Below are 144,179 nucleotides of genomic sequence, written 5' to 3'. Positions count from 1 at the left end.
TAACACCTCCCTTTGTCGCCGAATCTTACGTATGTGACATAATGGCCCTGTGTATAAAAACCTGACAGATGTGGTCAACCAGGAGACCAACCAACAAGACCAACCAATGCGACTAGATCGTCGAGAGATGTGGACGGATTGTGCGGCCAAGGCCGTCGCCCCAGCTACGACTACGTCGACGATGAAGAATCGCCGTCGGACTTCTGAATGCGTTTAAGTGACAGAGCGGGTCTCCACATCGGGACCCTTGGCCACTCAGTCACATGTTTACAACTGTGTATACCATTTCGACCATCATTCGAACAATTATCATTCGACCATCAAACAATAATAAACCAGGGCTGCTGCTGTCTTCATCTCTAACACCGACTCATGTCTTCCCTGTTTCTTGCCCACCATCCTGAACTACCACCCGAGAGCAACCACGACGGACGCTCTTGGACTGTATTACATAAACGCCAATATTTCCAATTCCATTTGGTTGCACAAACTCCACACTGGAGGTTTTCTTAAATGCATCACTATGTCTTCACTATGCATCCAACTCGAGACAACGGCAAACCGTGTGTTTCACATTTGTATCACACAAGAACTGCCATGTCGACCTTGCGTTATACTGAAGTTGATCTGACAGGACAGAATAACTAATCTAGAGGCATATTCGGGGGTGATGGCAGATCATGAAGTGTTTACAGACATGTGTAGTACTGACTGCTTAATTCCGGAAGAAGCACCCACATACACCCACACATCCACCCCACGGCTTGCTATATACACGATTGAGCTGCACATGATGTTTCTGGTTAACCTTCAGTATCGGGTGTTGTTTAAGACCGCAGTCAGCACTGTTTCAGCTATATGGGGGTGGTCTGTAAAAATTGAGTGTGGACCAGTCAATCCAATGATCAACACCAAGAGCATCGATCTAGGCATTTAGGATGCGATGACGTGTATCAAACGAGTCCTGAAAAAACAATCCCATTAGTCACCTGTTATCATGCGAACGTTACTGAAGATCAATTCTAAACCGAGTATATGACCGGTGTGTCTCACTGGCGGAGTGAGTGAGTGAACTGTACGCCTCGAGGAAACACTGCACGACGAACCTCAGCAGAAAGCGACCACAGTCCATAATGTCTCCGTCACCTTCTCGTTGAGGCTCCAGCGTTCTAAGTACCCGCCTGCCCGACCGTCCGGGGCGGGTTATTTTCAACACGGACTGTCAGGTTATCAAAGTCTCCTGCCTACTTGTACTAAATAAGTATTTTTAGTGGGCAAGTTTTGGTCGGGAAGTTTTACATCTAACCAGCCCTGTGGTCTGGTTGGATGTTTGGGGAGTTTCATACCCTGAGTTAGGTTGCTTTCCGAAACCGGATCCTGCACTGTTTCATCCACTACATGCAAACCAAGCCAAGTTCATCCGTCCTTACGTAAAGAACTGAGTATTTAATACTTCCTATTCCACGTGAAGCTTTCATATGACTGTTTTACGTTGCTTTCCGCAATAAATAAACAATCAATAAACCTGCATCAAAGAATAATACACCAGGCTAAGGTTCATCGGCCCACTATAGGGCGGTTGGGTAGCCTAGTGGTTAAAGCGTTCGCTCGTCATGCCAGATATGTGGGTACGATTCCCCATATGGGTATATTGAGTGAAGTTCATCTCTGATATTGTTGGAATATTGTTAAAAGCAGCGTAAAACCAAACTCACTTACTCAGTCCACCCTGTATCCATGTTTGAGACTGTCAAAGGCATCTCAAAGCAAATACGTACTCACAAATGAATTCAGTTTCAAAATTAATCAAATTTAAAGGACCACTAAACTCAATTTTTTGGTACTCTTTTTATCACTGCATATGAAAGACTTTGGGTTAGTCATAAACGAAACACCATTTTCTTTTTAAAAAAACTTGTGGTTAATTAATACCAAGCGCTTAAAAGTTGCTAAAAAGCCGTCTGCTTCTCTCTCACCCGCAAACGAAACCGCAGACAGGTTACGTAAATCTGTCGCCAGAGCCCTACAGTGACGTCATAGAAGGAACGGTTTCCCGTTAAATGTATAGAAGATGTGTAGGACGCTCGTCATTTCGCTGATTTCTCGACGTCACCAAAGACATGCCGAATTGTTGTGTTGCCGTCAGTTGTTCCTTGGGGTCGGGTGATGGTGTCACTATGCACAGATTTCCACCAGACTCCGTAGTTAGTGCTTAAATTGGTTGTTAGTGTGTGCGAAGTGAGCTTTGTGGAAGCCTGTGGTATATACTAAATCGGATGGTTCGCCCCCTACCACGCTTCCAGGATAGACAATGGAGTTTCATCGAGTTTGTAAAATCAAGAATGCTTACTACACATTGCTGACCAAAGGGATTTTGCATGGATATAAAGTTTTCTTCCTCGGAAACGAGGTTGTGGTCAAAGTGACAATATTATCGTAAGTACATGTAATATTATATTGACCCCTTATATTGAGCGATTCCAAGAGTGAAATTGTTATGTTATAAGCAATGTCATGTAAAATCCTAATGTCAATCAAGAAAATATATATTTTACTACCAGTAGAAAATAATTTTGATTTTGTAAGTCGGTGAAAACAAACTTAAATAGCATTCATCCTCAGACAAGGCGCCGCCTTTTTTGAAAATCCTGAAGTCACGGGCTAAAGTCCGTTAGAATTATTGAGATTATGATTTGTTCTCATCAAGTTAGAAAATCAAAACTACATTTTACTAGTAGATAAATATGCATCTGAATCATGGCCAAAAGGATTTTGCATGACACAACTTTTAACATAAGGACTTCTTCCAAGGAAGCAAGGTGGGGGTCGAAGAGACATTTATATTGCAAGCAATGTTATATTGACCTCCACCTCACTTCCAAGAGTGAAATTGTTATGTTATAAGCAATGTCATGTAAAATCCTAATGTCCATCAATAAAATACATATTTTACTACTAGTAGAACGTAATTGTCCTTTTGTAAGTCGGTGAAAACAAACTTAAATAGCATTCATCCCAAGACCGGGCGCCGCCATTTTTGAAAATCGCGAAGTCAAATCCATTTGAATTAATGAGATTATCTATGATTTGTTTTCATCAAGTTAGAAAATCAAAACTACATAAATATGTATTTGAATCATTACCAAAAGGAGTTTGCATGACACAACCTGTAACATAACCTAAGCGAGGTCGGGGACCAAGTGAAAATACTGCGCGATAAATTTCTTCACTCGCTAAATTTACTTGGTTTATAACGTTCAGTCACTGGTATGTAGACACTTGTCAAATAACGTCTTTATACTTGGTCTCATAATCCTAATTACTTTATAATAATATTTGTATTCATTTTGAAACTTAATAAAAAGAAGCGATCTGCGAATGTATAACAGGAATGTAATATGTAGACGTTTCATAGTTTTGCTATATGAATCATAATTCGTACGCACGCCCTAGTGTATGTCGTCTGCATAATTACACTTCACGACGAAAACAACGGTTCTGTTGAAAGCTACGACAACGTATTAAAACAAAAATGCAAATATTGGAATTAAAGTTATAGGAGCCATGTCAGGCTATTACCTTGTTCGAGGAATGTACCCATCAATATCCACAAAAACAAGTGATATATACTTCACCTGCAGATTTTCCAAGTGAAGTGTCTTTTAACAGTCTAACATGTGAAAACGTGATGTATCGTTTCAGGTTTTCACATTGCTGTATAGTTTCATTGGTTACCCAAGATAGCAAACCTGGCAACTAATTGCATAATGTGCGTCATTCTTTTTACAAAGTTATTTAGTTAGCCAATAATGAGCAATCAATCAATGTATTGGCGGTTAATCCTTTGAAAGAAGGACGTTGTTTTACATAGACACAGACACGACAGAGTGTATTCAGTATAGATTAGTAAATGTACATACATAAACACTGCCTTTTGACAAATCCCCCATTTAAATCCCCATAAAACTAATTAATCAATCAGCGTGTTATCGGTTAATCTTGTGATCGATCCAGACACAAGAAATGCCAAATGGGGGCCTTTGTCGGGTAATCTAAGTGGCCTTACCACTAATTATACCTGTTATAAATTCATTAACTGAGCATCAAGTGAATGATGACAAAAAATGTGTAGGTTTATACCACCTAACACGGATTACAACCTAGCGACACCAAGTGATTTTGACAGAATAGTCTATGAAAACAAGGGTTGTAACTCGAAAACTAGGCAAAGCAGGTGACAAAACTAAATGATAGTAGATTTTGAGAACATATAGCTTTCATTTTTCTCAACAGCTTTCGCGATTTCAGGTTTGTACAAACCTGTAAACGATATAGTTTAACCCCTAAAATGCAGATGAATACTGCACAGACCCTCATTTCTATACCCACTATTACGTCACGGAGACGCGCCGCTCTGATTGTCTGAAATTTCGTTTGTGGCTGAGAATTTTGCACTGTTGACAAAAAGGTCGATTTAAAGTAATTAAAGATCGAAATGAGCATTTGATGACGGGGTTCCATTCATAACGATGTTAGCAAGTGATTTTGCGTTTGTGCCCTATTAGAGTATAAGTGACCTTTAACGCATTTTGCGAAAAACTCGATCGGCAACATTTTATTAGAAATAATCAAGATACAAACTAAAGTCCATGAACAAGAATGGGTTCCGTTTCCTGGCTAAAACCATCAAGTATATTGGAGAAATAATAATGAATGTGATAAACGTGAAAAAAGCAGAAGCCAACCAAACGAGGAATCGTTCCCTTTGTTGGTGGAGCTGCTGTTGCTGTTGTTGTTGCTGTTGTTGCTGCTGCTGCTGTTGTTGCTGCTGCTGCTGTTGTTGAGTGAAAGATAGGTTGATGTCGACAACATTCTTGTACTGTGAGGTATCATGCTGCCAGAAACATGCTGATCAAATTTAACCCCCAAAAGAATACAACCAAAGATGCATAGTCTTGACATGAAGACGTCTACAGGAAGACTCTCGAACCATTGTTCTTGTTATTGCTACGTGACTCTCTGAACGGCTTCCTCGACTTCTTGGAACTTCCACCGTTCCAGCCAGAGGAGGATGAAGAGGAGGAGGAGGAGGAGGATGAAGAGGAGGAAGAGGAAGATGATGAAGACGAGGGAGGCTGCGTGGGAATGTTAAGGTCAAGGCCAAAGTTACCAAAGGACGCCATGTCAGAGAACTTCTTCAGCTCGTCAAGAAGCTGTTGAAACTGCAGTTTTGCTGAAACAGAAAGCGAATGGGTGAATGCCTTTTCGCATCCATCAGAAACATGTCAGTCACATCATGGCGGTGCTTAGTGCAAATAATCCGTGTGTAGATACGAACCAATTATTGCCATCATGAGCACGATGGCAATGGTACGATGTCACATCGATCCTCAGTTGTTCAAGCATCGTGTTTCCTTGTTGATACTTTATGAATGGAAGCATATTAATGTGAGAGTATAAACAACAAACATTACACATATCAGTGATAACTGTAGTGGTATTTATACTAAAGTTCACCCCCCACCCCAACCCCCCACCAGCAACCCCCCCCACACACACACCCACACCCCACACCCCACACCCCACACCCCACACCCCACACCACCCCTGACCATCAACAATTATTAACACTTTTATCAGTAGTGCCGACGAAGTGAGTGGGTAATGCACACATTGGTCACCTCTTTCCCTAACCCGAAAAAACGCGGTATGATATACCGAACGACAATAATTAGGGATATATGTACATTTTGAAATTATGAACATGAATTATGAACATCTATTTATTCAATGACACACTGGTGAAATGTCAGTCACAAAAAAACCAATGTTCCTGAGTAATATCTCCAGTGATATGATATGAAATGCTGCTATCTGGACACTAATCAGTACTCGGCATGTCCCGGAATAAGACCAGTTGTTCACGATTGGAAAGGGTATTCAGTGGTAATTTTAAATTATTTTTATACCATGGTTGTATTTGGTACCTCAAGTTTCAAGTGTTTGGGCGACTGTTTTCGCCTTTGTGATGTTTCATCAACAGGAATAAAACCAGTGCATGTTAACTAAATATAGATCATCGACCTGGCATTCGTTGTTCAGAGACGCGAGGGCGTGAGAAAAAAGTCCACCAGATCTCAATTTGACTAATAAAGTAACTTAACGATAAAATAAAGGTTGGCGCAATAAGCTTACAGTAGTCAACGGCTGGTTTCAGTGGCGGCGAGAGAATGTGGTCCCAGTACATGGTGAAGTTGTGGACGGCGATGGCCCTGCGAACATACACGGACAGCGTCGTCATGGTAATGAAGCAAACAAGATTAGGTTATCTGGAAAATTGGTGCCGGTGGCATGAGATATTGGGAACGAAATAATGATGAACAAGATATGGTGATTGTCGTAATCATTCCGAGATGAGAAAGGTATAATACTTTCTGGATAACAACTTCTAACCTATTATGACGTTTCGGTATAGACGTTTATATCATTGTCAGGTATCCATCAACGAGCTGCTCATCGTCTTATCATCCATCAACTTCTAATATGGCAATAGATCATTTCGAAATGTTGTAAGTGAACGTCATCATAACTGGCCGCCGTGCCCTTCATACAAAGGCCTTTACCTTAACTGGGTGGTTTCAAAGCCGTAACTGCCCGTGGTGCCCGCCATCGAAAGGTATGTACATAAACTAGATCAAAGTCGCCGTCACTGGTCGTGGTGTCCTCCACGGACTTTACCTATACTGGATAGTCTCAAAAGAGGCTTCACTGGCCGCCATGTTACCCTATACACAAAGGGCTAAACGTAAACCGGAGAGTCTCAAAGGAGCCATCACTGGCCATGCTACCCTCTATACAAAGGGCTATACCTAAACTGGATAGTCTCAAAAGAGCCTTAACTGGCCGCCATGCTACCCTCTACACAAAGGGCAAAACGTAAACTGGATAGTCTCAAAGTAGCTTTCACTGGTCGCCGTGGTACCCTCAATACAAAGGGCAAAACGTAAACTGGAGAGTCTCAAAGGAGCCATCTATACAAAGGGCTATACCTAAACTGGATAGTCTCAAAGCAACCATCACTGGTCGCCATGCTATCCTCTATAAAAAGGGTTAAACGTTAAATTGGATAGTCTCAAAGTAGTTTTCACTAGTCGTCCTGGTACCCTCTATAAAAAGGGCTATACCTAAACTGGATAGTCTCAAAGTAGCCATCACTGGTTGCCATGCTACCCTCTATGCAAAGGGCAAAACGTAAACTGGATAGTCTCAAAGTAGCCATCACAAGTCTTCGTGGTACCCTCTATACAAAGGGCAAATCGTAAACTGGATAGTCTCAAAGCAGCCATCACTCGTCGCCGTGGTACCCTCCGTGGACTATACCCAAACTGGGTAGTCTCAAAGTAATCTTCACTGGCCGCCGCGGTACCCTCTATACAAAGGACTCTTCTTTAACTGGATCGTGGTAACCTCTATGGATAGTTGACAGAAACTATTGATATTATAAACCGAATGGTGCCAAGGTGGGCATCATTAACCAGGGGAAACCACATGCCTTGGGCTGTACTCACTTGAACTGGATGGTCTCAAGGTCGAGCTCCCGAGCTGTTGGCGCCTCCCAGACAATGGTGACTGAGTCTCTGCCTCTGCTGACCGACTGAGTCACCCCGCAGTCCTTGATGACCTTTGAGTCAGCGGTCAGATTCTTCCAGGTGCCTCCAGTGATCCCGCTGGACGTCAGGAGAGTCACCAGGAAACCACGGATCGTGAACTCGGGTCGTGTGGCCTTCAGGGTCACTGTAACACAAGGAAGTCACAAACGTTTTCACAAATCTCTTAATTTATCAACAGTAAATTTTCGGGTAGTGGTGCTTGCATGACACGTTGATGATCTGGGTTCAGATCCCAAATGGATGCTGTGACTACTTGGTATGACCCGACATGATACAGCTGAGCTGGACCTTGTGATTCCGTTATGAAAATGGTGGGTGAAATTCAATTCTCATTCATTCGCGGACGTGCCCTTGTGACACTGATATACACGTTCATCAGCGGTCAGAGCATTTGCGCAGCGAGAAGAAGGTAGCTGGTTTTAGAACGATGCTACATGAAGATCGAGTAGGAATCAATCCTCAGCAACCCTTGCTTGTCGTAAAAGGCAACTTACAGGATAAGGTGATTAGACTCGCAGACATGGTTTACACATGTCATCGCATTCGATGCTCATGTTAATCACTGGATTGTCTTGTCCCAACTCGATTATACAGCTTGATATAGCAACCATACATCAGTTTAGTGCGGCGTTAGACGACAAACTACAACACCAACATTTTGTATCTCCTTTCATGTAAGGTTTTAGTTTCAATGCCTGTAAACATAATCGGAAACTTTTGCCGTTCCTGTTTTTGCTGTTCTTGTTGGGTTTTGTTACTGTTGTTTTGTCTTTTGTTGGCTTCTAATTTGCCATTGACAGAAATGACCTAGTTATTACGGCTTACTCTAAATAGATCCTGGACCAGACAAACCAGTGGGTAATATTAAAAGCAAACACACACCGGTACGATGACACGCAATCCATATTGTCGACGACAAATATTGATATTATTTCAGTTTCCAAACAGCAAGCATGTTACCGTATCAACATGTATGCTTGAATTATCAATTAATAGTAACGGTTAATGTCTTGTTCGTTTATATCGGCAATGTTTCATTTGCGATCTTTAGTCTAACGCCAAACAAGGGAATGGAACAAGAAACATTCCGCTCTCTATCCACCAGACCACCAGGTGTCACGCACTAAATAGTGCGTTATTAATTGGGGTCACTTTCGGGGCTCATACATCATGGTAAAGTTTCGGGTTAGAATTGGTCTTCAGTAACCCATGGTTGTCTTAAGACATGAGTAACAGGAAAGGGTGGTCGCTGACTTGGTTGACACATGCCATCGTATATCTATCATGTAAATCGACGCTCATTTTCTGGTCCATGCTGACCGCCACCAAATAGCTGAAATATTGCTGAGTAAAATCGTAACTCATTCGTTGTGCGAAAGTGGAGTGAACACTGGAACCAGACCCTATTTCTAAACTACAATAAAATCTCTGTGATTAATTTTCCACATCGCGACTGGTGTGTTCCGAATGTGTACCTATGTTTATATAATGACTGGGTGACATGTGTGACGTCATCGTGTCACCATGAGGAGTAAGCACGTGCTCCCAGACGGGGGAGTTGCCCGAGGCCGTCACATGACGTTTTATTGCTCGCACTAAAATTATCCATCCTTTAAAAAAAAACGTGACACGAAAATTAGCTAAGTGATTCATATTTTCAAAGGTGAGATTCGTAGGGAAAATGGTATAAGGAAAAATATATTTTCAATAGCCAATCCTTGAAACTCGACACTACATGTAGTTATTATTAAATAATGGCAAGCAGTTCTCATCCGTTTTTTGGTTTTTGTTTGTTTGTTTTTTTGTGTGTTTTTTTGTGTGTGTTTTTTGTTTGTTTTGTTTTGTTTTGTTTTGCTTTGTTGTTTTTGTTGTTGTTGTTTGTTTGTTTGTTTTTGGGGGGGGTTGTATTAAAATGGATTTACAACTCTTTATGGGACTTATACAAACGTATATGGGGCGTTTCAATAACGCTATATAACCCTTCTGAGCAAGACGCCTTTGGTACTGATAATTTACTTTCAAACAATCTCAGTGGCTGTCAGTAGAACGTTGGTCACTTAATAAACGCAAATTCTTTGTTTCACAAGAAAGAACTGCTATTTGCAAACGCCCGGGTGGTGGATTTGAAAGACAGCTGACAAGGGTATCCAATATTCGTCATGCTTGTCAGTTATTTAACCGCGCCACTGTCCATCTATATGGCGGCGGTCTCAATATAATCCATTCGTGCGCCAGACAATCCAGTGATTTGCATCAAGGGCATTGATCCTGCATGCATTTAGGATACGATGACATGCATTTACCAACCAAACTGACCACCGTATCCCGTTAGGCGTCTCGTACGAGTAACGTGGATACGTCATCACCATTTCCAACCCGGATCTTCGTGTGGTACAATACATTAATTTAACCGATATTTTCTTTTTTCTGATACCTATCATTCGCAGACTCTGGGTTAATTGACATTCATCGTCAGGACCAAACCCAAGCTTGCCTGGTTCATCGAGGTGTATAATATCAAAGACAAAAGTGTTTCTGAATCGGCTTTCCCTCAAGATGGCACGCGTCATAAACCGACCTTAACACGCGCAACACGTTCTCTGGTTAATTTCTAATCTGACACACGGGGACACAAAAATTTGCTGTACAATGTGACTTTGAAAAATACTTAAGGTAAGACACCCTCACCTGCCACAGACTGTCCTGTCGAATATGTCCGTCCGCTGTGGGTCACGTTGAGTTCAAGGACGTAAGGAGCTGGCGTCCATTGCGCCAGAAACTCATCGTGCATTGGACGACTTGTGTAGCATCCCAGTTCTGGTGCTCCGTCGGGGTAGGCCGCGGACACGGCAAATAGTACACAAAACACAAACACGTACATTCTGACACGGAGCTCCAATACAATCTGAGGACAGTTCCAGAAGAACCGTTGGAGGCACGATGTCATCAAAGGAACAGGGGATGTGACGTTGCAAGTTGACTGCAAGACCTTCGTGAAAAATGTCTGTCACGACCAGGTGTGACATCTGACACATCCCAGTGATTGGCACGAGAGTTACACGCCCAAAAAACTATGAGTCATGTACCCACCTTCCCTTGAAGAAGAGAGTGGTACAGCCGAAAAATTTAAAGCGTACAATAAATCGCTTTTTACGTCTTTGATATCTGTGTCAAAATAAGTTTCAAGTGAGGAAAGCTGTTATAATATTTATCATGGAGATGTCACAAAAAACTTAAGACGTGCTTGGCTGAATAATCAGAGAGGTTACATTGTCACATGGCAATTACCGACCACATTTGCACATCTGACAAGACTGCCTGTCAAGCAAACCAGGCTGAGACATCTGTTCCAACTGTTTTCTGGAGGATGGTGGGCCATTTCCTTGAGTGTCATGTGAAACCAATCCTGAGTCACAGTTGGGACGATGGGATGGCTGAGTCGTTTTTACGTTTGGCCTATCATGTCAAGGACACGCCTGGATTATGTTTCAGATACGGATATATTCTAAGTGATCAATGATTTCGTTGAAATACTGACAAAACGTCCTTATAACTAGAGCCTCTGTTACAACTTATCCCTAATTCGTATTGAATGGATCATCATACATCGTGTATGCCAGTTTAACATATTTTTACGTCTGTTTTTAACAAAAAGAGACATACATAGATGATACTAAACGACCTTCCGTGTAATACCATTTTTATTAAACGAGTTAATGATTTGGTATCAGACGAGCGAAAGCGAGTTTAATGAAAATGGTATTTCACGGAAGCGAGTTTAGTGTTCTGTTTATTACTCCCCAACATAAATTGAGAGAAACTGCGGGGAAATTGCCTACAGTGTAAGGACTCTCAGCTTTCAAGTCAAGCAAGGTCTAGTAAAATCGCGATATCAACATTGACGTCACAACTTTGAACCATTTTGACGTCACACGTCTGTATTACACTAGTGTAATATTGAAGTGAAAATATTACACTGCTGTATCTTCAACGAACGAGTAATAAATAGCATTGTAAACCAAAAGTTACTGTGTTCTGTAGTCTGATTGGTTGAAAAACATGATATTCCGGTATTAGATTCCCGGAACCTCAAGACTATTCACCGCGTATTGACACGTAAACAATTGTTTTGTTGTGTCATCAACAGTGGTGAAGTCATTCAAATCATACTGTGATGTAAAGTTAGAATGACGTCACAAATGAGCAACTCCAGATGCTACCATGGGAACCAGCTGAAACGGCCAGCTGATGACACTTCACTGCTGTACCCCTACTCGATGTAAACGAGTGCAGTCAGTAAAACCCCTTTGGTTTACATTTCTGTTTACAATGTCGTTTAACATCATGTGTTGGCCAATTTCCGGCTGTTATTGAGTATTTGAAGCACGGGAATGCATTTGGAACCGACGGCGTCAGCCGGAGGTTTCAACTGAAATATTCCCGTGCTTCAAATACTCAATAACACCCGGAAATTGGCCAACACATGATGTTTATCTCCTAATTGTTACATTGGTAAGTTTTCGGAAAGAATTACTTCAAAATATTTTTCACCAGCAAGCAGTGCGCAGTGTTAACTGCTAGTTCATAATCAGATTACACATCGTCCTGTAGTAGTTTGGGAACGAGAAGTAAAACGCTTTTAGTTCCTTTCGATTCCTTAAGCAAACACATTGTTCCCTCTAGAAAGATTTATGTTTGAGGGGGTCAGATCGCTGACTGTGCGCTTACTGTTTAACACGTGTGATTTCAAGTCACGGTGAGCATGTATTGTACGTGCTGTATCGCCAATCTACCTGTAGCAAACAAGTGTATTCGTCGAGATTACTTGCCCCGCCTGCTTGTTACAAACGCGTTTATTGCGCTGGCTCATCTAATACTTGCCAAGCAGGGGCCCGTTTCACGAAACTCTCGTAAGCCTAAGATCTCGTAACTTTTCTCGTAGCATCCATATCTCCTGTGTTACAGTATAGGAGGTACAATGGCTACGAGAAAACTTACGAGATCTTAGGCTACGAGCGTTTTGTGAAAGGGGCCCCAGTTCAGTACTGTGTGCCTTGCTCGAGGACTACGGGCGCGAATCCCTGATGGGAGTCCTACAAAGAAATTGTCAGAAATTACACTTAACCCAGAAAGGGTTATCCAAAATACACGTGTTACACTTAGCCACTTTCTATGTACAGGAGTATGATGTTCGGGAGAGTGGGGGAATAGCATATCTGAGAGTAGCACATCTGAAGTATTAATAGTAGGAATATTTTTTGTTGATTAACAATCGACTAAGAGACAGAATTTTACTAAGCAAATGTGCATACATGTACCTAAGAGCTTTGGGGTCTCAAATTATGTCATATGAAGTATTTTAATTTCTATACTATTCACTAATTCTCGAATTCGTAAATCCATTTCGATCTCATTCATAAAATAACCTTGCACTCAAGTGCCATCACCTGTGTGGTGATGAAAAGCCAGGAAACAAAACTAGAACCAGTTACTGATTTCAACAAACTACTCGCACAGGAGTTGTTACAAGAAGTAATCAACCTCCACAAAATCCTATGAAAAATAAAGTTTACCTCCTCCCATGTCTGTTTTTGATAGCATGGTCTCCAGAAATGCTAAAATTGTCATGTTTGTCAAATCAGGACAAAACAAATAGTCTCAATGTAAGGGAGCTAATACATATAATCAAAACATTTTTAGAAATCATTTAGAATGTTAAGGGGGGGGGGGGGGCGTGAGTGAGTGAGTTTAGTTTTACGCCGCACTCAGCAATATTCCAGCTATATGGCGGCGGTCTGTAAATAATCGAGTCTGGACCAGACAATCCAGTGATCAACTACATGAGCATCGATCTGCGCAATTGGGAACCGATGACATGTGTCAACCAAGTCAGCGAGCCTGACCACCCGATCCTGTTAGTTGCCTCTTATGACAAGCATAGTCGCCTTTTATGGCAAGCATGGGTTGCTGGAGGCCTATTCTACCTCAGGACTTTCATGGATCTGGAATGTTAAGGCTTCATCCAAGACTGTTAAGATCATTGAAGCTATTTTGTAGCAAACTCTTAATTCTTTGCTGAAGTCTGACCTGGCCACTCCCTATCAAATGTCTAAAATCTGAGAAAACGTATAAAATCTTGAAACTCTTCCTGCATGAAAGAAGATTAATTCTGCTTTAAGCAATATTCCAGTCTCAAACAAAACCGGACACAAAATGTCTTTTGTTAATCAAATCTTGAACCTTTTCCTTTTACTTTTTTTGTTTTTGTTTTGGAGGGGCAGATGAACAGGGCTGATCACACCACAACGCTGAAGACTGAACAAATCACCACAGCAGCTAAAGTGAGAAAAAGAAATACATATTCAAAGGGACTCTCATTAATTTTTATTACCTTTTGAAAAAACCAAAATGTAACAAACCATAATTTATATCAACAGTAACGACAATATAACAATTCTAGTAACTTCATGTTCTTAAAACATACACATTGTGCTCAATGAAAATACTGACAAGGCCCTAATACATCAAGCCAAATCATAAATATTTTGTCAAGTCAATTGATTTCTGCCTTGTTCAACACAGCAATCATTGCACATAGGTGACTGTAATTTAAAAGCTTTAGCTATGCATGTCTAATTAACTGGCCAGACATACCCATTGTATTCATTCCTAAGTTCATGTAAGGGTTAGGGATGGTGAGGTTGCCAATGGTTAAAGCATCTCCTCACCACATCCAAATCTGGGTTTGATTCCTGAAAGGGTGAAATGTGTGGAGCCAATTTCTGGGATTCCCCTCTGTGATGTTGCTGGAATATTGCTAAAACCATACTCATTAACTCGAGCAAGGGTGAATGACAGAAATTGGTGAGTCTGGTTTCTGGTTGCCTTAAGCAATATTCCAATTAGACCAAGGTGTGTCCATAATGTGGAAAGGAATCCTAAACTGAAGCATGTTTCTAATATTTACCACTTTGGTGAGACCTGTACTCATCTAAATGCTCCTGACAAACCAATAAACTAGCATTGCGTACACCCATGCTCATAGGGTTAACGTTTTGGTGAGACAAAGGGACTCACCTCTGCACAGCCAATTTCGACACCACAGACAAATGGGCAACCCACGCCAACTTTTCAGCTAACTGACCATCAAGAGGCAATGTTCTTGCTGTGATCACTTATGAATGAGAAAACTTGAACATGTGTTTTGGTATATAATTTCAGTTTGGCTGACAACTGTCAGGAATTAATGGACATGATCACAGCTGCTTTCTTTATGTTGTAAAAAATTACTGTTTCAGGAGACAGAGAAAAAGGCATGGCTTCATATCCAACACAAGAAAAAAGCCTTAAAAATATATCATAAAAAATTCAACACTGGCAGAGAAAAAAATCCAAATGTACAAAATAATGCTAATAATGATCATGAACCAACAAAAATAAAATACTTCTTGTGTTTGTTTCTTGTCTAACAAGACGGTTTGTAAATAACTGAGTAGGAACCAGACAGTTCAGTGATCATCGATCTACACAACTGAGATACGAAGACCTCCCAACCAAGTCAGTGACATTGACCACCTGATCCTGGTAATCAGGGGTTTGTTTTGTACAAACATAGGTTGTTGAAGACCAATTCTTATCTGGATCTCCAATGAAGGCATTCTAGTGAAAGGTTTGAAATCAATAAATTAACAATTTGAAATAAATTAGAGAGCAAATTTGCGATTCAAAATCCTGTTTTGCTACCTGAAATAAACCCACAGAAGCAAGAACTTGCTACCTGGTATTTTTCAGTGAATCCGCTTACATTTATCAATTAGAAGTAATTTACAAACGATATCTCTCCACTTACAAACTCCACTTTCACTTGCAAACTTACTGATACTGGTATTTTAATTTCTCCCTAAGTGCTTGTTGGAGCTTTTGTTGGTAACTAATGCATCACAAAACTTTTGAAATTTTATATCAAACACTGTTATTGTGCCAATGGACCTAGAAAACCAAAACATCCACTGACATCAGCATGATCAGTATCATCAGGAACAAAAAAAAAATACTTGGCAACAAGACTTTTAGTTAAATAACTGACACTATGACTTAAATTGACACACTACTTACTCACACTGCTTACTAGTGCATTGCAAGATGGAAACATTCACCAGGTTTATTTGGCCTCATAAATCTGACAGTAATGTTTTCACGTGTTATTGTTAGAAAGTTTCCATTAATATCGTCAACATGGTTAAAACATGTCACAGAATACTATTTCCTTATTGTTTCATTTAACAATGAATACATGACTCAATATGCCTATTTCTTAACAAGGTTCGATTGAGTGCTCTGTTACTTGCACTGGTGCAACCCAGTATTACAAAGTGCAACCTAGTTATTAGGTGCAAGTTATTGTTTTTAGAAATAACTCAACAATAAATCTAACATTATAAACAAAAGTATGTCAGCTCATTTGTCTTCTCACCCTGGTATAGCTGCTGCCCAGTCTAAGTAAACTTCGTCTCAGTGTATTTCGTTACACTCCACCACTGAGTCTAACAAAACCTAGAAGGTTGCGTCAGGTAACCATTGAGCAATCACTGACTGTCCAATCAAATGAAAGACGGTTAAATAGATTTAACCAATCAGATGCGTCTACTATTTAGGGATCGGAGGGACTTTCAAAATATTCAGGTCACCGACACAGATCTCTCCACAAACAAAACTCAGCATATAACAGTTATTTGACCTGCAGTATATACGCTTTGGGGTTTCTGTTGACATGGTTACTATTTGCTAATATTTCCGCAAGATAACATCATTGAATACTGTCAAAAACACTATTTTCAGCGACTGTTTACTTACCGTTGTCATGGCAGTACGTACGCCGTGCATCACCCGGAAGCCATCGTATGCTAAATAGCATTCGGAATCGTTCGGGTACAAACCTTTTCGAGATAAAAAGTTCATAAGGGGTGTGCGAATGTGCACTTTTGCGATTTGGTAAGCTGTGTTCTGATTGGTCAGTCTCAAAGGTTACCTGACGCGACCTCCCATAAGGTTTTGTTGGACTCGGTGGTGGAGCGTAACGAAAAGTACTGAGGATAAGTTTACTTAGACTGAGCTGCTGCCCCAAAACATTGCTATTTATAGACAGGTTTTGGTTATGACAGCTCATGTAAACAGGGACCAGCTGCACCTCTATTTCGCTATGGTTTCACAGGTGCTACATCATGGAAATGTTTATGCGCACTGAAACTTCTGATGTTTCAACACACTGGAATTATGCTGGTGCAACTAGATTTATATCTTAGGTTGCACCAGGTGCAAGTTGGTCACCATCATCGAGCTCTGATTACCCTATATTTGAGATATGCATTGTATTTACCTTGTAATGGATTCATTCAGACATAATAGGATATATAACTCACAGGGATTGGGAAAGATAGGGGCCATGGGTCATTTTGCACATTAGAATGAAAAATGGCCCACAAAAATTTGGAAGTTTACTATTGATACAAGAGCAGTGGCCCATTCAAAATTCAGGAATTGGCTAATAATCCTGAAAATGGCCCATTGACCTAAGTTCTCTTTCCCAATCCCTGTTATAATGCAACTTGGCTTCATCTTTATTGTGCACTAAGCTGAATCGATGCATATTAAATGTTCATATCAACTTTTTAGCATATATAAAGATGTTATTGTATTGAAAAAAAACAAACAATGATTTTCAAAAAAAAAAACTTTCACTTCAAAAATTTGCTTTGAAATTCAGAGTAAAACTGGCACAGAATCACAGACTCAAATCTATTTGCTCCGTCGTCCTGTTAACAACTTCACAGGTGTTAACAAAGTCTCCATAAGTCTCCAAAAACCAGAACTTGCTCGTCGGTGAGTCGCTCTCCGCGGAGAGTTTGGACCTGGGGAATTCTTGGCTTCTCTGTTCAGGAGCCTTGGGCTCTTTCTTTGATTCTTGAAAGCAGTACTTGACAATCTAGGGGAATCATCACATAAGGATTCAGTTCTTTTACCTCTTCGTTGAGGAGTCACTGATGTAATTCTTTGAGAACGTGAACTCCTTAGTTTTTCTGTCAGTTTAGGAACAATAGGTGACATCACCATTGCTTCTACAGAGTTCTTCCTCACAGTCGATTGATGCAGTTGATTGTCACAAAGCTCTGATTCTGGCTGTTTACCCAAGTCCTCAACTCCTGATATCTTTTGTGGTTTCTTTCCTGGAGAAATACTATTATGCCGGTCTTCACGAGTAAATCTCAGCTTTTTGGCACTGCTGTTACTATTTTCAGACTCAATATTGTGGGTTGACTGTTTTCGTTTTTCTGGCAGTCTTTCAATTACCAAAGATGGTGTCCTTACGTTCCTAGCAGATCTACGATTAGGAGTGTCATGGTTGTTTTTCTGGTGATTGCAAGACTGCAAAGATACTCTAGATAACTCAACAACCGGCTGGCAGTTTTTCTGATTAAATTCACTTATAAGATTGTTTGTGTTGTCTGATGTGTACCCTTTGTGTACTTCTGCTCCATTTGCACGACTGTTCTTAGCCCCCTTTCCAGTCACCTCATGATCAGTTTTTAACCTGACATCAAACAATAACATGTAAGGATATGCTTCCAGTGTCTTCCCATTCTGCTTGAATCCCAATTTTTCAGAAGCTTTCCAGTATTTCTTTGCACAAGAGACGGTAACTTCCTTTGTGTCTACCAACCTCAACAGCCGGCCCCTCTCCTCAGCGTACAACACTGCTCGAATTACAGGCTCCAACTTTTCAAAAGCAATGTCTGATTTGGATATTTGGCTTGATTCTTCAAAGCTGGCCCTGACCTTGTAAACATTGTTTTGATGTCTGATGACGCGTGTGTGTTCCACCATGATGTCAAAGGAAAGATGTTTTGACACTGAAATGTCTCTGAAATGATTCTCTCACTTGACTTCACTCTGAAAATATATAAAAAACTCATTTTAGCCACAAAGAACATGATCATGACATCAATATTATCATACCAGGTAAAATCAGAATTATGACTAGATCCCCAAAAGGGATTCCAAATTAAAATAGTTACATAGCAACCAAGCAAACTGATCCAGTGGTTAGATGGAGATACTAGTACTTGTTTCATTGTGCATCACTTAAACCAAGTCATATGGATCGCTCAACGCAGCACAAATCAATGGAAAGTCTTGTCTAGATTCAATTATTCACTGAACACCATCAAATAACAGGAATACTTCTGAGCATGGTGATAAACAACAAACAATCACTAGAGATATACCTTTTCCTGGGCACTTGGTGATTCTGATTTTAAAATATGAATCATAGTATGCAAAAAAGTACCCAAGCCAAAATCAGCACAAGGTCTATTCATAGTTTTATGATCACCATTTACAATGTTATGTATGGCTGCTTTATGAAAGAAAAATTTGGAGAATCTGAAAAACAAATTTCCCTCGGTACAATGAATAATGGTAAGACTACAGAATACCTTCTGGCCCATCTTTGAAAGCAAGCAAGGCTACGTTTGGTTAGGGTTAGGGTTTAGTTTATGGTTAAGGTGACGTGACACAAGTCAAGGTATCCGTTATTCTGTGACTAGAGTTAGCAAGTCCACACTAAGTGAGTTGCCAAGGGACGTAACTCTGTAGTACTCATGAAAACCTGGTCCAATTTTGGGGGTCCTTGTTTTACGTGTTCTGGCTTTTTCCACGATGTATTTGGGTGAAAAACAACGACTGGTCCCTTCAGAAGATATTCCCGCGTTGGCGCCATTGGCGAAAAAGGTTGGTCTGCTCTGTTCTTTCATAGTTTTTCAACCCTTTAAAATATTGCTGAACATTGAAATTTGTTTTATCAATCGATGGCACACTTTAGAATATTTTTATCATAAGAACACATCAATCCTCTTCATTATAAAACAAATTTTAACTTAATGTAACCAGGGATGCACATTTCAGATAGATTTGTGTGAGGGAGGGGTGTATTGCCAGGGGCAGACAACTCCATGTGTGAATCCAGCTAACAATGATCGCGTCATTAACTCATTCATTGAGTAATTTCATTTAACATGCTTAATATGTTTTAAAGTGTTCAAATGTGTGTACTTTGATTATTAAACAGGTAGGAAAGCATTATTTATGTTTCAAATACCTTGTGCAATATGTATGTTATTTTCAGATTTACATGTATTTTCTGTTTGTATCCAGAAGTGACAGCCATAGAACACAAAATTGTGGCTAATAATAGTAATATTTGAAAACTGACAATATTTTATTGATCTTTTAATTTAAGCAGAATTCAGCATTATTCATTTGTGGATGTCATAGCACTTACATAAACACATGATGTAGATTTGGGTAGAGAGTAAGTATTTTTTGCACATTACAGCATCACAACATACGCGCAACATACACTGATATAATTCAGCATCAGATTTGCTTCAGGTTTGAAACATGGTATCTTCAGCACTGTCTTTAAAATCACTGTCTAAATTGAATCTTCAACACTGGTGATACAGGTTTAAGATTAGAATATATGAAAACATGTTACAATCTTAAGTTCATCTTAATTGATGCAAAACAAAGGTAGCACTTCATAATCTTGACTTTCTAACTTGAATCTGTTTCAATAATTTAGTGTTAAGATACTGATTTTGCCAACACTGACATTGTACATCAGTCATGATGTTTAATGAACCGTTTCTTTCTTCTTCTGCAGACCTGAAACATACGTTGATTCGAAGTTCTAGGATGTTCAAAGAAGACGTATAATTCCAGATGAAACACTGTGCTGATAGAAAAGACTATTAATATATTTGTGGTTCAACAACATTTACTTAAAATAGTTTGGTACTTGAAATATATAGGTGTGACGTTTTTTTCACAAAAATGGAAATGTGGACATTTCGCAGAGTTGACAGTAGGTGACTTGATCACCTTGTTGATCAAGAACGGATGGACAGAATTTAATCAGGTAAAGTTTGTTGCAATGCTGATGTATCAACAAACCTTGGAAAAATAGTTTTAAAAATCTGAACCGTTGATCTAAAAATGGTGTGGACTTGCTACTAGAGTTAAGGTTCAAAGGTTTGGGTTTGAGTTTGGGTTAGGATCAAGGTCAGGATTAGGGTAAGGTTTCGAGTTAGGGTAAGGCTAGTGGTTAGCGTTTGGGAAAGAGTTCCGCCCGTAACCCCCATCTTTTTACATAGAATATTTCCACCTTCCCCGGTGTAACATCCCAACACTGAAATAAGTTCATTGATTGTTTTTCATATCTGTTCTAGTTTACGGAATGTATATTTAAGGTGAGGTATGTATGTCAGTTTGTAATTTTGGCTTTTGGTTGAGGTGGGGGTTACGGGTGGAACAAAACTTTGACGGGTAAACTCAGCAGACGACAGACTGAAAACAAGAACACAATCTACCGAAAACTGTGCTAAATGTCGTAGACTGCAGACTAGAATACATAAATGGGGCTCGTTTCCGCACAAGCAATAACCTAGTTCGATGACATAAAAATACGACGCGACGTTGACGATCAGCTGATGATGAAACATCCCGTTTGAGTCCCAGTTCATATGGTTTCAGACAACAAAGCTGTGAGAGTGAAAATGCGTGTGAAAATCAAAGAAACCGTTTGAGATACGATACTCACGGTGTGCAAATGTGATGCCGATTCATTCGACGAACAAGAATTATGATTAACGAGAAACGTCTGCCGTCTAATAGGATACTGACATTTTCAATGATTTTGTAAATGGCGGCATACAAAAATAAGTGTGCTTCTTTTGCTGCACTGCCGTGATATGACGTCTATACCAATGAATCACGTATTGTGGGAACTCAATGATCCCTCATAACAAGAGAGAGGGGTGGGGTTTTCTGAAAAGACAAGACCCTCTAATGAGACTACTTAATTAGAAATACATGTACTAGTAAAATTTACCACTCTAACGTGTGGGAACCAGTGATAACAGTACATGTTGATAAACTTCGCGCCTTCACATCAGTCCATATATATACCCTTTCCACTACCCACGTTCTACTGCATATGTTAAGATGGCGTACATGGCAGATACCACATAACAAATGGTATCTGGTACATGGCAAGTGGTGATTAGAAGCTGCAAATATACATGGGGACAGGTCAAAATGCCAACACGAAAAATGGTCATTCTGACCCTAGTCAAAATTTAATGGCCATACAAAAAAAGCCAAAATGGCCTACAACCTTGAGTCAAAATGGCCATACCAAAAACTCAAAATGGTCGTTGAAAAAGTCTTTATCCGTAACATGTACCAGGGATACTATATATATCACAAACTTTTGGTAATCATTATATATACATTTTCCCATTGCATAATATTTGATGACGTAACTACACGACAATAATTGCATATGTTTTCAGTTTTTCAATTTGAAGGTCAATCTGGAACATGATGGAGTTTTGAAGCCGAAAAACGCATTATGTCGGAAAGAACGTAAATCCCCAACCAATAATCATTATATAACTATTGGGATCAAATTCCAACCATTTACAATAAACGTCTAATTGCTACACCGTCAAAACCATTACAAATTTATTACCCATGATGTCATAATTGACACGGTTGGCAATAAATCTTTAAAGTAAAAGCGAGAGGAGATGTAACACTAACACACTAACACATGCAAGCACGCACGCACTACACGCACAAACACACACACACACTACGCACAAACACATACGCATACGCACACAATGAATGAAGCCCATTTCTGGTTTCCCTAGCTGTAATATTCATGGAATATTGCTAAGAGCGATGTAAATCAACACTCATTTCTTTGTTTGGGAAACCTGTCATCATCGGATCAGTTCGAATCGTTGTGCGGAAAAGCTACTGGCCCGCTTTCTGAGGTTAGTGAAAATCCATTCGGGCCAGTAAATCTCAATCCGTATTCATTGGCCCGCTTGGCTCGTGAAATTTCACGGGTCATTTTGCAAATATACCACTCTCTTTAGTTAAAACGTCCAAGATTATGGCTTGATGAAAACGTACAAGCATGAAACCTGTACGTGTCAGGCTGACAAAATGTTAGTCTCATTTATTTTCGGGCTTGTGAATTATTTTGCGGGCAAGCAGCTTTCGGGTATAGATAGCCCTACTGACTAGCCAAATTAGAAACGTTTTCGCAAGGTCAACTCATTTTTTTTAACAAACGTTTACCTAACCACAACTTTCGTTTGTACCTTAAACACATTGTTGCAGTAATTTCAGTAATAAAGATAATCGGATTTAACAGTTCACTCAATAATCGATCACACGCGCGCACATGCACACGTTCACTTTCTTTAGCCTCTCAGTCTGGTATAATGTTTAAAACATTTACACAGGAGGTATAATATGTTTTCAAGTATTTACTTCTGATATATACTTAAATACTCATTTCTTTTAAAATCAGAACTTGTTATGGCATTTTCTGCTTACCGTAAAAAAATAGAAGAACGAAGTGCGTGGCCAAATAATTATCAGATTGCACTGATAAGGTTGTATTGCACATATCTAACAAAAGCGTCATTGTTTTAAAAGTATTTCAAAGCCATTGCGTGAGATGGACAAAGGGAAACTACTCTTCTCATCTGTCTCTTGTAAAGGAGGTAACATAATTTCTGCCGGTGTTTATTGACATTGTTCCTCCTGGAATTTATTCCCAAAATGCAGTTTCTGAAGACAATAATTGTTCCTTACTTGACACATATTTTAGAAACACTATCATTACCACAAAAAATGTTTATCGTTGTATTAGCCGATATATATCTGCGATTTCCAGCCTCTAATTTGGAACATATTGCTAAGGCGATACTGCAGGATGTTTCCAACATGGGTTATAAATTGATATACACTGGTCGCACGTTTCATCAGCCGGTAAACAGGGTTGGGAACTTTTCTGGATAAGAATTGCAGACGGATAGTTGACACAACAACAAAGTCGATCATGCCGACGGTATCGGTCCAGAGAGATGAGCTCTTCAAAGCGCTTGGGAGAACGTACAGTAAGTGATATAGATTGGGAGTCACAACAGAAGGCGTGGCCTAGTGTTAGCTATTGATCATCGCAATTTGTGTATCATCAATATGTTGTGATCTATATGGTGACATGTAGGTGTAACGTTTGGCAGTAGGTAGCCACTAGTCTTGTCACCGTTTACTGCCATGTACGGTTTACGCTTTACGGTTTACCTAAAATGTCCGACTGCGGGACGGTAACTTCTGGCTGAGTTATGGATTTGTTGGATGTGCTTCAGTCATGGAATTGAGGGACCATTTGAAAATGTGTGGTTGAAACTCAAAAACCAAAATTACAAACTGATGATACCTCACCCTGAGTATACAATCAATAAACAAGAACAGGTTTATAAAAAAAACAATCAATGAACATATGATGAAAGGGGCTACAGGCAGAACTCTTTCCAAATTGAGTGTCATAGTCACAATATGCATTTGAATAAGCACATGACTGTTTCAAATTTGTATGTGTATGTTTCTTTGCAATGCAAAGCTTAAGAGAATCAGCAGACATCATAACACAGTGCTTTTTAGAAGCACTTCCACTGTATGCATGTCATATTTGAAAATTAACTATAGACCTGAATAGTTATGTGTTTGGTATTTAACAATGTGGTCTGCACACAATCAAGTTATTACTAGTTATTCTAGTGAGTGAGGTCATGAGCACCAAATGACAGAGTTGGGAAATGATGACATCTGCTATGTATCACTTACTTGACAACATTAGGATCTATGTTTTCTGTGTATATCAATACAAATTATCATCATGCTTCGACCAAGTCAGCTAGCCTGACCACCGAGACTTGTCATTGGCCTCTTAAGACAAGCATGGGTTATACTGAAGACCAGATCATCGCCACTCTGAATAATGATAATAATGTGCTATCAAACACGAGGACACTCCTTAAAGTTGTGAATTTCTGCTGTTCATAATGCATTCCATCAACTTGCTTGTTGGAAAGGTGCACACCTGCAGACAGAATGTTTTATTGTCTTTGCAATTTTGTTTTGAGTATAAATCTCTGTGTCTTCATTTCAACCAAAAACATTCTTCACTTCACTTCTTCACAGATTTGAATGCAGTCAACATAAAAAATTGCCTTTGTATTTTCAGCTGATGAGGAGTTTGATGAGCTTTGTTTTGAATTTGGCATTGAACTTGATGAAGTAGTAAGTAATTCTGTTGTTTCATCTCCAGTCTGCAACCTGTCAAATTTGATTAAGTTCAATTTATTTGTTTCATTTGCAGAATAGTATGTTCTGTCTTCTGTATAAATAGAAATTTCTCATAAAATATGAAAGTGTGATCACTTTGAAATCACCTATATAAGTTCCCCCTGCAGGGTCACTCTCAGTGCGCACAAGTGTCATATTTAGACAGGAATGTCTGACTTCTGTGTCTCAGAATAAGAAAGATATGACTATGGCTAAATAATTCTGCACTTCCATGTTCTCTGCGCAATTTATACATACTTTACATCTGCACCCAAACATATGTCTTTGGAGGAGATATTATAAGTTATCACATCATGTCGAGGGAAATACGGGGTGTGATCACTCCCTTATGAGGGACTGATAAAGCCCCGTATTTCCCTAGACATGATGTGATAATGCATTTATCTAGCTGAATGTTTTCACTAGATCAAAACAAAACAACATGCAACAGAACACGTTTCGTTGTTGCCATGTTGACACCAGCTGATCATTTGACGTCAATGCACCGCACGTTACTAAAGGCTTTTCTCACTTCGCATTGTCACTGAGGCGTAGAGGGGTGATATGACATTCGTAGCGGGAGTACACCACTTTTATACTCCCGCTCACGGATTGTGATGGATGTACATGGTCTTTTATCAGAGTCACATGGACTAATCAAAACTCGACATTCTTACATGTGGGTAGATAAACTTCTTTGACAGTATTGTTTGTCAGAGATCAGATATTACCACTTAAAAATAGTAGAATTGGTTCATTAACATTGTGAAGGAATTCTGTAGATTTAGATCTATACCTGAAACAAAAATATCCCCAATAACTTTCTGGTCATGGTTTGAATAGGTCCAAGGCAAAAAATAAGTATGCAAGGCAAAGTAATGTGTCGAAGTCAGGCTTGGGGATTTGTTTGCAACTGATTCTGCAATGATGTGACTGAAGGGTTTGTGGGGCTAAAAACTGATTATGTACATGCCATTTGAATATTAGTTGACTCTTGTGTTTACATGATTAAATGAAAGACATTACATATAAAACTGAAGCTGTGAATTGTTTTATTATATTCTTTGCATTTATCATGAATATGTATGACCATAAGACAATTTTTATCTCTGTGTTACATCCTGGGGATAACTTTGTTGATGTGTTATTTCGTTCGATCTGAGGAGACATACTTCATGACATTCCGTCTTGTGACAGACAAGTGAGAAGGAGCAGATTGAACGAGAACAAGGAAAGGAGAAGGCGTCTGGAGCATCAGATGTGGTGGAGTACAAGGTGGAGGTGCCCGCCAACAGGTACTCACACTGATACAGAGACTAAGTTATTAGCTGGTCATTAGGTATGAAACCTTTAAAGGGATTCTGAGGGATACAACTGAGCTTGCTAGTGTTAACAAGGATATCAGTCGCGCCTGCAAAGGTTTGTTTGTAGCGTGACTCAGATTTGGGCTAAATCATACAGACAAACTAACATGTCTGAAACTTTACAAAATGTGTGCAAGAAATCCTTCTACCTCTTCCTTTGTAGTACCTCTGCATGATTCTGTTGCCAAGTTTAATTTGTTAGATAATTCAAGAAGCGAAATTGAGTTGTGATTAGTACACTCAACTTCCCAGCATAGACACCTGATCAGATAAAAAGCCTGCCAAGGGAGGTAATAAATTCATTGGGAGAGCCGTAGATGCATCCAGGGTATAGTGGAGACTTATTGCAACATATACCCGGGAGATATTGAGGATGCAGGGAGATGGGGATGGAAATTAAGTCCCACTACACTGGTAGACACCAGACAAATTCATACCACATAAAAGTGTGAGAGATTCAACTAATGAAATCAGAATTTAGTTATTACTGATTTTTTCATTTTGACACACCAAAGCTTACCTGTTAGCAAACACACAATGAGTATGGGTCCTTGAAGATCTGTAAGAACAGAACTCACTGGCAGTATGAGAAAAAATGTCAGCAGAATGTAACTGAAAAACAACTTGCTTGATTAACAAATAATATGACACAGAATCACTTGCAGTTTATGAATAAATGTCCTTTGAAATATTGTCCAAATGATGATCTTGTTTCCAGATATGACTTGCTGTGTCTTGAGGGGCTAGTTCGTGGACTGCAGGTGTTCCTGGAGAAGTAGGTGGCTTGGGGTTGTCATTGATGAATTAAAGTTTTTTCAATATAGGGATGGTTATGAATACTACTTTGAAATGTATGAAGTTATTAAATGACACAATTCATATTGAGAAATAACAGCATAAACAAAGATGACAGTTTCTTGGTTGTATGTAGATTAAATGTCTCAAATCTTCATATTATTTTGGACACGACAAAAACTATCAGGAAGTTAACAGGAAAAACTTGTTTCAAATGGTAACATATATTTTCAGGATGAAAGCCCCCCGATACAAGGCAGTGGCTCCCTCAAATGGCTCAATGCAGCAGCTGATTATATTACCTGATGTATGTACATATGTTGGCAATACGAAAACTGTAGTATTAGTGAAGGGGTTGTCTGGGCTCCCTCAGGATCCAAAGTATGCAGCAAAAGCCTCTAAACTTCCCACTTTGGAATAAAATTTCTCTTTGATGCGAGGAAGGGAAATATGGAACAAAGCCCCTGCAGTCATGGAGAGATGTGTTCCCGTGGTACCATGATCTTCTGGTCATTACTCGTGAAGATCTGGGTTGGAGTTGATCTTCAGTAATCCATGCTTGTAAGAGGCAACTCACTAGATTGTCTAGTCCAGATTTGATTATTTACAGATGGCCTCCATATAGCTGGAGTATTGCTGAGTGAGGCATAGAAATCAACGCATGGATGCATGCATACACTCATTCACCAACTGACTGATTGACTCACTCAGTCACTGACTGACTCACTCACTCTGGCCATTTGTAGAAATTCCAGATGTCTCTGGATCGTGGTGATTCAATCTCCATCTCTAATTGTTTTTATCAAGTTTTATGGTGTCAGTTATGCTTGTTTTGTCAATGTACTTCAGGAAACCAATCCAGCTTCATTCTTTTGTCCTGTTACAGACTGCTAGAATTCGACCATACGCTGTTGCAGCCACACTGAGAAACATCAAATTCACACCAGTAAGTGTTTCCTTGACAAAATTCAATTTTTTTACCACGTTCTACTTGACACAGTTTCAAGATTTGATAAATTTGTTGATTGTGTTTTCCATGCCTGAAATTGTGGGTCATAACATCATCAATCAGTCCAATCTAAAGTTCAAATATCATGTTGTACTCTTGGAGGATATTGCTTGGGTGGAATTGGTCCTTCACTCCTATTCTTTTTGTAAGACACATCCTAATAGACGGAGAGGTAAGATGGTTGTGTTGCCCATTTCCAATTGTGTGGATCACTGCTCATAATATCAGTCACTGGATTGTCCAGACTCAAGACACTGAGTGCATCGTTAAACTTATGAACAAAGACGTGGTATTGGTTCATGTGTATCACCGAGCTCTCTGCTGTATTGTTACAGGAGAGGTACAGAAGCTTCATTGACCTCCAAGAGAAACTTCATCAAAATCTATGCAGGTTAGTTCTTCCTCTGTTGTTAAGCCTGAGGAGCAGTGGTGTAGTGGTTAAAGCATTTGTTCATCACACCAAAGACCCAGGTTTGATTCCCCACACTGGTACAATGTGTGAAGCCCATTTCTGGTGTTTTACACCGTGATATGCTAGAATATTGCTAAAAGCAATCAACACATTTATTTGTTCCAATATTTCATTTCCAGGAGAAGAACTCTGGTTGCCATAGGAACACATGACCTTGACACTATCCAGGGGCCTTTCACCTACAATGCCAAACCACCATCAGAGATCAAGTTCCGGATCCTGAACCAGGAAAAGGAGATGACGGCCCCAGAAATAATGGAAACATTATCGGTGAGAACGTTTCTCTTATATTTGACATTGACGGTAATGCAGCTAAATGTTGTCAACTTTTGTGTACTTTTCGATTCTCACATATTTTGGGCAGTGCAGTCATCAAATTTAAGGCATGCTACTGAAATGTCCGGGATCGGGTGTGGTAGGGAGTGTTTTGGCAAGGAGTACAATCTGTGAGATAGGATAGGTATTATATATATTTTATTGTTAAAATTTTTAATTTTGAATGCCTCATTAATAACCTTCTTTGAGTTTGCATGATTTAGAAATCACATTCACAAATCTCAATTTCCTGATCTGGAAAACAATGTTCTAATTGGTCAGATGATTGTTTGGCCATATTTGGATGTACTCAGATCTTTGTTTAGCGGTATTGAGAATGAAACTCTGATACTAATGAGATTGATCACATCAGTGCTGAACATTTTGTATTGTTTGTTTGTAGTTCAAAGTGTCATTCAGCAATATTCCTCTTATGTGGTGGCAGTCTAATAATCCAGTGATCAATAGCATGAGCATCGATCCCTTTGTAAATGCTTGTGTTTTTGCTTCAGACGGACAGTCACTTGAAGGGTTATCTCCCCATCATCCGAGACTCTCCTGTCTACCCCATCATCTACGACCAAAACAACGTAGTGCTGTCCATGCCCCCAATAATAAATGGTAATTTTCCGAGTCCTGTTAATTATACACAAATCCCTGTCAGTCTTTACAGGGGGTAGCCTAGAGGTTAAAGTGTTTGCTCATCACAGCAAAATCACGTTTCGATTCAGCAAAAGGGTACAATGTGTAAAGCCCACTTTTGGTATTCCCTGCCATGATATATTGCTAAAAGCAACATAAAGACTTAACTCACTCTCTCACACTGTGCAGAGACATATCATTAAACAGAATACATTTACGAAACAAAAATCTCTTACAGAGGTAAGATATGAAATTGTTTGAAAATTGTGTGTTTTTTCTTCAGTGCTCCATTCTTCAATACTTTCTTGATATTCATTGAAGAACATGGGAAAGTGAAGAAAAAGTAGTCATACCACAGTTGCACAGCAATAAATGTTGGCTATAAATGAATCTGTTTTCCTGTGGTTCCATTATGGCAACCAATTTTCAGAAACTGTAATAACATTCCATGGTAATCATTGTAATATTGAACAATTTGCCTATACTACTACATAATTCAAAATGCAGGGGTTAAAAAATCCAATCGCCCAACACCCAGGACAAGTCAGTTTTCATTTCAGGCGATCAGTTAATGGTATCTTACTTGTCTGTGGGCTACTAGATAATTTCTGCTTACGGTTTCAAACTGCAAATAAACTTGTATTTCATTTCATATACGCTCAAAATGTAGCTATTTAATTTCACAATAATAATGACTTGGGTTATCTTTCTTGGCTATTTATCAGTTTTGGATTAAGCACTATCATCAAATACCATGTTGATTTATTCTTTCATAATTTCATTGTCATGATTATGTCATAAATGTCAGGGCAAGTTAGTCAGGACAAGTTTGCTTTGTGGCAGGTGGCTTTTAGAGTTTGTTGAAATGATGCGGTGAAGTACCCTTAAACACAGCACAGGTTGAAAACCTCAAGAAAGTTGAAAATATGTCATGTGATCTGTCCATATTTTGAGACAAGCAGAATGGGCAAGTAATAATGTGAGTCAGCAAAGTATCTACATGCAAGATGGTCTTAATTCATTTGAAGTGATGTGGGCCAGGAAGTAACCGATTGCTTGAACATTTAAAAATAACTTTCGATCTTGATTTTGTGTTCATCACTGATAATGTCCATCCCTGTAGGTTTCCACACTAGGATTACCCTGGACACGCGAAATGTGTTTATCGAGGCAACGGCTACAGATCTGTACAAGGCACAGGTCACACTAGACACTCTGGTCACCATGTTCAGTGAATATTGTGCGGAACCCTTCACGTAAGTCATCTTGATTTGTACTTGTAGTATCACTACACTTTACAGAATATATACTGAACAGCAAAAGATATGCTACTCTGGCTTTTTTAAATAGAAGGCATGAATATCAATGCTTACTTTTGTGAGATTTCATTTTTTTCGAAAGTTGAGTTTCATTTGCTGTTCAGTGTTGTTCCCATGGGGAATAATGTTCCCCAGCAGCCTGGTCCCGAGATAAGAATATTGTTCCCCAGCAGTCTGGTCCCGGGATAAGAATATTCTTCCCCAGCAGCCTGGTCCTGGCATAAGAATATTGTTCAGTAACAAGCAGTGCTGGTCCTCATGGCAGCTTCGATCCAATGGTCAGACTCAGTGACTTGATTGGTTATGTGTCATTGTAACCTGATTGATAGGCATTCACTATATCAATCTCACGAATTTTCAATCCAGACTCATTTACTGGCTGTTCAAGCCATTAATCAGCAAGAAAACATGGTGTAATTCATGTTTCACAATTTGATTCCACTGTTAAAATTTTTCAGAGTTGAAACTGCAGAAGTTGTGAATCCAGATGGCTCGAAGGTCCAATATCCGGTGAGATTTCATCATGATACTAGTCCATATATTGTAACAATAGCACAGTACCGAGTTACAGCAACTGGAAGTGGAATATTTCTGGATTTCAATTGTTGCATTATGCTTGATGTAAGTGATGGCTTTTCTCTTGGCATACATCCAGTATAATACAACCACGGCTAATGTCTCAGCTTACATCTGGTATAATGGAATCAAAGTTTTTGTCTCGGCTTCCTTTTGAATTATGCAGTCAAGGCCTTTGTCTTGGCTTACATCCAGTATAATGTAACCACAGCCTTTACCTTACGTCTTGTGTAATTCAGCCAAGGCTTTTGTCTCGGTTTATATGTTGCATAACACAATCAAGGCTTCTGTCTCAGCTTAAATGTTGTGTAACACAATCAAAGCTTTTGTTTTGCCTTCATCTTGTATAATACAACAAAGGTGTTTGTATCGGCTTACATACAGTATAGTGCAATCAAGACTTTTGTGTCAGCTTACATCCATTATAGTGCAATCAAGACTTTTGTGTCAGCTTACATACAGTATAGTGCAATCAAGACTTTTGTGGCAGCTTACATCCATTATAGTGCAATCAAGACTTTTGTGTCAGCTTACATCCAGTATAGTGCAATCAAGACTTTTGTGTCAGCTTACATCCAGTATGATGCAGTCAAGGCTTTTGTGGCAGCTTACATCCAGTATAGTGCAATCAAGACTTTTGTGGCAGCTTACATCCAGTATAGTGCAATCAAGACTTTTGTGTCAGCTTACATCCAGTATGATGCAGTCAAGACTTTTGTGGCAGCTTACATCCAGTATAGTGCAATCAAGACTTTTGTGGCAGCTTACATCCAGTATGATGCAGTCAAGACTTTTGTGGCAGCTTACATCCAGTATAGTGCCATCAAGACTTTTGTGTCAGCTTACATCCAGTATAGTGCAATCAAGACTTTTGTGTCAGCTTACATCCAGTATAGTGCAATCAAGACTTTTGTGTCAGCTTACATCCAGTATGATGCAATCAAGACTTTTGTGTCAGCTTACATCCAGTATGATGCAGTCAAGACTTTTGTGGCAGCTTACATCCAGTATGATGCAATCAAGACTTTTGTGGCAGCTTACATCCAGTATAGTGCAATCAAGACTTTTGTGTCAGCTTACATCCAGTATAGTGCAATCAAGACTTTTGTGTCAGCTTACATCCAGTATGATGCAATCAAGACTTTTGTGTCAGCTTACATCCAGTATAGTGCAATCAAGACTTTTGTGTCAGCTTACATCCAGTATGATGCAATCAAGACTTTTGTGTCAGCTTACATCCAGTATGATGCAATCAAGACTTTTGTGTCAGCTTACATCCAGTATGATGCAATCAAGACTTTTGTGGCAGCTTACATCCAGTATGATGCAATCAAGACTTTTGTGTCAGCTTACATCCAGTATGATGCAATCAAGACTTTTGTGTCAGCTTACATCCAGTATGATGCAGTCAAGACTTTTGTGGCAGCTTACATCCAGTATAGTGCAATCAAGACTTTTGTGTCAGCTTACATCCAGTATAGTGCAATCAAGGCTTTTGTGTCAGCTTACATCCAGTATGATGCAGTCAAGACTTTTGTGGCAGCTTACATCCAGTATAGTGCAATCAAGGCTTTTGTATCAGCTTACATCCATTATAGTGCAATCAAGACTTTTGTGTCAGCTTACATCCAGTATGATGCAGTCAAGGCTTTTGTCTATTGGCATTAGTAATGTTTACTGACACGGTAACATACTGTGTGTACTGTTCGCTTCAGATGTTGCATATTTTGTATGTTGTATATTTCAGTTGTTGACATATCGTAAGGAGACAGTTGATGTAGAAGAAACGAATAAACGAGTTGGAGTAAAGTAAGTTTCTTCACTTGTTTGATTTAATGGTATATTTGACTAGCTGCCTCCCTCCCTCCCTCACCCACTTAAATCTTGATCTCTGTAATATATCCTTTTCTCTGATATTTTGACCATTATGTACTGATATTGAAATTAGAAATGCTTTATGTTATGAGTTAAACAGATTCTGAAAGGAATTAACCTTGAAGCTCACTTGTTATCTTGGGTTACAGCCTGGAACCAGAGAAAATGGCAAGACTGTTGACAAAGATGTGCTTGGAAAGTGAGGTTGTAAACAATGGCAAGTCCATCGAAGTTGAGATTCCACCCACCCGAAGTGATATCCTTTTACTGTTATTCTATGTGTGTTCTGATATAATATGTGTCTATAAAAAGTAGCTTTTGAGCAAGTAAACAATTTAAAGTTGAAAGTCTGCAAACCAACACTTAGTCTTATGTGTGTCATGAAATTTATCAGTGGCCTTGTTTTTGAAATCAACAAAGTAATACCAGTGCTGCCTCTTCACTAATTGCATTACTGTTTAGATTTATACAAACACCATGACAGACATGTGCCATCACAATATGTCATAAATTGCCCATGCTTGTATAATGCCTTGGAATGTACAAGGACTACAGACGAGGAAGGAAATAAGGCATTTAAAGAATGGTTGTATGTCCTTTGAAGAACACGAAGCACTTGACATGATAAATAAGTTTAATAGGAAACAACCATGAGAAAATATTGGGAGTTTACTGGGAAGGAAAGCAGTTTATTAACTTAAACACTTATCAGTGTGTCCTGTAATTGTGACATGTCTATCGAGCCAAGACCTGCCTACTTTGCGTATTTTGTACAATTTTGTATTATTAGATACGATTACACGCCCAAATAGCAGATTGTACGCCAATCGAGATTTATTCTTCAAAAAATATTTCCAGTCACAATGTAATTCAGCTTTTTGTATTGACCGTCATTGAGAATGTCCTTGTCTGTTCTTCCATAAGTTCCAATATTGTTTATCAACACAATCAATACTCATACCGAAATCCAACTGATATATTCCGATTACTTACGAATGGCAACAGCATCGCTGACCAAGTCATAGTCGAACTCCCAGATTTGAAAATCCAAAAGTTATCCTAAAATCAAAAGTTTATTGAGAAGTACTCTTATAAACAGACAGTGATGTCCGTTGAGTAGACTTATTCTTGTAATTTCCTTCAAATCTGAGTATAATCTCTCTTCCTCAGGCAATTATGTACATAATGTCTGTCTGCCCCAGACATTATCTAAATAATGCCAATCTGCATCAGGCATTATCTTAACAAATGTCCCTCTGCCCAGGGATTTTCTGAAGAAGAACCCTTCACATTGAATTATTACTCATCAAAAACTGATACGCCCCTGTCTTGGCATCTTTGAATGAGATTTTAACATGTGACATTTTTGACAATTTTCAGCATGTAGTGCCGACATCCAATTTCAAACCCCAGCCTTGAAAACTTGGCGGTTCTATCCACTAGGCTGTGAAAGATTGCTGTGAGGAATGAAATTGTTTCCCAATATGAACTGTGTGTTCCCTGCAAGATGGGTATTGTGTGAGGAGTACACGCATAGTGTGTGCAAGGCGAGGCGTCGGCTGCCAGTCTCATCCCAGTAAATACCAAATATTGAAATTATATCTTAAGTATATCTTTGGTCGCTTTATGAGTTGGATATGACATGACCACTGGGCATTATTGAAAAGTGAGTCTGCTTCCCATGGGAAGAGGGCTTACTTGTCACTAATGGCAGCGGGTAGTGTTGTATCCTACACTTCTATCCCCAGAATAACTAAAGGAGCCAAGTATATGTATTGTACATCATGCTATGCTGACATTGATGTTGCATATTTGGGAGACACACTGTAAGGAGCCAGATTATGTTCCTTATGAGACTGTACACTTTTACACCTCAATATACATAAAATGACCCACCATGAATACATCTTGAAGGCAAGTGGGGTAGACAGGTCTGCAAGCCAAAGAAAGAAAACCAACAGAGACACCTGGGTTCCCTTTCACAAAACTTTCATTAGCCTAAGGTCCCATAACTTTTCTCATAGCCTTCCAACTTCCTATGTTATAGTATAAGAGGTACGAATGCTACGAGAAAAGTTACGAGACCTTAGGCTTATGAGAGCTTTGTGAAAGGGGGCCCTGGGACCCTCTTACAACATGGTTTGGCCCTATATATTATAATTAATTTTGGGGCTTTTAGTTATTAAATTTTTGTGTTAGGTTTTGTTAATAATTTTAGTATATATTTATTTATATGTATTTGGGACAGGGGAACGGGAGGAACTCTGACCGGTTCTACAGTCATAGCACTGCAATAGCTTTGTCTTTGTCTTGTAATGCTGACTTGGTAACTGTTATGACATCTTAACTCTCTGCACATGTGATTCACGCCTGCGACATCTACGAGGACGTGGCTATAGCATACGGCTTCGACAACGTGAAGATGACAGTTCCTAACTGCAACACTATCGGACATCAGTACCCTATCAACAAGTTGACGGATCAGCTCCGATATGAGGTCGCTTCTACAGGGTTCACAGAAGCACTGACTTTCGCTTTGGTGAGTTCATTGTGGAGGCTGACCTGTCATCAGTCTTATCAAAATTGCAAATGCTGGTCTGGTTCCATGATGTTCAGCTGAAAGTGAGGCACCATTGGTCCAGTTAGTATTGTCACTGCTGTTCTTTCCTTAGAGTTCCCTCCCTTTGGTTGAAACCAGCGTTCATGAATGGTGTTTGAAAGTAACAGGATATTGGGTCATGTAAGTTTCAGATGTCTCTCTGACCCACTGAAAGTTCAGAGGACTCACAGAAAAATAAATTAAACACGTTTCAGATTTAACGTTTCTTATAATTGGCATTGAAATTATTAGCAAATGTAATATTCATGATCAGAGAAGAAATGTCTTCAGTCAAATTCATTGTGACGTATACTGTCAGACACTGGGCCCGGAGGGATGTAGACTTCCACTGGACTGTCAGCCAGGTTTGTCTGAGGGTGAACACCGTAGAAACTATAATTTTTGGATTCAGGAAATCCATATTTCTAACCACCTTTGCGATATAGCTTTAATATGACCAGATGTAACCTTTTCCCACAGATAGATCGATGCTCATGATGTTGATCAGTGGATTATCTGATCCAAACTCAATTATTTATGGACTGCCACCATATAGCTGGCATATTGCTTAATGCTGCGTAAAACTAAACTCACTTGTTACATGACAAATGTACAGTGGTGATGATTCTGTTCGTGTGTTCAGTGTTCCCGAGAAGATTTGTCAGAGAAGATGTGTCGGAAGATTGAAGATGTTCCTGCAGTGCACATCGCAAACCCTAAGACACTGGAGTTCCAGGTACTTGAGAAGCTTTAGGTGCTTGGTCTCACCAGGGGCATCATGATGGTATATTAACTGTTGCAATGGAACTGAGACAGTAACAACGCTATCAGCCTTCTTTAGCACAGTATCTGGTACATACTCTGTTATTCCATATTTGGAATCTAACAGTTCTACCTTTATTATCCCCCCAACTTGTTTTGTGTGGGATACTAGTATTAAAATGAACTCTGTCCGTCCATGTGTCCACATTTGTCTTTTCCAGAGGAGAACTTTCAATATTTCTTGATCAAACTTTGCACATGGACAGACCTGGTTGTGTTCTGGTGCCTTTTGGTAGTTTTGGATTTCTGAATAAAATAATTTAGGCAACATGTTTAGCTTCAGCTTTAATTGGTGGCAGTACTCCTTTCTGTAGCTGAACTTTTAGTTTTCTCCTTCCACTTTACTGTGTGCACACTAAAATGTTTGACATGATCATAACTAGATGGCATATTCATGAAGAGTATTTTGCCATTGCTGGGGGATATTCATGATTTTGCAGTCATGTTCTTTTTGGTATTTTGGTATTTTGTTGGCAAAAAAGGATAATACGCTTACTAATTCACTGTTTAAACCTAAGAAACCATTTCAACAGGACCTGAAGTCTTGAAGACCATAATGTATTGTACAAACAAATTCAGAGTTCTTCAAAGCTATAGAAGTGACCGGTACTGTTTATGCAAGATGTGGTTATCTCAACAGGTTGCCCGGACAACCCTTCTTCCTGGTATTCTGAAGACAGTTTACTTCAACAAAAATATGCCCTTGCCACTCCGCCTGTTTGAAATTTCAGATGTAGTTCTCAAGGACTCACAGACTGGTAAGTTGTTTCATTATCACTTTGACTTAATTTGTTGACTCATCAAATTATGTTGGTCTCTTGTCATGATAATATTAAATGTGAGTCACTGATTACCTCAGTCTCAAACAATCAGTCTCACAGCATTTTTAGACCTGTGAAGATCTGAGAAGGAGGCATCACACGGTCTGACTCACTGACTTGGTTGACATGTCACCGTATCCCAAGAGCAGATTGATGCTCATGCTGTTTTAGATTTTGACACCCTGGATTGTCTGATCTAGACCTGATTTTTTCAGACCGCTGCCATATAGCTGGAATATTGCTTAGGGCACAACAACCATTTAGTGGTTCCCAAGTGACCACAGTTAAGGAAAATCACCACCTTCCTACTTTTTTGAGGTGTGAAATTTGTTTTCTAATGCCAAACATAGTAATATCGAGCTGTTAACCTTCAACTAATCAATTCTACACAGCTCACTGGTTGATATTACAAGAAAAGATCCACACAGACTGGATATGTTGATATTCCATATCTTCCCATAGGTCAGACCTCCTAAAGGACAGACCGCTGAAAGTAACTCATTTTATGGTTGGTTGCATAAGGCAACCTAGTCAAGATGCCCGACCACCTGACCCATTAAGTTTCCTCATGCAACTAGTACAGATATCCGCGGACCAAACCTTGTAATCTTTAGGTACCATGCTGTAAGAAGTGACAAGATGGGCAAACTTGTTTGGCTGCAGCAGAACCTGGATTCAGACTGGATTACTAATAGGATTCTCCCACAGAGCTCTGATGTTACAGACTTGATGTGACAAAAATACCAAATAAACTAGTGCAGTTTGTTTTTATGATGCCCAAAGTTTACTGCTTGCACATAATTTCTAACCTTATTTGACCCATGGAGAATTTACTAAAGTGGCGACTTGTTGTGATTAATGGTATCGGGTGGCCACGCTCAGTGACTTGGTGTCATGGCCACATCATCATATCCCAATCACTTGATTGTCTGGTCCAGACCCAATTATTTACAGACAACTGCCAAATAGCTGGAATATTGCTGAATGCAGTTCAGTACTGCTTCAGTGCTTGTGTCTTTGGCTGTGTCATGTTTGGCACTGCTTAACCTCACTTGCTGCTGTGATGTCACTGATAAACTGTAGACTGACATATTGACAATCCATTAGTGATTTGATTTATGGCAACTTTTCGTTTTGTCAGATGTTGGTGCTAGGAATGAGAGACGTCTCTGTGCTGTCAACTATAACAAGACTTCAGGGTTTGAAGTCATCCATGGACTACTGGATAGAGTGATGCAACTGTTGGAGGTCCCAAGAGATGCCAAAACTGGTTATCGCATCACTGAGGCTCAAGGTAGGTGCTGTATTTTGGCAGAAATGGGTACCTGGTGGGATATTTAACTATTAACCTTCTTGCACCTTATGGGCAGCATGGGTAATCCAACATAATAATGATCAAATTGTGTATTTGTGCTTTGAGCATATGCCATGTTCATGCAAAAATTGTGCTAATAAATTCACAACTACAACATCACTATGGCTTAGGGTAGGTCCATTTACAGGCTATCGCCATATAGCCGCCACTGAGACTCAAGGAAGGTCCACATCACTAACGTTTAAGGTGGTTCCACTTTTAGGTTAGCAATCTTGAGACTAGAGGTGGCTCCACTTCTAGTCGGCACCCCTGAGGCTAGAGGTGGCTCCACTTCTAGGTCGGCACCCTTGAGGCTAGAGGTGTCTCCACTTCTAGGTTGGCACCCCTGAGGCTAGAGGTGGCTCCATTTGTAGGTCCACATCCCTGCAACTCAGGGTTGCTCCTCTTGTGGGTCAACACCCCTGAGGCTTAAAGTGGCTCCACTTGTCGGTCCACAACCCTGGGGATAGAGGGGGTTCCACTTGTAGGTCCACACCGCTGAGGCTCAAGGTAGGTTTACTAGTAGGTCGGCATTCATGAGGCTAAAGGTAGGTTGTTTAATAGGTCCACATCACGTCGGAGTCAAAACAAGAAGGTGACCAGTGAGATTGGGTGATCAGACTTGTCATCCCTAGGATTGAGTTAGAATACTGCTTAGTATGTATTAACCAACCAACAAAACAAAACAAACAATGCATGTCATCATGTTTTGGAATAATTCTGAGCATGGTGTTTAAAATGTAATAAACAACAAATTATATTTTCCAGATCCTTCATATTTCCCCGGAAGATGTGCAGAGATTCTTGTGTGTGGCAAGTCAGTTGGAAAATTCGGAGTGCTTCACCCAGACGTTATCACCAAGTTTGAACTGAACTTGCCGTGTGCAGTGCTGGACCTAAACATCATGCCATTCCTCTGATAGACATTATGCCGTAGATGCAGTTAAGAACAGTTTAAGTTCACAATTTTTCCAAAAACAAATTACTCTCTTCACAACTTCTTAGTCACAAAGCTAACTAACGGTCTCATGGTGGCCACAGTTTATAACAGGTGTTACTTCTGGGATTTCACAAGAAGCTTCACAGCCATTAGGGACCTTTTTACTGTAACACTGGACCATGCTAATCTGATTATTGTTAGATACTTTACTCTGACTTTACTCTGTGTAGATGACTTCACCTTCATAGAAGGTACCGTCAGTAAAATTTACAATCAGAATCAAGGTTTCATCATTTTTCTTGTATAAATGAGCAAAACATTTCGACACAATATCTGATCATGATGACAAAGAGGAGTCTTTCCTGAATGCACCTGATTTAGCCTTTGTCGTGGATAATTTATACATCTTGGTGTTCCTGATCACCATGACATGTACATCCACAATGAGTTCCATCAAAGGATGTTTGCCCAGCTTTCAGAAACTTAGATTGGAGAGAAATTAAACCGGCATCCTGTTTATTGGTTTAAGAAGTACATAGTTAGATAGGATGGTCAGTGTTGGCCCAGGGTTCACCTGAAGCAGCTTCAGATGGAGATGCCCACAGAGAGTTTAGGTCCTCTCAGGTAATGTTCGTAGGAACAGGTCTGATGACTTTCTGATCATGGGACTCACTGTTTGCCATTCTAAGACCATAAGTTCAATTACAGAAATATGTGTCAAAAACAGTTTAATCCACTCACCTAAATCGACATAATTTTTTATAAAGGAGCTAATCAGAGGATGTTTATTAGCAAAGCAGAGTGCAAAGATCTCAGCTTGGAACCATTAGCTGAAGTCAAGATTGCTTCCATTTTGAGCATCTTACATAATCTTTCTTGCACTTTAATTACAACATGGTTTCAAAGACGAGTACTTAAGGATGGATGCTACTTGTCATGTGACCTCATTATGAAGTCAGACATTATACATTCAAACACAGGACTAACAACAAGGCTTATCTTCAACACGTGGCAAAAACTTGAAGCTGATCTTGTAGTTCCAGCTCACATTATTCCACGTCAGGGTTGATATCATGTTTTAATAGCTGCACAGAAACTGTGTTTGCCACACAAAGAGACAAAAATAAATCAGTGCTCAAACTTTGTGATTTGTTAATTCTGTGTTGTCTTACTAAGACTGTAGGACTGGGTATAACTACGGAATACCGGATACCTTCCGTCACCTCTGACAGCACACCAGTTTACTTTTGGTTAGGTTCAGGGTAAGGTTTAGGGTTAGGGTAAGGTTTGGGGGTTAGGGTAACATGAGACTAAACAATATGGGTGTTAGGTGTCTGGTATTCTGTGATTGGACCTAGGACAGTGCTCATTTTGTCAACCATTTGTCTGTCAATTCTTGATTCGATGCAGGTCACCGTAATGTAGCTGCCCTACATGGTTATAATATAAAGCCGTTTTCTGGTGTCCCTTGTCGTGGTATTGCTGGATTATTGCTAAAACTGGTGTAAAACTATACTCACTCACTCATGCTGTGTGTCTTCTTTCAGTTTGTTTTCGTAGTGCATGAAGTACAGACAGCAGTCTTTGGGACCATCAGTTGTGTACTAGTATTGCAAGATCAGATCACCCATTGCTTCAGTTTATGTTCAAGTCTTTCAGGGATAGTGTCAACACATATTGTCCAGAAGGATAAAAAATGAAATAATTAATTCTGAGGCTGTATAACATTTCATTTATTTCAAGATTTCTCTGTTTGGTGGATCAATATTTTATTTATTGGAGGAACCAACATTGTAGGATATTTTTGTCTTAAGCCCCACACAAGAATTGTTGAAGATGTTAGATCTTCCTCCATCTGCTGGTCAAAAAACATTTGATATGTCATTTTGTTTTGTCTTTTTCAGCCTTGTTTACCAACATATCCAGTTTATTTGAATGACTGTCTGGGTTTCTCTTAGGCCATAAATTATTTCATGTGGACATTGTCAACATTTTGTAATGGGGCTCATTGTCATAACATATTTTCCCATACAGGAATCGTGTCTATGATTTATTGACACGTGTAATGGGTATGATTTGAAATACAAATAAATAAATTGAACTGATTGTATTCGTTTTTGTTTTCAATGAAGGTGAGTCCAGATGATTACAGGTTGTTCAACTTGACCTGATCAAGTGAATACTAATGCATTGTGTGACTGTGTCACAACTGGTTGGGTCAATTATTGTGAAGGGGTGTGCGCCTTTGTCAGGTGGTTGTTAACATGTCCAAACAGCCGAGACAAGGTCAGCATTTGACATCTCTGTCGAGAAATTGTCAGTAATGTGCTAACTTTCTTTAAACAATTGGCTGCAGATGGTTTAATGTTTCCTATTCGGGCTTTTAGGCAGTGAGCTCCCCTTTTTAATGAAGGTAACTCGAACAGCCATTTGTGCCCTTTGACCTCCCGGGTCATGCATATGTAGAGTAGCACAGGTCAAGCTGTACAACCTGTAGTCATGTTTGAAATAAATCATCATGACTCCAAGAGTTTTACTTTGGACTGGAAAACTAGAGGTGAGAGATTGTATGACCTGAGGGTCTCTTCTCAAGGGTTTAACAGTTTCAAGAATTATGAAAGGAATTTTACCCAGATACTTACAAATAATAATGAATCTCCCAATACACAAACGTTTCGCAGAAAACACAATACACTAGAAAGTCTCATAATATTTATTGCTATGGAATGTCCATAAAATAACATGAAACATAATCCAATATATTCATTCTCTTGAACAATAAATACAACCAAACTGAAAAATATCACAGGTACGATATTGTCAAAAGTCCAGTTAAGATTTCATAGTTTTGCAGTATTTGATCATTGGGTCACTAGTGGACGGATAAACACAAATCATGATGGACGGATGAAAGCATCAATTAGTGACTCTGTCATAATGTTCCTTGTCCTGGGGCCTGTTTCACAAACTCTTGTAAGTCAAAGATCTGGTAACTTTTCTCATGCAGTATGTTACAGTATAGGGGTATAGTATGTTACAGTATAGGAGATGCGAATGCTACGAGAAAAGACAGGCTTATGAGAGTTTTATGAAACAGGGCCTCTGCAATGTAAGTTTCAGTGTGCATAATGATGTTCAAATGTGCATGTATCATGGCCAAAACCCCCAAAGTTTCCCTTTTTGAGCACATCTATGAACACGGTAGGAATGCCATGGCATTTTTTGGTATATTTACTTCTGTAAATAACCTGTACTTCAGTTATTTAAAACAGCAACTAAGTAGCAGTTAATCCTTGAAAGAGTGGATTCAGTAAGTGAAGCACAACCAAATTCATTGTTTTGGCATATATAACTGACTTACTCAGGTAGTGACAGAGAATATGGCCCACCAACAGAAAAACTGAAGACCAGTTTGAGTGAATGAGCATTCTGATCAGGAGATCAATACTACAGTTTCCAAAACCAATCCCTGGGGTTTTTTAGAACAAAAATTCAATCACTAAGAACATCTTCCCTCGTATGGAGAGTGCAAATCAAAACGTCATCATTGTCATGATCTATCTCAGAATGTTAATGCAGTTTCTTTGGAATGAGGTCAGTACTGCAGTGCTGGTCACTCTGTGATGACCATGGCCCTGACGATGACCTTGTACTGTTCTGTGATGTCTCCCTTCAATGTGATGATCACTGAACCTTCTGTGGGGACAGTGGGCTGGAGAAAGAATCAAAATAGTGATGTAAACAGGGAATCACGACATATTATTTGAACTTGAACAGAAAACCTGTCTCAAGGGAAACATCTCTTGAACCTTGCTGAGCTTTTTGTTTTGTTTTTTAGTGATTTGTGTCATACTTAACAATATATATGTGTCCCTAAAAAGCAGCCCAAGATTTTGGCTATGCGTAGCATCATCCATGTTCCTAAATATATTATGTACTTAGTCTTTGAGGATATTTGTTTAGTTTGTTGATGAATGATGAACTCCACATGCAGCAATAGTCAAGGTATGTGATAGTGGCCTGTGTATATTCAGCTCCAAGAGAGGCAGGTTTGTTGACACAATTTAAATCAAGTCACTGGTCCTTAATACCTAATCCAGTCAAGATGCTCCTTTGAACAGGAAAGGCAGTAGGGGACATTCACCTTTACAATAGACTGAATGTATGTGTAAAGAAATGGTAAAAAATTTAGTACTTGTGCCTTTTTCCATCCATTTTTGACAAATACTGTGGCAAACTAATAACCCATTTGGGATCCTTGTCAATTCTACTTACATCATATCCTGATGGTGGTGTCCATGTTATAGTGATAGGCTTTCTGGTGCCAGCTTCTATCATTCCCTGTTGAAACATAATAATACAAGGTCACCACACACTTTGACATTCCTGTAAATAACATCCTCCAACCATGTGGCAAAAATCACAAACTGGAAACAATAAGTGTTGTTGAACCACTGCCTTTGTGTAGTATTTTATACATGTATATTTTGTTGCTAAAATATAGAGATCTGGGTTTTTGTCTTAGAGTTCTACAGTTATTTCTTACAGCTTACAGTCAGTTATTTTGACATTTTTGTGTTTATTTACAAAATAGCAAGCAATTCAATAGTTGTTTTGAGAAAACCTGATCTGTAAAGTGAAACATTAAACTGGTACCTTTAGGTTCATGTTTTCATACATTTCACATCTAATACATGTTACAACACTTAAAATAAGGGGTTTTTTTTTCAAACTTCAGTATGATCTCAATGATTTTGACTAACCCTCTGAGGGTCCATGTTGAATCCTTTAGCCTGCAACAACTGCAGGTTCTCGACCTGGAACTCTCCATTCTGAAATGCATAAACAGTGATCAGCACTATCTGCAAGACACAATTCACCCTATCAGTGATAACTGGAATTTATTCCAACTTTTGTATTTTATCCTAACATTGTTCTTGTCCTTTTCGATGGCAGCCTGTCAAAATGTATTAAAGTCTGGATCTGTCAACCAGTGTTTGAGATCATGAGCAATGAAGTACACAACAGGTGCTCTGACATCATCAACCAGTTGACACATGGTAACCACCAGATGTTTGGCAAGCTTGACAAGCCTGGTAAACCTGTTGTGAACTTATTTTCAATTTCCAACTATATTCAATTACTGTCACTATTTCAATACATGCCACATGTTTCTAGAATGATCAAAACCTCACGATGGAATATATGTCAAATCAGTTAACTAGTGTGAAGTTTGTTACAGTTGTGATCACATTTACAAAGTTCAATTCTTCATATTGGAAAATATTTTGGGTAGAGTCCCCACAGGGATTTGAACCCACACTCTCAGAGTAAGGCACCTTATTTGCCAAGAAAGACTATGACCTTACCTACTCAGCCATTAGGGCTTCCACAAAATAGAAGCCAGACAACTAATAGTCCATATCACTTACTTTGGTCACTGAGAAGTGTTACTAAGTCACAAGCATCCAAAATCAAGGATTTGGAAAGGTAGGGGGCCATGGGCCATTTTGCACATTAGAATGAAACATGGCCCATCAAAATTTGGAAGTTTACTATTGATACAAGGGCTGTGGCAAATTCAAAATTCAGGAAATGGCTAATAATCCTGAAAATGGCCCATTGTCAAAGTTCTCTTTCCCAATCCCTGAAAATGGTGTTTTCATGAAAATCATACTGTATTTTAAACTGGTGTTTTAAACATTGTGTGTTCCTTTTAAAGTTTCATTAGAGTGTAAACATCATTTTGCTGTTCACAAATATGTAAATTTCTGCTGATATGTTGGTGGCAAGCGACTGCTGTTTCATAAGCTTCATCATGTGCTCTGCAATCAGTTGGAGAGACACTGGGAAAATCTTTTTTGAGTGGCATTTAGAATTTGTTTTGAGAAACAGTGGGGAGAGTTCTATGGTTATACAGCTTTAAATCATTAATAAGATGCTGTATATCTACACAACTCTCCCTTCTGCCATTTTGCACATGCACAGAGCACTCTCATCAAATGAAGTGTACAAACGGCATTCGAAAGACATATATAGTAGACTATATATAGTACTAGGGTAGGGTCTATACACCTATATGTCTTTCGAATGCCATTTGTAAGCAATACAAGTCCCTGTGGTTGCAACAATATTTTCTGGGTGCAAGGGAAATGGAGACTTTTTGTTAACAGATATTCAAATCAACATGTCACATAAACTAGACTCAAAGCAAAGCTGTAAAGGGTGTTTAATCAATATTTTGCTTTGCTGAGGTTGTTTTTGCCCACAATATACGTGACTATATTGTTTTGATTGCTATGTTTCGGGGGATGTCTAATAACAATTTTGTATCAGTGATCATTGTTATACACAAACACCTTCAAAATTTGAAATACCAAAATGCAAATCCGCAATAGGAGGTTAACTCTCTTGTGAGGATGCACATGAAACTCTCATCAATATTTGATGAATGAATATCAAGTAAACATTAACACAAGCATCTATTTCATTCAATTTAAGAACTTCAGTTTGTGCAATGATGTTAATTGAATTCTGTACATTCCATCATGGATATATAACAACATATAAGGTGGACATAACACACTTGCTCACTGATGATGCAGTTCTTCTGGAAGACTGCACTCACTGACAAGATTCAGGAGAGAGCAAAACACTGAACAACCATGAGACAGTGTGGAAGTGTCATGTGGTTCGATGTACCATTTGTTACAACATCTCTGTCATGCTCACTATCAAACAAATTTCGTATCAATATGGTGATGGATTTTATGGAAAAACATGTACAATGTGAATGTCCCCACACACACACACACACCCAACCCCCAACCTCACCCCATCCCATCCCACTGTAAAATTTTTGTACAAAGTGGGGTATAAAAAGTGACATTTTGTATCCTATCCCTGCATGTCATGAATTACATTCCCCCCAACACACACTGATAGATGTGATGACATGCCCTTCCCTTAGTCAGAACAAAATGGCTGCCCCCAACCCCCTTAAAAGCATCATCCTCCTTCAAGCCAAAAATTATGAACAGTCCCTTAATAGCTTTCATAAGATGGAAAACTGAAATATTGGAACAATGTAGTGTACATACTATTGAAACATGGACCTGAAACAGGAAAATGTGCTGTGTCAGGGATACTTGCTGATGTACAGTCATGCATGTAAGTGTGCTGGCTAAATGTGCTTTTTTTAGTGGGTTAAGTGCATGTCTTGCAGAGTTATATCCCCTACCTACCTTCTTTCCTTCCTGGATGCCGAAGATGGCGGAGAAATAACACAATACATTGGGATGAGCGCACGCCATGCAATCAGATGTTGGTTGAAGCGTTAGGTGAGGGGAGACAATCATGGTTGGCACACATTAATATAAGGCAAAACATTCATCACAAATCAGGGGTTAAAAATCATTGAAAGTCGCTGACTGTTTGAAAACAACTTCCCTTGCCAAGATCACTGAGTTCAATGACAATGCTGCACAACTGTACTGAATCAAAATATCATAAAATGTGCATTCAATTTTCAGTTGTAACATACATTAGCATGACAAATTTTTTGCTGACAAAGTTTGTTTCATGTTTTATACACCAATGGAACTTCTTGTAAAGTTTTAAAGACATCAACGACTTACAATTCTTTAACCCCTGCAGTAATAAAGAGCAAAAACATCAGTATTCATGCATCAGTGTGATCAGATAGACAGATATAGTTCACAGAAGATCTCTAAATGGTTATTTATTCAGTAATTAAAAACTGTTCAACTAACTGTTATTAACCAAACTCAGTTAATTGGTCTGATTCAACATCAATTCTAAATTTATTGAGATTTCAGTTGTGACGATATCTGTCTATAAGAGCATTACAAACTGTGATAAATTCATGTATTATAAATATATAATCAATATGGCATAAAATAGCATTAGGCATCATCATTTATTTTGTTTTGTTTTTGTTTTTAAGACGCTGCAGTATTCAAGACATGGGTCTCAGCCATAAAGGAAAGTTCAAGAAATACAGGGTCACAAAAGAAAGGCATCCTTTGCCCTTTTGTCTCATAAAAATTAAATACTTCATTAACTACTGCAAATAAGTAGTTGTACTATGATATAATACTAAACTATGACAGGTGTCATCTAGGCATATGCTATTCTTTCCAAAATATGTAATCTTTTGGGGAAAAAAGATAACTTTTTACATCTCACAAACTAATCTTACAATTAAAACCCTATCTTAAACAAAATCCTTTCCGTATTCAAAGGAAATCCCTACTAAGGGAGAATATTTCGTACCATTGTACTGACTCTAACATGAAGTTGTGTCCTTATCAAAGAGTGATGATAGCAAAAAAGTTGAAGAAGTATTTTGTTCAGTGGTTTTGTGAAGCGGACAAACGCTCTCCCAGAAATCCAAAAGAAATATCAGTAAAGTAGAGTTATTGTGCTAATTAATAACTTGCCTGACACCAGATACCTGAAACATTGTCATGACAAAGGCAGACATGAGTTAGCACCTTGCCATATGGTCAACTTTCTACAATGGAAATAAGTAAACTTCCAACCTGCATGCCTTTGATTTACTACAAAGTCGACAACCCTACTTAATGAAACGTGCTGATGTGCAATGTGTTAGAAATTTAAAAACTCATTGACATTTCTTCCAAACTTGCCAACTTCTAGTATTTACAATCCAAACATGTTGCATGGTAATATGGCTTTTAAGTTTAATGTAAGGGGTTCAGGTGGGTCAGAGGTCAAAGGTGGACTGCAGTATTACCTTACACACAGACACACATACATGCATGCACACTCACAAACAAACACTATGAGCCATTTGAATAACTATCCCAGGCTGCTCACTCTCATACTCACTCAATGATGGGTGTGTTTCTAATTCCAAATCTTTTCAGGTGTTGGCAAGTATGCAAGACGTCAAACTTATTAGTATGCTGGTGTGTTAATAATTCAAACATAAGGATGCCAGAATGATTACATCAAAAATTTAAACTTATTTATTTATGCTTATCAGTAAGCAAATTTGTTAATAATTGTACACCAAAATTCACTGTGTTCTGTAATCTGACTGGTTGAAAAACATGACTGAATGATTTCAACATATTGTGACATAAAGCTGGAATAACGTCATAAATGAGCAGTCACAGATGCTGCCATGGGAACCAGCTGAAATGGCCAGGTGATTACACTTCACTGCTGTACCCGTATTCGATGTAAATGAGTTCAGACAGTAAAACCCATGCGGGACTTTTGGTTTATTTTGTGTTTACAATTGTCAATAAACATCATGTGTTGCTAATTTCTGGGTGTTATTGAGCATTTGAAGCAAGATTACATTTCATTTGAAACTTCTGACTGACACTGTCAGTTCCAAATGAATTCCCATGCTTCAAACGCTCAATAAGATCCAGAAATTGGACAACACATGAGGTTTATCTCCTAAATAATCACATCAGCTTCTTCAAAAAATACAAAGTGAGTGACTCATACCTCATATTAATGAAAAATATTTGTTTGCAAAAGAAACATTTATGACACCTTAGAATGGTTTCAACAACTGCTTGAACACAAATGGCTATGTAACAGTAAACATTAGCTTCATGTTCATTTTAAAATTTATTGAGAAATACATCATGGAATAATCATGTGCAAAATATACCTCTGAGATTAGATTATTCACTTTAAGAGGCATCAAGATCAAGGAATCACTGACGACAAGCAACAGTCTACAGACATCCAGGACTTTTTTCAGAACACATCGGGATCAAATTGGAAAAACAAACACAGGTTCTAGTGTATGGGGGAAAAAGGGAAAGGTGTTCACAGCAATCAACCTTGCAACTGAGAGAATGGGGGAGCCTGAGGCTCATAATCTGTTCAGAATAACTCTGAATGTAGCCCAGAGACTAGAGTTCAGAGCCCAGAGCCCAGAGCCCAGAGCCCAGAGCCCAGAGCCTGGAGCCTGCAGCAATGAGCCTTGAACCTGGAGGCCGACCTTACCTTTTTCTGACTGACTGCCATCGTCCTGACACAGCCAACATATATGTCCCTGGTGGCTACCATGTACTCGTCATCCTTGGCAACGCTGGATAATGTGACAAGCAGAGGCTTGATGGATGGTTTCACTTCTGCAAGACAACACAGAGGTGTGGGATTATCAGATAACATACTGTTTGGAAACAATACATGATGAAACACTGCACAATTTTTAATCATCTTGCATGTAATGGTGGTTCAAATTCTTCTTGTCTTCATTTTTAACTTGACATATGAAAGCAACCAGTTGAAAATGTTCAAATCTTGGGAACCTACATTTGCCTTAAGTTGATACCAACTCCACAAAATGTGTGAAAACAGGTTGTGTAAGTATGCAATTTCAATTTCTTGCACTCTTCAAAGTTTAAAATAGCTGTCCACGTGATGAGACTTTTCACAGCAGTTTGCATTCATGTGATAAAATGTGTGGTCTATATCAAGGAATTAAGGAGCACGATCCTGTGTCTGTCAAGAAATAGAGTTCAACAACAATCACAAGTACTGATTTACTAATTCAGTGAATATAATCACAAATAAAGATGACATATACCCTCCGTATCCTCCTCTGTGGGAACTGGAACAAATGATAGAGACTCAACATCCGGAGTTAGCTCCTCTCCACCCTCAAGGTACATGATATGATCTTTGGATACACCGCTTAACTGGAAAAAGTGACTCTCCTCCTGAAATGAAATCGCAGACAGTTTGAAAGAATGAATGTTATTTTACCCATCAATCACTAATATTTCAAGGCAGGAACTAAATGAGCAAGTCTTTGCGAGGCAATACAGCCATCCCCTACCTGAACAGTGATTCAAATCCCCTAACAAAATATAACTGGGTTATGATATAAAAAGATGATCAAAAAAGCATTTTGTTCCTTTTCGCAGAGCCCTAATAGTAAAGCAATGTCGGTAAAATGATTTTGGCCCAAGATTCCCTAAAATTCCTTATACCATTCATAACTCCTCAAATTAACATAGGGAGTGCAAACACAGTGAAACGGGAACCCTGTATAATCTGATATTGATATTGATGCATATTTCATGTGTTCGCAAATAGAAGGTATTACTTAAACTGGAGGCCTTTTGAGTATCACTATGTTTACTTTCTGTACAAATGAGTGTCTCTTGGTGGCAGATCCAGAATTTTGAAAAAATGGTATGCACATTTAACAATTAACGTGTCTGAAAAACTGGAGGAATGCAAATAGTCCTAACATGTCTCTGTCTTTGCTTCTTGCTTTGTTTGATTAAAAAACGTTTACTGAGGAACATGGCAGCTAATGTAACATCATAACATTCCATGGAATCTGACTTTTAGCCATGCAAAAAAAGCTGACACCAACTGTCAAGGATAAAGATGACTCTATCGTTATGACCCACTGATGCAACAGTTTTGACACAAACTCAGTAGTTTCATCTTGTAATATACACAACTTCTGAGTACCAAGATATTTAGTAAATCTCTTTCTCATAGTGTAACATATTTCTCTATCAGTCTCTCTATCAGTTTCACAATAAATTCACTGAAATCAAAGTTCCTTGTTAGTCAGTGTTTTCCTGCTCATGTTTTATGTTCTTTGGTGCTATCTAACATACTGCAGCATCTTTCTCTGACTTACTTGATTGAAGAGTTCTATTCGAACACCATCGGAGTAGTGGTCACTGGCATGGTCAGGAGCAAAGGTGACCAGGATTTCTTTGGAAGCACCTGTCATCACATTCAACACATGAAGAAGCTGCATGATATTTCTAAGTCCATATACCACACACACAAAAGTCCATATACCACAGACACAAAAGTCCATATACCACAGACACAAAAGTCCATATACCACAGACACAAAAGTCCATATACCACAGACACAAAACATGGGAACTGATGTAATGATGGTGAGGGTGTCATGACAATAAATATCTGTAAAACATCAATATCCAGTGTGTTTTCCATTGATGGCATTCTGGTGACTAACTTACACATGTTGCCCTTGGAACTGGCTATCATCAATCCCTGAAGAACTATCCCAAACCAAGCCATGCTGGCAGATGCTGTGTATTTCACATGTACCAAATGCACCCAGTAACATCCCACTGGGACATGTCATGGGGCTGAGTGGGCCAGTCTGGTATCCTCATCTCAGACAATCTGACAACCTGGGCATGATGTTGTCAGGTTCTGCCATTATTAACTTCAAAATGTCTGCACTTCTTTCGGCTAAAAAGTTAGCAGAACAATCCGTATTCTATCAATACTATGAGTATCTAAAACATCTGTGTTACAGCTTCACAGGTTTGGCAGTGTTAAGCAGCAATGACAACATGGATTAATTACCATTGTCAGAGCAGTCTGTACCTACCGGCTTCTATTGTGCCTTCTGATGGAACCAGGTCAAACACGTTTTGACCATTATTATTCTGAGTTCCTGAAAAGGAAGATAAGAGAATTGTGCAATTATGATGAAATTAGAAGGCTGCTGGGATGCTGAATTGACCTAAGCATTACACAGTACATAATCCATCGTTCACATTAATGTCAAGTATATATCCTCATCTTTAGATGTCACTCAATGAGGTAAAAATGTTGTTTCACAAACAAAGCCAAATATCCTCTCTCTAGTTTAGTTTGGCACCACACTCAGCAATATTCCACCTATATGGCTGCAGTCTGTAAACAACTGAGTCTTCACAGTCCAGTGATCAACAGCATGAGCATCAACATGCATAAGTGGGAACCAATGATGTGTGAACCAAGTAAGCGAGTCTGACCACCCGATCCTCTTTGTCACCTCTTACAACAACCATGGGTTACTGAAGGCCAATATGCTAACCCGGACCTTCATGTGGGCTTTGATGACAAAGGAGGGGTGATGATGATGATGATGATGATGATGATGATGATGATGATGATGATGATGATGATGATGATGATGATGATGATGACTTACCAACAAATACTTTTCTAGATTTGTCCTTGTCTACAAAGCAGGGTACCTGCTGACTCTTCGCATGCCGGAGGAGGGAGAGACTGTCCATCTTAATCACATAGTCAATGGACAAGGAGGATGTGTTGTGGATCTGAAAAGAGGAACATGCATTGTTTGAGGTGAAATGGAGCTAAAGGATTATATTCAACATTTCTGCATTTAAATGACGCTTATACGTTATGGGTGTGTCGTGTGGTGTTGGTGTGGAGTGGTATGGTGTTGGGTGTGGTGAGGTGTGTTTGTATGTCGGTTGGTGGATGGGTGTGTGGTGTGGCGTGGCGTGGCGTGGCGTGGCGTGGCGTGGCGTGGCGTGGCGTGGCGTGGCGTGGCGTGGCGTGGTGTGGTTGTATGTGGTGTGATGTGATGTATGTGTGTGTGTGTGTGAGAGAGAGAGATGTGTGTGTTTGGGTAGGCGGTTGTGCACTTATACCAGTCCTAACTAATGTTATTCCATGGAGATACATCTCCACATGGTGTTGAGATCCCAATCCATCCAGTCCCTCTGTTGCACACAGAAAGTACCTTCAAAGTACCCACCTTAAAAGGCTTCTCCACATACTCCCCAGACAGTACAGAGCCCATATCAAACAACTGTGAGTCAATGGACAGGTTGACGATGGGACTGACACCCCGCCCAGTCAGTGTCAGGTACAAGGTTGCTGTAGGACTATGTATCTCAAAAACTTCATGGAACTGGAAAACAGAAATATCTTGAGTACAAAATGCTGCAATTACCGGTGTTAAGTGTTGTGGTTCTACATTGAAGAGCCAATCAAAATAAACTGTCTGTATGACTCTACAAAGCTGTACTTTCTGAAAAGATATGTGACCTGCACATAAGAAAATGCAGTGTCAGCAATTGCATCTCCAGATGTACTGATATACTACACATTGAAAGTTAGAAAGTGTTTTTTCTTCTTTTCATGCCAAAAAACACTTTAACTGAAACTAGGCTCTTACAAGTCATGACCTGAAAAACAACAGTTGAGATGACATGAATTGGGGTTCAGCTTCATACTCAAAATTACTGCACTTATATTGCACTTATACAGCACATGCATGTATGTACATGAGTGTATGTAGCTGTGTACTTGAGGCCTGCTGAGATACTGTGCCACTGTGTCATATATTTACATCACCCAAACAACCAATGCAGCAAGATGAGTCAGGCAGAATAACAACAAGTATCACCTCTTGTTTAGGTGTGACCAGAGACCATATAATAGATATTATATGGTCTCTGGTGTGACTTAACCAGACGGTGCCATGTGGTCCTGTGAACACAGCTCAGGTTACGAAATCGGACAGTCCTTGAATTGGTGACCGTGTTTGGCAGCTTGACTCCTGAGAGTTTCTAGGACTTCAGTCCTGCCTCACAACGAAGCACATGTGATACATGTGGTCTCATCTTAGACAAGTGAGCTTGTTCAAAATTAGCTCTGTTCACCCAGCAGAAAATGGGTACCCGGTGGAATAAGTCAGGTAACTATAACCTTCTAGCACCTAACAGGCAGCTTGGGTTGTGCAGGGTAATGAGAATCAACCAACAGTCAGAAAACTAGACTGTGGATGTGTCCATAATGACATGAATAAATTACATCACACTGACCACTCTGCCTGCTGTTGGAGTAAAGGATATAACAGCTGTGTGTGTGGCCCCTGGCGTCAGCATCCGGAGAGCGTTCAGGTTCTGGAATGGTCCTGTTGTGTCCAGCAGTGACGCTTGAAGCTAGGTCGTGTAAAGGATCATTGTCTATGCAGTCTACACCAACTGATGCAACCAAAAAGATGGAAATTCAAAATGTCTGGACACCATTCTTTCCAATATTCTCTGGTCTCATGACATGTCGCATTCAGCAAAATAAACAGTTTCAAGATCACCTACAAAACATGCTTCAAACATTCAAATGTTATGAGGGTCTATAGTCTATGTCGTAAAGTGCTATGAAAACACTGTGTGGATCTAGATATCTGGTCTCATTATCATTTATGTTGCCAAGAATTATCTTGTCCAAATTAAGTTGGGCAGTGGAGTAGACCAGTGGTCCACTCATCAGTCTGAAGACCTAAGTTTTATTCTCCTCACGGGTACAAAGAGTGAAGCCCATTTCTGGTGTCCCCTACCAAGATATTGCTGGAATATTGCCAAAAGCGATGTAAAGCCATCCCACTTACTCACCCAGATTTCAGTTCTACAGGTCATGACTTTCAGCTTGAATATTGCTGAGTACAAACAGTAATACAAGTCAGAAAGGATACTTCCAGGTTTCTGTCTGAAATGTTCTGTATTGTGACCGACTTGGTTGTATGTTGACCGATAGACACTTCACCAAAGTCCAGTGTGGTCTTGCCATTGTCAGAGATGACCACGATGGGTGGCTTGACCACTGGGCAGTGCACCTCTAGGTACAGAGTGTTGTGGATACTGTGTCAGAGAATGGAGAAAATCAGCTTCAACTAACAGTTTACTTGTTATAGGTACATGTACAAACTAATTATTCAAATATCTTTCACCTCAGACTTTTTTACCAAAGTACCATCCCGTTTAAAGGCACTATCACTCCATTCAACAGCAAGTCAGGTTTGACCATATCAAAGGAATACAATATGTGATGCAAACTCGAGATATGACACCAGATATGCTCGTTTATTGTTGTATGTTACTGACTTTGTGTCAGTAACAGTACTGCTGACCACACACTACTGATCTGCTGAGTCATATTACAAAACAAGGTCATTATGGAAAGCAACATTTTCTGACATGTGCATGGTAGCTTGGATTCAAACCATGAACTTGATCAAAAGTCAAACGGCTTGTCCTCATGACCAAAGAGGTAAGATGACAAGATGCAGGATGACTTCATGTTCTGCTATATGAGGTGCCTATAGCAAGCATGGGCTGTGTCATTCACTGCTTTGAAGTATACTCTACCTGTAGGGCAGCTCTCGTGGATTGCCGCATGTCCCTGAGGCCACGTAGCATGGCACAGTGTAAGTCTTGAAGCCTCCCTTGTATTGCCGCAGTAGAGATCCTATAGCAGCAGCATAAGCTGCAGAGCTGGACATACATGCAGAGAAGCTAATTAAGTACGAACTGCCAACAAGTAGCTAGAATAATGCTCAGTGTGGAACATCAAATAAGCAATGGATACCAGCTATTAGGCATGTATATCTGGTCCAACTTGATCTCACAATAGTGTTTCAAGTTTTATAAATGTCACAGCCAAACCTTCCAACGAAATAGAAATTGTTAGCATTTCATTCAAATTTGCCTCACATTAGAAGACTAAATGAAAAAGAGTATCTTGATGACTCTGTGGGTGCTTGAACAAGAGTTGAGAATTGGTTAAAATCTCACAATAGATGATTGGTCCATTCCAACCGATAATCATTGTAAAAATTGGTTAGTGTCATTTTTGAGGTTTTCCTATTCATGTTGCTCTTGCAGTTAAGTACAACAGGGTGCAACTTGCTGCTTTAAAGTGATGAGTATTACATCATGAACATGTTCCTTCTGGGGTCTTCGAGAAATATCCAGTCATGACTTATCCCTTAGTGAAATGAGTTTTCTAACAATTAAACACATTTTCAGGCTCTGACGATTTCTAAGATATGTTCCATCATCAAGTGTTTGAAAGACTACCACACAAAATCATCTGTGTTCGATTGTGAGAAAATGTGATCGATTATTTGGTCATTTGGTGGCTGTGACCAATCTTTGATTATTTAAAATAATTGGAATACCACTGGTTTGAACATGTGAAAAACAGAATGAAAATATGTTTTCAAAGAGGACAAACATGATGAGAAAATTAAGAAGTCAGTGTATGTGACAAACATTTTTCTGTTTCAGTTTTTTACTTTTACTTTGACTTGTGGATATCAAATATTTTGTACTTCTCATCCAGTGTTTACTTGCATCTACTCCAAATGGCCTCAGTCGTTGAGCCTCAGCCTTGACACAACTACTCACTCTTTGCTGATAGAGTCTGGATCTGGTGGTGTAACAGTTTGAGGTTTGGCAACTGAAGACCCTGCTCCTGGTGCCTGCGGAGACTGGCCTTTGCCCTTCCCTGCAGGTTTTGGGGAGACCTTCCCCTTGGCTGGTTTCTTAACTGCAGCTGCAGCCTTCTAAAGAGGAATAAACATATTTACATGCAACAAGATTTTCTGGGAAATCGGCTTTAGAGTGAGATTTTCTGTTTTGTGACCTTGACCTTTAACTTGCTGACTGCATGTGCCAAAATCATTCCCAAAGTCCACTGCATACTTCTAATATCAATAATCACTTTGCCATATTCAATATATATTTGAACTACATATGTAAAATTTCATTTCTGCATGCACTCTTGCAAAACCTGTTGTGAACACTGCTCAGTGGTGACCTTGACCTTGGACACTGTCATTTGGAGAAACATGTATACAAAAGTTAGGTAACTGAACAGACTCCTGCCTCAGGACATAACAATCATTAAATGTTTCAAAAAAGGTCAACGATGACCTTGATCTTTCACTCAGCCTGACCAAAACCTTTTCTTATTGAACTTGACAAAACCCTATGTTATTTTGTGCATTTTGTTCCTCTAAATTGGATGTCCCTCTGACCTTTTAATGATAAGTGATATAATAATTCAGAATTGGAAGAGGAACATCATGCTAAAATTGTTGAAGTCACTAGAAAATCATCAGTGGTTGCAGCAGTCAAATTCAACCAAAAATGTTAAAGACAGGCTGCTGACACCTGCCAAATGCATGTACACCACTAGAATTACAAATAGTTTGGTTTCATCACAAGTCGTCCAAGGGACACAACTCTGTCTTCCTGGACATATTTAGTCCTCCATGTTACCTGTGCCTGTTCCTGCTGTTCCTTTTCCTTCTTCAAGGCCTCTCGGTACTCCTTGTCTGCCTGGGCCTCCATAATTCGAGTGGCCATCCGCACCGCCTCCTTCCGTATGTCACACTCCTTCAGCTTGGGAGAAAACCGTACCTGGATGCGACATTTCTGGAATGAAAACACAAACGGGATCACAAGACATCAAACAGAGCAGAGGTAACGGAACAGTTCATAAACAGAAGATGACAAGTATGGTTTATGTCAAAGAGGCAGAGAGCCATTTTCCCTCCCCAATGACATAGAGAGGTGAAAAATGAATAAAAGTGTTTGGATTTTCGTGAAGTGTCGATTGGCAACATAGGACCAAGTGAGTCACAATACAGAACATTTCAGACAGAAACCTGAATGTATCCTTTCAGACTTGTATTATTCTTTGCACTCAACAATATTCCAGGTATAACTTGATCTGAGTGAGTGAGTGAGTGAGTGAGTGAGTGAGTGAGTGAGTGAGTGAGTGAGTGAGTGAGTGAGTGAGTGAGTGAGTGAGTGAGTGAGTGAGTGAGTGAGTGAGTGAGTGAGTGAGTTCAACAAAATCATGATGGGGACAACATAAATGGGTTTCACACTTTGTACCTATGTTGGGAATCAAACCTGGGAGGAGAAAATGAGCCACTTTAACCCCTTGGTTTACTTGATGGTATCTCATAATTACAGAAATCCTGGAAGAACTTGGGAGTTTAAGACTTTTTTTCGTCTTCCCCATAGGGACGGGGCTGTAGCCATGTCATTGAAGCATCGATCCTGACCACCCGATCCCCTTAGTCACCTCTTACAACAAGTACAGTCACCTGTTATGGCAAGCATGGGTTGCTGTAGGCCTGTTCTACCCCGTGACCTTCATGGGTCTTATCCTTAAAAATTGTCATCATTCTTCATCAACTCAACTTTTAAAATGCCCATCAAAGAAGTTACTGAAATTTTATTTAGCTCATAGCTTAAAATGTCACAAGCAGTCTTTTGCTTGTGCTTTGAAAAGTTAAGTTCTAACCATGAATATAGGTCTCTGGAACCCATTCTCTTTCTATTTGCACATTCATCTAAGGTGGCACAATTTGCTGTACCAAGTTGTGTCCCTTGGACATGCTCAATAGTGGCTTTGTATCCAAGCACAACATACATGTAGGAGACTCTTGGGTACATCATCAATCTGGTTTCGTCAACTGTTTCATAAGTATTATATATTGTGCATATTTGGCAGGAAATTCTTAAAATCAAAATTTGATGAGGCCACTTGCTTGACATTGTGACATTAGAATCTACATCAAAATGTCACCTTTCAAAAAATAAAAGAAGCTACATATCCATAAAAATTATCATCATTCTTCAAAAGATTTACAGACCTTTCCTGGTTCAATGGTACCAACAGTTGGAGAGATGGTCAGTGGACAGTCTTCCGGAAGGACAAACTCGAACGATGTCGGCCCAACTGGAGCAATCTCCCCTTCAACATAAAGATATTACACAAAATGATATATCGTCTCAACAAACATATGAAATCTTGTGTGCTCGAGTATGGAATTTGCCAACTGGTGATTTTAGTGGTCAAGTTAGTGAGTCGGCTTACACACAGTAATATACAGTAAATGATCTAGGTGAATGAGCCTGACACCACTTTGAACCCAATTTCTGTTTTGTGTGATGCAGTCTTCAACCATTCACTACATTGGTGATAAACATTTTAAGAGGTACTGAAAAATCTGCAAACACTATCCCACAAATCAGGAATTCACAACCATGATCACAGGCCACACCTAAAGGACGCACACATGTCATTGTATCCCAGTTGCATAGATTGAACGATCATGCTGTTGAATACAGGATTGTCTGGTCCAGGCTAGGTTATTTGCAGACCCCACCATATTGCTGGAATATTGCTGAGTGCAACGTTAAACGACAAACCGAAACCTTAAGGATGTAGATGTGTTAGCACACTGCAATAGGTAGATGCCTAGTCCACTTATATGTCCCTCCAAACAGCAAGGACAGTGGGGTAGTGGTTAGTGTTTGATCATCAAGTCCAAGACCAAGTTTCGATTCCCCACATGGGTACAATGTGTGAAGCCCATTTCTGGTATCCACCACTGTGACATTTTTGGAATATTACTAAAAATTCATAAAAGTAAATTCACACACAACAACAGTAAGTATGGGTCAGCAGCATTATTTGCATGACAAGCAAATGCTTCAATGACATGGCTACAGCCCCGTCCCTACGGGGAAGACAAAAAAAAGTCTTAAACTCCCAAGTTCTTCCAGGATTTCTGTAAGTATGAGATACCAAGTAAACCAAGGGGTTAAAGTGGCTCATTTTCTCCTCCCAAGTTTGATTCCCAACATAGGTACAAAGTTGAACACTCACTCACTCACTCACTCACTCACTCACTCACTCACTCACTCACTCACTCACTCACTCACTCACTCACTCACTCACTCACTCACTCACTCACTCACTCACTCACTCACTCACTCAGTGTCTTATGGCATATTGACACTGACCTTTGCCAATCCTTGGAACAGGATGAGTAAATTCATTGCTGCTGGTGTGAGAGTTGATGACATGGAGTGAAGCAGTGGAGACATCATACAGCGATGTTGCAGCGAAGTGTATTACTTGGTGGGACAACTCCAGCGGAGGATGGACCCCGACTCCCTTACAATGGATTTTGAACTCCCTGCATAAAATGTTTGTGATGAAACCAAGCTTGCTGTCATAATATCAACCTCCTTTCCTTTCAAAGTATAAACTGCACTGAATGAAGCCAAACAATTTAGTTTTGTTCCATAGTTAACATTAGAAACTGTGTTCCTATTAACCAACCATAACTTATCTCACCTGTTTATAAGAGATTTACAGCAGAGGTCAAACTTGTAATCCCTGGCCTTGGGAGGGCTGAAGATGACGTGGAGTTCAATAGTCTCAAGTGGAAGGAGGGTCCCGAACCCATCATTGGGCTGAACCTCCACATACTGAAAACATTCCATGGACCGGTTAAATTGAAATGGTCAGTACTCCACATACCTTAAACTACAGTTCCGTAATACTTCATACTCTTTTTGAAATTGCTCAGTGGTCAGAATGTATGAAGAGTTACATCCTTTAGCTGCAGGAGTGAATTTTCTCTTGGCACAACGGCAAACCCTTTGGGTTTTTTTCAGAGACGATCATTAGTAATTATGTTTTTCTTATTTTCACCACTCTCAGCAGCAGAGTGGGCCCAGTAAAGATATGACAAACCAGTGATCGATATCATGAGCATCATCCTATGCTGTCAAGGAAAAATGACACAAAATTCCTGATTCTGACTCTGAATCAATTTTATCACTTTGTGGAAAAAGCATGTGTGGTGAAGAGATACTCTCACCTGAAATCCCTACACAATTTGGACACTACAGAACGCTTACATCTGGATGGCCAACAAAGCCAAATGGCTGGGGTAGGATGGACTTGTTGGTCAGCTGGATGCATGTCTTGACCGACTCATAGATGGTGCAGCAGCCAAAGTCAATGCTGGAGACGTCAAACATCATGTCAGAGTTGGTGACTACAGCTGTCACCGTGAAGGGCACAGGCTGTGTCTGCAACATAAAAATACTCAGGTGAAACACTGTGGGGTGAGTGGTCAATCTGCTTTAGTTTATTTCTGTCTTAACATGACAGTCTCACTGGTCAACAGGATGGAGTGCCAGATTGGAGGGAGAAAGGTTGGCAGTTCCATCTTTGCTACATCACGAAGCCACATACAAAGATGGTAACTGTTTCTGCAACTGACATCAAGGACTGGTTAGCTAAGATTCAGTATACTGTGTAGAAATTCCATTGAACATAGATACCAATCTGATCTTGCACCTTGGGGAGAGGTGCATGACTAAACTAGCTCTGAGTTTGACCAAGACTAACGCTTAGTCTCTGAACATATAATTATGACAGTAACAAAAAAATCTATTTAAATTAAAAAAGATCCCCAGGGATACCAGAGTTTCAGAGACTAAGAACATCTGCATTGGAGCTACATATGCTGGGGGTCATTAATAATTAGAAGTCATATCATACAACCATCAGATAACGGCATAAGTGACAGTCATATTTATTGGCCCTCATTCTAAGCCTTGTGCTGTCTCCATGCTGTCATCACCTGATTTGACTCAGTCAAGCTACTGCCTAACAGTTGGCAGTTTACAGTCCACAATGTCACTTGGAGACAAGATGGCCTGAAGGTTGAGGATATCTAGACTTGCAAAATTTAAGGCTTTAGCACTGCAGAGTTGGCTTGGCAGTAGGGAAAAATAATGTGGTTCAGGGACTGTGAAGTTTGACCTGCCAGTAGTAATATATTGCTGTGATATATTGAATAGTTAAAGCAAAGACATACTCAGAGAATTTTGAACATGGATACATGTATGTGTCCACTGTAATATGTTAAGTGCTCTTCGGCTATCACATACCTGGTCTGCTACTCTTATCAGCAGGGGAGCTTCTAACACACCAGTCTCCTTGTCAAAGTACTTCCCTGCTTCCTCAAACAGGCTCTTTCTGTCCATGAAGAAAAACAGGAAATGTGAACACTATGGCACATTTTAGTTTGTTTTTTATAAAATGCTCAAGGCACAGTCACCTGATTTCCACATTTCAAATTGTTGGTTACACAGTTGCAACAATCCTTCCACAATGTTGAATTTTCAGTCACTTCAACACTTTCTGGGTGTATATGTCAGCTTGAAGCAATTACATCTGTTTTACTGTGATATTTACCTGGGAAGGAACTTGAGCTGGGCAGAGAACTGTGACTGTGCCTGGATGTATCCGGTCTTCGGCAGCAACTCCAGGTGGTTACGCAACTCCTTACACACCTCAAACCTCAGCCTCAGGGCTGTGGTCGCTCTAAAACACAGATTACCTCATAACCAATATTCACATCCTAATAATTGTGTGTAGCCTTGTTTCATGAAATACTCTCTAACATGTACATTTAAAACAATATCACTTTACTGTTTTCTAGTGTATACCTGTCATACTGACTACCCAGGTTTGATGTCTGAACCAGCACAGGCATGCGTGAGTATTCTAAGCGAAACCCTCTAAACAGCATCCACACACCTTTTCCCACTGGCCATGAACCACTTAACAGGAGAGGCTGAAGATAACCACACTATCATCAACAACACTATCACCATCTTACAGAAAATCAGCAAAAAGCCACGCCCACCTGTTGTTGACGATGACTGTGTCCTGGAAGAGTCGGTCCAGCATGCAGATTCTCAGGTCCACAGTGTGTCTCTCCACCCACACAGGGACGTCCATCGCCGTCCCTAACGCACTCACAGAAAGCTGCAACATAATCAACAGTTTCAGTCAGTGATGCCGTTCTCCATAAAACCATTCATTTCAAGGGTTCCTTCAAAGGTATTCTTTAGTCAACACAGCCTCAGGCCAACATTCAACTGACACCAAATAACTTTTTCGAATGGCATTTAGAACTTGATGTGATGAACAATGGGGATTGTTCTATGGATTGAAAACTTCCTGAAAATCATATATGTGATGTTTCAGTGTAGAAGTTAACAATGCTATCAAACGTGTCATGTGAGGATCTACACCAAAACATCGTGTATATGGTTATGAAGAAGTTGTAAAATCCATTGAGCTATCCCCCTTGTTGAGAGCAAAAATAATCTAAAACACTAACTGCAGCAACATAAATGATTTTGTGAAGAGCAGAAATGAGAGCAAACCGCTGGAAACAATGAGCCACACCATAAGATAAGTCGCTCAGGTGTATGTGATTAGTGTCAGCCTACTGTTACACCAAGGGTGGGTTACTGGAGACCAATTCTTACTAGCATGAATGTTGTTCTGTGACAGCAAGGGGTATTGGGTCTGACAGTCCCTGAACCATAGTATTTTGTTCCTCATCTGCCCTTTTTGCAAGGAAGCTTCCCTACAGGTTGTTCAGTTTGACCTGAGCTACTCTACATATGCATGACGCGAGAGGTCAAAGGGCACAAATGGCTGGGAGGGTTAACTTCATTGAATAGGGAAGCAGAGAATGTTGTTATTGTTGGGTTTGTGCGAAATATGCATACATGCTTTTACTTTCAGAATCGGATTCCCTACTGCTGGAAGCTGCCTAAAGCCCGAACATTAAACCATCTGTTTAAAGAAAGTTAGGACATTGTTGACAATTTCTTGAAACTGAGATGTCAAACAGCAACCTTGTCTCGGATCTTCGGACATGTTGACAATCACCTAACAATGGCACATCCCTTCACAATAATAGACCCAACCAGTTGTGACAGAATCACACAATGGAATAGTATCCCCCTTGGAGTCCTTTTGGAGTTATGGTACAAGTCTGGCAGAAGAAGTAGGTCCACTCACCACATCTGACAGAGGGTCTGAGAAGGTGACGAGGAACTCAGTATCCACTTTGCCTGGTATCGTTGGCTGCCAGATTATCTCAAGTTTGACGGAAGAGAAAGGACCAATCTCCCCAGTTACCACCTGACCGACTCGCATCCCATCCAGTGTCCCATAATCATCCATTTCACTGATCGCAAAGTCAGGGGAGGCAACTGCAAACATTTGAAAAAAAATTACAAAGGATTTGCCGACAGTGGTGTAACTGTTAAATAAAATGACATGCTGTCACCTTTCATTTTGAACAGAAATATTCAGCCTCAGCCTCAGCCTCAGCCTCAGCCTCAGCCTCAGCCTCAGCCTCAGCCTCAGCCTCAGCAAGAAGAAAATAACAAACATAACGAATCATGATACCTTCAATGAATGAGTTGCAATCAGAGTGGAATAAACGAAAAGCGAGAATCTAATCATACAGTGAAGAGGATTTGGCTTACTAAAGTACTAATGCTAAGTATAATGGCTAGAGAATATTTACAGAAAATATACTTTGTGCTGATACCCTGCAATGTCTTGGCAGGTGGACAAAAACAACGAGCACCACACACTGTACCCATTTGGTAGGGGTGAAACAGTATACTTGCAGTATAAGCAAAATTGTGGTATTTAGCCTCAGTTTAGTATACAATAACACAATCCCCAAATTTGGTATTTTTGGATTTTGTAGCATCATTTTATCAACTTTACTAAACCAGAGACGATATCTATTACATGTATGGTCTCTGATTACACCATTTCTAAAATGTCTAGAAATCAAATAATTTTGTTACAATATATCTGTGTTGGGTCCTTGCTCAATTTTCATTGTTACAAACATATATACCAAACCAAAACAGAGCAAACTGAAGACCTTGTACTACAATATGTACCAATCCATGATAAGAACGTACAGTTTCAACCCTACAATGTGGGCTATCAAACCACATCCTCCTGTGAAAGAAATAATGTATAATCACTTGGCTCATTGTGCTAAGGAAGTCCTTGGGGATTACTGCACTGGTCAGGTTGATGGTGAATTGACAACACTCAGTTCCAGGTACAATGTGAAATAATTGCTGAAAGGGAGATAACTCAATTATGTACCTTCTCCATCCAGCTCCATTGGCTTGAGCTCCATGCCTTGCAGACCGTCAGCTGTTACACCAGAACTCTCCGGCAGAACAGCTCCATCAGGCAATGGATGACCATCAGAGGGAGCCAACTCTGGGCTTTGTTCGGGGATCTTCTCCAAATCTGAGAAAAGCAGAATCCAAGTATTCCTGCCACTCATCCAGTGAAAATGCATTTGTGCTTACATCGCTATGTGAAGCATGCTCGTTAAGATGACATATAAAACCTGTAACTAAACCATCTGCAGACATGTTTTCAACAAAAACTAATATCAACAAACTCAGATTCTTCCTCCCATTATGTCCAGCAGTTTTGACATTTTTGACATGCGCTTTCTTTCTTAAAAAATATTGCCTCTATGCATATCACCAGACCATTTTTTTGTGTTTGTGATAAAAGTGTTGTGATACTTGATACAATGGGAAGCACAAAAAAGCCTGCAACTGGCATTTCCCAATGAAATCCTCACCATCCATAGACAACTTCTTTCTGCCCTCTGGACCTCTGTCTGTGAGACTGATCGACTTGGCCTTGTCTGTGAATTCCACTGAGTCGGGACTCATAGCTCTCAGTGTGTCTGCAGTTGTCTGGAAGAAGGTTACAAAAGACATAAATGTCCACATTCTCAAATAGTGAGAGTACTTCTACACTGCTGACAATACGTTTCTGCGGTCAGAATAATGGCATCATTCAACCATTCATTGAGGCTTGATGTGGGTGAAACACAGTCTCAGATGTTCAACTCTTTGGTAAAACCAATAGTCGCAGGTGAGTGAGTGAATGCATAGTTTTATGCCGCTTTTAGCAATATTCCAGCAATGCCATTGAGGAGGACACCAGATAAGGGTTTCATACATTGTACCCATGTGGGAATCAAACCAGTGTCTTCGGTGTGATGAGTGAACGCTCTAACTACTAGGCTACCCCACAGCCCCATTCTCATCAAGTGAGAGGATTTCTACTCCTGCTGACAATACATTTCTGCAGTCGAATTAGTAGGTCTTTCAGCCTTTACCATATCCATTTATCGATGCTTGAAGCAAGGGAAGCTCAGCCTTAGATGTCTACCTCTTTGGTGAAACCCATGGTCACAGGTGAAAACAAAAACATAATCAATTCAATACAGGATTCTAATCCACAGCCGTACAATGGTATGGTCTAGGGGACTAAGGGACATAACTCTGCTTGTCACCACAATATAAACCTTGAGTTTATTTTGTCAATTGATTAATGCCACAGTGAGCAATATTCCAGCTACATGAAATCCATCTGTAAATATTCAAGTCTAACCAGACAATCAAGTGATTGACATCATGAGCATCAATCTAAGCAACTGGGATATTCATCAACCAAGTCAGTGAGCATGACCACTTAGTCCTCTAAGTTGCCCCTAAAGACACTATGGGTTGCTCAAGACAATTATAACCCAGGTGTTCAAGGATTAAACCATAAGTACATAGATGGCATTTCCTTACCAGTCTTCCCAGTGAAGTCTCAGCTGTGGTGCACGTTCTCTGTTTCATCCCTGTAACAAACATTCAACACTGTTTACATGGTCACACAAGTTCATCAATAACATAACATTGTGCCTCAGTGCCTTTGAGCATGAAGACGGGACATCAGAATTATACAAATATCAGCATAATAATAATAATATGTCTTGCCTCAAAAAGTTCTCTAATTTGAAGAAATTTCTGCATTTGCTAACCTGTGACTTTGAAGAACTCAAACTTGGTTCCAAGTGCTCCTTTGTTGCTCAGGGTGACAGTACGCTTGAGTGTCTCTCCAATCACGGTCGTACCAAACTCCACAATTTTAGAGTCAACATGGAGCTGGAACAAAGAAACTTCCTTCACTAGAAACATGCTTAGTCTCACCTCAGTGCATTAATACTTAAAAATAACAACTCACAAAAACTTCTTCAATCATCTAGGATCTGTGCAATCTCTGGTCTTCATAGAAAGAAAACATTTTGTCCCTAACAACCAGAAACCAAAAATTCAAAAAATTGAATGGATTATGGATAAAGGATCATGAGAGCAACTGTAGCTTTTCATGCGCAGATAAGTAAATCAGCAATACATCAGCAATATAACACAGGTAATAAACTTGTCAATGGTTAGCATAATCAGAAAATCTTATCAGGTTGTAATCTGTTTAACATCCTCCATTGTGGACATTTTGTACCCATGCTAGTTTCTCTTCACATAATGCTGGAGGAATAGTGTCCTGTTTTTAAATTGGTGTCACCAGTGGGCTGATAGTCTGAGCATATCGTTCGCTACAATCATCCAAGGAACACAACTACACTTATAACTTACGTCACACTTCTTGGTTGTACATCGCAGTGGGATTGCGAAAGGCCCCGTCTGGGACAGGAAGTTGACCTCGCCAACCAGATCCTCGTTAATCTGTGGATTAATTGTTGAAAGATAATGAAAATAGCTTCATCTGCCTTAAACAACAAACACAAAGTGCACAGTGTAGTGTATCTGGAATTCAGATATCTGCCTTGAATATGAATGTTGGAGTTTGCATGATCGTTAGTGCATATTTTTTTTTAACTCAAGTGTTTGTTCTCTGAGACAGATAGAGTTCCTGTGCCAGTACTTCCTTGTGATATAAATGTTCCATCACAAGAACAAAGAGTTATTATACAATAAGAAAGAATATTAACAAGACATTTTTCTTATTTTGATCACATAACTCACCATCGGCTTGAATGTAACCATCATCTCACAGGTCAGACCAGCTGACATCTGTCCAGGCGGGTCAAAGCTGAAAGTAGCATATGGTAAGTGATGGAAACTTGTAGGTATTCAAGTGAACCTATTGCAGTGAGTAAAGTCAGGGTGCAAGTGAGTATTATGTCAGCTGTATCACAAGGATAACATGCAGTCAGAGTATAGAGTATATTTCAGGGTAGACCTCATGTTACACTTCTGGGTACTTAGGGTAAACACAAGCGAACAAGTCATAAGACTCTTTGGGGTACTCATAATTTAAGTCATACAGTTACACATCTGGGTAAACCTCAGACATCAGAATACAGATCAGGGTATACTTCAGGATAAATATCAGGTATATAGATCAGTGTACAAATGACACACAAGGCATACACCAGGAACAGTTCAGGTTTCACCTCAAGGGGTCCTTGTTATTGTTACAATTACTGATCAAGACAAGCCACCAATGCATGCTTTCATAAGAACCAATCAAGAACTCTTCATGAGAAAAGATTTGCATTTCCATTTTGTGATTGAAGAGAACTTGAGGTTGGAAAAATTCTTGGTAACGTGACTCAGATTTGGTTCTTTACAGATCAGCGACCCAGATCAAACATTAGTCTGAGTCACTGGCATGAGAATTTGGCATATTTTGTGTGCTCTGGGTAACTCAGAATGATGCACAAGGCAGGTCCATTTGTTGCCAGAGAGCTTACATGGTATAGGGATATTACCATAGGAGATATGTCTGACTGTAGTATAACTGATGCAAATCTTTTTCATGAAGAGTTCCTGATTGGTTCTTATAAAAACATGCATTGGTGGTTTGTCTTGATCAATAATTGTGACAATAACAAGGACCCCTTGAGGTGAAACCTGAATTTAAAGTCTGAGTATATCCAGTTGATCAGCTGGACACAGGGGCTCATGTGACTCACTCAATATGTATGAAGTCCTTGAGTCTCTCCGTGATGCCCACAAATTTGCAGTAGTTGACTGTGTACGACACATTGGTCAGTGTCACCTTCTTCTTGTAGCAGTGGCCGACGTTGAAGTCCTAGAAGGAACATGTGGTGAGTCAGACATCAAAGTCCTCATAATTCCATGTGGTAACAATGCCATTACTCAGACAGTACTTTCCCCAAAGTTCCCAAAGTCTCAAGCACACTTACAAACTCATTGCTAATAACAACCCTCTGTTTTGACTTGTTGATCTCATAGAGCCATTTATATATGTCCTACTGCACAAGTGAACTTGACAAACACATGGAATGATAATACCAAGATTGAACATACTTAAGGAACAGTATGATTCACAGAATATACCTAGGTATTCAGCAGTTAAACACTGCATCAATAACATTCCATGAAAATTGATCAGGTAAACATTTTCAAACTTAGGAACCATTCATAAACTATGCATATGGCCAAGAGGGGTGATGATGATTTTTATTGGGAAGCATGTACACTGTGCACCCTCCACCCCATCCAGATTTATGCATAAAATAAGAGACCATCTTATAAATTATCAAATTATAAAATAATAATACTTCAATATGTACAACAAATATGACTGTGCCCCTACCCCCCAGAACAAAATGGGTGACCTCCCTTTAAATTCATCATTAGCCCTAACCGTAAATTAAGAACGGTCCCTTACAACTGCATTTTCTCTAAATAGCTAGGTGCAGACCTTGTTAAAAAGAAATGGGGTCATATAATTGTCTAGATCACGAATGAGCTATGTGCAAAACAACATGGCCTCCAACAAAGTGAGGTTACCTTGAAGTGTATGATGTCTGGCTTGCTGTAGAAGGGGCAGCCAGTGAACTCCTTTCCAGCAGCCACTTGCCTCACAATGATTCCTTCACGATGTTTGTCCAAAACCTTTGCTAGGATTTCCTGGTTCAACACAACATGGTAGCATGTTAAACTGACCTAAAAACAGTACATGCTAGTAAGAATACCAGTAATAATCATTACAACAATAACAATAATAGTGATAGTAACAGTGATGATAATAAGTGATAAGAAACATATACAAGGTAACACTGGTCATCACACATTTTTTATTTAGCAAAATGTACAAACTAGGTTCTGACCAACTGGGGCACCCTGGAAACAATGAGTGAGTGTCTGAGTTTAGTTACACAACCATATTCCACCAAATCAGGTCAGAGGACACTGTACCCATTATGGAAGTGTTTTTGGCATGATGAGTGAAAGCTTTAACCACTGGGCTACCCCTCTGGAAATGAAACCACAGATCTGAACAGGTCTGGAATGGTACTACACAGGAAATGGTGACTTCTTACAACACTGGGCTAAAATTGTAGGCCAGTTCTCACCTGGTCCATCTTGCTGGCTCCTGGCAGCTTGACATGGGTGTCCACATCTTTGGGCACCTTGTATGGCTTGTGCTGGTCCCACAGACCTTCAAACTCCGGCTTGGCCAAGTTAACATGCTGATCATCTGGAATCACAATGAAAACAGGACATCAGGATAAGATTTCCACTTAACAATGACTGGAAAGAAAAGGCACTATAGAAGTCTTTGAGGAACACAAAAACTGTGACATTCTACTGGAGACAGTAAATACAGTTAAGTCTCTGGTCTTGATGTCTGCTCTCACAATATTTGAATCAAAGGTCCTTCCTTTCTTGGTTATGTACAGTACTTCCTCTCAGTTCTGTTGTTTTGATTATTACAAATACCTTGGACCCATAATACCCCAAATATCATCCAATCAAACTTTTGAAAAAAATTCTGTGCTGATGAGAGCACTAAGGCTGTGACAGTGAAAGGGTCCAGAGTTCTCAATTTCCATTTACATTGTGAGAAGAGTTTTGGCACATGACCAGCAAATCAGCTTGTGCTCCTGCATGCGTGCTTGTGGGCTCCACATGATAGCACATCCTACCTTCACTGTCTCCTGCACTGGAGTCACTGGAGTCAAGCAGCTTATGAGTGATGTTCATCTCCCGGAACGTGTCTTGTCTCTCATCCTCATCCTCTGTGTCATCCTTCACTTCATCCTGCTTCTGATTCACAGCAAAACACGGCTTAATACAATTCAGAAAAATGAACAGTTCTCAAGAACTGAAATCAACAGTAACAAATATCCATTGTATTGCATTATTACAAAGGTTTATGGCAAACAAGTCGGTCTGATGGTCAATTGTTTTTTTTTCCTTTGAGGACACCCTCTCTCAGTGAGTTCCAGTTCCACTGAAGTGATTTGCAGTTAGCAGTATCAGACATATAAGACAAAAATATGATGCACCATTGGAAGAAGCATCGGTGCTGGCTATTCAAAAATTTATTTTGAACATTCACATATAGATATACAACTGACAAGTCTAAACATCCTATTAGGGCTGGGGTGGGTCCAGATTTTTCTATTCTGGTACCCAACCTCTATTATCCTACCCTACCCAGATACCAGATATGATATTTTCTGACATTAAATTTATAAGAAATGGCAATAAATTCTTTAGCTCAGAGTTTTTCAATATCTTAATGTACTATATCATGTCTAAATCTTCAAAGACAATACAACCTTTTAATCATAAAAGAATAACATATTACACTGTTTAATCTATTAGTCACATGATCATAACGAGTCCAGGTATTGAGATGAGAACCTGGGTCTCACTCATTACCAACCCATCATGGGTATCCTGGTTACCCATCCCAGTCCTAAATCCTATATCAGATGACATGGGCTAAATATCCGGAAATCAACAAAACCTAAGCCATGAAGGGACCCAAGAAACACCTCCCAACCATCCGCTCAAGCGACTAAGGAGAGAGTTAGGTTTGGCATGTGTACGGTCACGTGGTCACTTTTGGCGGGAAAAGGTAGGTGGCTCAAGGTGAGTGATAGTGCATTCACTTCTAGGGAATTTAGAGGGATTCAAGTTTCCACTGACCTTTTGTAAGGGAGGGGGCATGAGTCAGGATAGGGAAAAATAAATTATTCTTCTTTTCTTCTTGTTTACTCTCAGATGAATTTGATTAATTGCTTTTATGAGCAGTGTTTGAGTTCTGGGATAGCCCAATGCAATACAGGTCCCTTGTGTTTTTCCCTTTAGTAAACACCATGGGCATGAGGATAGAGCTCATGAACCTACAAACATAATCTAGGTGATTCTTGGATTTGAACCTACAATTATTGCTGAAAAAGACAATTCTGATCTGCAAAGAATACTTCATCAAGGTCACTGGATTCCCAAACTTGCCTGTATGGCAATTATCATAACAAAATAATTAGGTTCCACAGTACTTAAGAAATGTTTATGTATCTATCTAAACACCCTCAAACCTTTTAAGCTTATAAAGAGAACAAAGATCATTGCTTCATGCTTAGGTTAAACACTGGCAATCATGACTATCAGTTGTTGTCCTGCTGCCACTTCAACACAAGAGGATCTGTGAAGGTCCTGGGAAGAACAGACCTTCTGCAACCCATGCTTGCCATAAAAGGTGACTGTGCTTTTCATAAGACTGGCAACTAACAGAATCGGGTGGGCAGACTCGCTGACTTGGTTGACATGTCCTCGGTTCCCATTTGCGCAAATCGATGCTTTTGCTGTTGATCACTGGATTGTCTGGTCCAGACTTATTTACAGACCGGAATATTGCTGAGTGCTGCGTAAAAGTAAACTCACTCACTCAACACTAGTACACTGAGATCCTCTTATGCTATAGGGTCCCCATCCACAAAATTACATAAATTTACAACCTGTCATAACTACATAATTTATCATAGGCTTGTGATTGGAAGCAGTGAGGGCAGTTTTATGTAGCTTTTAGCAACATTCCAGCAATATCATTGTGAGAGACACCAGAAATGGGCTTTACACATTGTACCCATCTGGGGAATCAAACCCAGGTCTTCGGCATGAGGAGCAAGCACTTTACCCACTAGGCTACCCCACCACCATGTAGTGATACAAACATTTTGTGGACTGGGTCCAAGGACCTGAACTGAAACAGTCGCTCACCTCTGGTTGTAGATCAGGAGATAAGCTCGAAGTTTCTTCTGACGTGGGACCCTCGGTCATCTTTGTATATTCGTCAAACACTTTCAGGGTCTTCTTTTTGTGGGGCTGAACCATCTACAAAGGCAAAATAATGAGACTGTATCAGAAAAGTTTCATAACAAATTCAGGCAAAACTTATACTTCAAGAAACACTATTATTCCATTTCAGAGAAATGATTTTGCATCAATAGGAAATTAATTTGTGGTAAACATATTGAACATTACTCTGCTTGCACTACATACGACTGCTCCTGGTACATACCTTTGCTTTGTGTCTCTTTGGGTCGTCCCATAGCTGGGGTTGTTGTTTCTTCCTCCGGCGCATGCGCTCTTCTTCCAACAAAATCTTCCCCAGGATTTCACTCTTGTTTTTGACCTGCTCATCCTTAAACTGACTGTAAATAGATGAAACAAGATTCTGTTGTAATTAGTACTCTCAATTATCCAGTGTATTAAAATGTCATTTGATCATTAAAGTCCCTGGACCCATTCACCACCAGAATTTGTTCATATGGCCTCAGTATCTGATGAGAGAGGACTTTTCTTGCATATCCCAGAAATTTGTACAAACCTATAGAGGTTTTGAATTCTTTCAAGAAAGTCCTCCTTGGGGTACATGTACATTTTAATGTCCGTTAAAATTCCTAGGACAGTTGTAACTATATTTTTTAATAAAATATTTACAAAAAACCCATTGTTCTGTTTTGTGAGATCACCACCACAGGGACCCCCAGGGTCTCATACAGCCAAGAGCTAGTAACTCTAGCTGTCAACCTTGCACCTCACTTTTCATGCTGGACAGATGAGACTGAATGAGCGGAGGCGAGTGGCCGTACCCAAAGGAGAACTTTCTTCCAAGAATTCATTCCCTCTACAGATTTGTACAATTCTTTTTCAGGAGAAGTCTTCTTTGGACTACATATAAGCATTAGACAGAGCTGGGAGTGGTATTCTGTCTAACATAGAGGTCCATTCGAAGAAACAGCCTACTCCCACATGGAAATAGGAAAGTAGACTTACCTAGTCACCTAACCAAATGCTGTTTTCCAACTAATAACAGCTGATGAGACAAATTCAACAGACCATAAATGAGAGAATTGGACATCCAATCTGAAGCGATGGATAAGTCTTATGTGGGACTCGTTCGCCAGACAGCCAGATGCACCCTGCTTAGAAACGCTGCATCAGGCGGTGTTGCCCGAAAAGAGCACCCTCTGTGGAAACGTGGAAGGCTGAAATAGCCATGGATAGCCTTGGATAGTAGATGCAGTCAGGTTGGCTTCTAACCAAGACTGTAAAAACACCAACACACTTTTAGATTTGGGTGAAATTTTGAGTGGGTCCAAATTATTGAAAATAATGTTTCTGGAACCCCTCTAATGTTAAATAGATGGGCAGATGTAAAATAGAGGGGGTCCTCACTGAATTTGATGAGACAAAACACTCAAAAACCCTCTCTTGAGCCAACACTGCCAACACCTCAGCTAAAGTTGAAGGAAAGGGATCAAGAACCCCTGTGTTCCCACACCAGTGTGTAACAGGCCTATCTCTCCTTGTACTCTACATTAGACGTATCCCTCTTCGAAGCCAGGATTGTGTCTTGAAACAGGTCCAGGAATTCCGCTCACTTGGAGGTGATTCTGGACAGTGGCCAAGCCACCAACTGTGGCTTCAGGTGTGGCTCGCCGTCCTTGGATAGTAGGTCCGGCCGCATTGGTAACAGTACAGGCGGCTGAACGAGCAACCTAAGTATTACCAGAAACCAGTGCCGAGATGACCACAGATGTGCAAGAAGCACAAGTAGTTATGCTGGCTATGTGGCTAGATGCAAGAGGACCCCTGGAGATAAGTAGTATCAGTGGGAAAACCCACAGAACCCTGTCTGTCCAGTCGAGGTGGAAGGCATCAGAGGCAATTGCTCTTGGATCCTGGATCTGTGAGCAAAACATAGGAGTATGATTCGTCACCCCTGAGGCAAACAGATCCACCTGAAATGACCTGAACAACTGGGCGATAAACCTGAATATCTCCTGGTCAAGTAAACATGGGGTACTAGAACACAACATCTGCACAAAAGTTGTCTGCCCCTGGGAGATAAACTGGCATGACCCATATGTTGAACTGATTGCATCGCAGTAGAAACTTCCACGCCTCCTGAAGGAGTGATGGAGACACCATTCCTCTCTGCTTACAGATGTAGAACGTCGCTGTTGGTTGTCCATTTCAACACGTACCACAGGGTTCTGAATCTGTTCCACAAAGCATTCTAATACCAAATGGACTGCTCTCAGTTCTAGCGTATTGATATGCAGGATCACCTCATTCTCGGTCCAATGGATGGAAGCTGTGAGGTCTACCAGAACACCCCCACCCCACCCTGTAAGGGTGGTGTCTGCCTGAATTGTGAGCATCAGCACTGGGTGTCCAGCACTATACCCTTGGATAGATTCCCAGTGTGACATTCCACCACCTCAAGTGAGGAATAAGCCACTCCATAGTTACAAGAATCTTCTCATAACTCGTTAGCTCGTTAACTCGTAACACATGCTGAACAGACCATATTCCCAGAGGCGCACGCCAAGCTATGTTCTTTGTCGCCGCCATGTTGTTCACCAACAAATTTCGCCCCCAAGAAAAGCAGATCCTGTGTCAGAACCAGTTCTGTTTTCTTTAGTTCTGCTCCGGAAACGAAGGCCATTCCTCCATTTTGAGACTAAGTCCGAAACATTTCCATGGAAACTGAGAAAATACTAGATCACAAATACCTGTAAATAGCAAAAGGCACCACTATAGGTACTGACTAATATATCTACCAAGTTTTCAGAAAAATATTGAATGGTTTTTGAGTTATGCTCCGGAAACAAAGCCCATCCCTCCATTAAGACTAAGGCCAAAATGTTCCATGGAAAAACAAAAAAAAATAAAAATGCCCAAAATCTGTAAACAGCAAAAGGTCTTGATTATTATATCTACCAATTTTGGTCTGAAAATATTGATCAGTTTTTGAGTTATGCTCCAGAAACAAAATGATTATGGACGGACAGACAGATGAAAGGACGGACAGAGGCGTCGACTTTTTCAACCCGCATTACATGCTGGGGGGGATAAAAAAAATACCTCAAAACAAGAAAAGGTAGACAAAAATATTTGATCTAACATATATTTGAAGAGAATCTTAAATATTTTCTCAAACCAAACTCAAATGAAAACAATTTTCATGTTGCCTGTGTGGGTTAACAAGAGACTCCTCATGGTCACGCCTGTTTCAGTGTGCGTGAACATTACTGCTGGAGTCACCACAAAACATGAAAACCAATGATTGATAGCATGAGCAATCTATACAGAGTATGAAGATCCACAAATCAGTTTTAATATTCACTGTGAAAAAGAACATGCCCAGATTAACTGACTCTTCCTTAAAGCCAATGAACTATTTAGCCTTGCATCTCACTGAATGTACCATTACAAAAACAAAGGTCATTTCATCAGGAAATGATAGTGAACTGATAAAAGTATGACTCTCACGTTTTTTGTCTCTCAAAATCATTCAGCCGTTTCTTGATCAACAGAACTTCATCTGGATTTCCTCCTTCTTGTGATATCCTTCTCCTTTCCTCTTGTTCCAGGAATGTCTCCTCTCTCTCACGGGCCTTGTCCCGTGCTCGGAGTGCTCGCAAGTTTTCCTGCAATTTAGACAAGAAGAACCATTTTCTGAGAAGAGTTGCTTAGTATCAAGCAATATATACAGTGTTAGACAGAGAGATATCCTTGACTGTCCTTGACCCAGATCTCATCACCTTGACCTTTGTCCAACATGAATTGACAAGGGTCACAAACAGTTGTTTTGATGCCACATTTACCCATTTAGAGAAAAATATGCAACAGCACATGAAACTCCCTCATGTCATCTTTGACTCTCAAAATCTAAAACCAGTATTGTTAATATTGCATCCATACAAACAGTGAGAGAGGAAGAGAGACAGCAAGAAGAGAGAGGAGATGAGAAAGGAAAAAGGTTAAAGAGAGAGGAGAGGTATGAAAGAGGGGAGAGAGAGAAAGGAAAGGAAGAGAGGAGAGTGAGAAGGTAAAAGAGAGAGGAAAGAGAGAAAAGAGAGGAAACAGGAAAGAGAGGGGAGGCTGAGGTGGGAATGAGAAAGGAGAGAAGAGAAAGAAACAGCGAGAAAGAAAGAGATAGAAGAGAAAGGAGAGGAGAGAAAGAGAGAGGGAGAGAGCACTAGAGAGAGGGAGGGATAGGGGAGGGACATTCTTATTTCACTGGGAAAGTCAGCCACAAGATGGTTCTCCACTGTCTCAAAATGACAACATACATTCATAAATTTTCTGCTACAATGTTTTCAAGGACTACTAGTTCCAGTGTTCAGACAGAATGCTCGTCACACCATGATATTCACAGTCAAAAATACACAGAATAGCATAGATTTCTATTTAGTTACCCTGTTGGCTGCGATATCATTCTTGAGCTTCACCAACATTTCTATTTTCTTCTTCATATCAGACTCATAACGGTTCTCCTCCTCCTTCTCTCGGGTCCGCAATCTGCAAAAATACAAACATCATTGGACATCAAAATGTGAATTTACTTACCTTTCTAGGGCTGGGTCTGATCCAAATTTTCTATCCAGCTACCCACTCCATATTACCCTACCCTACTCAGATACCTGTTGTTTGAATTCCCCAAATCAAATTTTCTTGATAAATTGTTGTAAAAGTCATGTTAGGGATGTCAAAAATCAAAAATAGTAAAATGGACACAATTCTTGTGTATGGTAAAAGCATATTCCAAATTTCTCACTTCTTTAGTGTGATGTTGAGGTATTTGTTGGCCCTCTCCTGGCTTCTCTTGGCCTCCTCTAAAGCATGTCGGTGTCGGTCCTCACGTGCCCGGATAGCCTCTCTCTGGTCTCTGGCAATATGGAATGGAGAAATCAAAGAGGTCATTTCACATCATGATCATAATAACCCAGATTCAGTGGGGGAGAGGAGTAGGCCAGTGGTCCACTCATCATGCTGAAGACCCGGGTTTGATTCCCCACATCGGTACAATGTGTGAAGCCCATTTCAGGTGTCCCCTGTCATCATTTTGTGGGAATATTGCTAAAAATGTAATTTTTTAGATAAAATCGATATTATCTACTTATCCTGACTCATTCATATCTCAGTTTTATCATACTGTCACACAGCTGACCCAAACCTGAAACATATGAATGCTCCCATATTTTCACAATCAGTCACCTTCTGCAGAACATATCTGGTGCAAGAAGAACTAAAAGGGATTATAGCTAAAATGGATAGAATTATCATGAAAACGACCGCTCGTTATCAGAAATGAGCGGTCCACTGTAACTTGATAACGCCCGCAAAATGCTTGACGACGGGCCATTATCAAGCCCGTTGTTAGGTGACGTCATAAGTAGCTCAGCTGTTGAAGTTCAATCACCTACGGCTGGAATGAACTTGGATTCATTTAAGACCATATATCTGGCTCACATTCGTCACATGTGCCTGTGCCATTATGCACTTTCCTGCTTGTGCCATCCATAACGATTGTGCCATAAATGACAACATACAGCAATGAAAATATCGACTTGAAGTCTAACATTGTTGATCACTGAAAACAATGGCGGCTGGTAGTATGAGCAAAGGTCAAGGTCGAATGTTGTCACTTTCAATAGTGACATCATCTGTGTTGCTCTATGACGTGACTATGTTTGTAAAATCTGTGTCGGTGACCTCCGTCATTTTGTTGTTGGCAGTAAATGCTTCTAAACCGATGCCGCTGTTTTTATTATTCTTTTATAAAAAATTCTATTCATTTTAGCTATAATAACGGTAACGCTATAGTTTTTCAGGGCATTATCATTTGCAGAAGCCCTCGGTCTTTTCAACTGCCCTCCTTCGTCAGGCAGTTAATGAAAGACCTCGGGCTTCTGCAAATGATAATGCCCTGAAATGTAGCGTTACCCTTATATTAGGAGTTCAGGATACCTGACTGGTGGTGCTTGTCATCACATTTGTAATTGATGTAGATGGACTGGTCCAGATTCTTTTATTCACAGACTGCCATCATGTACATGCAGGTAGAATACTATTGAGTGTAGTGGAAGCAGTATACTCACCCACAGTTCAGGCCAGACTTACATCTATTAAAACTATCAATAATCAATCATCTGAATACTTGGGTCAAATTCTGATTTCCTAAATGTCAGTAGACCAGGTAGGATTAGGGATAAGTTCAAATGTCAGACTTACAAAGTCTTTGGTTGAAGTTAAATCTGACCACATTTCAGTTATTCACATGTCTCATCTTTTTCTTTGATCACATTGTGATTAAAAGAACAACATCGAGGCAGGGATTGTGTTGTGTAGGATTAGGGTTCAGTTCAGAAGGCAAGGGTATTGGTTGAAGCTCAGTCTGTCTGCATATTAAAAAATACACATGATTTCCATAAAACGGAAAAAGTATCCCTACATAAGTATTACAAGCACATGTTTACAACATCCTGCACATAGCTCACCAAAACTTTTTCAAAATTAGCGAAGCATTTAATGAAACTGTAAATGATTAACCATCTCATTGGAACAGGGCACTGAACACAAAGTTTGACACTTGTCTCACCTCTCCCGTTTGCGTTGTGCTCGTCCAGCCTGATCTGCATACTTCTGCTCCTTTTTCAAGCGAACCATCGCCTGTGCTGCCTTGTCCGCAGCTAGCTGTTCCTCTCTCTCCAACAGATCAGCCTCAATCAGGATAAACTTGCCATGTTCAACCTCTGTCTTTGCAAGCTCATACCTATCAATGAAATTGTTAGGGATCTGTCAGATTTAACATAGAATCTGAAAAATCTTGACTCTCAAACTGACTTTAGACCATGATGCCATGATTTTAAAAAAAAAACAGTGCCCGTGAATATCCAACAGTCTGTGAATAAATGCTATTTAGGCTTGTTTTCACCGAATTACAAAATCTAAACTACTTTCTACTGGTAGTAAAATATGTGTTTGATTGATTGACAATATGATTTTGCATGACATTTCTTATAACATGACAATTTCAATCCAGGAAGCGAGGTATCAATATAGTACTATTTACAATATTGCTGACACTTTGACCACAACTTCGCTTCCGAGGAAGAAATTGTTATGTTACAAGTTGTGTCATGCAAAATCCTTTTGGTCGTAGATCATTTACTACAACTATTAACAAATCTAAATAGCATCTATTTTGGAAGCGAGGGAGGTGTTGAACCATCTAATTTAATAGTACAGGCTTCCACAGCATTTGCTGTGCACCCACAAACAACATACATAGCACGAACTGAGGGGTCCAGTGGAAATCTGTGCATGGTTCCACTTAAGACTAACCACAAGTCTTTCATATTTAATGGTTAAAAGAGTACCAAAAATGTGAGTTTATTCATTCTTTAACAAACTCACAAAAATAATCCACCATTCATATACTCAGCCAAACTCATCTCTCGCAATATTCCAGCTATATGTGCAGCGGTCTGTAAATAATCGAGTCTGGACCACACAATCAAGTGATCAACAAGATTAGCATCAATCTATAGCTACACAATTGGGATAAGACAACATGTGTCAACCATGTCATTGAGTGTGACGATCATTTAGATGCCTCTGACAAGCATGGCCTTCTAAAGTCCAATTCTAACCAAGATCTTCATGGGACCATGAGCACTTACTCTGCCTCCTCTAATCGCTCAGCAATGATCTTCTCCAAGTCTTCCTCACCCTGGATCTCCCTGCACACCCTCTCATGTGCCGACCGCAGTCTGTACAACGCCGCTCTGTCAAACAAGATGGAGGTGAGTACTTTAGTCACAGTTTCTTCTGATTTGACGGAAATACGATGTAACAGGTATGATTTCATTTGTTTAAATATAGCAACAAAAATTACTTGAATCCAGAGACAGTCCATGAAATTACCAAACATTACTTTCCTTGGGTTTCCAAGGGTGTCAGCCCTTTCCCAGGGTTTCTTAAAGTGTTAGAATGCTCCTTTAATGTGTGTGAGGCCATTGTTTTATCTGTTGGATCAATGATCTGCCTATTTTATTCAAAACTGGAAAAAAAATCAGATCCAAATGTACTGTCTTACTGTTTCCAGCCAATCTGTCATTTATGCAAAACTATATTTGAAATTGGGAACAGCTATAAAAATTGGATACCAACATTTCACCAGATCACTGAACAGGAGTGTCAGTGCAATATTCCTTCCATAATACACCTAGAGTTATGTCCCTTGTCCTTCATAAAGATAAAGATCTTTCCAAAATTTACTCCCTTATTCTTCCAAGGAACAGTAACAGCAAAACATTAGAGTGATGAATTTACCCTTTAATAAAAAAAAACACTGGCGCCAAATCTAACTGGAGATGAACATTTTGAAATGTACATAATAGCTCAAATGTAGACCTTGTCAGATGCAAACACAGTAGTGAAACTAATTTGTTTTGAGGTTCTTGAGAGGTATTTAGAAGTTTGTATTCAAGTAAAAGGAAAATATTACTGAAGACAACTTCTACTTCATACAATAAAGAAGTTGTCATCCATAATATTTGCCTTTTACTGGTTTGGTTTGTTAGTCATGTAAACCTATACAAAGCAAAATTCCAGCTATACGGTGGCGGTCTGTAACAATCAAGTCTGGACCAGACAATTCAGTGATCAACATCATGAACATTGATCTATGCAACTGGGATACGATAGCATGTGTCAACGAAGTCAGTGAGTCTGACCCCACAGCCCTGCTAATCGTCTCTACAGCAAGCATGGGTTACAGCATGACGACCAACTCTAACCAGGATCTTCACAGGTCGAAGTGAATGTGAACTAAAATGTTTTTGTTTTTTTGTCTCCTCCTTCAGGTAAACATTTCATGCACTAGTTTGAAAAAAAGAGTTATCATCTTACCAGTTAAAATCTTTTTACTTTCACCTATGACCAAAAGAACATGTGATCCAATGAAAATAATACTAAAGGTATAACCAATAATGCACAATACAAAATATTGTATTTAAAACTTACATTCACAAATGAGATGTTTAAGCATATCCGACTGAAGTCCATCAAAATGTCTGTTACTTACGTATTGTTATCTGTTTCATTTTGCTCTATCTCCTTGAACAGCCTGTCTCTCTCTGAAGTCAGCTCCTGCATGTGACCCTGGCACTTCTTCAGTTCCTCCCTAGACAGGAGAGAAAGTGAGAGCAATCAGTGAATAAATGAGAGGAAAAAAACAGTGAATGAATAAACAAATAACAAATGTTTGTTCCAAACCATGCTGTTAAATGTAGAATAGCACATAAAATTGCAAAATCTGCACATCCTCTCCAAGGACAAAACCCTACACACAGACAATCAATGTCAGTGGATGCAAATAGGCCTACGGTTATTGGCCCATGTCACCCTAGAACTATAAAACCATCCAATCAATGTCAGTAATTCATGTTTGAGCTGAATGACCTTGTTTTCTCAGCTGTGTACTGGTGGGCCTCCACTTTCTCCACCAGCTGGTTGATGTGACTCCTCAGATGGATGATCCGAATCTGTTCCTGGTATGTCACCTTGTCCCTGCCAGACTCCGGGTGCTGTTGCTCACTAAAACATAGTCGAGAGACAATATGTAATTCTTTGTTTCAGAACAACAAACTGAAACCTTAAAATTATCACATGGAAAAATTCATTTGCATATTGTCAAAGGAGTTGAATTTTCATTTTGGGCTATCAAATAATAAATTTGTTGCATTTAGCAAATTTCAACGGGAAGTTCAATCAGCCTCAGCATATTACACAGAAATTGAGGAAAATAATTCAGCTCCTTGCCTGTCATCTGTATGCATTTTAAAACCAACATAACATAACAAAATGGTCAAATAGGCAGTAAGAGTTTTATTAACAGCATGGACTGTATAGTGGCTCGTATTCCTGAATACACAATGCCATTTGGAAAGTGACTATATGCAACACATGTTTAATATATGGGGTTATAAGGTAAAGTTCAGATTCAAGTACTTTTGATGGGATGAGTCCCATGTGGGTGTGGGTTCCAATCCCGGGACGCAACCTCACAAAGTACTAGAATATGTACTTTACTGAGAAAGTGTAATCCAAAATATAACATGTGTTACTTCTATCCTGGAAATATCTGCCACCAAGACTAACCGGTTCTGTGAAGTGAATACTTGCTGCTCTTATCATCCATTCTCACATCATGATGGCACCAACACACAACCAATTGTCATGGACATTTTAGTTTAACAGTTGAACTTACTCGATGACAGTGTCAACATCCAAGTCATCTGCATCATCAAGGTCAAGGTCTCCATCATAATCCAAAATTCCATCCTCATCCTCGGGGATGCCCGTCACATCAGGGCCTTCTATCGTTGCTGACGCTGACAGGTCCATCTGCATAAGTAAAAATAAACTTCATGTCAGTGATGAATATATTCTTAATCAGCATCCATTTTCTCAATACATTAGTTTGAAACTTTGGCACAAAATTACATTACAGAAAATGTATTATGTATGAGTGAGTGAGCGAGTTTAGTGCTACGTTGCACTCAGCAAAATACCAGCTATTTGGAAGCAATCTGTAAATAATCAAGTCTGAACTACACAATCCAGTGATTAACAGCATGAGCATTGATCTGCACAACTGTGAATAATGACCGTCAACCAACTATTATGCATGAACACTTATATAAATTCATATATTGTTTTCACATCTTGCTAGAATTCTAACCAACTGATTACTGGAGGGGAGGACAATAAGCATATTGTGCCATTGATTTCACATCCCATCATTCGCACAATGTTGGAAAATCTGTATTTCAGCTAAGTTGAAAATATTCTTACATCAGTTTGACAATTTTAAACTTTTTCATGCATTGCAAAATTAAATCTTGGACACATGATTTAACATGTAGTCTTTGTCGAAAGCATTAAATTTACTTGAATTGGATCACCAATCACAATCTTATTGTCAGCTTACAACAGTAAGTGAGTCATAAGAAACCAAGTTTTATCAAACAAAACTGCATGAACTATGAAAACACTCCAGGTGATGTTATTGTCTAATATTATCAACTTTCAGGTATTTTACATGATACAAAATCTGGAACATATCAGTCGCATTTGACATGTTTACGAAGATTCACTACACTTATATCACTGAGCAGGTGGCTTCAATTATTTAGAAATATCTGATAACAGATAGTACTTTAGATTCTTTTCATCATCATTTTTCCACATACTATGAAAATAAAAATGAAAAAAAGTGAGGGAAAATTATGACACTTTAAAGCTACAGTGACTTTCGAGACATCATTTTAAATAGTGACTTCATGAATGTTATTACCTTAAAAGAAAATGATTAAGTAATTAGTTAAATACTGGGATGAAAATAGCTTTCATATTAGATTAAATTTTGTTTGACATGTCATATTATCAGGGGACCCTCTATTACTGTGGTGGTTGATATTTTTGCCATTGAGATTATGAACTCCTATTTACATTTGGCATGGTATATATATTCAGTTGACTAACGTTTAATCTTCATTTTTGACTCAAATAACTCATTCAATATCATCATGGCTATCCTGATTGCCTTGTTTGACCCAGCAACTGAAGCAACTCTCTGTTAATAGTGTTATCGCTGTATAGCTATTTTCTTATTATGTTACATGGTACAAGCAAATGACACTGTCAAGTGATTACTTAAGGTAAGTATCAAATCAAAATAGCTTTTAGATTAAAAATTATTTTGGAATTTCACCAACATTTTGCTATGTGCAGGTTGATGTTGCACAATACAGTGCACTTTGTCCAACTCGAACTCTGTCTTGCTCAGATTGCTGTATATACCAGACTGAACTTACAGTCCCAATGTAATCCTTCTTTGTTTTGATAATGATAAAGCTCTGTATCTCAGACTCTCATTATTTTGGATTTTGGACCGAAGTGTTGGTAAACTTTCTGTGTAACTCAGACTGATGTCTAATTCAGACATTTTAGTCAGTCCCCAGCCAGTCTGAATTCGACAGAGTGCACTGTACATCACTTCCTGTTAAATTTTAGGATGGAAAATATGCAAATGACCTTTACATTGTTACAGGATTATTCTTGGTGACATAAATTTTCAAAGTAAGATGCTAAAGAGCTAGGCATCATATTAGTTTCAAAATGTTCTACAAGTTATTGCGAAGATGAGTACTTTAATGTTTCTATGACTAGACAATGAAATAAATAACTATTTCAAGAACGATGATTTTTTTAAACACAATAATATCTAAACAGCTGATGTGGTATTTGTTGTTTTGCTGATGTTTTTATCTGTTCCTTTTTACATATTGAATTACAATTGAAGAAGTAAGTCCATTGATAAACATCACTTGGAACAATTTGTGACTGAAGTTGTATCATGATCATCTCACGTTATTTAACATTAAATCATGTTTTGGTTCCAAATGAAATTTCTGAGCATTACATATATTTTTTTACTATTTATTGGTATAAAATCAATCATAATTACTATTCACGGAAGAACTACGAATTGTACAAAATTTGGTAAACATGTTCGGCTGTCATATTTCAAGAATGATAATAGTAAAATATCGGATTCGCAGGACAAGGGCAACCCACGAGAATAAAAAAGAACGGTTGCAGCAGACGAATAAGTGACAACGACTCTGGTTTATCAATTTTGTCAAATATGCACATGCTTAAACGACCACTGGCAATAAGAAAAGTACTGAGATCTTACTTTGAAAATTATGGATGCAAAATCACAATGTAACAATTCCTTCAACTCAAAACACAAGTTTCGTCGGCCATTGATGTTGTAGCAACGAAGTCTCGGAGTTTCTCGCGATATTGACTCTACTGAGCGGATTACGGATCCGTCAAATAATGCTATTTCGCGGTGTAATTTCAACAGTCTAACGTAAACATTTAATCGATGTATTCAAAATGTTTTATATATGTAATATCAGAGACACAACACAGTGTATTTTGCCCACGAAAGAGACAAGCACCTGTCAAACGGTTGAATCGAAAACGACAACAGACATCTTCCGGAAACGGCTTCCAGTATTTTTACTCCTAAGCTTGTTCAGCGCCGCACTCAGCAATTCTAAATATAATTGTATGTGGTATAATTTTTGTCAACAGTTCTAAGATAGTGATTGGCTGATCGCAAAAATCAGACTAGATATATGTCTTATTTATGTACCTACCTACCTGCCTGTCTGGCTGCCTCTCTACCTAGTAAACTTACATATTTTTATATCTGACCTGGTTTTTTTTATTAGAACAGTCACAGATTGAAATATTTTATGCACGTTGTATTTCTTTTTATTAAGATTAGGTAGATCAAATGAATTGATGTCAAGCAGTAAGATGTGTGACCTTGTTGCCATGCATCTTTGCTTGAACACCTTTATTTAACAGAAGGAAACGATCACTAGTTACAGTGTGACTTATCAGTATGAAGGTGCGTGTGTATGGTTCTTCGTAGCATTAAGCAGTATTCCAGCAATATCACACTTGAAATGGGCTTCACACACTGTACCCATGTGAGGAATCGAAACAGGTCCTCGGCGTGACGAGCGAACGCTTTAACCATAAGGCTACCCCACTGCACCTGGTGTTAGTGAATGATATTTATGTTTTGTGTTCAGACTGTATGTCTTAATGTTCCAATTTTGAAATATTTGACAAAATGGTGATAACGCATGTGACACTGCAAGAGAGACTTGCCTAAACGTGTGTACAAAATGATTGTGGCCACGTGACACCTCATTCCCATTTTCACATGAACACAGACGTGCGCATCCCTTAGTTCTGCAAAAATATAGTCTCATCCAAAATATAATTAGTTTACATTAAAAGCTATTTTTTTCAAACAAGTAAAAACTATTTGAAAATGTAATTTCACTAGAATTAAAACATTTTGTTGAGTTCCGTTACGTTACTATGACATCAGAAAGAAACCTTAAGAAACTGTAATCCGATAATTCATTTGACAGTACAACAATAACCACCCAAGGGAACGCTTGACTGGTGCTTTGCCCTAGTCGAGCATTATATCATGAAGAGAACTTAACTACTGAAGTTCGCTGTAGTCACTGAAGTGTTCACAGAGTATCATGTGATCAATGTGGGCTTCAAACGTGCTCACGTCGATATTGCACATGTAGCTTTTGGCTTTGATGCCGAACGATCCATTTAACATTTGCCAGTAACACGGTGAATATTTCGGCACGGTGGATGAAATACACTGCTGTTCGGCGATGGTGGTACACTCCGGCAGATACAAGGTACCGTTGGTTGATATTAATATTTCATGTTTTTATTTGATTTTGTTTCGAATGGCATGTATCGTAATGTGACTCAGTGTAAGTAGCAAACCAAGCGTGTTTTATCTATAAGACATTTGGAACCACTTTGCTGGTCGTGGGGGTTTTATCCAAGACGTTTTAAGTCAACACTAACTGAACATAAATGGACATGTTGTCACTGGCCATGGACACTGCATTGCGCCTCTGAATTTGTTCTGGAGATACGCACCTGGACGTGTATCTTCTTTAGGTCTTCAAGGCGTGTAGGTTCTTGTGGTCTTCAAGCAGTTAACGATTTTTCTAGCACTCAAAGTACGGTGGATTAGGTATATGGATTAATCAGTGCCTGCTTGCTGTTCCATTTGAAAGTGCTTGCTGTTTGAAAGTGTATTTATCATACATGTTATGTAACTGCTGCGCCTACGAGTACAATAACTGTAATAACAATAATGAGTAGCCCCATCCGATACAACATTTTACAACTTTAACTTCAGGTGTTTATACCCAGGTGACTCACCTGTGTGAGATACCCATCCTTTCATTGTTTGTGGCGTGAATGAGTGAGTGAGTGAGTGAGTGAGTTTAGTTTTATGCCCTCAGCAAAATTGCAGCTAAATGGCGGTGGTCTGTAGATAATCGAGTCTGGACCAGACAATCCAGTGATCATCAGTTGGGAACCGATTACATGTGTCAACCAAGTCAGAGAGCTGGACTACCTGATTCCGTTAGTCGCGGAATATCTCGGTGTTATTATAGATTCAAAACTCTCGTTTTCGAAACACAGCGATCACGTTTACACAGAGACCAACAGCGACTTCATTTTCTTCGCCGCTTGAGAAACCTTTCCTTTGACAGAACTATAATTACCGTGTTTCTATCAAGTATTTTTTAAAAGTTTGGTCACCTACAGTTTTTATGTTGGTAGGGGGTTTCTGTCTGCTCCCAAAAAAAAAAACAACAAACGTTTCAAAATTGTTAATACTGCTGACAAAAGTTCTGTTTCGAATATATTCCCTTTATCCATGAGCGCCAGATTATCGAAAAGTTAACTAAATTAGAAATGATAGTTCCCATATTTTATCTCCGCTTTGGATTACCTCCCCTTACAACAAACAGATCTGGACAGTCCTTACCTCTAGGTGTTATAAATGCAACAGATGTTTTGAAATAGTCAACATGCATGCGATATCTACTATCTTATCTTATCTTTCTGTTGCAGATAAAAGTTGTCAAGTTGTTGATCGTCTTGCCCGTAATGTTCTTCCTGTACCAACAGATCAAGGTTACCGACGTCGACGTCACGGATGTCGAGATGACGCCGTTGGCGGCAAAACAAACACGCAGTCGTTACATTATCTACCACTGTGGCGGCAGATTTGGACTGTGTGGTGGCTGGTCTGACCGTGTTATGGGAATATTGATGACGTATCTAATATCGCTCGCAACCAATCGGAAATTTGGAATCGAAATGACGTCACCACCATGCAATCTTACGTCATACGTAACACCTAACCTAGTAGATTGGTATTCGGTTGTAGACGAGGTTGCACATCTTGGGCATACGGCGTCCAAAGGTTTCCATAATTTGTACAAAAACGCAAATCTTGTGCTTCGTGCGAAAACAGTTGACTTCGACAAATGGTTAAGACATGATGTCACTTATATCACATCCAACCTCGACTATGTCGATTCGCTTAAAACGAACTCACGTTATATCGACGGTCCTCTGTCATGGATGAGGGACATGACGACAGATCAAGTGTTTGCAAAAGCTTATAAAGATATATTTCAACTCTCTCCCAGTCTCAATAGATCATTAACAGGTTTCATTTCCAAGGCGAGGCCAAATTCGGATTATCAGCTGATATGTGCCCATATAAGGGTATCGGAATTCGGACACCGAGCAACCACATTAGATGACGTCGAGTTAATATGGAACTTCCTCGGACAATATAGTGACGTCATGAGATACAAAGTATTCGTCACATCCGATTCGGAAGATATTCGAAATAACGCGAAAATATTATTCCCTGGTCAAATTATAGACACAGGAATGTCTGTATACGACATGGATGATACTGTGCTTGGCTGTCAAGGTCTTGAGAACGCGGTATACGACCACCACGTCCTGATGACCTGCGACGTACTGGTGTTGACGTTCAGTGGCGATGGACGCCTTGCTGCCTACGTCCGAGGTACGTCCGAGGGACTCTTCTGTGTTGTGGGGCACCGACTGACAGAATGTTCTCCCAGCGAGCTGAAAACATTGTATAGAGGGCATGGGTGACATCTTCTCATTTTGTAAATTTAAAACAAATTATTTTTGTAAAATTAAATTCTCAAAGCCTTCAGTGTTATGTCATATCCTAACGTATTATGTCAATTCAGGAGTGGGAGGGGGCTGTTGATCACTTGATTGCCTTCCCCAGACTAGATTATTTACAGACCGCTTCAATACAACTGAAATATTGCTCAATGCGACGTAAAACTAAACTCACTCACGCCCACTCTTGTTTGATATGATATCAAATGCTATGACATATATGCTCCCGAAACACCATGGGTGGTTCTCATGAACATAACGGCTGAAATGATTGTTGAAAACCGTTTGATAAGGTTACCAAGAACAAAGCCAGTGCCTCGCTTGCCTGGTTATTGTTATGACTGCTTGATCAACTTAAATCGGCCTGACGAGGAACAAGGCGAGAAGTGCTGAAACTATCCCCCACTTACCATGCCAGTCGAGCGAGTCAATTGTCTTGGGAATTGAGCATCTGCGTCAACTTCCGTTATTGCGCCTCACACATGCACTTGATCCAGTGGTACACATCATTCATCCCTATTCTTGGGATCGATCCAGTCAGTCATGCATGATAACCTTGTTCGCGTAAGGTAGCAACGTATTGGATAACTTGGAGTTGTTTTACGCAGCTTTTAGCAATATCACCACGGGCAACGGCAGAAACTGACTTCCCACTTTGTGCCTTTGTGGAAATCGAATCCAGGCCTTAGGTGTGACAAGTGAACATATTAACCACTAGGCAACCCCCGCTCCCCAACCCTATACACCCTATCCCCTACACCCCACTACACATACACACACACACACGCACGCATGTACACACACGCACACACCGACACCGGTGGTCTTGTTGGTAGTGCGCCTGTGTCGGCGGTCCGTCTAGTAAAAGAAGGGTACTTTTGGTCACCCTGTCTAAAGTGTGCCGTTCTGTAACACGGAGTCAGTATACATGTGTATATATGTGTATACTATCCCGATCGTAAGAGGCGACTAAAGGGATCGGGTGGTCAGGCTCGCTGATTTGGGTAACACATGTCATCGATTCCCAACTACGGAGATCGTTGCTCATGTTGTTGATCACTGGATTGTCTGGTCCAGAGTCGATTATTTACAGACATCCGCCATATAGCTGGAATATTGCTGAGTGCGACGTAAAACTAAACTCACTCACTGACTCACTATCCCGATGGGCTATCATTATAAAACTAGTCCTGTCGTAATAAGGCACTTTGCGCGCAGATGCACGCATGCATTGAAATACTTTAACCTTGAGCGTGATCCTAAACCCAATTTCACCTCATTCCACCATCACTTTTTAAGGATTTCTTTGTTCACTATCACTTCACCATCAATGTAAACCTCACTTGACAGCATTAACTTCTGTATGCGGCTGACCCCACCACCACCACCACCACCACCACCACCATCACCCCACCCCCCACCCCCCACCCCTAAAAAGCTTTTAACAACAACGTAAATATTTCCCGAACATGTTCATGTTTTATAGTATCCTAGTGTTCCTTCAATGTTTTGATATGTAATATTTTTGTTGAAGCCTGAATCCAAGAATCGCTCGATCAATTGATGTATTTGGTGTCTGTTTACCATCTCGTTGAAACCTACAACCAAGACATAAATAGAGACTGTTCATGGACATACATTTATTATCACTTCAGCTTTAGACTATGGAGATAAACTGAAAGTTTCTCAATGCCACTTATTTACATGGAATGTGTCTGGTAAGACATGTTTGTTACTGTCAATAGAGAGACTATTGATTAAACGTTTTAGAGTCTCGTTCTACAAAACGCTACGACTGTCGTAAGTCTACGGGAGATACGATGCCAGTAACGCTTCGATCGCTTTATGTAACAGGACCCAGGAGCTTATGCCTTTTAAATTTGACGAAGATTAAATGAACTCAGCCCAACTGCTACGGTTTATTTTCTCTTTAATTTTTCTTTTTCTTTTTTTTTTTTTTTTTTTTTTTGGTGAGTGAGTATAGTTTTACGAGAGTTTCCAGCAATGTAATGGCGGGGGACACAGGAAAAGGACTTCGCACAATGTACTCATGTGGGGAATGGAACCTAGGTCTTCAGCCTGACGCGCGATCGCTTTAACCACTGGGCTATCCCACAGCCTCTTTGAGCAATATGCACACATCCTTCACGCGCAATGAAAGGGCTTTCATCGCATCAGTTAAAGATGTTCTAAGCTATTTTTTATCATGGAAATGTCCCTATATCCACGATTGAAAACCCAAGCCCAGTAGCTTCGATCGTCATAGATTGTGCACATAATACATAGTCCGTATGGCGTCAAGTTAGTACGCAGTTGTTAAAATCTAATTAAAGCCGATTCTGCAACCATGCCTGTCAGTGAACACCTTCTGGGGCCCGTTTCACAAAGCGTGCTTAGCTCTAACAGTTTCTTTTATCACCATCTCTACACTTTTGTTCTTCACATCCTTGGACGCCAAATACCCTCTCAAGAAAACATCAATCTCGTAGCTTGAAGCCCAACGAGGTACTCAAGTAAACTTCAAACAGGTTCCTGTGAAAGACTGCCGTCCGTTCGAGACCAGGCGTATCCATCGAGTATGTATCTATTGATTACATAATGTTACAACGCATGGTATTGTTGTCGTAACGCTCTGCGCACTTGCACTAATGGAGTTTTAGTGTACACTCGGGTTGTAACAATACCTTTCTCTGTTGATGTGCAATACTTATGTGAGAAAAGCTTGTCTTGAAAGGGAACATGGAGTCGTTTGAATGATCAGGTGCATGTATACACATGCCAAGTAACTGCTGATGATACTGTATGAAAGTGATGTATGTTTATATGCAGAAAATATGTAAAATGGCTCCAAGCTGTTTGGGAATATTTGCATATTTGCCATATTTTTGCTCAAAAGTTAGTCACTGAGTGAGTGAGTTTAGTTTTATGCCGAACTCAGCAATATTCCAGCCCTATGGCGGTGGTCTGTAAATAATCGAGTTTGGGCCAGACAATCCAGTCATCAACAACATGAGCATCGATCTGCGCAATTGGGAATCGATGACATGTGTCAACCAAGTCAAAGAGCCTGACCACCCGATCCCGTTAGTGGCCTCATACGACAAGCATAGTCGCCTTTCATGGTAAGCATGGGTTGCTAAAGGCCTATTCTACCCAGGGACCATCACGTGTCAGAAAGTTATTGAGGGGCGTCTAGAAAATGTGATTACCCAGTTCTAAATGTTTGGGGGTCGAGGGTAGCCTTGTGGTTAAAGCTTCACTCGTCGCATCGATGACCCGGGTTTTATTCCTCCAGTTATTTAAAAAAAATAAAGTTATTGGGGAAAATACTAGAACATTGTATGATCTAATGCACTATAGTGAAGTACCTGGTCTTTTGGTCGCAATTAATTGAAAAAACATTCGATGCGGTTGAGTGCTACTTCCTTGACAAAACTTTGGACGCCTTCATCTTTGGCCCTGTACTTAGGATTTGGGTTAGACATTTTCAAGGGAATAGCTGTTGCTTTATTATCAGTTTTGGTATATATCAGACTTTTTCTTCTTAGGGTGTGTTTGTCATCAATGTGACCCGGTCGCCCCGTAGATCTTTGTTGCTTGTGTCGAATGACTAACTATCTCAGTTTGAACAAATAAGATTGTGAAAGGAGTTCAGATAAAGGGTGTGGAAGGCCTCATTTTTCAGTACGCAGATGATACTAACTGTACACTCACTTGAAGGATCTGAAAAGGGATTATCTGAACTTATCTATGTTATTATACAATCGCTAACGTGTCTGGTTTAAATCTCAACTGTGATAAAACCATAGCTATATGATTATGTTCCAAGCGAAATTCTAATGAGCAACTCTGCCCGCATGTACCTCTTCGTTGGCTGGAAGATAGCCGTGAAGGTCTACCCGGGGTAGAATAGGCCTTCAGTAGCCCATGCTTGCCATGAAAAGTGACTCTGTTTGTCGTGAGGGGCGACTAACGGGATCGGATGGTCAGACTCGCTGCCTTGGTTGGCACATGTCATTGGTTCCCAGTTGCGCAGATTAGTGCTCATGCTGTTGGTCACTGGATTGTCCAAGCTTTACGGAACGGAGGGAAGTTGTTATAGTGTCTAATTCAGGACAGCCATCGTCCAGATATTTCTAAAATTCCCAAACTAAGTAACTAAGCCATTTGAGACTTATTTGTTATTATTTAATCTTCATTCTTAATTTTTATCACTACCACAGCGTGCATTGTCTTGTCGGCTACCTTGTTTCTCTTTGTCACCTCCATTAATTACTGTATATGACATTTCTGGCTTTTATTGATCATCTCCCTTGGCTGTGTCTGTCATCACATCAACTATAAAAGGAAGTGCTATTGTCTCTATCTGTCCATTGTTGAATCTTTGCCTGTCCATTGTTGTTAAAAAACTATAATATACATGTGTGTGCGCACGCTCACCTCTAGTTGGAGAGTGAGGAAGCCCGGTATTCCGACTGTCTGTGTAGGGACGACCGCGAGCAGGATTGTGCCGCTCGTAGGAAAGGCCCAGGGCCTAGATTTTCGAAGCTCTCTTAGCTCTAAGATAGTCGTAAGTGCCATACATTAACATGAACTTACGACTATCTTAGAGCTAAGAGAGCTTCGAAAATCTAGGGTTTAGCTGGAAGTCTACTCACCTCATTCAAGTATACTTATTTGTCATGTTTTGTGTAAGTTCAAACTCAACTATGCATTCATCATTTCGTCAAAATATCGCATGTATAATTCTCCGGTCAATCACGTCGACCACTTATGAACGCGTTGACAGAATAAAGCTAGGAATTTTAGATTTAAAATGAAGTACAGGATGGTCTCAAGGACGTGATTTCTTTGTAAAATAGGTGTTAATCAGGGTGACCTTTGTACTTTATGTGAGTGAGTGAGTTTAGTTTTACGCCGCACTCAGCAATATACCAGCTATGTGACGGCGGTCTGTAAATGATCGAGTCTGGACCAGACAATCCAGTCATCAACAACATGAGCATCGGTCTGCGCATTTGGGAACCGATGACATGTGTCAACCAACTCAGCGAGCCTGACCACCTGATCCCGTTAGTCGCCTCTTACGACAAGCATAGTCGCCTTTTATGGCAATCATGGGTTGCTGAAGGCCTATACTACACAGGGACCTTCACGGGTCTGTACTTTATGTAGTGTGTGTAATGCGAGATAAATATAAGGAAACTAAAATAAAACAGCACAATACAGACTTTCACGCCCTTTTTAATAAAAAACAAAACAAACTGTTTTAATCTGAAAAATGTATACTGAAACCAGTGAAATACGTGTTCTCTGACATTTGAGTATATGTTCTATCATGCGTTAAACAAAGAATCGTTAAAGACGGTCTTCCACCGGTACAGTCTGAAATGTACTCCTGTGAGAACGTGCCCAGTCAGGCGTTTCATAAACCGTTAATCGAATTGCCATTGTCAGATTACCCGAGCATGTGGATATGCGTTCAGGTGGAAAACAGACGAAAAAAGCAACAATTGTATACCGAATGGGGAATTACGTTAAGATGACATTCTGACTATGCACATTCGAGCTAAGAAATAGCAAGATCCGTCAGGTAAAGTCTGCACACCTGTGCATGCAAACGGATTATATGTTCCCAGGTCAGAGTGATCTCTTCGTCCATTGTTTCCAAGGCTAGATTATGTTTATATGCTTTGTAAATGCCGGGCGAAAGAGAGCTCAAACTTGGAAACCGGACCTGACCTCGAAATCTAGTCTGGCATCTATTCTCTTAAATGAACATATTTCACAGAACAACGGGTTCATAAATGATCAGCATAAAGTATAATGAAAAGTATCCAGAGGCTCTCATTATTTTCATTCCTGTGGTAATCTAGACTTGCCGCATGTTCTAGTGACTGACTACAAAACAGGAGTAGTCCATTGCATCTCACGGAGGTTACTTGTCATATCTTCCTACGTAACCTCTGTTCTAATACGACCCTTTCATGGTGCGAGTGTTCAAGATTCGTGATTGGAGGCAATCAGATTTAGTAGTGCAATCAGCGACCTTGTTTCAAAAGTCATCGCAAGATCTCGGTAATTTCCGGATGCATCGTGAAAACTAGAACCTCTTCCCGCTCGCGATACTCAAATGTTTCTTCTAGACATAACTCAGTCATGTTTCTCCACATTGCTTGCATTTGTCAAGTTGAATCTAAGTCGATATAACAAGTGTTCTAACTGGACAGAAAAAAAAATGGAAATATATCTGCTGCCATTTTCTGCCGCTAGGGGATTTTATGAGAACCGCGAATTATGGCCGTATTAGAACAGAGGTTCGTAGGAAGATATGACAAGTAACCTCTGTGGGAAGAGAATGGTTGCATTTGAGAATTCTCACATCACGTCCACACAGTGGTGCGACAAGAAGAAGAATGATCACTGAGGTAGTCACGTGGGCAGATAAGGGGGCGTGCTGCATGCTCAGCGTGGGACTAAATAAGGAGAGCCCGTGAAACACGAGGCAGACAAGACGAGACAAGAGGCAGACAGGGAAAGTTCTCCACTCAGCGTCGAAGCAAGAGAGAAAAGTGCAAATCCTGAGATACGTCAAGTTTAAAATGTATTTGTTTCAGGGTCTGTGTGAAAGAGTACCCTGCTAACACTGTTCATGTTAGTAAAAATCAGTGTATTTTAACTAGGCATATTGAGGTGCAGCAAAGCGTTCGTGCTAATGAACTCTATGTATCTTAGCTACAGACTACCCCAAATCTTAAACGTTCACGTACTTTCACAACAGTGCAAGTGCGTATTTCCTACATCGTACCCTTATTATCATTCCGGTATCAAGTACATCTCCATCGAACCCTTTCTGGTTTCTTCTTTAACCACCATCAATTATAGTGTTTGTTGTTTTACCAACCAGTTTATTTTTACCAACCAGTTTGTTTTAAACGGTCGTGCCTTAACTTTTCAAGGCGTATTAATCTGTCACCCAAACCAAAACATGAGTCATGAGTCAGCCGAGACAATGACCTACGTTTCAGCCGATCCGAATTTTCTCGTGTGAAAGAGAAAGAGAGACGCATTAATAAATCATGGCTGCAAGATCTTCTAGTGGTAATGCCCCTGTTTGATGAGATCGTTTAATGATTAACAATTCATATGGCTCACTGGTTACACTTGTTATTGTGTTTCCTGTATTATTAAATGTATTTGTGTAGCAAACAATGTGACTGATAAAATATCAAGGCCGTACAGGACCACCAAACATTCCTAGCGGTCGAGTATAGTTTTACTCCGCACTCAGCAATATTCCAGCTATATAGTGGCGCTCTGTAAATAATCGAGTCTGGATCAGACAGTCCAGTGATCAACAACATGAACATCGATCTGCACCTTTGGGAACCGATGACATGTCAGCGACGCTGACCACCCGATCCCGTTAGTCGCCTCTTATGACAAGCACAGAAGCCTTTTATGGCAAGCATGGGCTGCTGAAGGCCTATTCTACCCAGGGACCTCCACGGGTCTGTTTGCAAGGATTAGAAGGAGTGTAGTGTTGCAATATACAAGTGATTAGATGTATCATATAATACTGAGTTATATTTGAATATCCAGTTCGATGAATTGGTCTTAAATATCGGGTCTAGTCCTTCGGGAAACGACACTGCATTGTAATCAATGTTTTTGTCCATGACCACAAACGGATTTTGTTACAGTGCGTGGGAGGTGTCCCTTCATCCTCCCGATGAATAAAGGCAAATTACAATAGATCAAGCACAAGAGAGTCTGAAATATGATCGTTAAAGTTCCCAAATGAATACTTTCTACGCTTCAATTGAGAACAACATTATGAATACACAATATTGCGTTGCTATGCAGAATGTGTGTACCCACGTACTCAAATGATTCGTTATGACATGCATGCCAAATACGGAAAGACTACAATTGTCAGCGGTATTTCTTTCGAAATAAGCTTTATCCTCGTGATATTTTTTAATTATTTAGCGCCAGATGTGTCAAAATGTTTGTTTTAAATGGCTGTATTGCTGTTTTGCCCACGGGATGTAGATATTCCATGAACCATGTTTTGAAATTCAAAGCTAGCTTTCGTGGATAATAGTCCTAGACTATTTTCATCTTCACGCCCGTTTGCGCTTAGACAGGACCCAGTCGTAAGCATGGCCACGATAGGGGTACGAGACGCCATCCGGCTTGGCGGAATGACACGAGTAGTTACGAATGTAGCGTTGCGATGCAGAATGTGTGTACCCACGTACTCAAATGATTCGTTGTGACATGCATGCCAAATACGGAAAGACTACAATTGTCAGCGGTATTTCTTTCGAAATAAGCTTTATCCTCGTGATATTTTTTAATCATTTAGCGCCAGATGTGTCAAAATGTTTGTTTTAAATGGCCGGATATATCACAGACGTAATATTACTATGGACATTAACATATACTGGACCACATAAGTTAAGGATATTGGTATGTTTGTTATTGATATCTTATCAGAGTGCCAGTAAATAAATATATCACTATTAATGATTTCAAAATTTACATATATCCCTAATTATTTTTGTCCAGTATATATAATTGACCATTGATGGATCTTTCCCGGCATCCAAAGCCATTTGTAAACGTTTTATTCCAAACTGGCGACCATACCCCGCCTTATACTGGAATGCACGTGTAGAAGACGTCATCCGTGAAGTCCAGGATTCAAATTTATAATCAGTAATATAAACTTCTCGAAAGGGGTGAATAACAGGATAGGGTGGTCAGGCTCACTGTCTTGTTTAACACGTGTCATCGTATCCCAGTTACGTAGACCAATGCTCATCCTGTTGATCACTGGATTGTCTGGTTCTGACATGATTATTTAGACCGCCGCCATATAGCTGGAATATTTCCGAGCGTAACAGAATATGCAATGCAAAAATAATTTTAAAAATGTTTTCCCGGTACAAAAATTGAACAGCTCCAAAGACATTCAGGCATCCTAACATCTGTTGGTTGTTATACCCTCAGCAAGGAAATATGTTTTCCTGGGAGAAAACTTGGTATCCTGTTATCGTATGTGAGGTGAATTTAAACCCACCCTACAAAGAAACCGGGTGACATAAAACGGTTTTGTCAATTATATCAGTTTGATTGGTCGAAATTGGTGTCATGTTGAACCGATTTGCCGCTTTCAGTGAGCGTGCAATTATTTGAAGTTTCGTAAAATGTCACGTTGTGCACCATCGCTTTCACTGTCAAACAAACATGTCAATATGCAGAATCATGGTTTGTTACTGGTAAACACATATAAGATGATCCACGACCTGACAAATGACCCCAATTTGCATACTGGGGAACGCCCCACAGAACGATCCACTTGAAACAAGAGAGAGACAGGTTGTCTGATGAATATCGAGAAGTTCATTTTCCCCGTGCGTTTCACGCATGAATTATTATAGCACACTCGATTTGGGAACAGGTACAATCCCAACTAATTGAATCAACACAATATACTGAGCAAATATGTTTAGGACCACCGATCCATTTCACGAAGCAAATGACACTTTCCTGGGGTTTTTTTTAACAAAATTGTTGAATATCTAAAATGCTTGTCAATGCCCTAATCATCTATTTGTCTTCGTCTTAACAAAAGGTTAGAGTGGAATATCTGAATCTTATGCCTGAAATGGCAGTTTTATCCTTCGAAGGAATATGCGGTGTTGTTTTAATGAGTAAAGTTGACTTTTCGTCTGCTAAATATTAAATAGATAATAACTACATATAGTTAAATGTGTTTCATTTAACTTTTTAATATGTTAAAAGTTATCTGTTACTGAATGGTGGTGGCTAAATCAGTGTAGCAAGGGGGAAATATTTTTATCCCATAATTTTGTTCCTATTTCTCTGTACGGGCTGATTTTCGTCCATAATTCCGCTGGTGATCGACCGGGAATACATGTCTTGGAAATTTATATAACCGGTTCCAGAGAAATGGTTAGTATTTCCAAATTTCTGTCATACTTTTATTATGGTCACCAAAATTCTGTACAGAAAACTAAAAATACCTTTTGACATTGATAAGTCAGTGAGAAATATCTTTGTACACAAATTTGTCGGTTTGGGGATTACTCAGCACCAGACTCAGTAGATTTATCAGTGACTAGGAAAATATAAAATACAGACAACTCACCAAAGATTAATACTCTTTTTTTATGACAAAGTATGGGAACAGTAAAAACCTGATATAATATGTGTCAATTATTATACAAGACACAACAATGCTAGAAAATTAGGCGGACTTACTGATTTATGCTTTAATTATCACTCTCTGAATCAGTCTCGGTGTCTGAATCACTTGCAAGTCCTAAGTCAATCACTAGTCTGTCAATTTCCCTTTCTACTGCGGTTTCGCGTTGCCAGTAACCATCTTCAATTGTTTTAACATGTTTACAACATTCCGACCATTCTTTTGCAGCGATTGTAGACGTCCTTTCAATTATGGTAACTCTTAAGGAACTTTTTGTGAACTGCAAGTTTTGTGAAGCGACATAATTTTTCACATTTGCCCGAATTAACTCAATCGGGTTTAGTTCTGCGTGGTATGGAGGGAGACGTGGTACATCATGACCATGTTGCTTCAACATCGTGTCTACTCTGTAGACAGGGCCCGATTTGTTGGATTTTGCAAGAAACAATAGTTCGGCTTTAAGCATTTTCTCATCAAATGAGATATCGTGCCTTTGTAGCCACGCTTTTATGTCATCTTTTCTGTTGGCGGTTGTCGGAAATTTGTCCACTTGCTTGCTATGATATGGTGCATTATCCATAACGATGACAGAGTGCAGTGGAAGGTTTGGGATCAACTTTTCCTGGAGCCATTTGGAAAAAGTATCAAAGTTCATCTCGTCATGATAGTCTGCTGATTTGAGTTTGGAATCAAAAACAAGCAAAGCATTTGGAACAAAACCGTTCTCACCCCCTGCATGAACCACAATAAGCCGAGGTCCGGTGCCAGATGGAGGTTGGACCCCAACACTTTGGGACAATGTGGTGTACATGCAACCATGTTTCATCGATAAAGATGAGTGTTCGATTTTCTTCTCTGTAATTCTTTATTGCACGCAAGTATTGCAAACGCTTGGAAACAATGTCTTTACGTTCCATAAAAAGTTTCCGGTTTGACTGCGTTTTTCTCTACCTAAACCCCATGTCTTTGAGATTTTTTCGAAAACTTTCCTTAGAACCCTTATAGTTCAACTGGCACTTTACCATATCATACATCGTATCCAGAGTGGGTAGTTGTTTTTTCACGCCATATAAACTTTGCACAAATTGAAGGACTGCACACCGGTCGAAATCATCAAGTTTGTAACCGAAAGTTTTGGGTTTGCGCAACTTGGTGGGACTGATAAATGTAGGTTCACTCGCACTTCTACCACCTTCTGCCTTAATGCGCTTTAAAGTTGCCGTTGAGAGTCCAGTAGCAAGGCTACTTTGTAAAACAGTATCTGCTTTGGTTGCACAATTTTTGTCCATATACATGATAACACTGTATGCTGTCTCCCTTGCCTGAGAATGAACTATTTGCCCATGTATTCCTATCTTGGACATTTTTTACCACAAATGAAATCTGTTTAACAGTATTGAGACAGGTGTAAAACAGTAGCGAGACTGGTGTTACACAGGAGCGAGACAGGTGTTTATCAGTAGCGGTGTTGATTTCATGTCACGGTTAGCATGTATTGCACGTGCATAATTGCCAAGCTACCTGTAGCAGCCAAGTGTATTTGCCCAATTCGTTGTACCGCCTCTCTTGTCACAAATGCGTTTAGTGCGCAGGATCATCTAATATGTGTCTAGCAGTAAGTGTTAATATATCTTCACCGTTCAAAATCAGGAAATTTGAATCATGAGAATATCTGCTCAACAGTGTCCTTTATTGTTTTTAAAGTGTATTCTGTTGTTGTTTGTTCAATAACTCCTTGCCAGGAAAGTACAACTACTTGTTTGGGTTTGTGTGGGTTTTTTTGTTGTTTATCTTTTTTATTTTCTTTGTTTTTGTTTGTTGTTGTTTTGTTTGTTTGTTTGTTTGTTTTTGAGGGGCCGGGGGGTAATCTGGAATCTTCAAGAACATCTACTTCCAGAAAAGGAGTCAGCGTTTTGATAGGATTATGGCAATGAAAATGAAAACATCAATTTCAGCCTTCATAGAGAAGAACTGATAAATACCCTTTCCGAATGTGCAGCTTGTAAGGATGTAGACTATTTTAGATAAACGTCTTCTTTCTTGCGACGTTTCGGTGTACATTCTAACACCGTTATCTTGTGCTTGATACCTGTGTTAGAATTCTAATCTACGCCCAAACGTCACATCCACTGCAAGAAAGAAGTTGTCTGTCTGTAAATATTTAAAGTCTTCATCCTCACCATACAAACTTCTAAAATGCCACTTAAAGAAGTGTGCTCATTGTAGCCAGTGTTGAATTTGACACCAAAGTCGTTCACATACATGCACGTGTACGACTGAACCTCTATGATAATTCTGTGACATAATCCTCATATTGCACGATCGTAAAGTAAAACTGGGCTTTTTGACTCCAGAAATCAGCACGAATCACTTGCAACTTTCATGAACAAGAATACGAATGCATTATTCCAAATACATTCTTACTGATCTGGGCTGACGTCTCAAGGATTCCTTTGTCAAGATCCAGACCAGAGTGAGTGAGTGAGTGAGTTTAGTTTTACGCCACAGCTATATGGCGGCGGTCTGTAAATAATCGAGTCTGGACCAGACAAACCAGTGATCAACAACATGAGCATCGATCTGCGCAATTGGGAACCGATGACATGTGTCAACCAAGTCAGCGAGCCTGGCCACCCGATCCCGTTAGTCGCCTCTTACGACAAGCACAGTCGCCTTTTATGGCAAGCATGGGTTGCTGAAGGCCTATTCTACCCCGTGACCTTCACGGGTATCCAGACCAGGACCAAATACCCAAACATATATAATATTTAGCCATATCCAAAGTTTTCACCTTTAAAGGACCATTTTTAATGTTTGGAAAGTTCAAGACTTGCATGTAGGAAACGAATACTTGAGATAGACTCTATTTACAAAGACTACTATCCATTATCACAACAATTTTCTAACTGCAGTTTGCTCCTGCAAGTCACTAGCTGTGCTTGAGTCTGTGATAATATCACCTGCAAGTAATGATAGAAGGAGAGGGGCATCAGGAAGTAGTTGTCTGTCTCTCAGTCCCTGCTCCACTGAGTCCAGATAACCCCAGGTTCAGGGCTGCATCTTCCAACTGACTGGGGCACCTTTTCAATTTAAATGGGTTTCTTCATGGCGATAAAAATTAAATATTTTCAGGGACTAAGCGTTAGGTGAATATGCACAACTGTTGTGGACTTCTGATGCTAATTCATTTGAAACAGAAAACAAAAATGGACTAAGAACTTCGTTTTCGCACGCCAAATTTGTATTTAAATTATCAGACATCACTTGTCTCGAACACCCGTTTCAACATATCAGACTACGTAAACTGTCACTGTTTTGGAACTTAACCCATGTACATTTAATAATCTCCACATTGTACACCTGTGCACAGAATCAAATGCTTTACAGAAATAAATAATAGTTCAAATCGGACTTCCATGTGTTTCTGTGTCTTATGTTAAACCCGATGTCATCGCCACCTCGTTGCACTGTTTGAGGTAGATTCCCTGCTATGCACGACAAGAGGGACTCCCTAAATGATAGGGTGCGTTCGTGACCCACTCATGTTATTCCGGGACAAGCCGAATAGCAACTCGAGACCCCCTGGGAGAATTTCATGTTCATGAACATCAGAACTATTTTAAACAAGAACGATAACTCTGCTCCTGTTTGATTCTGGTTTTATTTATATCATCGAATCAGTCGTATATTGTATTGCTGTTTTTGTTTTTAATTTATTTATTTTATGAAAAAATGAAAACTTTCTAATGCAACTACTTTGTATTTTCAATAAAAGGATAATTATATATTTTCATCATTTAAACAATGACAATGTCATAAACGACACTGGTTCGATTTCCCACATGGGCACGATGTGAGAAGCCCATTCATGGTGTGTGTGTGTGTGTGTGAGTAGTGCGCCGTGATGTTGCTGGAATATTGCTACAAGCGACGTAAAACTAAAATAACTCACTCACTCAGCGTGTACATAGCTTACACTCATTACACATAAAAAAGCCAAACCGTTCAAAACACAATAATTTATTAACTAACAGGGAAAAGTGTCCACATTTGGAGATCTAGGTCTCCATCTCTTTAACATTGAGGATAGAATATGTTCAACACCATGGGAACTGGCAGCTGGAACCAAGCGAAAAGGATCAAGAACAACACCACGTGGACCGATGCATTAATAGATGGTGAGGGCACCTTGTCGGGAATTTCTGCTGGACAGCTTTCACATCCATACCTTGGCTTGTTTGACCAAACAGCACACAAACTATTTCCGTGAGCTAATTCCAGTGTCTGCAGTTTGTTTGCTATCAACAGGGTTAAGTCCCTGCCTTCAACGTCATCACAGTCTGGGTGTTGTCATGGCGACTCATTCAAGTCATCCAGGTTGCACTGGCAGGATTCACATCTGAAACGCGCGGAAACAACAATTAATATTTACTCATTGAAACAAATGCGATTCAAAGTTGGGAAGCGCCATAAAATCTCGTTTTGGGTTCACATCCCGCCATTCACGACACCCGGATTACCGAAAGACTAATTGGAGTATGAGTTTTTACGGCGTTTTAACCAATTTTCAAGCGACATCACTTCAGGAGACACCAGAAATGGGCTTCACACGGTGTGCTCTTGTGGGGAATCAAGCCCGGATCTTTGTCGTGACGAGTGAACGCTCTAACCACACGGCTACCCTGCCAACCTGAAACGTTGTCTGTAGGTTTGTTATTTATCGTGAAGGTCTGGGTTAGCATACTCGCCTTCGGTCACCCATGCCTGTCGTAAGAGGCGACTAACGGGGTCGGGTGGTCAGGCTCATTGACTTGGTTGACACAAGTCAGTGGTTCCAGACCCGATTGTTTACAGACCGTCGCCAAATAGTTGGAATATTGTTGAGTGTGGCGTAAAACTAAATTCACTCACTCAAACATAGTGCACGCCGATTTACTGATGTCAAAGATGGTGCTCGGTGTAAATCAAGTTCGCGATCATTGTGCTTGAAACGTTTCCTCTTTAAAGTAACGGGGCGTTAATCAGTGTCCTTAACACAAAATACTCTGGTGATTTTCAGTTCAACTCTTTGACGAATTATCAAGGATATTACATGTTTCTTCTGACATGATAAAGACGCCATTCAACCTAGTACAACAGCTAAAGGCGATTTATGTCTCCCTTGGTTATATTTCTATATAAATGCTGTTCAAAACAAATATATGGCAGTGCAGGGTGTCTGGGTGTGTGTATACCACAGTAAGTGTTTGCAGAACATTATTTTTTGATGATGTCAACCAGTCTCCGAGTAAATGACGTAAATGAGGAAGGATGATGGTGTGTGTGGACGTGGGTATAGGGGGCTGTGTGTTTCTGTGTGTGAATGGGGATGGGAGGGGACCGTTGGGGGGAGGGGGTTGTTGTTTTTGTTCTTAAATTGTTTTTGTTCTGTGGGGTTAAATTTTAATGGAAATGACGCCAGTTACGTTGATTGAATTTGCTAGGAAGTAGGTCCCTGAACAGTTGTCCATTGTACAGGTCTCCACATTATATTGGATCGATACATCAACAGAGTTTCTGGTCTGCAATAATAAACAGTAAAGTGCTGGCTGTACTTTCCGTTATACTGCACAACCGAATCTAACAATACTAACAAAACCGAGTATGAGATCGCGTCAGATAATATTTAAGCGACCTTTGACCGTCCAATCAAACACGAGAATACTGAACGGATTTAACCAGCAAGAAAACGGATACTGTTTAAGGCGGAACTTTAAAAAATGACAATGATCCCTCAATAAACGAAAATCCGCATAAAACACAGGTATTTGACCTGCAGTATATATGCTTAGGGTTTTCTGATGACACGGTTACCATTAGCTAATATTTCCGCAAGCTGACATCCTTGAATATTGACAAAAACGCTATTTTCAGCGACTGCTAAGTCACTGTTCACAGTATTGTAGCCTGCCCCATGTGCATTACCCGGCAGCGATCATATGGAACATAGCATTCGGAATCGTTCGGGTACAAACCTTTCCGAGATAAACGTTCATTATGTATGTGTGAATGTCCACTTTCGCGATTCGGTAAGCTGTGGTCTGATTGGTCAATCTCAAAGGTTACCTGACGCGACCTCTTCTAGGTTTTGTTAGGCACAGTAGTGGAGTGTAACGAAAAGTACTGAGACTAAGTTTACGTAGACTTGTGTAAAAGTACACCTCGAAACGCTGTTTCTCATGGTAAAGCAGATGACATCCATTAAAAAAACACTCTTACTTACACATTTTGACGTATTTTACCGGTATTTTGACGCATTGCCTTTCCGCAGACCGAACTAACATATCCGGGGTTAAGAATGGAAACATAATTCCGGGTAATTGCGAGTGCTGTTTTTGTTTTGAGAAAAGCGAAGTCGGGCGATTTCTACTGTTAGTTTTTGAAAAGGAAATGATAAATTGTTCAGAAGGGAATAAGAAAAGCTTGCTACTGAATAATAGACATTACTGTAATGTTTGTTTTAACCATCAGTTATACTTTTCCCAGATGGAATTTGAAAGGAAGGGGCTTGTTATTGCAAAGTTATTTTAAACAAAAGTAGAAATGTGCCGAAGCTAATACAACTGATCTTAAATAAATGTCATTTTCAGAACACGTACGGAAACCGTGATATTGTTTATAATAAGAGATTTATTAGTTCCGGCTTCTCATCTGGGTCAAATATAATATAGAGGGTGCCCAGATAGTAAAGGTTGTCAATGTCTCCGATTATTGCGACAAGCCTTTCAACACGTTTTATTAATCAAGGTTGTTTTTTGTCAGATATGAAACTTGATAACTAACAACATAACAGAAATGTGTAAAAACAAATAAAATTGAAGTGTCACACATACACCCATACCAAAACTGAATAGCCACGCACAATTACAGACAAACCTTGAAAAGCGTGAGCGGGTGAATATGGTTTTATGCCACAATATTCAAGCAATGCCACAACAGGGACCACTGCACCCTTGCGGGGAATCGAACCCGGGTCTTCAGCATGTGGTGCGGACACTTTTACTACTAGACAGCACACATTTTGATGCATTTAACGCAATCTGGCTTGTTACCTTTTCATGAAACTTGTAACATTTGAGGGCCGATGGGGTAGCCTAGTGGATAAAGCGTTCGCTCGTCACGCCGAAGTCCCGGGTTCGATTCCCCGCATGGGCACAATGTGTGAAGCCTATTTTCTGGTGTCCCCCGCTGGAATATTGCTAAAAGCGGCATAAAACTAAATTCATTCATTGTAACATTTGAGGGGTTAAGAATAGAACATGATTTCCCGGATAACTGCGGATGCTGTTATTGTGTTGAGAAAGATGAAATCACACGCTTTCTATTGTTCAGTTTTTTAGTGGAAATGCTAAATTATTCAGAACGATAAAATAAGAACAATGAACATGATGGTATTTGTGTTAATCATCAATTACTTTTTCTGTTAAATGGGATTTGGAAAGAAGAGACATGATTGGAAAGCCTTTTTACACAAGGAATTATTGGTTGTTGGTTTAGGACAAAAGTTAGGACGGAGCTACTCCAGCTAATTTTAAATAGAAGAAATTATCAGAACGCGTAAGGTAACAGAGATGATATTCAACAGGAGAGAATAATTGGTTCCGCGGGTTATCTATGTCAGAGAGTGGGAAGGATTTACAGGAAAGGAATATTGTCGGAATAATTACGATATTGTGGAAAGATGAAGAGGAATGTCAATATCTAATTTGATATACTTATGAAACTGTCTTGCTGCAAAATATGACATACTTTGTATATACTAATATAGTATGCATTACGAAATACAAGGATAGTGTTGAGATCAGGGAGGAAAATTACACAATTTATACTGTTTTATTGTTATGTAATATCTACTATACGTTACGAAAAACAAGGGTAATGTTGATAGGTTGGGGAGAAAATGTCAATATTCATATGGAAACGTTTATGAAATCGCGAAGTTGAAGCATGACATAAATACTATAATACTAAATACGAGGATAGTGCTGAGAGATCGTGGAGAAATACGTCAATGTTCATATTGATACGTTCATGAAATTGACAAAGTGTGGATGCTGATTTACATATTATATTAGGAGCATAATGACTTATCATTAAACTAGGACCTTATCCTCTCGCACACTTACTGCACTGACGTCACACAATACAGAAAATTAAGGGTCACAGGTTGACCGACCCGTCCTTTGTGATAGTCGTTAAAAATTGCTGATTGGCTCATCAGAGCCTCGTTATGGGTTAGAAAGCTCCATTTGGGGAAGAGGGTATATTCATTGTGTTCGAATTCGTTTTGTATTATTCTAAAGTTTTGTATTTCTTGTCTTTGCATCTAGTTCACCCTTCATGACCATTATGGATGTGTAGCGAATGGTCATACCAGAGATCAAGGGGAAACGCTGAAAATGGTATGCCATAGTTTTGATTGGTCCACGTGACTCTGATAAAATACTATGTACATCCATCACGATCCGCCAGCGGGAGTATAAAAGTCGTTTACTCCCGCTACGAAAATCATATCACCCCGCTACGCCTCGGTGACGACGCGAAGTGAGAAAAGCGTGCATCGACAAGCCTTTAGTAACGTGCGGTGCATTGAGGTCAAACCATCAGCTGGTGTCAACATGGCAGCAAGTCGATTCGATGCGTGTTGTTTTGTTTTGATTTAGTGAAAACATTCAGCTAGATAAATGGGTCGGCTTATCTACAGATTACATGTAAGTCGAATTTTTTGTCTGATGGAAAGCAAACTACATCGTACCGTTAAGCGAGAACGAACCAGAGAAAGCGACATTGTCAGTGAAGATATTAAATTTAAAATTAAACTTCACTATAATGACACCAACTCACGGCATAGATTTGATGATACGATGTGATATGGTGTGATATCATATGGTATTGTACGGTGTGATAAGACACTTAATATGGTATGATGTGATATATGGTATGATATAGTATGATATGATGTGGTGTGATATATGATATGAAATAGTGAGATATGATATATGATATGGTGAGATATGATGTGATATTGTATGGTGTGATATGACACATAACATGGTGTGGCATGATGCGATATATGGTATGATATAGCATGATATGATATGGTATGGTGTGATATGATATGATACATGATATGATATGATGTAATATGGGGATCTTATGATATGTGATACGACACAGTATGTGTAATGTGATGTTATATGATGTGATACATTTGATGCGATATGTCACATTGTGATGTGACCGTATTATTCCTACTCTGACACTGTGTGCATAGTTTCGTGACAAATACTTACAATTTGCTGTGCTGATGTGAAGTTGCATCTGATAGAGAGGCGCACATGAACCCGGGTATCCGCCACAGATGAGGTTGATGACGGCGTCACCATCTGACTTCGTCATCACCACTTTGGACTTGTATCCTGACTTTTTCCATGTCAGCTGAAATATGAGATATATAAAGTGAGCGAATGGAGTAAGGAACATTGTTACGAGAGTGTGCTTTCTGTAATTTCTGTTGTTATTGATTAAGTGATAGTTATTATTGGGTGACAATTTTTAGAGTTTTGAGTGATAGTTATTTAGTTATGCTCTATTTTTTATGAACTATCCGATCTCCTAATGAAAATCAAACCGAGGAATCTTCTATTACTAGGAGATTTCAATCTTCACTATGATAACCCCCATGACCCAACAGTGAAGAAAATTGTCAAGCTTCTGGAATCTCATGAGTTAGTCCAACATGTGGCAGAACCAACCCATCGATATGGACACACTCTTGACTGGGTGATCACCCGGCTAGATGATAACCTTGTAAAGAACATGTCAGTTGTCGACTGTCAGATGTCTGCTGTCAGTCTGATCACCATGCTGTATTAGCAACCCTCTTCATGAAACTTCCTGAACCACCGATCAAGCAACCGTAAGATCAAACGCGTGAATAGAGAAGAATTTCGTCATGATCTTCTGCAGTCAGACCTCTTACAAAAGGACTTTTCAGATGCTGAGTCCTTTTTTGAGTCATGCGACACCACCATGACTCAACTCCTTGAGAAACATTCGCCCTGTACTATCAAGAGTATCCCAGAGAGATTGAGCATCCCTTTCTACTCCAAGGAAGTTGCTACTGAAAGGAAAAATCGCAGAAAGACTGAGAGGAATTGGCGAAAGTCTAAACTGGAAGTCGACAGACAGATCTTTAAGTCGGCACGGAACTCAACAGCCATGATGATTCGGAAAGCCAAGGCAGATTATTGTCTGTCTCAAGTGAAGGAGTCCACGTCCATGAAGGCTCTCTATGACTTCATGTCATCCGTTCTGGGCAAGAAGGACTCTAGTCTTCCACACACATCAGATGTATCATCTCTTACAGAAGAATTTTGTAATCACTTTTCAAACAAGATTCCCAAGATCCTCCTGGACTTGGATGGAACTGTTCCAGCCTCCATTCCACAACTCTCACATTCCTCTTGTCAGACTCATCTTGACAACTTTATACCCTTGAGTGAGGCTGAAGTTAGAAAAATCATTGCTCAATCAAAACACACCTACTGCATTCTGGCTCCAATTCCAACATGGTTTATGCTTGAATTCCTGGATATTCATTTGCCAGTTTTTACCAAGATGATAAACCTCAGTCTTTCCATTGGGTATGTCCCATCGTCTTTAAAAAGTGCTTTAGTGAAACCTATATTGAAGAGGAATGGACTAGATACCGAAGATCTAGCTAATTATAGACCCGTATCTAACCTTTCCTATGTGTTGAAGCTCTTGGAAAAGGCTGTAACACGTCACAATTTAATTCTGGACTCACAAAAGTCCAGAAACTCTCAGCACTGTGGCCACTCTCTCACAAGGGATTTCGCAAAATTAAACAGGCAGCTGTTATGTATATATGCTAAGGACGAAAAAATGAAAAAAAATTTTTTCGAAAACTCAAAATTTAAACTCGCTCGCCCATGGGCACGCCCATGGGCGAACAGTGGCCAATGAGTAGGCCCATGGGCAGGCCCATGGGCGAAAGTGTTTAATTTCATCCAGAATAAATGTTTTGGAGGTTGTAAATGAATGAAAAAATGTTAATAAGTATCATGACACAAATTTCAGCTTGTTGTGACTTGACTCTGCTAACTGACAGCGATTTTAAAAAATCTCGCCCATGGGTGAAAAACATGTTGGCCCATGGACGAGAATACTTAATTTCATTGAAACTACATGTTTTTTTCCAGGCTTTGCAGTTTTTCAATAAATGAACGTGTATTTATTAGTGTCTTGACACGAAATTAAGCTTAGTTTGACTTAATTCGGCTAATTAAGAGTGATTTTTCAAAAAAGTCTCCCCCATGGGCGAAAACCATTTGGCCCATGAGCGAGAATATTTCCTTTTCACTCCAAATACATCTTTTCTAATGTTTTGGAGGATGTAAATGAATTAAAGTGCCATTATGAGTATCATGACACAAAATTCAACTGATTTTGACTTACTTTTGCGAGTTCAGGAAGATTTTTAAAAAATATGCCAGAATAATTACTTTTACTCAAAATACATCGTTTCCTGTGTTTTGGGGGTTGTAAATGAATGAGGATATATTTGTAAGTATCATGACACAAAATTCAACTCATTTTGACTTAATTCTGCTAATTTGTAACAAGTACAAGAATCTGGACTTCCACTTAAATTTTCATAGTTTTTTTTATTGTCTTGGGGGTTGTAAATTTATAAATGAAAGTGTGTTTATAAGTATCATGACCAAAAAAATGAAATCATTCCGGTCTTAATTCGACTAATCTCGCTCGTGGACGAAAATATTTTCGTTTGCTTGTTTTCTTTAGATGAAATAATAGATGAAATTCTAATGACAATTCAGTTTAATTTCGTGAGTTTAGTTTTATGCAATATCCCAGCAATATGGCGGCGGTTTCTAGATAGTCGAGTTTGGGTCAGACAATCTAGTGATCAACAGCATGAGCATCGACCTGCACAATTGGGAACTGATGACATGTGTCAGCAAAAGTCAGCGAGCCTGACCACCCCATCCCGTTAGTCGCCTCTTACGACAAGCATAGTCGCCTTTTATGGCAAGCATGGGTTGTTGAAGCCCTCTTCTACTCCAGATCTTCACGGGTCCCGAACACAGAGCTTTACTTCCAGCAACATATACAGTACACTTAGAATACTAAGCCTTGTGATTCTTTTGAATTTAGGTATTCTATAAATATACCAAAATTCAACCTATATCTATGAAGTTGAAGTTATTTGTGAAAGCCCTAATCAAGAGTGACCAAACTCCAGTGACTATGCTGGGACACATTAATAAACGGTGTTGTGAGATCTTTAAACTGTATTGAAATGTGTCTTGTCAATTCCACTGACATTCGCCAAATGTACCTACCTAGTAGTTTTAAGTGTACCTACCCAGTTTAGCATGTTTCGTTTTAATAGTGTGGTCTCCAATTTTAGTAATTCCCGTTTGCCAGTCCCGACTTTTCTTCGTCCGAGGTTTTATGGGGTATTCTCCTATTTGTCAGACCAGAAATAATCTACAACAGGGGTAGGTCACTCGCTTGTTTTTTTACTATTTGTACTAATTAGTATGCGCCTTCTCATGCTCCAATGCACACAGTGACCTGATTCGTCTCCATCGCAACTTAGGCTGCGTTTAACAGTACTTCAGCCAGTTTACTGTATCAGTCGAAATCTTACAATGAATGAATGAATGAATGAAGAGCAAGAAGTATATGTGAATGAATGAAAGAAATGATAAAAGAAAGAAGTACATATGTGAATGAATGAAAGAATAAAAACATGCTAAAGAACGCAAAACTATTGTTAGATCACATGTGTTAACATCAGCTTGTTATTGTCTCCCTGGTCAGACGTAACAATTGTCAGACAGGCTAAAACAACAAACTATCTGGTTGACTGCACAGCTGCCTGTTGACGTAGAATACCCACATCACCTACTTTTCCTGCGTAACCTTGATCTACATCACCACCCTTAATATATTGAGCAGAGAGCACAGAAGGCCCTATAGCTGTAACCACTGAACCGTGGCGTCTCTCTGCTCCCAAGTTCCCAAGTGGGGGTGTCCTTTCCTACCTATTCCATTAATCTTTAAAACATCTAACAAGCTCAACGCATGCATTTTTTTACTCAAATGTGATGTTATACATATCATAAGAGTATTTTTTATGTATTATTCAGTTGATAAATTATTATTTCATGATACATATGTGTACAATATTTTGCTTCGATTCTGTAACTACCCACATTATGACATTGAGACCATTCTGATTTATCGAGTAAAATACGATTGTATAGTTTTGAGTTTGAATCTTGGCATATTTTACCGGTTTGCCACTTTTGCACTCTGCCCTTTTAAAGGGGGCGTGCATATTTTGGTGGTTTTTAGTATTCCATCTATTCATTTGGATTTATTAATTTATTTCTGACGTTTGACGAGCGGAACATGAAGTGTTGTCATCATGTATGTTATGTAATTATATTATTGGTATGGAGCGCCATTGATATGTATGTTTATGCTTGCCAATCCAGTCCCGATTACTTGAGGAGATTAGTTTAAACTATAGATTACCGTATCCATACTATTAATGTGTAATCATTATATCGGGCTATGAGGAATACGTAATGTAATCAAGATTGACTTTGCGTTTACTTTTCTATTTTTTAAATAAATTTTCACTATTTTTGCTACACTCGAAAAGATTTACTTTGGCTTTCGTGATTGTGGTCTCTAAGTATTTTAGAAATTATGTTGTTGAGACAACTAGAACTGTTGATCTGCAGTCTTTCAAAATTCATTTTCACGAGATATATTCTCCCTTTTTACCAGTTCTCAAAATGAACATATAGCTGTTTACACAAAGGTATCTTCCCGTAAAATAAGTAGGACATAGCATAGCAGCACATTTGCCATAACTGACGTTGTTAAAATGATCCTGAAAACTGTCATTTTCAACATTCACCTTGCAAGCAATTTTATCAAGAAACTAAATAACTCATTACTAATGGAAGGAGTGAACTGAAAGCCCATTTTATTAACTGAAGTCACTGACTGAACTCGCTAACATCGATTCACTTACATTCTGGTACACGTGTCTTATTTCGTTTCCTGAGGACACACATTTTACTTTTTTTATAGAAAATCCGTGTCTAATCCCATAAAACAACACCGTTGTCACTACACCAAACGATTTTGACCTCGACCTAAAACAAATGTTTAACTTACAGGACTACCTGTAAGATATCCCTTTCTTGATAACGAGTTTAACAGCTACGCCGAAATGCTGCTTACCTTATAAGAAGTTGTATATCCATAGAACTTTCGTGTTTTTTTCCAAATGATCATGACCTGAACAGATATTACTTTGTCAAAGACTTCATGAGTGATTTTCAAGTTCTAATCCACACACTGATTTCCACTTTTTCATCATTTTGACTTTTATCTCAGTTTGTTGAATATCTCAGCATAACTCGCAAAGACAATGGAAACTGAGCGGAACGATGACGCTTTCTGTTTCTTCCGCGTTCACTTACGTAATTTCCGCAAAGCGCCTACGACAATTTGCACCGGAAGTCATGTCTCGTCCGCTGGTTTGTTTATTGGAGTAAAACAGCTGCCGCTTTCAAGTGTATTTTACTTGTCATATACAAAATTCATCCATGGATCACATTAGGTCATTAGGGGACACCAGCTTTGAAATGAACAGGTGTTCGTGAGTGTATATGGATGAAAAAGACTGATTGCGCAAGACGCGCAGCCAAATATCTCACATTCAAAGGAAATCTCGAATTGATTGTTTTATAAGGCGTCGAGCTGACCAGTTGGTTTTGGTGTTGTGTATAAACCTCCTTCGCAAGAACTTTGTCAAGCATACCTGCTTTGTCCTTTTGCAAGACCTGCACATATTAGTCTTTGAAAGACATTGACATTTATGTGCAGGTGCTCTGGAAAACCTTGTCCGGCACGATATTCCTTCCAATTTAGTTATTGTGTGCATGCTGCATTTCAATTTTGGAAATGTGCTTAAAACATATTTTGATTCTCAAAGAACGTGGTTCGTTTAGCAAGTAAAATATTGCTTTGATTAACACTTCACCAGTACTATACAATATTACAGAATACACAAAACCGGATACACAAACACGACAAATTATAGCATTGTGATTAGGGATATATGGGGCTATAGGAGTCCCTTTTTATCCACCGAGACAAGTCCTACACGCCCTGGTGGGGTGTGGATTCGGGGGAGGGGGTAACGGAGGAGATGACCAAGACACACGTACTCCATACGCTATCATGGTCTTCCTTACTGCTTGAAGATCGACCTTTTCTCACTGTGGTCTATGATGACATCGGTGAACGGAAAAGAACTTATTCACTGTGAAAACCAGAAAATAGTTGAATCCGTCTACGATTTTATCATAAAACACAAAGCTTGATTTTTAATTTTTTAACAGGAAACTAATTAACTTGTCAAAAACCTTCTCACAAATGTTCAGTGTTTCTACAAAGAGCTAGTCAGACACAACAAACCATAACTCTATTTTTCATGTTTACTTATGTGATAGTTGTATTTGATGTAATGATATGTATGCCTTTGTTATTATATGATAGTTCATATGGATGACGACACATGCTTCATTTATATTTTGTATTATATGCTGTATGGGTGAGGTACTGTAAAGCTTGTTCACCAGTCCCAATCAGAGTTACAAAACACACAAATATACAACAACATGGAGATGTGTGGAGAAAATGGAGACATATGGAGAACAGCAATGTCATAACTGAACAGAAATCATTCCCTCTATTGGTGAAGGCCGTGTGGGATTAATTAAACAAAGAAATCTAGTCGACCATGTCTCCTAATCCTCTTACTCCTTAAACAAACGACTTGCCTGGGCTGTCTAAAATTGAATTGAAATTTTTGTAAATTCGATGTTTCGGGTATTACGTGAGGAGATAATCAGGTGTCAACACTATGGCGTTCGACGCTCCGAACATGAAGGAAAACCAAATACGTTATAAAGTACAGTAATGTGGTCACTATGAGCGAGGCAGACGGTCTGATGAGCACAGCTCATTACGGAAATCTCTTGTCTTTGGAGCTGCTCGTTGAGACGCTGAAGCCTTCTGTCAAGTTCTTCTTTATTCTTTATTGTGGCCCCTGTCACAATATGCTGTTTACAATGCTCTCAGACCCTCGATTCACGATGACGCCAACTTTCTCGACTACTGTTCGTGCGACGACTATCTTTCAGGAATTGGTTCCACAGCTCATTCTTTCACCGATGTCTTTGTGTGTGTGTTTTAGCTCGTTAATTAGCGTAGAGACGAGTCTTCTGCTATTCTCGGGCACAAGTTCTCCAAGGCAGTCGACGCTCCGGGTGTCATTAGAACAGTGTTGAGCACTGTCACACTCCACTGCTTTTCGACAGTCCTGTTGTGTATTTGATAAAACAATCGACAATCCGGGTGTGAACCAAAAGAGGATACCACCATTCTCATCGGTGGATGAAATGTGATGAAGAAAACCCGCATACTCTTCATCACATTGCTAGACCGTATTTACCATAACGAATGTTTAAATATCACTTTATGTAAATAGAGCCTCAAAACAAGCTGGAACCATGTATTATATTAAGATGGTACTAACTATACTCGATTCGAACCACTGCTTTACAGTTCACTGACTGCCGAGGATGCAGGCTTTTCCCACGTGGCGGGGTAAAACTTAATGATCTATTATCCCTCGCAAGGCCACGTGAACCAATCAGAAATGGACATTCTTAAATGGGGTAGGAGAAATGTGCCCTGTACGTTCTTATTAACCTTGATCTTTCAGGTACATTTCATCAGTTGTGTACAAATACTGGTCTAGAATAATGTTTCAAACACTTTAATAAGTACTGATGCAGGGGCTCCATATATGTTCTTGTTTACGTCCCGCTCGTCAAACGTCCGAATAAATTTACAGGTACCAAAGCAGACTCACTCGCTAGGCCACTAGCAATAAAAAAACCAAACAAAGCAAAAACAGACAAATCAATTAATTTAAACAAATAGATGGAATACTAAAAACCACCTAAATATTAGCATGCATGCATCATTTAAAAAGATAGAGCGCTAAAGTGGCAAGATTCAAACTCAAAACTATTCAATCGTATTTTACTAGATAAATGAAACTGGTCTCAGTGTCATAATGTGGGTAGTTACAGAATCAAAGCAAAATATTTTACATGTTTATGTACGATTTATTTAGCAAAGCCAGAAAAATCCCCGACAAACACGGCCGCTTCTCCTCAATACGTGGGTTTGTGAGAGTGAGGGTACTCCCTACAAGACTCACTCCCATTAGTTAACAAGGCGTCCTCCCATTTTATGTATTTTTAACTCGATAGGTACGGAAAATTATTTAGGCGATGTGGGTATGTCATGACTGGTTGATTTCTCAGGATTCGGTGAATTGGGTATGGTAGAGTCGATATACTATGATCATAGGGGATTTAGCAACCATGTTGGAGTGAAGGAATGACAAAACTCTGTGATAGATTAATGAGTGTCTTTTTAAAGCATTATGAAAATGGTAATGGTAAATTAACACAAAATGCCCTAAACCTGTCCAGCGTGTGAGATATATATATATATATATATATATATATATATATATATATATATATATATATATATATATATATATATATATATATATATATATATATATATATAATTTATCAACTGAATAATACATAAAAATACTCTTATGATTATGTATAACATCACATTTTAATAAAAAGATGCATGCGTTGAGCTTGTTAGATGTTTTAAGATTAATGGGTGGTGATGTAGATGAAGGTTACGCAGGAAAAGTAGGTGATGTGGGTATACTACGTCAACAGGCAGCTGTGCAGTCAACCAGATAGTTTGTTGTTTTAGCCTGTCTGACAATTGTTACGTCTGACCAGGGAGACAATAACAAGCTGATGTTAACACATGTGATCTAACGATAGTTTTGCGTTCTTTTGGAAGGGATAGCCGTGGTGTATCATTTATTCTTTCATTCATTCACATATGTACTTCTTTCTTTTATTATATCTTTCTCATTCATTCACATATGTACTTCTTTCTTTTATCATTTCTTTCATTCATTCACATATACTTCTTGCTCTTCATTCATTCATTCATTCATTCATTCATTCATTCATTCATTCATTCATTCATTCATTGTAAGATTTCGACTGATACAGTAAACTAGCTGAAGTACTGTTAAACGCAGCCTAAGTTGCGATGGAGACGAATCAGGTCACTGTGTGCATTGGAGCATGAGGAGGCGCATACTAATTAGTACAAATGGTACAGAAAACAAGCGAGTGACCTACCCCTGTTGTAGATAATTTCTGGTCTGACAAATAGGAGAATACCCCATACAACCTCGGACGAAGAAAAGCCGGGACTGGCAAACGGGAATTACTAAAAATGGAGACCACACTATTAAAACGAAACATGCTAAACTGGGTAGGTACACTTAAAACTACTAGGTAGGTACATTTGGCGAATGTCAGTGGAATTGACAAGACATATTTCAATACAGTTTAAAGATCTCACAACACCGTTTATTAATGTGTCCAGGGAGCCTATATAGAGAGTATCCCTGATGTGTCCCAGCATAGTCACTGGAGTTTGGTCACTCTTGATTAGGGCTTTCACAAATAACTTCAACTTCATAGATATAGGTTGAATACCTAAATTCAAAAGAATCTCAAGGCGTAGTATTCTAAGTGTACTGTATATGTTGCTGGAAGTAAAGAGCTTCAACAGCCCATGCTTGCCATAAAAGGCGACTATGCTTGTCGTAAGAGGCGACTAACGGGATGGGGTGGTCAGGCTCGCTGACTTTTGCTGACACATGTCATCAGTTCCCAATTGTGCAGGTCGATGCTCATGCTGTTGATCACTAGATTGTCTGATCCAAACTCGATTATCTAGAAACCGCCGCCATATTGCTGGGATATTGCTGAGTGCGACATAAAACTAAACTCACGAAATTAAACTGAATTGTCATTAGAATTTCATCTATTTTTAAACCACATGTTTGCAAAATAAAGAAAACAAGCAAACGAAAATATTTTCGTCCACGAGCGAGATTAGTCGAATTAAGACCGGAATGATTTCATTTTTTTGGTCATGATATTTATAAACACACTTTCATTCATATATTTTCAACCCCCAAGACAATAAAAAAAACTATGAAAATTTAAGTGGAAGTCCAGATTCTTGTACTTGTTACAAATTAGCAGAATTAAGTCAAAATGAGTTGAATTTTGTGCCATGATACTTACAAATGTATCCTCATTCATTTACAACCTCCAAAACACAGGAAAAGATGTATTTTGAGTAAAAGTAATTATTCTGGCATATTTTTAAAAATCTTCCTGAACTCGCAAAATTAAGTCAAAATCAGTTGAATTTTGTGTCATGATACTCATAATGGCACTTTAATTCATTTACATCCTCCAAAACATTAGAAAAGATGTATTTGGAGTGAAAAGGAAATATTCTCGCTCATGGGCCCAATGTTTTTCGCCCATGGGCGAGATGTTTTTGAAAATCGGTCTCAATTAGCAGAATTAAGTCATAATGAGTTGGATTTTGTGCCATGATACTCATAAATATATCCTAATTCATTTACACTTCCAAGCCACAGGAAAAGATGTATTTTGAGTGAAGGCAAATATTCTCGCCCATGGGCCAAACTGTCTTTCTCCCATGGGCGAGAGTTTTCACAATTGCTCTCATTTAGAGGAATTAAGTCAAAATGAGTTGAAATTTCTGTCATGATACTCATAAATGTACTTTCATTCATTTACATCCTCCAAATATTGGAAAAGATGTGTTTGGGGTAAAAGGAAATATTCTCGCCCATGGGCCAAAATGTTTTTCGCCCATGGGTGAGATTTTGTTAAATAGCTCTAAATTAACGGAATTAATTCAAAATGAGTTGAATTTTGTGACATGATACTTATGAACATACTTTCAGTCATTCACAACCTCCAAAACATGGGAAAAGGTGTATTTTGAGTAAAGGTAAATATTCTCATCCATGGGCCAAATGGTTTTCGCCCATGGGGGAGACTTTTTTGAAAAATCACTCTTAATTAGCCGAATTAAGTCAAACTAAGCTTAATTTCGTGTCAAGACACTAATAAATACACGTTCATTTATTGAAAAACTGCAAAGCCTGAAAAAAAAACATGTAGTTTCAATGAAATTAAGTATTCTCGTCCATGGGCCAACATGTTTTTCACCCATGGGCGAGATTTTTTAAAATCGCTGTCAGTTAGCAGAGTCAAGTCACAACAAGCTGAAATTTGTGTCATGATACTTATTAACATTTTTTCATTCATTTACAACCTCCAAAACATTTTTTCTGGATGAAATTAAACACTTTCGCCCATGGGCCTGCCCATAGGCCTACTCATTGGCCACTGTTCGCCCATGGGCGTGCCCATGGGCGAGCGAGTTTAAATTTTGAGTTTTCGAAAAAAAATTTTTTCATTTTTTCGTCCTTAGCACATATACATAACAGCTGCCTGTTTAATTTTGCGAAATCCCTTGTGAGAGAGTGGCCACAGTGCTGAGAGTTTCTGGACTTTTGTGAGTCCAGAATTAAATTGTGACGTGTTCTGTCAAGACTCGTCTTGTGACAATGGTCTTAATGATCCTTTTCAGTCAGCTTATAGACCAAATCACAGCACGGAAACAGCACTGATCAGTGATATGGATGCTCTACTTGAGGCAGCAGACTCAGGGCAAGTTAGCGTGCTTGTTCTTCTCGACATGTCTGCCGCCTTTGACACTTTAGACCACAACACGCCCATTGCGTGTTGAGAGGACCGTTTTGGGCTATGTGGTAACGTGTTAAAGTGGTTTCCATCATAAATGCATTCAAGATTGCTCGCAGTGAACGATTTAGTAGAACTGCTTCCCACTGGAAACCAAAACCTTGGTGAGTCGATTATATTTGTGATCCATTACTTTAGATTGTCTCATTTGCATTGTACTAGAAAGGCCTATTGTGAATCATTGTATCTTGCTCTTTCGTCAATACATAATATTGAATATTTAAGACTTGTCTGTGTTATGTTTTGCTGGTTCATAGGGGATTTTTATACCTTTTGTCACGGAAAATTATTAACCATAACAACATTACGTCTAATCCAGATGAAGTGAGTGAGTTTATAACAATATTCCAGCAATATCACGGCGTGGGCACCAGAAATGGGCTTCAAACATCATACCCATGTGGGTAATCGAACCCGAGCCTTTAGAGTGACGATCGAACGCTTTAATCTTCAGCTATAACACCACTCCTAATCAGCTTGGAAGGAGATCCATCATTAAACGTTTACAATTTTTGCTTTGACCATGACCAGAGCTTTGAGCTGAGCATGGGCTTAATGCTGAACATTATCAGAGCTTTGAGCATGGGTGTAATGCTGAACATTATCAGAGCGACCCGGGATTAGAACATTTGATTAGAGGTTCCTGGTACACCAAAGGGAGTTGAAGATGACAGTAAAAAAATAATCTAAATTGTCATGAAATGTTTTAACACACGTAGGTGACATTATAAGTAATATATTTTATGGACCTTCTTTGGAATAAAGAATAAACCTATTGCGAGAGTGATCTCTGTCCAGGAAACATCTCTTAAGTCAAGCGCCTAGTTTAGTGAGACTGAGCCGGACGCGTCCTCGTGGACTTGTAAGAATAGCAACAACCAACCTATTAAACTATGCCCTAACTGTTGCGGGCATGGACGGAAAAGGTCGAATAGTTAACGGACATTCACGAACATTTATTTAGGACAAAAATGCTGTTCAGTGAGTTGAGTCTACAGACAACTACGTAAAATCCCGATGTCGTCTGGTACCAATCCCATGGTTTAGATGGGAATCAAACCGCAGCGAAAACTCGCTCTGCTCATATGCATAGATTTATATACATCCCCTCATCGCCTTTTCGGAAGAACTGAACTAAATGTAATTTGAAGTCATTATATTGTTTTAGATCAAACAGTGAGTAAGCGTTTTACTGGTCCCTGTCCCGTGGAGCAACATTATTTCTGAGCTATTTAAAAGCACGTAAATGTACATCGTCTGTTATACGATAAAAAGATCATGGAATTTACTTATCACATATTAACAGAATTGTGTTGATCACCGGATTGCCTGGTACAGATTTTGGCGTTAAACAACAAACAAACAACCAATATGAGCAGCATAATCATTATTCGTTTCAAAAGCACACAAACCATTACCACAGCAGTACAAGTATGTGACCGTGAGGACAGTACCCCCTTGCAAAACCCATTATGAAAGCAAGGAATAATCCTCTCTATAATATAGATGGGATCTACATTGAAATCTTTGATACATTCTGAAACCAGTTTTGTCCATTGCTAAGGTTCTTATTCCAACTCAGATTTTTTGTGTGCTGCAAAAACAGTGTTTACTTCAGGAGCACTGTTGCCACCATATTTTGGCGGTAACTGCATAACCCTGTTTCCTTGGATTTTCTCAGTTTTACGACTTCAAATGAATTAATAACACCTCTTTTGAAAAACGTCCTCTGTTTTCTCAGAGGGGCTAGTATTACTTAGTAAACAAATGGTGAAGTTCTGGAAATTGTACTGACTCCAATACAATATTTCTTCCCAAGGGTGTTCGTCCACCCTGCCATTTCCTCTTCAGTTTCCTAAAACAATTTGTCAAACTTCAATTCTGTCATATTATGTAAATCAACAACAAATACCAAGTCTTAAATTGAGTCTGTGACCAGCCCATTTTCCTCTCGCATTGAGTGGAATAACATGTAACCGCTTCGCATTGTATGAACGGAGTTGGCTTGATTGATTTATCAGTCTGTTAATGATATTGGGTATTGTTCTAATCTGACTGTGTAGCAAAGGGCAATTTCAAACTGTGTAACTATGTCACGTGTAACTAACGGGAGACAACCATCTGAGTTCTACAAAGTTCTTCACATTTCACAGGCTACGCTCAATGACTGAGCGTTTCGAGTAAAAATTATCCAGACAAATGTCAAAACACTCTGCATATAAACATGTGCCATGACGATCATACAGTGATCAGGCACTATATATACTCACCACCAAAAGAAACGGGAATAGTGTGAAATGATGGTATTCACAATGAGTGAAAACATGGCACTTTTTCTACTAACTTTACTTTCACAACAGACGAGGAAAGCGCTTGGTGTGTTTATTCCCCAGATGGCCTGAAAAATTAAGTCAATCAATATGGAAACCACATAACGCATGACTTTAAGTACTGTCCTTAAAAACGCTGACATCCATAACGGGTGTGACCTCCACTGGCATAAGCCACAGCTGCATATCTCCTCCCCATGCTGTTGAAGAGACGTCGAATGAACCTCCTGGGAATGTATTTGCAAGCGTCAACAAATTAACACACCATAGCAGTTGTTGCAGGTTACCTGGGCGTACTTGCTGTTGGTGAATTTGTCTTTCCATTTCAACCAGGGCGTGTCCGATGGGATTCAAACCTGGGCCAGACCATCGTCTGGATCTTGTAGTTCTAGAGGAATGTCTGTGTCAGTCTCGCTGTGAGCGCTCTCATGTTATCTTGCTGAAAAACGGACGAATTACTGGTCTCAACGCTGTAGCGCTGAGCAGTAACACCTCTACGCCAATTGTTCCGAAAGGTTGTTCTTCAACATGACGTCCCCAGCATATGGGACCCCATCACATGAGGGAAGGCCCTCCCCAACGACCTCTCTCTAAAACACGGGGTTCTGAGAATCTTTCACCTTGACGACGCCATATTCTCACTCTGCCATCTCCGGTATCTTTACAAAAGCATCTTTCATCTGAGAAGACGATGTCCTGCCGCTGACCGTTGCGAAGTTCAGTCGAGCCCGCCTGTGTCGTGGCGTCGAACGTGAACCAACGTATGGTCGACGGCAACGTAAACCAGCCTGAGTGAGATGGCGACGTACAGTCACGCCGCTGATGGCCATGTCCATGGTGTTACGGAATGTTTGTGTAGCTGGTTTGAAGCGATTTCGCAAGTGAGAGGTCACAATGCAGCGGTCTTGCTGGAATGACGTTACACGTGGACGTCCTCTACGTCGGTGGTCAGTGACGGTGCGTGCTGATAGCGATCCCGTAGTCTATAGATGGTGAACTGATGTGTTCTACAATGCCTAGCAAAGCGTTGGATTCTCCAACCTTATGGATGTGTAGTGAAAGGCTTTACTAGACACTAAGGGGAAACGATGAAAATGGTATGTCCTGTGCACGCCCACAAGCGCATATTCCTTATTGCTCTCTGATGTTCGTTAGCACTTAAACGAGGCATGCTCTCTGTTGCATGAAAATGCGAATGTAGACGTAAGCTGGATCCGTTCCTCAAGTAGCATCTTAAGAATGAGTAAGTGAGTTTAGTTTTACGCCGCACTCAGGTATATTCCATCTATATGGAGGCGGTCTGTAAATAATCGAGTCTGGACCAAACAATTCAGTAATCAACAGCATGAGCACCGATCTGCGTAACTTGGAACCAATGACGTGCCAACCAACTCAGCGAGCCTGACCCCCCAATCCCGTTAGTCGCCTCTTACCACAAGCGTAGTCGCCACTTATGGCAAGCATGGGTTGCTGAACGCCTATTCTACCCCAGACCTTCATTGAGGCCATGTGAGGCAGTGTGACATCATGTATGCTGCTATACTGACAGATCGGGGCACATGGTTTCCATTGATTAAGCCTATCATCCTTTAAACAAACACCTTGCAGTTGTATGAAAAGTATGAGTAGATACACACATGCATGCATCCATGCATACATACATACATACATACATACATACATACATACATACATACATACATACATACATACATACATACATACAAACACACAAAAACAAACACACACACACACATACATATACACACACATACATACATACATACATACATGCTATTGAACGTCACAGTCTTTGTGGCATGCCGTAAATCTTCATTCTGTACATGTATACACTATTCTCAGGTCCAATGTATGGTGGTGTATTCCACCACAAAGACTCCTCTGTCAGTCGACCATTTGCTGCTAAAAGGCATATTCTTGTCATTGACGCGGATTCAGACTAGTGCTGTCCTTCTTGGAACGGCAGTACTCGATTGGAGCCAATGACGTAACACGCCTTCCACAAAACAAAATGTTTCATCTTCAAACCTGTTTAGTTCCTTGGCAGAAAAGCTTTTTCGAGATGCATTTGTAGGATTGTTGTTTTTAAGATTTCCCAACTTTTAACCTTACTCTTTCCCCCAAAATGACAGATTTTACCATAGTGTGTTTCAAAACTACACCGTAACCTGTCTCAAGACACATGTCAGTCGTGAATGAACGATATTCCGGCGCAATGACTTGACCTACTTGACGTTTTAGCTATTACGAAGTTCAATGATACTGCATTTAAAATATCATTTTATCATTTTAACAAATGTTAATATATTCTTTCATAAAAAATATTTGTGTTGTATTTTAAATCCATTTTACGAGGTACTATTTTCCACAGCTCATTTATGTTATTAGCGCTGGAAATTGCGCACTTTGTATATACTTCCTCCCAAGAACGGAAATGGGAGCAACCGCATGGGAGGACATGCTTCGACTTTTTCAAGACTACCGCACCCTTCCATGGAGTGACCTTGACCTTTGAACGTGTGTCGTTGGATCTGTACAACGATTCGTGAATCCTTGACTGCCCCATGATTTATGAAAGAAGATTGTGCCTATTAAATAATTATATCAAGCTATATTTTCGCTGCTTCACGGCGCATCTCGTGACTATATTCACGACTGGGATTTGTCTAAGCGCATACGGGCACCGAGACCAAAATAGTCCAGGACTGTTTCGAAGGAAAGATAACTCTGAATTTCGAAACATGGCAACTCCTAACAAATCGTAACACACCACGATAGTCACTATAAGTAAGTTTCCTATGTCACTAACAAACACCAGTAACAAGATAATGTTATAATCACGAAAATCGTATTGAAAATCGATAATTGAAAAGAAACTATTTGACCTCATTTTACATTTTACTACGCACGATCTGACTGGTTTGCCACAATTCTTGGGAATAATGGCGTACTATGCAAATACGAGTCTTCTTATGGGCCACAGAAAGAGGCAAGTAGTTACGAATGGTTTGGACGAGGTAAGGGGCGACTGGCGCCATGATGCTTACCGGAAGTGCATCCACCGAAAGTGCATCCATGTGGTGGCGGGATGGTGGTATGGCATGTCGTGACATGCGACCTCAACGACTAAATCTGTGGGGATGATGCCTCTAATCCATTGTGTTGATATTCCTCCATCACACATTTGATGAACATACTTCCTTTGGCCCGTCTAATTAGCCCGATGTTATGTCGATTTTATTGCCACAGTACACCATGGCAAACGGATAACCAAATACGTTTATTTGTCATTGAAATAACCGATTTACGCACAACATGCCCAACCTTGTTTCTTTCCTTCATGGTGAGCGTCATGCAGGTAACAAAATGAAATAATTTGTTTTTCAAACTGAGTACTGAAACTGTTATGGAAAGGCGCAAATGGTATATTAGTAAACCTGGTAAACCTTTGTGTTTCATACAGTTTCCAAACACGTGATGGTCCAGGATACAAATGCTCTTCAGCAACCCAGGCGTATAAAACGGCTAACCAGTTAACGTTTTAATCATTAGGCTACAAGACCGTCTCCAGTGACTAAAACGCTTTGGGTCCTCAAACGTCATGCTCTCATGAGCATCACCGTTTTTATGTACCCTTCACGACCCTGTGTCTGCATTGATTCTTTGCTTCACAGTTAAAAGGCCATGCATATTGGATAAGAGAAGGTAGCTTCAAATGCATTCATAACTGCTATACATGTATGACTTTCAACTGATTTCTCATTTCAAACTAATTTTCAATTTTGTTCAGTCCAGTGGGGCTGATGGAAATGGAATTTTACAGGAATTTAAAAAAAAGTTCATATGACTAGAATATTGTGCGTGTCTCGTCAACAACAAACAAACAAAAAACAAAAAGTCGTAATTTCAAGCTCACCGCTGGGTCGACAATGAGACCTGTGCCAGAAGTGTTGATGGTGAAGCTTCCTTTAGGGCCGCACGTGTAGAAATTGTCAAGCTCTGTGAAACAATCTCCAACCCATGCGTAGTCACGTGACTTCCCGGTACCTGTCATGAAGGTCCTGGTTGTCCTGTTCACATTCATGGTCTACAGATGTGAGAAAAAGAATCAGTGAGTGAGTGAATTTGGTACTCCGCTTTAAACAAAAAATACATCATATCAAGGAGCACCAGAAATGACTTCACACACTCTACCCATGTAGGGAATCGAACCCCGGTTTTCCACATGATCAGCGAACGCTTTAACCACCAGGAGAAAAAGAACGAACTAAGAATAATAGCAAACACCCCAAATAATCGACTCGTGAAGGTCCGGGGTAGAACAGGCCTTGCCATAAAAGGCGACTATGCCTGTCGTACGAGGCGACTAACGGGATCCGGTGGTCAGACTCACTGACTTTGTTGACTCATATCATCGGTTCCCAACTGCGCTGATCGATGCTCATACCTTTGATCACTGGGTTGTCTGGTCAAGACTCGATTATTTACAAACTGCCGCCATATGGCTGAAGTATTGCTGAGCGCGGCGTAAAACTAAACTCACTCACCCAAATAATCCATGCAGTGTCCATGCTATAAGTTGTTCATATCAGATATGGCTCGGTAACGCAGCAATATATTTTCCTGCAATGTATTACTGTACAATTCACAACGCCTACTTATCTTTTATCTCTTCAATCTAAAGAGAGGGTGAGTATGGTTTCCAGCAAAGGCGGACACCTGAAATAGCAAAGTCTGTCACAAGTATGTCTATTTGTACCTCTTTGGCGGGCTAAAAATTTTCAAATCTGGACCAGCACATCGAGTGACTGACACCAAGAGCAACGACCTACGCAATTGGGATACGATGACATGTGTCAACCAAATCAGCAAGCCTAACCACCAGATCACGATAGTCGCCTCTTGCGACAAGCATGGGTTACTGAAGATCAATTCTAACACGGATCTTAATACGTCAATGTCATAAATGCGACTTACTTCCAATGAAACAGGATATATTTGTTAGGTGAGCAAACATAACCATATGAATCAGTCAGCAATATTCCCACTTCGAGGCAAGCAGTGGATACGGAAGTTGTATACTGTACAGCAAAAGAAATGCAAGTTGAAAAAATGAAATGTCATGTGTGGTGTCAAGAGGTCAAAATGCGGTCACTGGTTTGGGGCTTGAGTTTATCAGAGGGTGATATGAGTAATTAAGGCGTGATTCTGAAACCCAAAGCTTGATAGTTGACAGGTCTGTCATGTCCCATACAACCCGTTCCTGTCAGTGTCAACCTATGTTGCAGTCAGAGGACTGTCAGTCTCGATCTTTGTTCCAGTCAGACTCCAGTGAGCGTAATCATCAGACCTATGCTTATCGTAACTTAAGGCCCGCTGACTTGGTTGTGATCGTATTTTGATCGTGTAGATCATCCGTTGTTTTGGTATAGAACTGATTATTATCAGACCGCCGCCATAAAGCTGCAGTGCGGCGTTTAACAACAACAAACAGAACGGGTAGCACAATGGAGCGCCAAGTAATACTGCATTCGGACAACGACTTCAACCGAGTCTGGTCCAGACTATCCCGTGATCAGAATCATCTCATGGCCTACATGGAAAAATGCCACACTGTTGTCGTTGTTGTCCAAATCACCAGGGACGACAGTATCATAAAACTGTGGTTTTAGGCAACATTCCAGCGACACATCGGCAATGGAAACCAGAAATGGGCATTACACACTGAACAATCGAACCCGAGTCTTCAGTGTGACGAGCTGACGCTTTAACCACTAGGCTACCCCACCACCCCTTAAGTGAGTGCCAGTGAGTAAAGGTGTGTGAAAGATCCCCGCTAAGACGCAAAACTTCAATCAAAACAATGATGTCACTTACAGTTGGGTCGATCTCAATTTTAGAGTAGATATAGACGCCCTGTTGTCCAGGACAACCTGATAGGTAGAACACATGAGTTATGCATTTTTGGTAGGTCTCGTTCGGATATTCTCCGCGGTTGGGCGTAGGCAGAGTGATGAACTCCCCCGGGTTGCTGGTCCCCATGCCGTAGCAGTACATCTTCACAATATTGTAGTGGACCTGACTTGCCGTGGGATAGAGCCAGTAATCCCCATCTGTGACACTTGGGTTGGCCAGTCGAAGGTCCTTGCAAGTAGAGTACCCACCTGTAAAAGTCGTGTTAACACAGCTCAGAAATCTATGAGGGGATGTATCGGAGCGTTGCGCAAGCGCAACATACCCAGGGAACCAGGCTGGTTTCAGTACCAAGCGTATTCGTAAAGAGAGTTCCAAGGGACATGACTCGCGTTTGCTTGAAATAATGTTCGGCCGGTAGATGGCGGGATAGTCGATTTAATGCAATATTACTTTAATTCATTCGCATTTTGGGAGGAATAAATTATATTGTACCTTCCCTAAGGGCTGAAAGTTAGTATTATTGAGAGAAATGCACTATTTATTTTAGAGAAGTTTGTTCTGACATAGTGCCTCTAAGGAGTCAGAACGATTTGTCAAAAGTGAAAGCAATTTCCATGTGATATTTACGGATATTTCAAGATGTGAAATACATTACTTCCTCGCAGGGAAAATCTTTGTCAATTCTGTGGTTGAGCATTTAGGACACGTAGGGTTGGCGAAGACGTGTGGCCAAATGTCTGATAAACACGTTTTAGAGAGACTCAAAGTCAAAACATTCCTATGGTTTAACAGACATATCAACATTGGGCAGAGTACAAAATGAGCGGGTACATTTCCAAATACCTCTTGACAGTTGATGGGCGATGGGGTAGCCTAGTGGTTAAAGCGTTCGATTTATCACTTGGGTACAATGTGTGAAGCTCATTTCTGGTGTTTTACAACCGTGATGTTGCTCAAATATTGTTAACAGCGGCGTAAACGTGCAGTCACTCACTTGACTGTTGTAAGGTCATGGGGATTTAGAGTGGTCTGTTGAATTGTAACTTTAGTATATGACTTCCAGGAATGAACAATTAAGGTGTACTCTAAGCCTTCCTCTTAAACTACCCCATTTTATCGAAACAGCGGAGTATATCCTTCATTACCTGGCTTCCTGTACAGATCAAAGTAGTTGGCACTTGTATCTGTGAAAGACGTGTCCGGCACAGCAGCCTGATATCTGGTGGCGAGGAAACACGCCTGGTCGTTTGGATTGTGATAGAATGACCAGCACTGCTCTCTCCTCCAACACTGAGAAGCACAATCCACAACAATGGCCGTGGTAGTCAGAAGGAAGCCGCCGTTTCTCTTTGGATGAAGAATGCTTCCTATTTTCTGAAACTTGCCTTTTCCGCAACCACTTCCACAACCTTCTTGAACTAAAAACAGAATTGTCGTAATAACATTCAAAGTTAGTTTCATCCTTTCGTATGATGGTGATCCTTGGTATTCAGATTTTGGGTGTCCAAAGTTTCTTTCTTATGTAATTCGAAATAACAATGTCACAATATAGCTCCCTGTCTGAAACCATGACCCTCGTCACACTCTTCCTGGAGCAGCAACACTACCGTGTAACTGGAAGGTTTCAGAATTGATGTTGTAGGTAAGACAGAATCAATATTTATGAACATTGTCGCAAGAGACATGACGACATTGTTTCTGTAGGGACGCTGCAGAATTCACTTGATGGGTCAGGAATTATTCAGAAGGCGATATAAGTTGTTTGCTGAAAGGAACGTTGAGCTGTTTCAGTCAATGGGCTGTGTTCACGGTGCATCCGGACACACTGTGACAATCACAAATTACTTATTAGTGTCCCATGACGTGAATATTTTATCACGCTCTGAACGAACTGTTTCCAGTTTCTACCAGTTCTAATATCAATGCAGCTAAATCTCCAAATGAAATCATCCTCACAAAAACATGTTTGACAGTAATTAAATCCCCTTTTGTCTAAGAACATTGAGCATGTCGAGTAAACGATTTGGGTTTGCACACTCTTTCGACCAAAAGAAAGTAGCACGTTTGTGAGTATGATCGTTAATTACGTGAATGAATTGTATGAAGCAACTTTGACAGTGTGAGACAAAAGGATCAGTCTGTACTTGTGAGGACATTTGGGGACCCTAAAGTGAGTTTGCCACAGCCGTGAACTCGACTCATCTAGTTCGAGACATGAGGGTAAAAATAATATTACTTCTTCTTGTATATAGTCTACATAGTTATTGTTGTGTAAAGAGCATGCCCTTCAGGTTTCAATCGTGTATCTTCAGGGAGAAGTGATTGCGAGAGATGGGTTCGACACAGCCGAGAATCCGTCTCAACCGAGTTCGAGACATTCGGGTTCGACTGTATACATGTGACCACAAAATTACATACGTTATTGAAATGTTTCTAGGCATCGTTTCATCTGAGAAGGCACAACACTATTACACCCGTATTATAAGTTAAACACCGTCAACATTACATAACTATGTTTTGTTTGATCATCATACTCGGGTGAAGGTTAACGTTCTAAGAAAAAATATTCCTTTAAGAAAAACATGTCAAAAAAACTCAAACATTGAGTGAATATCTGTTTTTGGTATGTATAAATACGCCTGAGTCTTTCTATTCTCTTTTCTGAGTTTTCACACTTTGTTGACAACTCATCCCAGAGAGGCCCATGAACACGTATGCGTTCCCGCACTGGTCCCTCTTAATCCAATCAGCTTAAATGATAATGTTTCGGGTGTACAACCATTGCATGAAATAAGGTCCGTCCGAACGAACGAAACGGGCTTGATTTCTGACAGACGGTTCAAATTAACAACTAGCCAACCCGATGGTGTGGTGAAACATCCATACATCACATTCACATCATGGTGTCTGATCTGGCAAAATCCAATTGGGCTGGTAACACCTTGAACTTACACGAGGAGTAGTCTGGTCTTGGTTGTGTACAAACAAGGGTCAGCGTCCCCGAATGCACCCGTCGCTGTGCGTACATGCACGTGGGTTGTAATATCCCGTGTATTTCGTGTCCATAGCGACAGGCTGGTAGTTGGTTAGATGGCTGTTGCGGGACAAAGACGGCCGTATAGAGTACCAGCCTGGGGGTTACAGTTGCGTTAGTATTAAGAAATAGCTTCCATTATCGGGAAGATATTTATACAGAAGTCATAGCATTCACAGTGTTGGTGAATGTGCAGTGTGTAGGGATTTTTCATTGGTTTTACTGTTTTGTTTCAGTTTGGGTGTATTAAATGCTCAGACATAATTCTTTTGACTTTTGGTTTCTTTTATAAATGGGGAATAACAACTGCCTCATTCCCACAGCCTCTGTCACAGAGAAAGCTCAATGTCTGGTTCAATGACACCTATATGCTTGCCTACCTGTCTGCTAAAGACAATAAACAAAACACAGCTTCAATCATTGAGCACATGCGATTTGGACTTAACACCTTAACATGCTATACGCCATAAACAAAATAAATTTGTCTATGACCCGTGAACCCGAGTCCTGTCTCTGTCAGATTATGTAATTTGGCAGGTGTGCTACAGCATGAGCATCCATCTGCACTGTGGAAACGGATGACATGTGTCAACCAAGTCAATGACACACCACCCGATTTTGTTAGTCGCTTCTTACGACAAGCATGGGTTCCTCAAGTACCGGACCTTCATGGGTGCATTGATGACAGAAGAGTGATGACGATGACGATGACGATGACGATGATTATGATGGTGATAGTGAAGGTCAGTGGAAAACTGTTTTACCATTTCACGGATATTCCATTTTTTCCGGATTTTTAAGTCGGAAACAGCTACATTTAATGCAGGTCACAGTGAAGGTCAGTCAGTTGATGTGACATATTCTCATTTCTAAATCTAAATCACAACACTTGTCTAAATCCAACTTCCAGATCACATTGGGGCGGTGGAGTAGCCTAGTAGTTAAAGCTCTTCCTCGTGGGGCCGAAGGTCCAGGTTCGATTTTCCACAATGTGTAAAGCCCATTCTGGTGTCCCGCGCCATGATATTGCTGGAATATTGCTAAGAGAACATGCTCACTCAGAACAGATTAACCACTGTCATTTGTAAACAGTTTTAACGCTACATGTTAGTGCCACAAACAACGCAAGCAAATAGGTTAAGTCACAATAGCATCGACAGAGTACATCAAAGAGTATAGAGTAAAGCACAAAGAATTATGTAAATGTGAAACAGATATAGAATTCACATACACAGCTTAAAGCGGCGAACTATCGTGTGAAACAAAACATTTTACCTACATTGTGTGACTCATTTGCACTGTACAAGAAATCTGTATTGTTATTCAAACTGTCTTGCTCATTGTTTGCTCAGTGTATCATTGAATATTTTAGACATGTCTGTTATATTCTGGTGGTTCATAGGGGGTTTCTTATACCGGCAATAATTAACGTAACAACACACACACACACACACACACAGACACACACACACACACACACACACATCCAACCACAAAGGACGTCCACACAAACAGACGTCCTCACTGAGTCACATCCACACATGCACAGATATCCACACGCAGACAAAAAAGTCCATGCACAGCAATAGACGTCCATACACACACACATACATGCTTGTCTTGTCTGTAGACACACACAAACACAAATACACACACTTACACACACAAACACAAAGAGAGAGAAAGAGAGTCCATTGACACTTGACTTAATTCTGATCCCCATGTTTGACCAAAGAGATATCAACATTCCCAAGTAGTTGTTAAAGAATTGATTCTTCCTTCATGGACAGGCAGACTAAGCTTAATGAACAATCATTCATTCAAAAACGTCCCAACCAAAACCCCTCTCACAATACCACTCTTCTGATGAGATTTGTTTTGCACACTATTTTAATGCATTTGGACTTGCGGCTTTTGAAATTTATGAAAAGAAATGAAAGTCGATTTTGTATTCAGAGATCAGCCACTGACAAATTGCTTGTAGTGATAACAAACATAATGTGTCTATACGCACATAAGATGTTTAAACGTGTTATGCTTAACTTTTTATGGTCTGTTGCATATGGTTTTATAGATAATGAAGCCATTATAATGTTTGCTCTCAGATATTAATGTATATGTTTTATGATAAATAGAATAAAGGATACAAGTTCATGACAATGCAAGGGCATTTATTTCAGAAAAAATATATTCAAACATGAAACAGATAAAAAGATTTTCATGCTAATGTGTTCGTGTAGAGCAAATCAGTAATTGTATATGGCAATCTTGATATTTACATCCGATATATATTTTGATGCATTAATGAAGCATACGTGTGTGTCCCATATCAGTACGATCCAATGTGGGGTTAAATGGGTTTTGTGCCACCAGTAAATGAATCCATTACACTTCATTTAATGGTAAGGATATGGGACATACACGGATGTTCAAACTGAATGAGTTCATTATGACATCATCAGCAAATGTGCAGGCTTTAAATATCAAAAGCTGAATGTTTCAGACTGAATTCATGCATTAAGATATCAGAAAGTATCTTGTTCGCTCACACTTTCTGTAAAGATGTCATATCATAAAAATGGCCGCACAGTGCTTTTGGTTACAGCGTCTAATTTCGGACAGACATTGCCCAACTAATTTCCAAAAGACCAAAAACAATGTAGCCAAGCCATGTGAAACTGAATTCTTATTATTTAATCTGCATTCGTGATCCTTATCACAGCCGCATTGCACCTTGTCTTCTCAGACACCCTGTACCATACTGTCGCTGTCATTGATTATTGTATATAACATTTATGGCCTTAATTGGTCATCCGCCTTGATTGTGTCATCACATCAACTGTACAAGGAACTGCTATAATATTGTTTCTCTATCTGTCCATCGTTGAGTGTTTGACTGTATATTGTTGTCACAAAACGTATACGTACGCTCGCATCTATATTGTCAAAGTGGAGCCCGGAATTCCGGCGGTCTGTAAAGGGACGACCGCGAGCAGGTATATTCCGTTCCAAGGAAACGCCCTGCGGATCAGCCGGAACTCCGCATACCTCATTCATTATATTTGGTTTCCATGTCTTGTGTAAGCAACTAAAGAAGCTTGAACTCAATTATCCCTTCCTCTTCGTCAATGTACACATCATCTTAATTATTCCCCGTTGACCATATATATATATCTTTACTTTTTCAACGCATTTCGAATAATGTTTAGATGTCTTTTTTTCAAACCACCGAAGTATATGCACTGAAGTTGAAACAATGGATAGGAAATTTAATGTTCTTTATTTTTGTGTTATCTCATACCTGTGAGTAGACCCACTGATGCGCAACGTTCATTTTTCAGATGTTATGGGAATGTGCATCAGAAAGATCAACTCGGCACCCAGGAAGTTACTGACACAGTATTAATACCCCAGAACCTTCATTAAGGTAATTAAGGTAATGACACGCTATTGACGACGACGTCATTTCATCTTACTTAATCCACGTTTATGGCCCGTTAGTGCTTCATTGAAGTTTGATGCAACTGGGTCCTGGACCGAGTGCCATTTTAGCATGGGTATTTTTAAGTGCATAAAGTTATATAGAGACCAAACAAAAGATCAAGTGAAATGAGCTGTAAAGGTACAACTCTGAGCTAATTCAAAATCAATATTTAAGATGACACAGTCATTGGTATGACGGCTGCACGTAAATCATGGTGCTGATGACATTGTTGGATACGTGCCAATTCTTGGGTGGGTAAGTTAGTGAATGAATGAGTGAGTGAGTGAGTTCAGTTTGTACGCCGATTTTAGTACACACACACTTCCGCCATACTTTTTTGAGCGCCCCATTTTCCCTCCTCCCCTCCACCTATCCACCACCACCCCCACCACCCCCACCCCCACCCCCACCACACACCCACACACCCACCACACACCCACACACCCAGCACCACCACCACAATATCATAATATGTCTAAGTAAGGAAAGTAAACAACCTGATATCGAGACTCACAGAGACCGCACACTTTATGCAGACTAAAGTGAGTGAGTGAGTTAAGTTTTACGCCGCACTCAGCAATAGTCCAGCTATATGGCGGTTGTCTGTAAATAATCAAGTCTGGACCTTACAATCCAGCGATCAACAGCATGAGCATCGATCTGGCAAAAGGGAACCGATGACATGTGTCAACCACGTCAGCGAGCCTGACCACTCAATCCTGTAAGTTAACTCTAGAGGAAAGCATGGGCTGCTGAAGGGCCTATTCTACTCCGGACCTTCACGGGGATGCGGTTTAAAGGGCATATCTGAGATGATGGATGAAAAAGGACAACACACCATGACAAGGATGTGAATATGGATGTGGATGAGAATGAAGATGCGGATGTGGATGTGGATGCGGGTACTGCACTGAATGTGGATGTTGATGTGGATGGGGTATTGCTCTGGATCTGGATGCGGATGCGGATGCAGACGTGGATGTGAATGTGGGTACTACACTGGATGTAGATGTGGATGCCGATACAGATGTGGATGTAGATGTGGATGCGGGTACTGCCCTGGATGTGGATGTGGATGTGGGTACTGTCCTGGATCTGAATCTGGATACGGATGCGGATACGGATGTGGATACGGATACGGATGTGGATACGGATGCGGGTACTGCACTGGATGTGGATGTAGATGCGGATGTAGATGCGGATGTAGATGTGGATTGCATGTGGGTGTGCATGTGGGTTCGGATACTGCAGTGCATGTGGATATAGATGTGGGTGCGGGTACTGGATGTGGATGTGGATGTGGATGTCGATGCGATTGTGGATGGGGATGGACATATGGATGGATATGGACGCGAATACAGATGTGGATATGAATGTGGATGCGATTATGAATGTGGATGGGATTAGGGATGTGGATGCGGATGTTGCTGCTATTTTGAATGTGGCGCTGGCACTGCACTGTATGGAGAAGTGTATGTGGATGTGGATACGAATTTGGATGCAGATGCGGATGTGGGTGCAGATGTGGATGTGGGTGCGGAAGTGAGTGCGGATGCAGATGCGGATGTGGATACTGCAGTGGATACGGAAGCAGTAAACTAAAATATTCAGAGGTTTCGTAGTCAGTCATCTTCCATATCTCCTTAACTGGCGGTAGTGGTAGCCTAGTGGTTAAGGCGTTCGCTCGTCACGCCAAAGACCCAGGTTCCATTCCCGACATGGGTACAATGTGTGAAACCCATTTCTGGTGTCCCCCGCTGTGATATTGTTGGAGTATTGCTAAAACCGGCGTAAAACTAAGTTAGCCTATGAAAGATAAAGTTGTAAGAGGCGAATAACGAAATCGGGTGGTCAGGCTCAATTGACTGGTTGACACACGTCATCTTATCCCAGTTGATGTAGGCCGATACTCATGCTGTTGGTCACTGGATTGTCTGCGGCGTTAAACAATAAAGCAACCACAAATCTTAATCATTTGTTCATAAGGGCTCACTGCCATATCCAAATATTAATGACAGATCCGAGGAGACGAAAATTATCACCTGTAACAATCAGATAAATCTGCCTGATCATTCTTTCCAGTCTGTTTGGCAATTTGATTCTTATCACGCATTTCTTTCGAGTAATCTTCCTGCAGATGATATGACCAATCGATCATTCCCTATGTTTGCATACCGAAACAATGAATATTGTGGGAATTCAAATGAGACAACCAGAATGGTGTGTAAATGTTTATATAATTCCACATGGCAACCTCATTCTGTTCACATGTAACGATGACGTCTTTCTTGTGCAAACTGATCTTTCATCTTTTAAACTGACACAATCAAATCTCACTGTTACTTACACAGTAAAGCTCTTCATAAATATTTATACCCTCTGGGAACTAATTAAAGTCAGGGATGTTTTCGATTTCATGTTCAGCTACAAAGGTCTACACGAATAAAGAATAAGAACCTAGTTGCCACTGTAACAGGGAGCACTTGACTGCGCGAGCCTTGAAGAGCAAACGTTCAGAGGCACTGTGACATAATCTGTTCCTAATTGCAAGTGTTGTCTGGCGTCCGTTGGAACACGCATATTCTGGTGTGTTGCAATGTTTGCAGAGACAACATTTCTTGAGTCAGTCGAGACACACATGTTCTGGTGTGTTGCAATGTCTGTGGAGACATGATGTCCTTGAGTTAATCGGGGCGCACATGTTCTGATGTGTTGCAATGTCTGTGGAGACACGATGTCCTTGAGTTAATCGGGGCGCACATGTTCTGATGTGTTGCAATGTCTGTGGAGACACGATGTCCTTGAGTTAATCGGGACACGCGTGTGTAGGTGTGTTGCGATGTCTGTAGAGACACAATTCAAAACAAACTCTTCTCATTTCAAGTCAAGCCATAATGCAACTTTTGTTTCACCAGTGGCAAACGACTTGATGACGTGGTTAGGGCTTCATATCAATATACAGATCATTGCGCTCGATCATTGTTTAATGACTATCGATCGATTATCGATAGATATCCGAGAAGCAACTCAAGTATCGGAGCAAAAATGAACGAAATCGACATATGGTGGCTCGGACATACTTTAGCGACATTCTTAAGTTCGTGTAGTCATTATAACACTTTAGAAGTCAGATGCATTTAAGCCTTAAATGCATGACTGTATATACACTCAGTCTGATAAAGAGACCCGTGAAGATCCGTGCTAGAAATGGTCTTCAGTAGCCCATGCTTGTCGTAAGAGGCGACTAACGGGATCGGTGGTTAAGCCCGCTGACATGGTTGACACATGTCATCGGTTCCCAATTGCTCAGAATCATACTCATGCTGTTGATCACAGAATCGCCTGGTCCAGACACGATTATTTACAGATCGCCACCATATTGGTGGAATATTGCCGAGTGTGGCGTAAAACTAAACTCACCGACTCACTGAGAAAGAACGCAACTCTGCCGTGTCCATGCTATTTTACATGCCAGTCAGTCTAAGTAAATTAGCCTCAGTACTTTTCTTTACACTCCACTACTGAGTCTGACAAAACCTTATGGGAGGTCGCGTCTGGTAACCTTTGAGATTGGCCAGTCAGAACACAGCTTACCAAATCGCGAAAGTGGAAAATCGCACATACCTTTTGAACTTTTTATCTCAAAAAGGTTCGTACCCGAACGATCCCGAATGCTATTTAGCGTTCGCTCGCTTCAGGGTGATGCACAAGGCGCATGGTACACTGCACACGTTACAACCATGACAACGGTGAGTAAACACCTGGATATTTTGGAGTGAGTGAGTGAGTTTAGTTTTGCACCGCACTCAGCAATATTCCAGCTATATGGCGGCGGTCTGTAAATAATCGACTCTGGACCAGACAAGCTAGTGACCAAAAACATGAGCATCGATCTGCACAGTTGGGAACCGTGCATCACCAAATCACAGCGACGTGATCGAAAACAGGACAATTTCGCTCTCTTTATTGAATATATCGTATTTTTAAAGTCTTACGAGTACCAGAAGCTTCTGTCCACATTTCTGATGTGTCTTGGAGGCATGTACTCAGGCCTTTCGAGGGGATGCACTTGTTGTTTTTTATTAAATCGCCAAAGACCGAGTTGCTGTGCCGGAAGTATACAAAACTAGGTCGTCAAAACTAGATCCGGGGATCTCATTGACTAACACTATTGTGTACAAAACACACCCACCCACGTGAAGTTGCAGTTTGCATTCTTAACCAATCAGATTCCCGGAGGTCATTAAGCATGTAGCTGACGCTCTAGTCAAAAATACATTGAAATACATACGTTGAAATACGTCCTCGATATCTCCAGGGTATACGTTACGATAAGTCTCTACTATACCCTGGATGCATCTAAGGCTATTTTATTACCTGATCCGTGAAGGTCCCGGGATAGAATAGGCCTTCAACTCATGCTTGCCATAAAAGGTGACTATGCTTGTCGTAAGAGGCGACTAACGGGATCGGGTGGTCAGACTAGCTGACTTGGTTGACACATGTCATCGGTTCCCCATTGCGCAGATCGATACTCATGTTGTTGATCACTGGATTGTCTGGTCCAGATTCGATTATTTACAGACCGTCGCCATATAGCTGGAATGTTGCTAAGTGCGACGTAAAACTAAACTCACTCACTCACTATTTTATTACCTCGATTTTATTACCTCCCTTGGCTGGCTCCGCATTTTCACAGCAGCCAATTAGCTAAGGCCAGTGTCAACAAAGATAACGGTCGCAGCCACGAAGGTTTGTTCGCAGTGCGACTCAGATTTGGGGGAAATCGTATAGACAAATTGACAGGTCTGAAACTTTAAAATGCAAGAACTCCATCAAAAGCTTCCAGAGGACCTCTGCATCAATTCTGTCGTCAGGTTTAATCGGTTAGATGATTTATGAAGCGAGAGTGACTTGAATGAGGATGGTGTTACTGTTAATTTTTAATGGTAACAAAATCGGGGGCTCGTCCGGGATAGAATTCATTTGACATCTGAGACCTTTTGTAAAATTTATTTCAAATTTTTGCACTTTTGCAACAAGTTAATTATGGAACGAGCTAAATGGTGTTTGAACTTGGGAAGTTTGTATTGTCCTCTGATTCTGCGACAATCAGTCAGTTGCGGAATCAGATTTGTTGCAAATTTCTTCACATTTCAAACTTGATGCAATGAGGAAATTTCAGATTTTGAAAATTGTTTTGAACCACTATATTGATGAGGGAATTTTTGAACATGGTGGTTTGGAAATGGTTAAAGGAAATGTTCACATCAATTGGAAATAAAGAAGCTTGAAATTCATTATTTTGCAAATTCAAAGAGAAGAAATTGAATTGAGAAAAGCAACAGAAGAAAACAGAAAACAGGAAGAACTGAAAAGGATTGAAATGAAAAAGTTTGAGATGGAGAAAGAAAGAGAAATAGAACTGAAAAAAATTGGAAATTGACAGAGAAATTAAGTTGAAAAACCTTGAAGACCCTTCTCAAACCTCAGATTCTTCCCCATTTGACATTACAAGGCATGCTAGGTTTGTACCCCTGTTTAATGAGAAAGAAGTTGACAAATATTTTCTACATTTTTCACAAATCTCAAGTGGCCTAGGGAGTCATGGACTATGTTACTGCAAACTGTCTTGTCAATGCAGCAAAGCTCAGATTATGATCTTGTCGAGAGGACACTTTTGAAAGCTTATGAGTTAGTGCCCGAAGCTTATGGTCAAAAGTTCAGGAATGCTCACAAAAGGGACACACAGAGTTTAACTGGAGTAATATCAAACTGCTTCGACAACGCTTGATCTACATAACCGCTGCCTGACTGCTCGCTGTGTTACATTCTGCATAACTGTTTCTCACTCTCTGTGTAAATCAAGAATTTGCTATATATTTTGTGACCCACTGCATTGGATCTTATCTCATTTGTATTGTATTTGAAATCAGTATTGTTAAATTGACGTGTGACTTTGTATAACTTGCTCTCTTTGCTCAATAATACATTATTTGAACGTTTTTGGCTTGTCTTTGTTCTGTTTTGCTGGTTCCCAGGGGCTTTCTTACATCTTTTGTCACGGCAAATTTATAACCGTAACAATGTTTTAAATATGGCTCCAGTTGTTACTTTCACCAGCACTCAGCATTCAAGGCCAAGTATGGGAGACATTTTTGTACTTTAGTACTCCAGGACCATGCGAAATAACGAGTGCTGGACTGTAATACAACTTGAAAAGGTACCTCAGACATTAATATAAATCTGACTAAACCAGAATGTCATATACATTGCATATTGTCGGTTCATATATTCAGTAACGTCAATTGTTAGATTAACATTAACGACTGTGTGATGCAGCATGATTGACAAAGTTAATGGTCAACAGATGATTTATTGACCTTGAAAACCGTCAAAATCAAGAATGACACTCCATGCACGCGCATGGGGCTTCTGCGTTGTACGCGTGCACACCATGCGTTGTGCATTCCGAAACGTGAGTCTGATAAACCTATTTAGACAATGACCTACTTATCAGTCGATCCGAATATCAATTCCATAAAAGACCGCCAAACGTTTCAAGCGGCAGAGTCTTGTTTTCAGGTTTCCATGACTTCTCTGTTTCCGTTTGACAGAGCTCGCTGTACGACAGAGGTCGCTGTACGACGTGTTTGCAAGGATTAAAAGGAGTGCAGTTGCAATATACAAGTGCTTAGATGTATCAAATCATACTGATTAATATTTAGGCATTCATTTCAATGAATTAGTCTAAAAGGTACTGCACTAAGGTGCACAGCAGGACGGAACCCAGTCAAAAAGAAACAAGACTGTTGTTTAATCTATGTTTTGTGGTGCAAAAGACAAATGGTGGTCCTTTCATAAGATATCTGTCTTTGAAAATTTTGTTAAAACTGCCAATCCAAATTGAACGATCAGTCTCGTGTGCTTTCCTTTTTCTTTTCTTTTTGATTTTTGGATGGCCAATGATAAGCCGCGATGAACTGGAGTCGTGAGGTTCTATAACCTGTGAACCTTTCCACTATAGTCTGACCCACAGCTCAGCTAGGCATGCTAAATCTTTCCTTACAGCCCCGTGAAGGTCCCGGGGTAGAATAGGCCTTCAGCAACCCATGCTTGCCATAAAAGGCGACTATGCATATGCTTGTCGTAAGAGGCGACTAACCGGATCGGGTGGTCAGGCTCGCTGACTTGGTTGGCACATGTCATCGGTTCCCCATTGCGCAGATCGATGCTCATGTTGCTGATCACTGGATTGTCTGGTCCACACTCGATTATTTACAGACCGCCGCCATATAGGTGGAATATTGCTGAGTGCGGCGTAAAATTAAACTCACTCACTCACTCTTTCCTTACATCTCACGTTATATTCAAAGTTATAAGAAGATTGATTGTGTGGAGATCATTCTAACTCTCTTCACGCAGTTATGGGCTCTGTTTGGAGACTTGATCAGTATTGTCTTTTGGCATGTTACGAAAGTGTGAGTTCATCACTTTAAGGGACCTTTAAATACTCTCTACCAGTGAAAGAAATCACTCGGAAAGAGACCCTGTGGGCTAGAACATACAATTATAACACGATCACAATACTAAAAGGTGCTTTATTTAAGTGAATATTAGGACAATTGGTATAAACTGATCTTTAAGCTTTCCCTTAATCTTAATTCTCACTCTTTGACACTGCACTCGGATTACCTTAGTGAGTTACGATCGCTTAAGTGCTTTATGAAAGGAGGCCAGCGCTCAGGATGTCATCAGAAACAAACACACACAGCACACATGTATATTTTACCTCGCCTGCACAAAGACAGACAAAGCGTGTTCCGTGAATATAGCGCAGACAAAGAGAAGTGCCAACATCTGGGTTCGTGCATCACAAGTGTGTTTGTCATATCAGATATGTTTGTTAATAATTGAGTGGCCACGGATTGCTAGTTGAACTACACCATAAGCTTCAATGTTCTCTACTTCATTACAGTTCAGCAGTGACGGGAAAATGCGTCAGAAACAGCAACCACTCAACCAAGTACAAGTAAACAACTTAAAGACTCGATCGACTGACATGTTGTGCTATCTGACTGTGATCGATTTTCCTGCATTCAGTCACACAGGGGAGCGAGATGCAACGTTCTTCTTTTGGAGTATTTCTAGTCAGGCAAATGTTCTTTTGTGGAACTCTTTAGTGACATATGATTGGGAATGAGATCTAATTGATTTGCAACATTTTCCTCGACAGTAAGCAGCATTTTCTTATAACCATCGTCAATCTTGTCAATGTTGGCCATAGATTATCTTGGCTTTCAAGACATACTTCTGTCTGAAAGTAGGGAGCGATTCCTAAGAAAACATGACATTAATATTGACGTTCCCGACAACTCCGACACCGCTGATTCAAATGACGTGCATTAAAGTTGTGGAA

General features: G+C 39.9%; 6 protein-coding genes across 7 annotated transcripts; 2 read left to right on the top strand and 4 right to left on the bottom strand.

The window, feature by feature from the left end:
• Nucleotides 1-4,600: 4,600 nt before the first annotated feature.
• Nucleotides 4,601-10,653, bottom strand: LOC137268845 (putative defense protein 3). The gene is made up of 4 exons (XM_067803410.1): nucleotides 10,359-10,653; nucleotides 7,569-7,794; nucleotides 6,196-6,272; nucleotides 4,601-5,233 (listed from the first exon to the last, which is right to left on the bottom strand). Exons 1-4 carry the CDS (start codon nucleotides 10,615-10,617, stop codon nucleotides 4,971-4,973), a joined length of 825 nt encoding a protein of 274 aa, XP_067659511.1. The 5' UTR covers nucleotides 10,618-10,653; the 3' UTR covers nucleotides 4,601-4,970.
• Nucleotides 10,654-14,039: 3,386 nt separating this feature from the next.
• LOC137268488 (uncharacterized) lies at nucleotides 14,040-21,417 on the bottom strand. The gene is made up of 2 exons (XM_067803054.1): nucleotides 21,328-21,417; nucleotides 14,040-18,617 (listed from the first exon to the last, which is right to left on the bottom strand). The coding sequence occupies exon 2, from the start codon at nucleotides 18,549-18,551 to the stop codon at nucleotides 17,466-17,468; it is 1,086 nt and encodes a 361-aa protein (XP_067659155.1). The 5' UTR covers nucleotides 18,552-18,617; nucleotides 21,328-21,417; the 3' UTR covers nucleotides 14,040-17,465.
• A 2,117-nt stretch (nucleotides 21,418-23,534) lies between these two features.
• Nucleotides 23,535-41,947, top strand: LOC137268044 (phenylalanine--tRNA ligase beta subunit-like). Its single transcript, XM_067802545.1, has 18 exons — nucleotides 23,535-23,707; nucleotides 24,838-24,893; nucleotides 26,136-26,233; nucleotides 27,021-27,077; nucleotides 27,332-27,404; nucleotides 27,984-28,043; nucleotides 28,442-28,497; nucleotides 28,698-28,848; nucleotides 29,406-29,514; nucleotides 30,659-30,791; nucleotides 31,313-31,364; nucleotides 33,178-33,239; nucleotides 33,455-33,561; nucleotides 35,663-35,844; nucleotides 36,548-36,640; nucleotides 37,367-37,484; nucleotides 38,689-38,841; nucleotides 39,670-41,947. Exons 1-18 carry the CDS (start codon nucleotides 23,650-23,652, stop codon nucleotides 39,819-39,821), a joined length of 1,770 nt encoding a protein of 589 aa, XP_067658646.1. The 5' UTR covers nucleotides 23,535-23,649; the 3' UTR covers nucleotides 39,822-41,947.
• Nucleotides 41,948-42,539: 592 nt separating this feature from the next.
• Nucleotides 42,540-85,976, bottom strand: LOC137268477 (cilia- and flagella-associated protein 74-like). 2 transcript variants are annotated; one of them, XR_010955035.1, is made up of 43 exons: nucleotides 85,877-85,976; nucleotides 83,384-83,520; nucleotides 82,576-82,710; nucleotides 82,199-82,297; nucleotides 80,793-80,897; nucleotides 79,709-79,882; nucleotides 77,885-77,995; nucleotides 77,526-77,628; nucleotides 76,597-76,754; nucleotides 73,334-73,466; nucleotides 73,033-73,146; nucleotides 70,947-71,067; nucleotides 70,374-70,498; nucleotides 69,808-69,927; nucleotides 68,964-69,082; nucleotides 68,011-68,077; nucleotides 67,621-67,710; nucleotides 67,008-67,131; nucleotides 66,775-66,824; nucleotides 65,769-65,886; nucleotides 65,273-65,422; nucleotides 64,154-64,347; nucleotides 62,982-63,103; nucleotides 62,528-62,656; nucleotides 62,221-62,308; nucleotides 61,180-61,353; nucleotides 60,611-60,744; nucleotides 60,274-60,449; nucleotides 59,118-59,218; nucleotides 57,730-57,885; nucleotides 56,854-57,011; nucleotides 55,813-55,938; nucleotides 55,140-55,305; nucleotides 54,490-54,609; nucleotides 53,418-53,573; nucleotides 52,842-52,971; nucleotides 52,254-52,319; nucleotides 51,519-51,607; nucleotides 50,445-50,577; nucleotides 49,854-49,986; nucleotides 44,605-44,673; nucleotides 44,117-44,182; nucleotides 42,540-43,553 (listed from the first exon to the last, which is right to left on the bottom strand). XR_010955035.1 is itself a non-coding variant. In XM_067803043.1 (43 exons), the coding sequence occupies exons 2-43, from the start codon at nucleotides 83,518-83,520 to the stop codon at nucleotides 43,455-43,457; spliced, it is 5,133 nt and encodes a 1,710-aa protein (XP_067659144.1). In that variant the 5' UTR covers nucleotides 85,877-85,976; the 3' UTR covers nucleotides 42,540-43,454. The 2 variants fall into 2 exon arrangements, 1 of the variants encoding a protein (XP_067659144.1); XM_067803043.1 differs by having other exon boundaries at nucleotides 49,859-49,986.
• Nucleotides 85,977-87,291: 1,315 nt separating this feature from the next.
• Nucleotides 87,292-89,802, top strand: LOC137268523 (uncharacterized). The gene is made up of 2 exons (XM_067803093.1): nucleotides 87,292-87,431; nucleotides 88,672-89,802. Exons 1-2 carry the CDS (start codon nucleotides 87,405-87,407, stop codon nucleotides 89,737-89,739), a joined length of 1,095 nt encoding a protein of 364 aa, XP_067659194.1. The 5' UTR covers nucleotides 87,292-87,404; the 3' UTR covers nucleotides 89,740-89,802.
• Nucleotides 89,803-104,016: 14,214 nt separating this feature from the next.
• On the bottom strand, nucleotides 104,017-131,067 carry LOC137268487 (A disintegrin and metalloproteinase with thrombospondin motifs 20-like). The gene is made up of 5 exons (XM_067803053.1): nucleotides 130,388-131,067; nucleotides 129,204-129,490; nucleotides 127,243-127,413; nucleotides 109,345-109,489; nucleotides 104,017-104,411 (listed from the first exon to the last, which is right to left on the bottom strand). The coding sequence occupies exons 1-5, from the start codon at nucleotides 130,701-130,703 to the stop codon at nucleotides 104,377-104,379; spliced, it is 954 nt and encodes a 317-aa protein (XP_067659154.1). The 5' UTR covers nucleotides 130,704-131,067; the 3' UTR covers nucleotides 104,017-104,376.
• Nucleotides 131,068-144,179: the final 13,112 nt, after the last annotated feature.

The sequence above is a fragment of the Haliotis asinina genome, chromosome 16, assembly GCF_037392515.1.
Source record: "Haliotis asinina isolate JCU_RB_2024 chromosome 16, JCU_Hal_asi_v2, whole genome shotgun sequence".
Classification (NCBI taxonomy): Eukaryota; Metazoa; Mollusca; class Gastropoda; order Lepetellida; family Haliotidae; genus Haliotis; species Haliotis asinina.
Note: the sequence above shows the minus strand (reverse complement) of the source record. Positions and strands in the feature narration are given on the sequence as shown.

What these genes read in the sequence shown, in the direction of transcription:
- LOC137268845 (XM_067803410.1), bottom strand. Translation starts at nt 10,617, where the DNA reads ATGACATCGTGCCTCCAACGGTTCTTCTGGAACTGTCCTCAGATTGTA. An exon ending in GACAGGACAGTCTGTGGCAG is followed by an intron (nt 7,795 to 10,358) that starts GTGAGGGTGTCT and finishes CTTGTGTTACAG; the next exon opens with TGACCCTGAAGGCCACACGA. An exon ending in GAAACCAGCCGTTGACTACT is followed by an intron (nt 5,234 to 6,195) that starts GTAAGCTTATTG and finishes TTTCTGTTTCAG; the next exon opens with CAAAACTGCAGTTTCAACAG.
- LOC137268488 (XM_067803054.1), bottom strand. Translation starts at nt 18,551, where the DNA reads ATGGTGGAACACACACGCGTCATCAGACATCAAAACAATGTTTACAAG.
- LOC137268044 (XM_067802545.1), top strand. Translation starts at nt 23,650, where the DNA reads ATGCCGACGGTATCGGTCCAGAGAGATGAGCTCTTCAAAGCGCTTGGG. An exon ending in TATTGTGCGGAACCCTTCAC is followed by an intron (nt 30,792 to 31,312) that starts GTAAGTCATCTT and finishes AAAATTTTTCAG; the next exon opens with AGTTGAAACTGCAGAAGTTG. An exon ending in GATTCCACCCACCCGAAGTG is followed by an intron (nt 33,562 to 35,662) that starts ATATCCTTTTAC and finishes AACTCTCTGCAC; the next exon opens with ATGTGATTCACGCCTGCGAC.
- LOC137268477 (XM_067803043.1), bottom strand. Translation starts at nt 83,520, where the DNA reads ATGGACCTGTCAGCGTCAGCAACGATAGAAGGCCCTGATGTGACGGGC. An exon ending in TACACAGCTGAGAAAACAAG is followed by an intron (nt 82,298 to 82,575) that starts GTCATTCAGCTC and finishes TCTCCTGTCTAG; the next exon opens with GGAGGAACTGAAGAAGTGCC. An exon ending in GTACAACCAAGAAGTGTGAC is followed by an intron (nt 67,132 to 67,620) that starts GTAAGTTATAAG and finishes TCTTTGTTCCAG; the next exon opens with CTCCATGTTGACTCTAAAAT.
- LOC137268523 (XM_067803093.1), top strand. Translation starts at nt 87,405, where the DNA reads ATGGTGGTACACTCCGGCAGATACAAG. An exon ending in TACACTCCGGCAGATACAAG is followed by an intron (nt 87,432 to 88,671) that starts GTACCGTTGGTT and finishes TTTCTGTTGCAG; the next exon opens with ATAAAAGTTGTCAAGTTGTT.
- LOC137268487 (XM_067803053.1), bottom strand. Translation starts at nt 130,703, where the DNA reads ATGAAACTAACTTTGAATGTTATTACGACAATTCTGTTTTTAGTTCAA. An exon ending in AAATTGAGATCGACCCAACT is followed by an intron (nt 127,414 to 129,203) that starts GTAAGTGACATC and finishes TCACATCTGTAG; the next exon opens with ACCATGAATGTGAACAGGAC. An exon ending in GTCTCATTGTCGACCCAGCG is followed by an intron (nt 109,490 to 127,242) that starts GTGAGCTTGAAA and finishes CTCATATTTCAG; the next exon opens with CTGACATGGAAAAAGTCAGG.